Source organism: Heterodontus francisci, chromosome 18 (assembly GCF_036365525.1).
Source record: "Heterodontus francisci isolate sHetFra1 chromosome 18, sHetFra1.hap1, whole genome shotgun sequence".
Classification (NCBI taxonomy): domain Eukaryota; kingdom Metazoa; phylum Chordata; class Chondrichthyes; order Heterodontiformes; family Heterodontidae; genus Heterodontus; species Heterodontus francisci.
In genome coordinates, this window is record NC_090388.1 from 81438114 (window position 1) to 81582292 (window position 144179).

General features: G+C 41.5%; 1 protein-coding gene across 1 annotated transcript; it reads left to right on the plus strand.

The window, feature by feature from the left end:
* The first annotated feature begins 11211 nt into the window (after positions 1-11211).
* Positions 11212-107462, plus strand: creb3l2 (cAMP responsive element binding protein 3-like 2). Its single transcript, XM_068051064.1, has 12 exons — positions 11212-11375; positions 37545-37752; positions 43683-43891; positions 60184-60271; positions 62907-63091; positions 64299-64448; positions 64921-64979; positions 68090-68158; positions 79308-79407; positions 81924-82050; positions 100363-100630; positions 101860-107462. The coding sequence occupies exons 1-12, from the start codon at positions 11274-11276 to the stop codon at positions 101927-101929; spliced, it is 1635 nt and encodes a 544-aa protein (XP_067907165.1). The 5' UTR covers positions 11212-11273; the 3' UTR covers positions 101930-107462.
* Positions 107463-144179: the final 36717 nt, after the last annotated feature.

Genomic DNA, 144179 nt, shown 5'->3' on the forward strand with positions numbered 1-144179 from the left:
ATTATGATCTGTGTTCTGGAAACAGCTCATGAGAGTGGCTCAGGAACACGTGAAAGCTTTCCAAGCAACCATGAAGAAATAGGCAGACAAGCATGCCAAGGCCCGAACATTTCAACCAGGGATGAGGTGTTATTATTACTGCCTTTGCAGGGTGAACCACTGAAAGCACGGTTCAGTGGTCCATATAAAGTGGTCAAAACAACTGGTAAATTATTTGATTGACACCCCAGATCACCAGAAAAAGAATCAGCTGTGTCATATCAGTATGTTGAAACAATATCATGGTAGTAGGGACGGTGAAGGATGAAAGGGATAGTGAGGATGAGGCAGAAGAAGGCCGAGACAATTCTCAAATTGAAGCCCCTACTATCCAGTTAGCTAATACTGAATTGTTAGGGAGATTGGACGCCATGGGCTGGATTTTAAGGAGCCCTCGACATTGCGATCCATGGTGGAGGGGGAGGAGGGGCCTGAAGATGGCCCCGGTTGAGACCCACCACGGGCCTCGACTCTGACAGTGCCCAGCCTGATAGTACCGGCGGCGGCGAGTCCTCATGACAGTCCCCCCCACCCACCTGCCGCTCGGTGAAGGGACCCCAATTTAAATATTTAAAATAATTAAATTAATGAATCTCACTTCTCCTCCTGAAGTCCCGCCGCATTCTTCAGCCCGGCGGCTGGCACTGCCGCACCTTCAGATCCCCATCCGGGGAAACGAGGCGGAACACTTGGGGGGGGCGCGGTGGAGGAAGGTTTATCAGTGCAGGAGGCAGAAGCACGGGGTTAAATTAGCCTCATGGATGTAGAGGTTGGTGGGAAGGGTTGAAGTTGAATGTTTGTGCAGTTTGGGGGTGTGGGGGGAAGGTCAGATGGTAAAGGTAAGTGTTTCTGGGGGGGAAGGGCAAATAATTAATTTAATTGTTATTGCAGAGGTGGGAGAGGGGCAAAAGAGATGTTTTTATTTAATTTAATTCAATTTAGAATTCTGTGTGTTTTTTAAGAAGACTGAGAAAAAGGATTTTCTGTGAACATTGAATGCTGAAACTTGGTGTTTGAACTGAGTGGGACAGACTGCAAGACACCTGTTTCAAACAACAGCAAGGCAAATGACAGGTCACATGACTTGATTGTTAAGAGTTTCAGTTTTGCTTCTGGATTGTAAAAGACCAGTGAACTGGACAGGCAGGAGGCAGAACAAACTGACTGGGACGTGCTTTTTGCAGACCCGAGAAAAGACCTCCCCCTGAAAAGGAAGGCTTGCCTCTCTTGTAAAAAGAAATTCTACATTTGAGGTGGTGGCTGTGGTCTGCCTGGTGAGAAAAAATAGACCCCTGAAGAGGAAAAGACCCAGGAAAACAGGAGTTGCTGCTCTCTGTAGAGAAAGGCTCTTTTGCTGAGGAAGCACTGCATTTTAAAAGGTAGCAGATTCCTATTGTCTCCAGTCTCTGAAAAATCTCTGCCTCCGGAGTGATTCCTGTTGCCTCTTATGTTTTGGGAGATCCTAAAAGCTCAAGAAAGCTTCTATTGCTAGACTGCTATTTAAAAACCAAAGTAGATCTGTTGCTACACCCTTTGCTGAAAGATCTGTGTGATGCCTGCTGAAGACGAAGTGCCGTGAACACTTACCCATCACAGACTGATCATCGAACTCGCCTGAAGAGAGTTTGAGTGGCATCTGACTATTCGACTCTAGGATACCTCATCGACAGAGAAATATCCTACCAGAGCGTGACAATCTAATTATTTTATTATGCCTAAGAACAGTTGTAAACTAAAATCATAGAATCATAGACTGGTTACAGCATAGAAGGCCATCCAGCTCGTGCTGGCTCTCAGCAAAAATAACTCCGCTAATTCTACTCACCTGCCCTTTCCCCATAGCCCTGCAATTTTTTTCTCTTCAAGTGCTTATACAATCCATTTTTGAGAGGCTGAAAGCCATTTTGATTAATGAACCAGTGTTGGCTGCTCCAAATTTCACGAAGCCCTTCAAGGTGGCAATTGCTGATAGTAACCTGGGGGTCAGTGCAGTTCTATTACAAGACAACGAATCAGGCATAGAAAGGCCAGTGGGATACTTTTCCAAAAAGCTAAATTGACACTAAAAGATATTCAACAGTGGAAAAAGAAACCCTCGGCTTATTACTAGCTCTTAAGCATTTTGAGGTCTATGTCCGCCACAACTACAGAGAAACACTGGTATATACTGATCATAATCCTCTAGCCTTTGTGGAAAAATTCAAAAACCAGAAAGCCAGACTACTCCAATGGAGTTTACTATTGCAAACTTATCACTTAAAGATTATCCACATTGCAGCAAGAAATAATGTGATTATGGATGCTTTGTCTAGGATTTAACTTTGCTTTGAGTTATCCGAGTGTAAAGATGGTACAAAGCAGAACTGTATTAGCTACAGGTAAAGAGTGAATGAGTATGAGTGTGAAAATGTGTTTAAAAATATTTTTCATCTGTTTTTTCCCCCACTCTTCGTAATGAAAGGCATTTGAAAATGGTTTTTCATTCCTCCAAGGATTTTTTGTTAAGTATTTTTTTGAGGACTAATGTATTTTCGAATTATGCATATTGTTTTATTTGGGAAAACTGAAAAGGATTCCATGGATACTTTTTTTTCACAGGGGTCATTGAAATGACACTGAGAGGTCTAGTTTGAAAACAACATTTACTGGAAGTCATCTGTCTTCAGATAAATACCAAGCAGGGGCTTTTTGACTTGAGATGTTTAGAGAAGTGGCAGATCAAGATTTATAGGGGTCAGGAGGCTTGACTCTTGAGATATTGTTTTTGGTTTCGCTTTGGACAGTGTATTGGGGTGTGAACTGTTTCGAAGGCAGTTGGAGTAAACCAGCCAAGAAAGCAGTGACCATCAACACCTTCTTCCATCTCTTTGAGAACTTTTTGAGAATCAACTGTAAGAAATAGAGAAACTGATGCTGCAGTTCTCCTGGAAAGCCTGCCAGAAAGCCCTGTTCCGTTTCCCGCACCTCTACCCTCACCCCTTCCCCTCCCTCCCAGAACCGTGACAGGGTTCCCCTTGTCCTCACTTTCCACCCCATCAGCCTCCATATCCAAAGGATCATCCTCCGCCATTTCCGCCACCTCCAGCGTGATGCCACCACCAAATACATCTTCCCCTCCCTTCCCCTGTCAGCATTCCGAAGGGATCGTTCCCTCAGTGACACCCTGGTCCACTCCTCCATTACCCCCACCACCTCGTCCCCTTCCCATGGCACCTTCCCCTGCAATCGCAGGTGGTGTAATACCTGCCCATTTACCTCCTCTCTCCTCGCTATCCCAGGCCCCAAACACTCCTTTCAGGTGAAGCAGCGATTTACTTGTACTTCTTTCAATGTAGTATACTGTATTCGCTGCTCACAATGTGGGAGACCAAACGCAGACTGGGTGACCGCTTTGCTGAACACCTCTGCTCACTCCGCAAGCAGGACCCCGAGCTTCCGGTTACTTGCCATTTCAACACTCCCCCCTGCTCTCATCTCTGTCCTGGGATTGCTGCAGTGTTCCAGTGAACATCAACGCAAGCTCGAGGAACAGCATCTCATTCACCGATTAGGCACACTACAGCCTGCCGGACTGAACATTGAGTTCAATAATTTCAGAGCATGACGGGGCCCTCCATTTTACTTTTATTTTCAGTTATTTTTTTAATATATTTTTGTGCTTATTTTATTTAATCTTAGTTTGTTCAGTTTGCTTACCCACTGTTTTTATTCATGTTTGTACTTGCGGCTGTTCAACCTACAGTCCATTAACACCCTATCTGCACTAATGCTTTGTCTTTCAACACTCATTAACATATTGTTTGCCTTTGCTTCATGACCTTCTGGTCAGCTATTCTGTGACCTTGTCCTATTTACACCTTCTCCTTTGTTATCTCTTGCCCCAACCCCACTTTACTTGCTTATAACCTTTCACATTTCTCATATTTGCTAGTTTTGAAGAAGGGTCACTGACCTGAAACTTTAACTCTGCTTCTCTCTCCACAGATGCTGCCAGACCTGCTGAGTATTTCCAGCATTTCTTGTTTTTATTTCAGAAACCCCTGTTGTCGCATTTCTCCTGGAAATCCTGCCAAACTGATCTTCAACATCACCTGAAAAGAACTGTTCTAGAAAGATCCCAGTGACAGCCGTCTATGCATATTTGGGATGCCAAACCAAAAAGGGACAAACTGACATCTTTCCATGTCTTCTCTTTTTTCTTCAAGAATTAGCAAGTATTTAGCCAAAGTATTCTTTTTTGACTTTTTTTTGTAACCAAGCTCTAAAAAGAAAATCTCTATTCTTTTCAGTTAACCGGTGTGTGTGTGTGTGTGTGTGTGTGTGTGTGAGGGGCTAAGGTAAAAGGAAACTTTCATATTTCACGCTGTGTGTTAATGATTTGCTTCCTTACTGGTTATGTCTTGTTTTATAATAAACTGATAATTTTGTTGTTTATTAAAGAAACCTGGTTGGTGTATTTTATTCTGGAATAAAGAGTAGAGTCTATGATTGACCTTATCGGTAACTGGGTAAACATTGAAATATATATTGTGACCTGTGGAGAAGTGGAACTAGAAAAGACAGTGCACTCCTCCCACCTTGGTCGTAACAAGACATAGAAATCAATCTCTATCAATTAGTTTGCAACAGATCCAGATGAGACGAGGAAAACTCCCAATGGTGAAAAGCAATGAGAACTAGAGATCCAGTCCTGTTTCTCTCAAGTAAGAGCACAAGACCGCCATCATCAACTGAGTTTACTGCATATCCCAACTATACTGTTGTGCTCCCATTTTGCTGCTGCATTACCCCTGCTCCAAGACAGAATGGCAGCAGGCATATAGTTTATGCAGCAGTAGGGTAGGAACAGCTATAATACATCAATATATACAGTAAGGTCAATTACTACAGAAGTTTCATACTCTTGCTGCCACTAACCCATGACTACCATTATTCTGCCAAACTTAAGAGCCACCACTTCACTGCTACAGATATACAGTTAGTTGTTTTTGTTTCATATTCTGTGGCTGGGTTCTCCAAGTCTGATGTTCCAGCTCTACTCCTTAAGTCTCATTTCCCCTTATCAGAACTGCACGGACTTATATTACTTGCCAGGTAAACATGATGCTTTTGGAGATAATACGTAAATGCAGTATTCTAAGTGACCATGGTCCTTGCAATACATATTTGGCATTTATTTAGGCTATTACAATCTCAAAAAAACCCTGCAAGGAACTGTAACAAAAGACACCTTTTAAAAAAAGTAAAAAATAGACTTTGTAGCATTTCCTTGCTAAAGGCCTGGGTCCATTCTACATTTTAACCCTGTCACTGTGGCATTTTTGGTGTTTCTTTATAGGGTGTTGTTACGACCAAGATTAGAGAAAGGTACTGTCTTTCTCTAGTTCCACTATTCCACCGGTCACAACATATATTTAAATGTTTTACCCAGTTACCGATACGGCCAATGATATACTTTATATTAGTTTCAGAATTAAAATCCACCAACCAGGTTTCTTTAATAAACAACAAAATTGTTGATTTATTATAAAACAAGACTTATTTGATAAAAGTACAGAGCTTATTAACACACAGTTTGAAATATATCTATCTTCCTAAAATAACCTAACACACACACACACACACACACACACACACAGTTAAAGAAGAAAATAAAGAAAAATTTAAAAACTGACTCTGCAGAGATCAACTTTAATAAGAAATACTTTGGCGAAGTTACTGTCAATTCTTGAAGAAAAAGGATAAGATATGGAATGTTCCAGATGGTCTGTGGTCTTGCGTCAGGGTACACGTAGACGGCTGTCACTGGGATCTTTCTGGAGCAGTTATGTTCAGGAGACACAAGGAGTAGTCTTGCAGCTTTTCGGAAGTATAACTGCATCCGTGGTTTCAGCTATCACACTGGATTCTCAGAAGATTTTTCAAAACAGGTGACAAAGGATGATTTGGGTGGCTTCTCTCTTAGCAGGCTATACACCAACTGAGCATTCAAACAGTCCCAGCCGAAATCAGAAAGCCAAAACTCCTGACAACCATAAACCTAGACATGCGACTTCTCTGTAAACAACTTCAATAGCCAGCAAGGCTCCTTATGTTTATTTAGCACTTCACTGTCTCTTCAGTAAGTTTTTTTTTAATCCAAAGTGTTCTTCCAGTAACCTTTAAAAAAAGCCAAATCCAGGCATCTCCTCAGTCTTTCAAATGAACCAATTTTCACCATCTTTTAAACATGAGTCCTCAAAGAAATATTAATAATGGAATATTGCCTAACAGAAACCTTTCAACAGATACACTGACTAAGAAAAGAAATATTAGGCAATGCAACATTTATCTCTATGAAGCAGTGGTAACAATTTCAGAATCCTATATAATTTTTTTTAATGGAATTTAATTTTGTCGGTCACCATAATCCAGTAGCTCCGCACAAAACTGTAAAAAAGGAAAGTAAACCAAAACATTCATTAGACTCTAAATTTATCTCCTATTGTGTATCTTTTTTCTTCTCAACACTCCTTCAAGCTCAAACTGTCCCAGCCTCATGTAGCCAATGTTTTTTATGTAAAATGCAGTACAGAGCATTTGTGCGTGATTCAATTGCATTAGATACTAACCGGCAGGAAGACAGGCAATGAAAGTGAAGCACTGAAAAAAGATTAGCTGAAGAAAATGGAGAATCAAAAATCAAGACCACCACTCTAGTCAGAACATGTTTGAGATCTTCCCCTAAAATTGGGACTGTTGAAAGGTGCCACCAACTTTGAATTTATTATATACAAAACAAATTATTCATTAAAAATTAATATGCTCTAGAAAGTGTTTTTCTAAAGTGCGCATGCTGTTACAAACTCAGAACCAGTTCCTTTGAACAGGATATTGCTAGCAAACCAGTGTTAAAACCAATCGTAGCTTCACTACAGAAGGGGGCATGGCAGAAATGTTTTCTTCGACCATCCAAGTAATTAGAGATTGAGATGCCTTCAACCCTTGACAGTTGTCTACCTTGCTTGAATAATGCTCCTCAGAAATAGTGCATAGAATTCATGAATATACTTTCCTACTACCACTTAGCAGCTCAGCTTCATTTGCAGACATTTTGCACATTCTGGAAGTGTCCCAATCTCTAAATTCCGGTCCACCGAAGGTAAAATTCCAGCCAAAGAGACTAGGTGGGGGTGGGGGGCTCCAGGTACATAGACCATTAAAATGTCATGAACAGGTACAGAAAATAAAAAATGCTAATGGAATGCTGAACTTTATATCTAGAGGGCAAGAGTACAATGGGATAGAAATCATACTTCAGCTATACAGTCCTGTTTAGATCACACCTGGAGTACTGTGAGCAGTTCTGGGCACAACACCTTAGGAAGGAAATACTGGCCTTGGAGGGAGTGTAGCATAGATTTTCCAGAATGATACCTGGACTCCAAGGGTTATGTTATGAGGAGAGATTATACAAACCCAGATTGCATTCCCTGGAAATTTAGAAGGTCAAAATTTTCAGGATATTAAGGGGAACAGATAGGGTAGTTCGAGAGAAACTATTTCCGCTGGTTGGGGAGTCTAGGGCTATGGTGTATAGTCTAAAAATTAGAGCAAGCCCTTACAGCAGTGAAATTACGAAACACTTCTATACACAAAGGGTGGTAGAAGTTTGGAATTCTCTTCTGTAAATGGCAAGTGATGCTAAATCAATTGTAAATTTTAAATCAGAGATTCCAAAGATATTAACGGATATGAGGAAAAGGCCTCATGGCGTTAGGTCACAAATCAACCATGATCTCATTGAATGGCAGAACAGGCTTGTGGGGCTAAATGGACTATTCCTATTCTTATGTTCCTAAATGTAATTATAATGCACTTAATCTGAGCATTCATGGTTAATTCATCTTCTGTTATCTTCATGGTAGCTATTTTACATAGGTAGTTTACTTTACACTGGAAGTGTAACTTGGTCTAACTTAATCTTGTCCCTTCTTTGGAATTGTCAGTGTATTTTAAATGATTAAAATCGAATTTATAACTAAACATTTTTCAGTAAACTACAATATTGGCAGTCAGCCAGGGATCAATCATCAGGTTTATTTCCTTCTTTCCACAGGCATCCAAAGTTACTGATGAGGCAACTATCAGTAAATTCAAGTCCCTATGCTCTCCAGAGTGCAGTCAGGAACCTTCCTTCTCTGTCAATGACTGGGTAATAGGATAAAAAGGAAACATCCTTCTGGAAATCACAAAGAAGCATTATAAAATCAGATGATTGTTGCAGCAGAGAGAAATTTGGGTTAGGAAGCAGTGACCAGAAATTGGGGGCAGACGTATGCCTTTATGGTATGTTAGCCCACCACTAACCAGCTACGCATTGTAAGTTATAAAATTAGAAAATGCTAGAAATACTCAGCAGGTCTGGCAGCATCTTTGAAGAGAGAAACAGAGATAACATTTCAGGTCGATGACCCTTTGTCAGAACTTGGAGTGCTTAGAGATGTAAAAGTTTTTAAGCCAGGCAGGGAAAGGAGGCAGGAGAGGAAATCAGGTTCTGCAGGCGGGATGTATGGGAGAGAAAAGGGGTGAGAGCAGAAATGCGGGAAATGGAACGGATATGGTTGAGGGCCCTGTCAACCACGATGGCAGGGAATTCTCTGTTGAGGAAAAAGATGCGATGGAGATGGAGAAACTGGGTCAATGAAATAGAATCCATACAAGAAGAGGGGTGTGAGCAAGTGTCATTGTGGGAGTCCATCAACTCTCAGAACTATAATAGGGTTCCCCTTGTCCTCATCTTCCACCCCATCAGTCTCTGCATTTAACGGATCATTCTCTGACATTTCCACCACCTCCAACATGATGCCTCACCAAACACATCATCTCTTCCCCTCCCAGTCTTCCTAAGGGATCATTCCTTCTGTGACACCCTTGTCCACTCCTCAATCACTCCCTCCCCTTCCCAGAGCACCCTCCTGTGCAAGCACAGCAGATGCAGCACCTGCCTTTTTACCTCCCTTCTCACCGTCCAAGAACCCAAACACTCCTTCCAGGTGAAATAGCAATTTATTTGTACTTCTGTCAATTTATTGTACAGTATTCGCTGCTCACAACATGGTCTCTTCTACAACGTGGTGACCAAACACAAACTGGGTGACGGCATTGCGGAACACCTCTGTTCAGCCAGTAATTGAGACCTGGAGTTTCCAGTCACCTGTCATTTTAATTCTCTGCCCAACTCCCACTCTGACGTCTCTGTCCTCGGCCTCCTGTGGTGTTCCGATGAAGCTTAATGTAAGCTTGAGGAAAAGCACATATTTCAATTAGGCACTTAAAACCCATTACATCTTTACCTTTTCCCAGTTCTGATGAGGGATCATCGACCTGAAACATTAACTCTGTTTATCTCTTTCGATGCTGCCTCACCTGCTGAGCACTTCTGGCATTTTCTGTTTATATTTCAAATTTCCAGCTTCCGCAGCATTTTGCTTTTGAGGTAGTTGAGGTTATTCAGCTCACTGTAGCTTGTTTTTTCCATTGTTCTTTTGTAGAATGCGAGTGTTGCTGGCAAGGCCAGTATTTGTTGCCCATCCCAAATTGCCCTCGAGAAGGTGGTGGTGAGCCTCCTTTTTGAACTGCAGCAGTCCATCTGGTGTAGGTACACCCACAGTGCTGTTAGTTCCAGGTTTTTGACCCAGAAACAGTGAAGGAACGCCGATATAGTTCCAAGTCAGGATGGTGTGTTGTTTGGAGGGGAACTGGTGGCTGCTGGTGTTCCCATGTGCCAGCTGCCCTAGTCCTTTTAATTAGTAGAGGTCGTGGGTTTGGAAGATGCTGTCAAAGGAGGTTTGGCGAGTTGCTGCAGGGCATCTTTTAGATGGTACACACTGCTGCAAATGTGCGCTGGTGGGGGAGGAAGTGAAAGTAGAGTGCTAATCAAGCAGGCTGCTTTGTCCTGGATGGTGTCAAGCTTCTTGAGTGTTGTTGGAGCAGCACTCATCCAGGCAAGTGGAGCATAATCCATCACACTCCTGACTTGTGCCTTGTAGACAATGGACAGGGTTTTGAGCATCAGCAGGTGAGTTACTTTCTGCAGTATTTCCAGCCTCTTGTAACCACAGCATTTATACGGCTGGCCCAGTTAAGTTTCTGGTCAATGGTAACCCCCAGGATGCTGATGGTGGGGATTCAGCAACAGTAATGTCTTTGAACATTAGGGGAGACGGTTAGATTCTCTCTTGTTGGAGATGGTCATTGCCTGGCAGTTGTGTGGCACGCATGTTATTTGCCACTTATTAGCCCAAGCCTGGATATTGTCCAGGTCTTGCTGCATACAGGCATGGACTGCTTCAGTATCTGAGGAGTCGCGAACAGTACTAAACATTGTGCAATCATCAGCGAACATCCCCACTTCTGACCTTATGATGGAGGGAAGCTTATGGATGTAGCAGCTGGATTTGAACTCATGTCTCTGGAGTGTTAGTCTGGGCCACTAGTCCAGTAACATTACCGCAATGCTACCATCCCCCGCAGAAGTGGGTGCTAGGTCTTCACTGGAGTTATCTAATTTAGCTCCAGTCCCAATATTAGTTTTGTAGCCAGCTCTCTCCATTCCCCTCTCCCCATCCTCCTCCAGCCTTTGACCATTCCAGCTTTGACCTTTACTTTTTCCTCACTACCTCCCATCCGCACTTCTCTCCTTCCACCTCCCAATCCCTCTATCCATCCCTGCTCTCTCTCCCTCTCTCTTTCCTGCCTCCATCAGCATGTACCTGGTTGGGGTATGCTCACTACTTCTCATCCTAACTTCAACATAAACTACTCACTTGTTTGTGCGACATTCCCCATTTGCCTCGATCGGAGACAGCCCCCACTTCAACTGAGACTCAACTGAGACTCAACTGAGGAATTTCTGTCAGGCAATTCCCTCGCTCACATGACAACAACAGCACTTCAGCCCCAGCCCCAGCCCCAGCCAACCCCCGCGGCACGTGCACCTCCCCCCACGAGCTCGCCTTCCATTTCAAACTGACAGGAAGAGGGCGGGAGGAATCTACGGTCAGAAAGGCGAAGTGGCTCAAACTGATTGGCTGAACCCGCAGCCAATAGAGTCAGGGTTCTCGGGAGCTACCTGATGACCGATTGGCTAACACCGCTGTCAGTTAGAGTTTCCTTTGCACTTCCGGCTGATGCGAGACAAACACTGACGGGAGGTAGGCGGAGGTGATAGGCGACGGTACCGAGCTGTAGCTATGGAAGCGCTGGACAGCGACAGCAGCGATCCCCTTCACTGGGATACTAAGCTCAGTGAGCTCAATCTGTCGACGGGACAGTGCGAAGCCTTTTATACAACGGTAGGACTAGGACTTGCACGATTGACTGGAGATGTGGGCCTGGGTTAATTCCGTCGGTTTATCTACAGCTGTTCCCGGTTCTGCGACTCTCGGTGTCTGGAGTTGGGTTTTGTCAGTCCCTAGGCTTGTTTTGCTCAGGAAGGGATTTTTAACATTGGGTGATATCACTTCCAGTGGTGGGGCAGTGTGAAAACATCTTTGAAATTTGTCAATCACGTTCCAAAAGTTTACCCCCCACCTTCCTTCTTGCTACTTGGGAGTTGTGCTGGATGTTGGTTTTGATACGACCTGGGGCAGAGTCCCATTTGGAAGATGATGAGGTGCCCCTTGGCATCCAGTGGCAGTGCGTTGTGGAGTTGTCATTGTACCTGGCAGGCTTTAAACAAGAGTTTGTGGCCAGGCTTTCCTCCAAATCTGTGCCTGCCCAATATGACAACCCAAGTTATCATTGGAGGTGCATGGTTGGTTGATTCATTTCTAAGTTTTGCATCTAGATTTCTTGTTGTTCTGTCCAACATTCTTCCCTTAGCCCATGCTGCTAAAAATCAAATGAACTGGTCATTCATCTTATTGCTTTCTCAATTTTCTAGTTAATTGTAGATGCAATATGGTGGATCAATGTACTGTTGTTAATTAACATAAACTTGTTACTCCTTTGGGGTTTGGATCTGCCATATAGTGATTTGCATGTTGTTTTCCCTCCATAGTACCAATGAAAATCTTATAACTAGGCTTTGTTATTTGAGAGTAAATGGGTCAACAAGGTGAACAAATGTGTTTGCTTTGACAAGATAGTGTTTTGTGAGAACTTAAGCAATGTAATATAATTCTTTTCTTGCATTCTGAAAATTATTGTTTGAAAATTGGGTATTTTTGATTTTATTTGCATGAGGGAGAAATTGCTTAACTGGGGAGGGGCAACCATCCAAATTATTCAAGATCTTTGTTAACTGAGGGAGTGGTTAGAATGTGGAACTCTCTTCCATGTGGAATAACTGAGGCGAATAACAGATACATTTAAGGGAAAGCTAGATCAAGCAATAGAAGGATATGCTGATTACGTAGGAGGAGACTGGTATGAAGCATAAACACTGCCATAGACCAGTTGGGCCAAATGGCCTGTTTCTGCTGTAAATTTTTCGTAAGATACAGTTTCTAGTTGTAAGCATACTGCTGGGTCCATTAAGTCTGAAGAAGCACTTAACATTGCCTTATAACTGGGAACAAGCTAATGAGTAGTTATGATTTGGCTATTTGATGTGGTTTTATGTTTAGTCTCTTTGTGGCACTAGATGCCTGGACTTATATCTGTCAAAACAAGTTTCTGGAACTGGGTAACTCAGGTAACAAAGAATCTGTGTGCATTGGGGCTGCTTTATGCCACTTGCATGATTGAGAACCTATGTCAATTTTGGAGAAATCTTCAAGTTGTGGCATATTGCACACAAATGTATTGAGCTGAAGGAAGGGGAATAAGGAATCTGAGTAAAAATGGGGGAGTAACATTAATGAAGAGCTGTATAATATTGAAAAAATAAAAGGTGAATAGATGCTGATTGAGGCAAATTAGTGAATGATTAAATGAAGAAAGCCAGCTGCAGGACTGAAAAAAGTGTTGAGTTGGTTAGCATCAGTAGTTGGGTGCCAGAATTATGAACTCTGATCGATAGAATTGTCTAATATCTAGCAGAAAGGATTGAACCATTACTTCAAGCCCAATCAGGCTTTACTATTGGCCATGATGAATGCCCTATGTGGATATTTCAACTTGCTACATTTGCAATTGTCAAGATTATATTGCTAATGTAATGACCGAGAAACTAGAAAAGAAGCGGAAGTAGAAGAAAACCGGGCATGCCAGGTCCAGATTATGCCAGTGCTGAGAACTGCTCAAGCTCTACAGAGATGGGTGGCACAGCAACTAATAAATTTAAATACATCTGGATTACAAGAGTTTAAAAGAAAAGTCTTACTGGGCCTTGGTAATCAATAGGGTCTTGGTGAGACCAAACCTGGAGTACTGTGTACAGTTTTGGTCTCCAATCCTAAAGAAGGATATACTTGCCTTAGAGGGAATGTAACAAAGATTCACCAGACTGGTTCCTTGGATGAATGGATTGTCCTATGCAGAAATACAGATTAGGCCTGTATTCCCAAGAGTTTAGAAGACTGAGAGGTGATCTCATTGAAACTTATAAAATGCTTGAGGGGCTTGACAAGATAGATGCTGAGAAAATGTTTCTCCTTTCTGGTGAATTTAGAACATGAGGTCAGCCATTTAGGAGTGAGATGAGGCGGAGAAATTTCTTCACTCAGAGATATGGATCTTTGGAATTCTCTACCCCAGAGGGCTATTGACATATTGAACAGATTTTTGGGTACTGAAGGAATCGAGGGATATGGGAATAGTGTGTGTGAAGTTGGAGTTGAGGTAGAAGATCAGCCATGATCTTGTTGAATGGCAGAGCAGACTCAAAGGGCCGAATGGCCGACTTCTCTTATTGTGTTATGTTCTTGTTTGTCAGTACAGAAGCATCCAACTGGTCCTACCGGTGTTTATTTTCTTACCCTTGGAGGGAGGTTGAACAACGTCAGATTTGCCAGTCTACGTCACCCTGGTATCCACTTTTGTGCCACTTTGCACCATGAGTTATATTGTAATCAACACTCCAAAGCTGAGGATTGGGATGGACTAGTTGAACCACTTCTACAATGTATCACATTTCAAAACTATATTTGCACGAAGTCCTTGTCCTGGTGCCGGTTATTACCAACAGGTTAGCTAAATGTGTCCTGCATTGGTGTTAGTTATGTTGCTTGCGTTGATTGCTTATTGGTAGTTCTCAACTCACGTGATCTCATTGTCATCGGCATCTGTGACGATGGGGAGAATGGGATGGTGGCTTACTTGGAAACGTTTTGCCTAGGGGGACCTTCCTTTCAGAGTTCAGCCCTACAGTCTTGGCAGGTGAGGGTGTGCTTCCTTTTTCAAAGTGGTCACCAGGTCTTTTGTCGGGGAGGAAGAAGGGAGGAACAGTCATAAAGCACTCATTTACTACTGGTTTAATTCCCTTCCCTGTGCCCCACATCCACCCTTTCCATTCACTTCCTGCAAGGAGAAAATTGTCAAAAAGGATTGTCATGTTGATGCTAGACTCATTGGAAAACTTTGTTCCCACTGCATGTGTCTTGTGGCCTCTGATAACTCAAGAATGAAATACAGTTTTATAACTGCTGAGCACTGAAATGTTGTCATATATGTTCACTGTGCAGCTGCTCCACCTTTGCCTTTACCGGGTTAATGGATTGGAATTTGGATTTGTTTCTCAGTTTTTTATTTGTGATGACTAATTTGGTTCTGGAGTCATCATATGTAAGCAGAACGATTTTTTATAAAAATGCCAGTGTGAACAGGGTGCAGAGGGCGTGTTGAAATGGCATTTAATTCCCCTCATTTAAGAGATAGCAAGGACTGTACCGGTCAGAAGTCAAAGTATTACTGATAATCAAAGATGCTCGTTTATGGTGACTAAGTCAGGTACAGTTTTCATTAAATGGAACTCTAAGTTTTGTCAGTATATTGGATATTGAACTCTCTAATTACATCTTTTTTCAGTCATGATAATAAATCAGTGGCCTTGTTAACTTTTTTTATTTTGCAATTCCTATAGTAATCAATGTTAAGCATGGCAAACCACACAATAGCTTGTTTTCAGAACTACAGTAACTGCAATCGCTATTAAGGAATGGATTTCAAGGATTCTGATATATATTTGGTAAAGTTTGCTCCTTTTATTTTATACAGTGAAATGAGCATTGTACCTCATGCTTTTTAGAAGAGAAACATATAACCCGTGATCCAATATCGGTGTAACTGCTATAATGAACAGTTCTGTTTGTCACGTGTTTAGTTTTTGACCTCTTGTAGTAGTATATAGTTTTTTCATATGCGAGATTCATGATAAGCAGCTGAGTGAGTTTTGCTTACATATTCTGTCTGGTTCAGCATCACCAGTCACTTGCGTAAGCAGAGCTTGCTTCCCCTACAATCCAGGGTGTATCCATTTACTTTAATATCTGTTTAAATTATTCCCTAACCTCAGGAATTGTAACAGAATCTTTGCGACATATACTGGGTACTGCAATATTATACATGCTGCTATGTACATTTTTCTGTCTTCACAGAAGGCAGACTGTAAACCATTTTTATCGAGCTGAGACACAACTGAAAGCAACCAAGTTTATTCAGAAAATAAAATGACAGAATATAGTTTTCAAAATATAATGCATCAATTTCCTCATTCATTAAAATAAGTATGCATCCTTACTGCCATTTTCAAGCTGACTACCCCCAAGTTAATTGATGCTGAGCTTTGTTACTGGCTGCTTGAATTCAGTCACCCATATCTATGTCCAAGAATATACGAGAGATGGGGCTGATTTTAACTCTGGGTGGTGGAGAAAAACTGGTGGTAGCAGATCACCCATTATACACCCCACCTGCTTGTCAATGGAATGAAAAATCGGCAGGTTGTATAATTAATAGCTAATCAGTTACTGCTAGTTTTCCACCACTGCTGAAAGATGGATCTGCTGTAGAGAGCACTCCACTATACTTCAGTCTGTGTAATTGGAGGTGGGGGTCTCGGAATTGGTTGTCGGAGCTCTCCATCACTGAGAGCTTCAAATTGGAACTATGCTTTGAATTGTGGGGAAATGGCATGTGTGTCATTGTTTAAATAAGTCAGAATGGCTGATGAGCAGCATGGAATGAAAACCATATTTGCCAGTAGCCTTGGAGGCTTGACTGTTCATTTCAACCTGCCAGCTCCTGGGATCTTTCCATTATTTAAAAACTACAGAAACTTCCATGAACAAACTATTTTGACGCTGGCATTTTTTGGGGGTTATTCAGGGACTATTTGATCACCATCGTATGAAAGGCTTCAAAGTGCACACAACAATCTCTTTTGTCAACTAGTTAACATTACAAATTATAATGGAAACCATTTGCATTCTATGTATGCTGTTTTTAAAAATGGAGCTGAAATTGTTGCATTTAACATAGAAATACTATCAATTACCAAAATGCTACAAGCTTTTTATATGCTGGCTTCATGTTAAGTAACTGGTCTAAGTTAGGATAGCTCTAAATTGTGAGCATGCTTCTAACTATTCCTACAAACTCCCCTGAATTATGTACTGTCAGCAAAAGCCTCCCTTGTTAGTAGTAGCTTATATTATCGAGCTTAAAACATTCTCTCAGGTAGTCATCAATCAGTCCATGGCATTTGGAGTTCTATCAAAACCAATAGAAAGACATCTATCGAAATAACATTACCTTCAGTTTCTTTTATGTTGACTGGAAACTTACTGTTTAGCATATTTTAGTTGATGGAGCATCCTCAAATATTTGGATATTCCTATTTTTCATGACCACCTGAGGGTATACAAAGGATTGGTAGAGAAGATATAGGATAGTGGCCAGCCTCTGCAGAATTGCAGCCATCATAAATTAGTGCCTTCAAGAGAGGAGGCCAAGACACTCAATGTGAATGAGGGGTGTTAATTCCTCCCTCATATCTTAATTTAAAATGGGAAGGACGATGTGATGACTGATTTTTAATTACAATTTACAGGTTTTATTTTGAATTGGAACGGAATTAGATTTCTAAACTAAATGTACTTAATGTCAGCCCTGTATTGGTTCCAATACTTAGAACCTATGATGGATATGTGAATTCTGATGCAATTACTGTGTGCCTTCAAAGTTTGCTGCTTTGTGATGCTATGCATGCTGCAAGCCTCTTCAGCTTCAGTCAATGCTGTACCAGATTTCCCTTGTTAGGTTGACTAAAGGAAAATCCTGTATATTTTTCCCTTGGGTTGCACCAGAATATGTTCAATTTCTAAGGAGAGCTGGATCATTACTGGCTTGAGCTGGTTTTATATTGCACTAGCACTGCTGGCTCCTGAACTCAACAGCTGGAGTAAACTTGCATATTTACTGCAGCTGGGAAGAATTTTCTTTTTAATGTATTTTATTGGCTTGTGGTCTTGATACAACTGGCAAGTTCCCTTTGCATCAACATTGGGTTCTTGAAACCCGTGTGTAGGAGCTGGTGGCAGACATTAGCTTATTATAAAAGTCACTTACTTTTCTAGTGATACTTTACAGCAAGAGCTTGTGTTGTTCATGCAGCTTACATGCCCTCATATAGTCACTTTCTATTGTTTTGAAAATATCACCAGATTATCATTAATATTTGCCCTGGCTTTGAATTAAAGTTGGCATTTCCAGTTCTGTCTGAATTTGAATAGTGTTGTATTACATAATTCCTACCTGTGCCCATCTGCCAAGAGAAATTGTAATACCACTCTAAAATGGTGTGTAGGCACTATATAGGGCTTTATATATCATAGACCAAGTCTTGTGATCAATGCATGGAAGTGTCGATCTTCCTGGTGAACTGATGGAAAAAGCATGTGCCTGTGCCATTTTGCTCAGCAGTCATTATTGGAGTTTTGATGTTGCATCATAGCATTAGCACAGAGAAAATGGATAGACATGCCTACAAATACATGCCACGTCATTGAAATAACATCTGCTAGCTCTAGTTCGATTGATGGCAACCAGGAAGACCTAGTGAAAAACAGATTTTCCTTGCCACCAATCTTAAAAGTCTGACATGTTTATGTTAATGTGGCTGCCAGTTGCAGAAGTCTCCCTGTGTGAATGCATTCTTTTTCTTAATCACACACTTGCAAATTGGACGATGTACAAAGTTTATTTAAAAAAAATTATTCTGGCCATTTAAATGTAACTTGATGATCAGAAACTCTGAGTGACTTCTACAGCTTAAAATTTGGGCCAGAAAAGGATCCTTGGCCGGATGAATAATTGTCCTGTAGAAAGTGCACACACTGGTAAATTTGAGTTCTCAATATCTGGTTTGTTGAGGACAATGCTGTTGATGGACTTTCAACTCTTGTATCACCGTACATGTTATTCTGAATATTACCCTTTGTGCAAGATTATACTGTACAGAAAATGGTGACTTTGGGAAACCAGTTACTTTTTTTTAGAAAATATCTTTTGAAAAGATTGGGCTGGAACTTACTGAAACAGGGCAACTTAAGGCATGCCCAGTTTGACACTTTTCTGCACCCTTCAGCTCAGTTTCTTTTGCACCATAACTTTCTGGAAGTGCAAGGCAATAACATTGTTACATGGGCAACAGGGTGGCTGGGACCTTGGTGAATGTTGCGACCAACAGTGTATCTCTTTTAATCACTGAGATTTAAGGATTGAGAAAGAAATGGAGGAATGACAGTGAAAGAGGTAACTTAGATTGGGTGAATTAGTCAAATTAGGTACAGAACAAGAATTCAACTGAGGAAAAGAAAGATTGGATTGAGAGAGAGACAAAGGAAAAGTAAACAAATTAGTTTTGACATTTTTAAAATCTAACAATTAATTGCATGCATGAATGAAATTAAACCATTAAATTGTCAGAGGTTGCTTGGCATGCCATTTACAATTGTTGTTTAAAAAGTACTTGCGCTCTTAACTTTCTGTGGCAAGTTTTTAATGGACATTTAATGTGCAAATCCAGCAAGTTCTTAAAAAGGGGCAGAACGGAGTAAACTGAGCAGCAAGTTCTAGAGGTTTACACATTAATAATGGTGCTAGGCATTAACACGCCATTATTTTTCAGCAAGATCTGACCTATTATTTTAGAAGCACTTTGCTTGACAGTATCTGAATAATGTCAACAAATGAAGCCCTTAAGTTCAACTTGGTTAGGGATCATTCATAGTTAACTGCTTCATAGAATCATAGGAAATTTAAGGCACAGAAAGAGGCCACTTGACCCATCGTGTCTGTGCCGGCCGAAAAACTATCCACCTATTCTAATCCCACCTTCCAGCATTTGGTCCATAGTCCTGCAGATTACGGCATTTGAGGTGCATATCCAGACTCCTTTTGAATGAGTTGAGGGTCTATGCCTCAACTACCCTTTCAGGCAGTGAGTTCCAGACCTCCTCCACCCTCTGGGTGAAAAGGTTTTTCCTCATTTTCCCCCCTCTAATTTTTCTACCAATCACTTTAAATCTATGTCCCCTCTTCACTGACCCCTCTCTGCTAAGGTGAATAGACCCTTCACCTCCACTTTATCCAGGCCCCTCAAAATGTTGTACATTTCAATCAGATCTCCCATCAGCCTTCTCTGTTCCAAGGAGAACAACCCCAGCCTATCCAATCTTTCCTCATAGTTACATTTTTGCAGTCCTGGGAACATCCTCATAAATCTCCTCTGTACCCTCTCCTAGTGCAATTACATCCTTTCTGTAATGAGGTGACCAGAAATGCACACAGTACTCAAGCTGGAAATCTTGTAATCTTGTATTTTTGTGGTGATTTTGAACTGTTTTGGCTGTGAACAGAAGATTGTGCACAGTCACTGTTTTTACAGCTGAATGAATGCTGCAACCCCCCCCCCCCCCCCCCCCACCCCCGAGGCCTGCTTTAGGTCAGGAAAAAGAACCCAACTGAACCACAGAGGACCCGCCACTACTCGACCTGACCCAGCCAAACCCAACCATCCCTTTGCTTACCTTCCTGACACCGAGCCTGCAAGAAGCTGCACGCATGCGCGATGACGTCACTCGCTCACTGCGCAGACTCCGTTTCATCCCAGACTCCTAGTTCAGGTAAGTTTTTATTTTTTTATTTTTAATACTTTACCAGCAGAGCACTTACTGTGTGTGTCCGACCCGACCAGAACCCAACACATGCCATCGGATCCCATCGGGTGCAGGTCGGGTAGCAGGCCTCTATTTTCACCCCCCCCCCCCCCCCCCCCCAGCCCCCAGCCCCATAAGATCTTGGGGAGGAATTGATTAGTTGCAGAGCATTTATATGTTACTTCTGTAATATATTCTTTATGTAATACGCACGGGAAGCATTTATAAGTATACATAAATATCTGATCTCCATCCCTGCATGCATCCTCTGTTCCTAACATCAGTTGACACTGGGCCATAATTTGCTGTAGGAGTGAAGTGTATGGCGTCTGCCATTGGTCAGACTTGCCCTTGCAGGTTTAGGTTTTCAAATTTTTTATGCGGCAAGTCGCTGAAAGTGCAAGCTGATACCCTCGCTGTGAGGGAAACCAGACATCTGGGACCTGATGAACAAAGCAAGCAAGCATGTATTTCCTTATCCAATATGATTGAAGGATTATGAAATTAACAAGGACTGAGAAGGAAGTGTTAAATAGAGTAGCTGAATTCAATGACAAATCAGTTGGAGAAAGAGAGGAAAAGAGAGATTAAATTGGGAAAAGAGATAGAAAGGAAAAGCTTAAAGATTTAAAATTTTATATTTAAAAAAAAAACCTGATGGAATGAGACTTCACACTTGTAATTAATTTTCACTGCCATAGCGGTTGATTAGCAATAATTAATGTTTATCACATTGTTAGAAAGATGCTTGGATTAAAATGGACAAGGCTTAAATTTTTGTGCGGCAAGTTTAGTTTGTATCTATTGTGCAAGTACAGAAAATTTCTGATGTTCAATGATGAGGCAATCAGCAAGATGCCATTTTCACCAAGCTAACCTTAGAGTCGCACATCCCAGGCAGCAACTTGCCAATTTTCTCACTCGACTGCGCATCTGTCCTTGCCTGAAGTTGTTGTAGCATTTACACATGAAGAATGGCGCATGCCATTAGCCTCACTGTTATTTTGCCAGTAAATTATAGGCCTCTGTTTCCTGCTGCCTTGCTTTCCCTCCTCCATCACTATTCGCTGTCTCAGCTGTAAGGCTCTCTACGTTTCTCCACCAACTTGTTTCCCTCCCTGCGTTCTGGAGCTTGCCCTCTAAATCCTCTGTCTTGTAATTTTCCTTCTCAGCCTTCACAGGTTTCCTTTTTAAAAACCCTCCCAACTTTCTTTTCCTTTTTCCCTTCCTGCTCAATGTCTACTGTTCTTCTGCACTACCTTAGTGTTCACAAAGGACTCTAGACATTATTGCTATAACTTGCTTTGGCTAAATGTAGTTATACATTTGATGCAGTTATACCTGTTGACTTCCCAGAAGCAAGTTGGATCTCTTGTACTCCATTTATCTGAGTCAAAGGCAGCATTTTAATTAATGAAATGCTGTTTGTGTCTCTGAAGGCAAAGAATACTGCATTGCAAGATGACTTTGTTTCATATTTGCCAAGGTAATAACAGTGGCAAATGCTTGAAATTGAAAGAAAAATGTCTTCGAGGACTTGGAAAAAATTATATTTTGGAGTGTGGTGGCAGGAAAGAAAACAGGAAGCCATTTGGTGCCAGCAGTGACCCACAAATTGCAATGAGATGAATGACGTTAATTTATTTTTTTTGGTGTTATTCAGTAAGCAAGGAAGTTGGCCAGGATTAAAAATCCCTGCCCATTTGAATAGCGTTATGTTGATCTTCGGAATCCACCTGAATACTGCAAATGCAGATGGGGCCTCGGTTTAACTGCACCCCAGTGCTGTAGCACTCACTGAAGTAAACTTAGTATGAGCCTTTTGTGCTCCTATTTTGTTCTAGTGTTGATTTAGACCAGAAATGTGTCTCTTTTTTTTCTGTCCGCCCTTTGAGTTACCATTGTTTTCTAATGGTGAATCTGTGCTGTTTTTATACTGAATTCAGAATACTGGAAACAAAGTCATTTGGAAGCCGTTATGGAGTATAAGTTCTTGGTACCGCAGATTGAATTTAGAATTTGGGCACTGTGTAATTGGGGAAAAACTTCTCTGTGAACGCTTGTTTGCAGAGGTTGATGAGTAAATGAAAGCCTTGTGCATGCACATAGGAGTGTGAGCAAGCTAAGGATTTTGTTCATAAAGGCTCTTTGAGAAAAAACACTTTATCCACAGATGGTATCCAGATGTGTGACTATCCTTTTTTTATTCAAGCACATACCCAGGAGACATCTAGGCAGACTGATGTCTCGAGTGAATGAATAAGAACTAGTTATTTTTGAGAGTGCTAGACTGTACTATTCTAATTAGCAAATATCTCTGTCATGCAGAGCAAGTCAGTTTATTGAATTACATACAAGATTGTGAGTAAACCTTGCATCTGCAGTAGAGTTTTCTTACTGGGATTCTCAACAGTAACAACAATACTTCACTTTATTATTTTTGAGATATTGGAATACAAAATTCTGCGAGCATATTGTTCTTGGGTTGTGATTAAGTACCTCATTGTTCATTGGAGTCATCAGTCTTTCTTTCACAAGTGAAAATGGAATCTGTCTGCTGGGGTATTCCTATTCTCAATCTGTGCTTTTGGTTGTGGCTTCAATACTGGAGGCTGCTCGTCCTTAATTGTGAAAGGCAACCACTTTTGCTATTGAAAGTGAGGTTATTGCATAACAAGCAGAATGTCTAATCTCTGGCGATGGTGGAGAAGCTACATTGCATGAAAATTCTCTGGCAAATGTTCATTTGATACAGCCTTGAACAATCAATACAATTTTTTGTGCTAACATCTGTTTCCTCAGTTATACAACTCTGAAGGTTGTGGTAATAAGAGCACTTTTTCCCCCCCTCCCCTTCTCATTTTTCACTTTTTCTCCTCCTCTCGAAGACACTATTTGCATTTCTGTAGTCTTTTTCCTGTGTAGGAAAACTGCCAAATGAGATCATCAATGACTGCTTTATATGGCTTACCTTAACACCAGGAGGCCTTTATACACTTAGCCAGAGTTAAATTCTCTGAGAGCATATAAGCAGGCAGCCAGTATTTTTATACATTCATAGGATAGGAGCATCACTGGCAAGGCCAGCATTTGTTGCCCATCCCTAATTGTCCTTAAGAAAGTGGTGGTGAGCTGCCTTCTTGAAACTCTGCAGTCCATGTAGTGTAGATACACTCAGTGCTGCTAGGGAGTGAGTTCCAGGAATTTGACCCAGCGACAGTGATGGAACGGCAGTTTAGTTCCAAGTCAGGATGGTGTGTGGCTTGGAGGGGAACTTGCAGGTGGTGGTGTTCTCCTGCATCTGCTGTCCTTGTTCTTCTAGGTGGTAGAGGTTGTGGGTTTGGAAGGTGTCGCAGGAGCCTTGGCGAGTTGCTGCAGTGCATCTTGTAGATGGTACACACTGCTGCCATCGTGTGCTGGAGTTGGAGGGAGTGAATGTTTTAAGGTAGTGGATGGGGTGCCAATCAAGCGGGCTGCTTTGTCCTGGATGGTGTTAAGCTTCTTGAGGGATGTTGGAATAGCACTCATTCAAGCAAGTGGAGAGTATTCCATCACACTCCTGAGTTGTGTCTTGTAGATGGTGGACAGGCTTTGGGGATATAGGAGGTGAGTTACTCACTGCAGAATATCCAGCCTCTGATCAGTTTTTGTAGCCACGGTATTTATGTGGCTGGTGCAGTTTAGTTTCCGGTCAATGGTAACCCTCAGGATGTTGATGGGAGAATTCAATGATTGTAAACATCAAAAGGAGATGGTTAGATTCTCTCTTGTTGGTGATGGTTATTGCCTGGCACTTGTGCATACGATCTTATGAACATATGAATTAGGAGCAGGAGTAGGCCATTCAGCCCCTCGCACCTGCTCCACCATTTGATAAGTTCATGGCTGATTTGAAAGTGGCCGCAACTCCACATTCCTGTCTGCCCCCCATAACACTTGACTCCCTTGTCTATCAAGAATCTATCTAACTCAGCCTTGAATATATTCAATGACCCAGCCTCTACTGCTGTCTGAGGAAGCAGATTCCACAGACTAACCACCCTCCGAGAAAAGAATTTCTCCTCATCTCCATCTTAAATAGGAGACCCCTTATTTATAAAAGTTCTAATCTCTCCCAAAAGTGGACACATCCTTCCAGCATCCACCTTTAGAACCATAGAAAAGTTACAGCACAGAAAGAGGCCATTCAGCCCATTGTGCCTGCGCCAGCTGAAAAATCTAGCTGCCCGATCTAATCCCACCTTCCAGCACCTGGTCCGTAGCCTTGCAGGTTACAGCACTTCAGGTGCAGATCCAGGTACCGTTTAACTTGTATGTTTCTATGAGATTGCCTCTCATTCTTCTAAATTCCAATGGGTATAGGCCCAACCTGTTCAAACTTTCCTTATAAGATAAACCCCTTCATCCTAGGAATCAGTCCAGTGAACCTTCCCGGAACTGCTAATGCAATTTTATCCTTTCTTAAGTAAGGTACCAAAACTGTACACGGTATTCCAGGTATGGTTTCACCAAAGCCCTGTACAGCTGTAGCAAAACTTCCCTACTTTTATATTCTATTTCCCTTGCAATAAACAACAACATTCCATTTGCCTTCCCAATCGCTTGCTGAGCTTGCATGCTAACTTTTTTTTGTGATTCTTTTACCAGGATGCACACATCCCTCTACCACCGAGTTCTGTAGTGTGTCTCCATTTAAATAAAAGCAAAATACTGCGGATGCTGGAAATCTGAAACAAAAACAAGAAATGCTGGATTCACTCAGCAGGTCTGGCAGCATCTGTGGAAAGAGAAGCAGAGTTAACGTTTCGGGTCAGTGACCCTTCTTCGGAACATTTAAATAATCTGCTTTTCTATTCTTACTGCCAAAGTGGACAAGTTCACATTTTCCCACAGTATACTTCATCTGCCAAATTTTTGCCCATTCACTTAACCAATCTATATCCCTTTTGTAGACTCTTAAGTCCTCGTGACAACTTTCCATCCTATCTGTCTTTGTGTCATCATCAAATTTAGCTACCATGCATTCGGTCCCTTCAAGTCATTGATGTAGATTGTAAATAATTGAGGCACCAGCACTGATCTCTGTGGCATTCCACTAGTCACATCCTGCCAACCCAAAAATGATCCATTTGTCCCTACTCTCTGCATCCTGTTGGCTAACCAATCCTTTATCCATGTTACCCCTACACCATGAACTTTTATTTTGCATTGTAACCTTTGATGTGGCACCTTTTATCGAATGCCTTTTGGAAATCCAAGTACACCACATTTACAGGTTCCGCTTTATCCACGTTGTTTGCTACTTTCTCAAAGAACTCTTAATAAATTAGTCAAATGTAATTTCTCTTTCACAAAACCCTGTTGACTGCCTAATCACATTATGATTTTCTAAATATCCTGCTATAACCTCCTTAATAATGGATTCTAGCATTTTCCATATGACAGATATTTGGCTAACTGGCTTATAGTTTCCTGCTTTCTGTCTCCCTCCTTTCTTGAACAGAGGTGTTACATTAGCTATTTTCCAGTCTGCTGGGACCTTTCCAGAATCTAGGCAATTTTGTGCAGAATGAATGTTACTTGCCACTTATCAGTCCAAGCTTGAATGTTGTCTAGGTCTTGCTGCATGCGGGCATGGACTCCTTCAGTATCTGAGGAGTTGCAAATGGTTCTGAACACTCTACAATCGTCAGCAAACATCCCCACTTCTGACCTTTTAATGGAAGGAAGGCCATTGATGAAGCAGCTGAAGATAGTTGGACCTAGAACATTCCCTTGAGGAACTCTTGCAGCTATGTCATAAAGCTGAGATGTTTGACCTCCAACAACCTCAACCATCTTCCTTTTGTGCTCTGTATGACTCCAACCAGTGGAGAGTTTTACCCCCTGATTCGCATTGACTTCAATTTTGCTAGGGCTCCTTGATACCACACTCTGTCAAATGCTGCCTTGATGTCGAGGGCAGTCACTCTTGCCTCACTTCTTGGATTCAGCACTTTTGTCCATATTTATGCCAAGGCTGTAATAACGTCTGGAGCTGAGTGGCCCTGGCAGAACCCAAACTGAGTATTGTTGGTGAATAAGTGCCATTTACGCTGTCAACGACACCTTCCATCACTTTGATTAAGAAGGGACAGTAATTGGTTGGGTTGGATTGGATTTGCCCTCCTTTTTGAGGACAGGTCATAACTGAGCAATTTTTGACATTGTTGGGTAAATGCCAGTGTTGTAGCTGTACTGCCTGATTATATTCGCAACACAGATGGAGGCCATTTGGTCTCTCGGGTCCACTAGAGCAATCCAAAGCTAATCTTCTGGGCCCATTGTCTCCTAATAGTCCTGTTTTAATCCAAAATGTATCCCGCTTTCTCCTCAGTCATGTAACAGCTGCAAACTAAGCTCCTGGTCCTCTCTCTTCCCGTAGTCCTGTACCAATCTAGAACCAAGCCCACTATCTTGTTCTGTGTTAATCTGAAACTGATCCCTTCTCTCATAGCCCTGTATCATCTTCAGCATCAAATATTAATCCATTTTTCTCTTTAAAAGATACAATGGTCTCTGCCTCAACTGTTCTCTGGCAAAGCCATGAATTTTGATCACTGCTGTCTTGCTTTTCTCAAGCTGCTGAGAATATACGTTATGGTTTGGTATACAAATCGTCACATCAAATGCATTATTTGAATGCTGATAAATTTTTCTTACAAAGCAAGTAGAAGTCACTTTAGATTTGAAGACTAAATCAGCAGTTTGTGCTACTGAATGAAGATAAATGCCTTGTTAACACTTACAGATGGCCATTCGTCTTGTATCTGAAGAATTCAGGAAACCCTTGCATCCCAGGCTTTGAACACCTAATAAATCACCATAACTTCAAGTGATCAAGAGAGCTTCTGCTGCTCTTCACCAATGGGTGGCTGATCAAGAAAGCCTCAGAAATTCTTCATTATAATCTCGAAAGTATGCAAGAAGGATACCCCTGACGAGCCTTTTATTTTCAGTCCTGCTGGTACAATGGGAGGGATATTGTGGTACTCTTTGTAAATGGCTGAACTCAAAAGGAGTGGACATTATGGAGGTAAAATGCAACTTGCGTGGAAAGGAAATTCAGATGGGCTGACAAATGACTGATCTGTTATTGCCCATTCTGTGCCCCCATCAAAGTTGAATTTAACTCCCTGTATCTCTTAGTCTTGTTTCAGTTTTTCTGAGGCCAGAGACATAGGGATCAGAGACCCTGGATCCAACAAAACTTCACCTGCAATATTGTATTGTAAACTCTGACTTTAATTACTGAGTGAATTATCAAAATTGGGGAATTTATTATATTTGAATCATGGGGATGTACTTGTAGTAGTGTAATCTGCTGTATTGCCCATTGCAGCAGCTTTTCTGTTCATTTTGATAAATCTGAACTAAACAATGATCTGAAAGTGTTTGTTCTACCAAATTCTGAAATTTGAGGTTATCTGAGAGAACCATTTCTAGTCAGTCTGGGTAACACTGCAATACTAGAGAGGGAGTGAAGGCTTGCTCATGGGAGTGTCCTTGATCCTGAACACAAGAAAAATTTGAGTAAATCTCAAGTATAACAGACATTACATATTTGAGACAGATGTTTCAAATTCCTCCAAAGCTGCTAATTGTGTGGAGTTGTTTAGGCGCGAAGGGCTGTAGCTTGAACTTGTCTGCAGAGTACAAATGGATGTTCTTAATTTAACTTGGCCAGGGTTCAAGGTGTTAACAGTTCAAACTGACTGGTGGTTGGGCTCCATAAAACTGCAAATGGAAATGAATTTATTGTTGCCTGAATGAATTGGTGACTTGGATGCATTTTATTACAATTCTAATGCTGATCTCCCCTAACCAGAGGACCACACTGTCGTCTGGTTTGAGTTAGAATACTATAGTTGAAAAAAAGTTAACAATCGGGCAAATTTATTACATAATGGATTACATCTGTTCTGAACTGTTTGTACGTATCTTGTATTATAGCAAGATTCAAATTTAAATAGAGATAGATATTTGTGTACTGTTCTTTCAGGTAATACTAATGATCATTGCCACTTTGTCAAGAATTAGAAAAATGAACTCCCTCAGAAAATGGTGTTGCCTTGTGGAAAGTATTTTGTGTGCTAGCTAAGACCTTGCTGGAAAGCTGATCTAAGATGTTTGCAGCCTTCTTGTACTCATGAAGATATGTGTGCCAGCAACTGTGGGTGTTCATTGAGATGAGAGGTTATACCTATCGGGAAAGATTGAATAGGCTGGGGTTCTCTCTTCTAGAAAAGAGAAGACCGAGGGGTGAAATGTTAGAAGTCTTGAAAATTCTGAAAGGGTTTGATAGGGTGGACGCAGAGATGTGAGTTTCCAATTGATGGCGAGACCAGAACTAGGGGCCATAATTACAAGATTGTCATTCATAAATTCCATAGGGAATTCAGGAGAAACTTCCTTGCCTAGAGAGTGGTTAAAAAGTGCAACTTGCTATCACAAGGATTGGTTGAGGTGAATAGTATAGATGCATTCAAGGAAAAACTAGGTAAGCGTATGGGGGGGGAAAGGAATAGAAGGAAATATAGATAGGGTGGGAGGAGACTTGAGTGGAGCTTAAACACCAGCATGGACTTGTTGACCAAATGACCTGTTTCTCTGCTGTAATATTCAAACCAGAGGACTCTGAATACTCCAAGTACATTCAAACCCAAATGGATCATACATCGAAGAATTATTTAGGTCCATGGCTAATGGAGACATTGATTTTAGATAGATAAAGGCATCCATGTGGATCAAATGTAAGAGTAGTGGTTTTTTTTGTACCATTGAGGAAAAATCTAATCTTAATTTACCAATCTCTGCTATGTAGTTTTGAGAGGATCATCCTTTTTTCACCCCTTGAGGGGTAAAAAGGTTTACTTTTCTCCAACTTTGCTAAAGGTCCAGTTCAGCTTTTCGCTTTTAAATCCTGAAGGTTCTAGTTTATTTAGCTGAGTATTTCATAAACTTGGATTCAAGTTTGTGGGGCTGCAGATTGATGGAAAATTCTTTGTGGAAGGATATGTATACTATGGGGTAGTCTGTGGAACAATGGAATTCTTCTACCCTTTGGGGAGGGACAAATTGAGTATATAAACAAGGTTCTATGAGAGATGGACAGTGAGAGAGAAATGTAAAGCAGCTACTTGTGTTGTTGACATATGCCATGGTTACCAGATTGATAAGTGTCTGGAGTTTGAAAGATGTTGAATACCTTTATTGTCTGTTGTACTTGGGTTTTCACTACTGGCTGCATATATGTTAAAGTTTCTTTAGCTAATGAGCCTTCCTGTTGCACCATAGATAGTATTGCAAGCTGTGAACCTTGCAGTGCTTTGGAGTAGGGATGAGAATATTCACTTTTTTCACTTGTAATGAAGTAGAAGAGGCCAGCAGTAAGGTAGTAATTAGCTTTCATCACTATTTATATCATCAAAACTAGACAGTAGGTGATCCCAGTCAGGCTGTGCATTTAGTAAAACCTTCCAGCACACAGAACCAGAAATTTCATAGTTTGACCCAAGCATATTATTCACTGCTAGAAAAATCTTGAAGACTTTGTGGCTAGGCTTGTATACAGTGGGTCAGGGGTTCTCTACCTTTTTTGCTTCTGAGGCACCCACCCCCATCCACATGTTTCTATGAACCGCACAAGTATTTTTTCAGTATAAAAAAAAATTAGTTATGTAGTTACAAAAAAAATTACTTGTCCTTGTATGTCATGTGCATGCTGGTTAATTAAATGTTTCTGTAATTTGCAGGTAAGGTTTTAGAAACCATAATCATGAAAAAAATCAGTAGGAGGTTTGTTTTAATTTAGGATAGCCAGCATGGATTTGTAAAAGACAGATCGTGCTTAACTAATCTAATTGAATTTTTTGACGAAGTAACTGAGAAGGTCAATGAAGGAAATGCAATGGATGTTATCTATGTGGCTTTTAAGAAAGTGTTTGACAAAGTATCACATAAGGTTTAACAAAATTGAGGCTCATGGAATAGGATGGTCAGTGTCAGCTTGTATTTTTAAAAAATAAGTGGCTTATGGATAGAAAACAGTGTGCTAAATGGTTGTTTTTCAGAATGAAGTATGGTAGACAGTGGTGTTGCCCAAAATTCAGTAGTAGCACCACTGCTTTTTTGCTTTCTATATAAATGACTTTGATATTGGAATACAGAGTAACATTTCAAAATTTGCTGATGCCAAACTTGGCGGTGTGGCAAACAGTGAGGATGATGCAAATTGACTGCAACATGACATAGATAGGCTAGCAGAATGGGCAGACAAGTAGTAGATGGAATTTAATACAGAGAAATGTGAGGTGATGCATTTTGGCAGAAGGGATAGGGAGAGGCAATATAGACTTAATGTTCTAAAGAGTGTGCAGGGGCCTTGGGGTCCATGTGCACAGATCCTTGAAGGTGGCAGGACATATTGAGAGAATAGTTAGTAAAGCATATGGAATCTTGGGTTTCATAAAAGGCATTGAGTACAAAAGCAGGGAAGTTTTGCTGAACCTTTTTATAAAGCTCTGGGTAGGCTGCAACTAGAGTATCGCACACTTTAGGACGGATCTGAGGGTCCTTGAGAGGATGCAGAAGAGACTTAGCAGACTGGTTCCAGGGATGAGGAATTTTAGCTCCAAGGTTAGGTTGGAGAAGCTGGGGTGGTTTTCCTTGGAGAAAAGGAGATTGAGGGGAGATTTGATAGAGATGTACAAGGTTATGACTGGTTTAGATAAGGTAGACAAAGAAAAGCTGTTTCCATTGGCTGATGGTACAAGGATGACTGGACACAGATTTAAGGTTTTGGTTAAGGGATGCGAGGGAGAACTTTTTTGTGCATTGAGTGTTAATGACCTGGAACTCGCAAGGGTGGCGGTAGCTGTTATGACTGAGGCGGGAGGAGTGCGCTGTTATTTCTAGTCCCCCTTCTCAACAGGTCACAACATATGTTAAATTTTCCCACTTACTGATAGTCAATCATATGCTCTATATTTCCCAAAAAATAGAACACACTAACCAGGTTTCTTTAATGAACAACAAAATTTATTACAGAACAAGTCTTAACTAGTAATGAAGTAAAGCATAAACACAAATTTAAATTTTAAAGTCCCCTTTTTACCTTAGTCCCTCACGCTGTCTCACACACCGGTTAATCAGGAAAATAAAGGATTTTTAAAAATTCAGAGCTCTGTTACAGACAATAAAACAGTTGGGCTGATTACTTGTTCATTTTTGAAGAAAACAGAAGTTGAGATATGTTCCAAAACTGGCATACAGTCTAACTTCCGAGTACATGTAGACAGGTCATCAGAATCTTTTAGGACAGTTCTTATCAGGTGGCATCGTTAAGTAATTTAGCAGGCTTTTCTTCAAAAACAGGAAATGAGATGAATTGACACAGTGGACTTCTCAGTATCGTTTACAGATGCTGGAAAGCAAGCTGGGTTGTGGTCTTCTCCTTCCTTCACTTCTTCAGCAGCAAGCTAACTTTATCAGCCGCTCACTCCAGAAGGTAAAACACACTGACGCTGCAAGCAAAAGCTTGAGATTTCTGCCCCCTCAGGTGCGTGCTGCTGCTCGCCCAATCAGAGGGGTGTCTGTCATTTCTCTGCTCACTTCTTCCCCTGTTACCAGGGTTTCTGTTCTATTTTTAACGTCATGTGACAATCAGTAAACATTGTTGTCAAACCAATTGTTTAATTGTCCCCTTGATGACTCTCTTGGGGGGTGGGGGGGAAACTGGTCCAACATTTATTCAGTTTGACTATGAATTCCTTTAAAAAATGTTTTTAACAAAAAAATAGTAACACCTTCGTAACATACTGGAGACGATCAGTGATTTCAATAGGAAATTGGATGGGACCATGTAGGGCGTGAGAGGCCCCTGTGGAGTCTCACTTCGGTTCGGAGCCGTACTGTAGACGTTACAGGAAATGAGTGACTCAACACCAAAAACAGTAATTTTATTGAGTAATTATTAAGTAATCATTAAACAATTGTTGATAAAAAGGAAAGAAAGATAACTTTATTAAAAAGAAAGGAAGAAAAAGTGTATAGAAAGACATACATCACCAAGTCTCCGGAGAACCTTGCACAGAGGCGGACTCTCCCGTCAGTCACTCTGTCAAGTCCCTTCCTCCATAGTCTTCAGTGGTTGACTAGTCCACTCTGGCTGCATCCCTGAACAATGGATGCTGTGCCCCTTTAAGTCCAATTTCTGGCTCCATTCCAGCTCTCCGAGGTTTCCATCCAAACATTCTCAAAATAAAGGTCCGACAACCATGAGTCCTTATCAGATTCTTCTCACAGGCACTACGAGCCATTCACGCTGTTGACACATCCTTTGGTGTCTATTGCCTGCTATCAATTAGGTTATCAATTAAACTCCATCTTCTGATACCATACCATAGTGGACCACCCCATGTGCAAGGTTATCCATTGTCCTGGCTTGTAGATCAAGGGTCATCGAATACCATAAGAACTTTTCTGTTTAAACAATGGAAAAGCAACTGGTATTTCCAAGGAGAGAAAAACAGTAGTTTAGACTAAACAACAGCTGTGCACGGCCTGGCCTGACTAGCATGAAAACAAAAAGAAGAAATTCTTGGAAAAATATAAGTTCACAATTAATATACCATTGGTTACATAATTTATGACTTTACTCCGAGCACAACCACACCTAGTTTTAAATCAATGTCTACAAAGTAATCTTTAAAAAAATTACTACCAGTTTCATACTGTTTTTTTTACCAAGAAAAATCAAAAGCAAGGCAGAAGTAAAATGCAAAAACTTACAAAAAGTAGTGGCAGTTAATTAAATTTGGAATTTAAAAAAGCCAGCTCAGTACTCGTGATCATGAATCTACTGGATTGTCATAAAAACTCACCTGATTCACTAATGCCATTTAGGGAAAAAAATCTGTCGTCCTTGCCTGGTCTGGCCTGCATATGACTCCAGACCAAAAGCAATGTGGGTGACTCTTAACTGCCCTCTGAAATGGCCTAGCAAGCCACTCATTTGTATCAAACCGCCATGGAAAAGCCAAGTAGGAATAAAACAAAAACTTGATGGGCCATCTGGCATCGACCCATGTACTGGCATAGGCATAGCCTGCTCAGTCAACCCTGCAAAGTCATCCTCACTACCATCTGGAGACTTGTGCCAAAATTGAGAGTGCTGTCCCACAGACTAGTCAAGCAACAGCCCAGACTCCTCCATTACCATCCCTGGGTATGCCCTGTCCCACGTGCAATACAGACCCAACAGAGGTGGTGGCACAGTGGTATACAGCTGGGAGGGAGTGGCCGTGGGAGTCCTCAACATTGACTCTGGCCCCCATGAAGTCTCATGGTATCAGGTCAAACATGGGCAAGGAAACCTCCTGCTGATTACCATCTACTACCCTCGCTCATTTGACGAATCAGTACTCTTCCATGTTGAATGCAACCTGAAAGTAGTACAAAGGGTAGCAAGGGCACAGAATATGCTCTGGCTGGGAAATTGAAATCCATCAAGCGTGGCTCAGTAGCACCACAACTGACCAAGCTGGTTGAGTCCTAAAAGACATATCTGCCAGACTGGGCTGGCAAACCAACACGAGGGGAAAACCCACTTGACCTCTTCGTCACCAATCTGCTGTTGCAGATGCATCCGTCCATGACTGTATTGATAGCAGTGACTACCACACAGTCTTTGTGGAGACAAAGTCCCTTGTTCATGCTGTGAACGCCCTCCATCATGTGTGGCACTACCACTGTGCTAAATAGGATAGATTCAGAATGGATCTCAGCTCAAAACTGGGCATTCATGATGTGCTGCGACTCAACAGCAGCAGAATTGTATTTCACCACACTCTGTAACCTCAGGCTGAAGTGCCAATGTGGTGAAGCTACAACATAAGACTACAAGCCTGCTAAGCAGCATGCAACAGATGCAACTAAGCAACAGATCGAAGCAGTTTCAACCAAGGAATCAGATCAAAGCTTTGCAGTCCTGCCACATCCACTTCTGAATGGTGGTGGACAATTAAACAACTCATGGGGGGGGGAGAGGAAGCTCGATGAACATCCCCATCCTTGATGGCAGAGCCGAGCACATCAGTGCAAAAGAGAAGGCTGATGGTTTTGCAGCCATCTTCAGCCAGACGTGCCGAGTGGATGAAACATCTCGGCTGTCTCCTGAGGTCCCCAGTATCAGATACCATTCTTTGATCAATTTGATTTGCTCCACTTGATATCAAGAAATGGCTGAGTGCACTGCATACAGCTAAGGTGGTGGGCCATGACAACATCCGGCTGCAGTCCTGAAGACTTGTGCTACAGAACCAGCTGCGCCCTAGCCAAGCTGTTCTGGTAAAGCTACAACACTGGTATCTACCCGACAATATGGAAAATAGCCAAGGCATGTCCTGTCCACAAAAAGCAGGACAACTGCAATTCAGCCAATTACCACCCCATCAGACTACTGTCACCAGAAAAGTGCTACCAAGCTGCACTTATTCACCAATAACCTGCTCACCAATGCTCAGTTTGGGTTTCACCAGGACCACTCTGCTCAAGACCTCATTATAGCTTGGTTCAAACATGGGCAAAAGAGCTGAATTCCAGAAGTGAGGTGAAAGTGACTGCTCTTGACATCAAGGCAGCCTTTGTCCAAGTGTGGAATCAAGGAGCCCATTGGGGACAAAATCTCCACTGGCTGGAGTCCTTCCTATCACAAAGGATGATGGCTGTGGTTGTTGGAGACCAATCATCTCAGCCCCAGGACATCACTGTAAGAGTTCCTCAGGGCAGTGTCCTAGGCTCAACCATCTTCAGCTGCTCATCATAAGATCAGAAGTGGGGATCTTGGCTGCTGATTGCAGTGGTCAGATCTGTTCGTACCTCCTCCATACCCACATGCAGCAAGACCTGGACAACATTCAGGCTTGGATTGATAAGTGGCAAGTATGACACAAATATTACAAGTGCCAGGCAATGACGAGCTCCCTTTGTCATTTAATGGCAATATGGTGATGGTTGAGGATTTTTTATTTTTTATTTTAAAAAATAAATAAATAAAAAAAAATAAAAAAAATCCTCCACCATCACCATCCTGTCGGTTACCATTGACCAGAAACTTAACTGGACTAGTGATATAAATACTGTATCTACTAGAGCAGGTCAGAGGCTGGGTCGTCTGCGACCAGTGGCTCCCCAAAGCCTGTCCATTGCCTACAAGGCACAATTCAGGAGTATGATGGAATACTCCCAACTTGGCTGGATGGGTGTAGCTCCAACAATACAGAAGCTCAGCACCATCCAGGACAAAGCAGCCTCCTTGAGTGGCACGTATGGGAACACCATCACCTGTAAGTTACCCTTTAAGTTGGAACTATATCGCCATCTCTTCTGTCACACTGGGTCAAAATCCTGGAACTTCCCGAACAGCTCTGTGGCTGTACCTACACCGCATGGACTGCCGCAGTTCAAGGAGACTGCTCACCACTGCTTTCTCGAAGCAACTATTGGTGACCTTGCTAGCAGTGTCCACGTCCCATGCGCAAATATCTTTTTTTTTGAAAAAGATGTGTGACTTGGAGGGAAACTCTGGCTGTGGCGCCTGATGCCCCTGCTCTTTGTGTTAGTTGTTGAGGGTTTGGAGATGCTGTTGAAAGAGTCTCGAATTGCTGCGGTGCATCTTGTAGATAGGTACGCCGTACAGCTACGGTGGTGGAATGAATGTATGTTTAAGATGGTGGATAGGGTGCCAATAAACCAGGCTGATTTGCGCTGGATGGTGTTGAGCTTCTTGCGGGATGTTGGAGCTGCACTCATCCAGGCAAGTGGAGAGTATTCCATCATGCTCCTGACGTGCCTTGTAGTTGGTAGAAAAGCTTTGGGGAGTCAGAACGTGATTCTTTTGCTGCAAAATACCCACCCTCTGACCTGCTGTTGTAGCCACAGTATTTGTGTCTGGTCCAGTTAAGTTTCTGGTCTTTGGTGACCCCTAGGATATTAATGGGGGATTCAATGATGGTAATGCCATTGCATGTCAAGGGGAGGTGGTTGAAGTCTCCCTTGTTGAAGATGGTTATTACCTTGCAGTTGTGTGTCACAGATGTTATGTTTTGTGTTGCCTTTCCTCATAAATGAGGTATATAGCAATGTTTTACTAAAATTGGATTGAACCTCCAGCATTGTTCTAGGACCTGAAAGCTATCTGCAGTTCCAACTCTGTTAATTTTGATGTCAACATTTAGGTTTCTGGATGAACCTGTATAATGTTTGGAGTCTTTTAAAATTAGGTGTTCAGCAGTTCAGACAACCTATCATATTTTAAATTAGTCTTTAATTCACCAATTTCACCACTCCAAACGTTGGTGAACCACTTCATCCTTGTGTTGCGTAGGTCAGAACATGCTGTTGAGATCACACACTTTTTGGAAACTCTTTTTAAGATGCAAATATATATGCACCATTATCCTTTGTTGGCATTCATAGAACATGAAGAGCCATGCTCTTCTGCTTTGTGATGTATCAGTTATGTGCAAGTTTGAAAACAAATATAAGCAGTCTGCTTCTTTGTTCTGTTCTATTACCTTGATTGGGTCCATGGAGAGAGTGCGGTTGCATGCCTAATCAGTATCTTTGGATTATATCATGTGTTCATTGTTCTAGAGTGGTGTCACAACAATACTATTATTTAGGCTGCAGCTTGGCAACCTTGGGCTCCGTGTGATATTTCTTCTCCTCCAGTTGAGTCTTGCTTTCCTTAAGCAGATATGTGACCGGTTTCTTCTGATGTGTATGAGGGGGTGAAGTGAATTGCCTTGTGCGTTTATAATTTGCATCCATTAAGGATTTCTTCATTCAATCCATATACACAGTGCACCTAAGTTCCAGCTGACTGCTGCAAATAGGAGGCTGTCAGCTCATGCAACTCCACTGGCAGATTCAATACTCGCAAAGACAGCTGATCTTCTGGCCTCTACAGTGGAACGGACATGCGAACCTGCAGCGCCTGAACCCTGCAGCTATTTCTCCCACTTTAAAGTAGGGCCCATATCCAGTAAAATGACTGAACGTGTTCTCAGCAACAATTTACTCTCACCCCAGCATAAAGCAGTATTGCAAGGCTTGCCCAGGACTGCTAAAGCAATACCTTGTAGCCATCATTCTCTGTAATCTGCTGGAGGAAAGCAGTGCACTGAAATACATTTCCCAACACCACCACTAACCTTTAGAAAGAAGTTGTCAATAACCTATTTTCTTTGAAATTCCATGATTTTTGACTGTTTTTAACATGGTTTTTTTTCCTGAAAATGTTGCTATGACAAAAATTACAGCATTAATTATTATGCATAATCTCAGGTTTCAAATTTCTTCTTTTGCATATTTCTTCAGCACTTCACAGAGATGTTGGATGAGTTTTCCAAGGATATGCTGGGCCACCTCTTCAACGACCCTTTTCTTTCTGATAAAAGTGAGCTGATGGATGCAGAGCTCTCGCCCGCTCCACACATTCAGGCTGAGCACAGTTACTCCCTGGCAGGTGACTCCCGCCCACAGTCCCCACTCACACAGATCTCCACTGAAGATGATTTTAGTGAAGGTATTTATGTGAAGCTTGTTTCAAGATTTGATTTGAACTTAAGATAATTTAAATGCATTTTTTAAAAATGGAATCCCGATTTTGATTTGTATTGGAAGTTGCATTGCATTCTTGCTTAGTGATTGAGACGATTTTAAATGATCTGACTCTACTTTTGTAGTGAATATTACTGCACATGAAAATAAAACTCCAACTTATTCCGGTTGACAGGGCCTGGTAGCTGTCCTGGGTTCGATTTGAAACAGGTCTGGTGGCTTCAGCAATAAAGCCCTGCATTCCCATTTATAGGGAGCTTGATGGTTGTAGTGACACTACTGTGGATTCCATTAAGAGGTCAAATGCATATACTAGTAAAGCACCAGATTCCCATGAAAAAGTGGCCTGCAGAGTGAGCTACAACAGACCAAGACGATTCAGGTTTAGATCAGATTAGAGATACAGCACTGAAACTTCAACCACCCATTTATACTAATCCTACACTAATCCCATATTCCTACCAAACATCCCCACCTGTCCCTACATTCCCTACCACCTACCTATACTAGTGGCAATTTATAATGGCCAATTTACCTATCAACCTGCAAGTCTTTTAGCTTGTGGGAGGAAACCGGAGCACCCGGAGAAAACCCACGCAGACACAGGGAGAACTTGCAAACTCCACACAGGCAGTACCCGGTCTTTGCTAAATTGGCGGATCTCAGCTGGGCTCCTGGTAGGGGCCCTGCAATTGACTCTAGGTGAAGGAGGAGAAAATTGAGCAGGGTTCCCCTTCCTGATACTATCCAACGACCCTTGCTGTAGGTACGTATATCTGAAATCCTCTGATGAGGACAGATTTGACTTAGCTGTAACGGCCCATATGCTTGAATAACCTGTTCGACCTGTTGTCTAGGCTCACGTTTGAAGAATAGTGATTAGATTAGATTAGATTAGAGATACAGCACTGAAACTGATGTTTTCTTATGGCTGTCTACAGAGACTAGGTGGGACTGATTTCTTGGCCTGGCTGCTAAATGTGATATATTGCAGTAATAGATCTCTTCCGGTCTGAGAGAAAAATTACTCGGGACTCTGATCTTGATTCACTGCTTGGCTGACTGTGGGGAAAATAAACAAACTGTTTTCTTTTTCATTCCCATCCTCCTTTACCACAAAGAGGTAGAGTAATACACCTTTTACATGTTTGATGCCAAGGTACAGTACATCTTTATAGAAATTTGAGATTGTGGGGTAGTGTGCATTACCAGCTGTTCTGTGAAATATAAGGATATTTCATTGTTCTCTGTCACATCCAAGGATAAATATTTCACTGAGTCATCAGGAGGAGCGGTGGTCTGCAGGAAATCCCATTGACTTGTAATACACTACTGTTCCAATTAGAATTGTTGAATTTTATCCTAATAACTTTCTTGTCGTGAGGTACCAACTATACAATAGACTTCTTTTGGGAGCTTCCACATTGAGCATGAAATTTTGAAGCATTGTAACAACGTTTTCAAGGGCTCCAATTTGACCTAATCTGTACACTGTGGTGCCGATAAATTGATGGACGGCACCCATTATGCTGAAGATCATTGGTGCGGATTCCCCATATCATCAGGTGTGGAGGCTTGAAGCCTAGCATACATCATATGCACTGCAAGTCTCCTCCACATGTCCCATTAAGGATCCAGTCGATTTTAGGGGGCTTCCCTATAATGTAATTAGTACCTCAGATGCTTAATACATCTTAATACATCATTGGGAGGGAGGAATTTGCTGCTGGCCTTTCCTAGTAATAGGCTACCTTAATTTTTCCCACATTTCTTTTCAGCCTTCAATCGCCAGATCCAGCAGCTTTCAGGTGGTTTAAAAAGTGGCAGCTATATGTGGGCAACCAGCAGCCCTCTATTGTGATTTACTGGCCCCTGTCCCTGTGACCATCCCAGGTGTCACATGCCAGGGAAGCCATTGATGCACAATACTGCAAGGCCAGTTGATTACATCATCAGTTCACTTTGGCACAAATATATTATCTGAATCACCTTTATTGGTCCATATTTTTAAACAAAGGAGCATTTCTTGAAATGCATGGGCACATTTAGCGATGGTGCCTTTACTGTGCTAAGGCGTGAAGTGAGGCAAAGCAAGATTATTATTGGTTAGCACTGAAGTATACCCTCCTCAGAGAAAAGTCATCCAAAATTCTCTGTTACTTTCTATAATACATCCAAGGATCTGACTACAAATGTGAAAAATGGTGGCTCTGAGGAAAAGCACCACATTAATGAAACCCAGTAGTTTTCTGTAGGAAGTATATGCCACAAGTATGCATTACCACCAAGAACCTTTTACTCTTTTTTTTTTTTTTTTAAGCTGGCATCTGCAAAGCTTTCATGCAATCTTTCTACCTTTTAGTTGCTTAGAATGAGTGGCCATCCCAGCACAGACACAGGCTGAAACTAGTTTCTAAAATTGTTGGCACACTGAAACCTTCATGAAAATTTTAGCTGAGGAAAGATTGGATAAGCTGGTTTTGTTTTCTTTAGAATAGAGGAGGCTGAGGGGAGAATTAATTGTGGTGTATAAAATAAAAAAAAATAAAAAAATTGGCAATGCACTTGAGGTGTCGTTCGGACCAAGAGCTGTAAAGTGAGATTAAATTGGATAGCTTTTGTTTGGGCCAGCACAGACACGATGGGTTGAATGGACTCTTCTGTGCCATAATTCTTTGTGTTTCTATGAGGCTAAACACAGCAAATCATTCCCATCTACCCTATCTATATGATGCGTGTTATTGATGCACAGAATCATAGAATGGTTACAGCACAGGAGGAGGACATTTGGCCCATCTTGTATGTGCTGGCTCTCTGAAGGAGCAATTCACCTAGTGCCACTCCTCTGCCTTCTCCCCATGGCCTTATTCTTCCTTTTCTCATAATAATCCAATTCCTTCTTGAATGCCTTGACTGAACCTGCCTCCACCACACGCTCTCAGGCAGTGCATTGTAGCAACGGGTACATCGAATCTTCAGTAAAGACAGGCCATTCGGCACAATGGGTCCAAGCTGCTGTTAATACTTCATGTGAGCCTGGTCCAACTCTTCCCACCCTGCCTATCTCTATAGTCACTTCACCCTCAGGTATACATCAGGCCTCCCCTTAAAAGTGTTAATGCTTTCTGTTTCAACCACTCCATGTGGCAGAGTGTTCCACATTCCTAAAGTTATTTATTTGATCTGTTGATGGCTATCTTGTATTTATGCTCCCTTGTTCTGGACTTGCCCACAAGTCTCTGATCTTTTGATATATTCAGTTTAGTTTCTTACCTTCCAAGGAATAAGTGATCACCTTTTTCCTCTTGCTAAAATGAACCCTTTACATGCTTGTTGGTGTATATACTCAAACTTGCAACATCACTTTGTTTTGAAGGACAAATTCGTCTATAATAGCATAAACTTGTCCCACAAATTACAAGCATTGATTCTCTTTGAAGAGGGCACCCTGGACTTGTATATGAAAGCTCAGAGGAAATAGGGGAAGGTTAACCCTGAGGCTGGCGTCAAACTCATACCAACTTGTCCCAGTTACTATTTGTGTGTCAGCAAATAAGAAATTAAACAGGCATATGTGCAGCCACTAGAAACAGTGTATTGAAATGAACTTATTTCTTCCTATCTTGATTCTATTTTTTTCTCCCCTGGTCCTGTCTCTTCCCACCTCCATCCGTGACTCTTCTGATACCCTATGTTATTTTGACAATTTCCTGTTTCCTAGCCCTAACCGCAGCCTCTTACTATGGACATCCAATCTCTCTCTACCTTCATCCCCCACCAGGACGGTGAGAGCTCTCTGCTTCCTTAAACAGAGGCCCAACTAGTCCTCATCCCCCACCACCCTCCTCCGCCTGTCTGAGCTTGTTCTCACATTAAACAATTTCTCCTTCAACTCCACTCACTTCCTTCAAATAAAAGGTGGTGTTATGAGTACCTGCATAGGTCCTAGTTATGCCTGTCTTTTTGTGGGGTATGTCGAACATTCCTTGTTTCAGTTCTACTTGGGGGGTGCCCCCACTCCCACCCCCACCCCAACTCTCTTCTCCAGTACATTAATGACTGTATTGGTGCAGTTTCCTGCTGTTGCTCCGAACTGGAAAACTTCAATTTTGCTTCCAATTTCCACCCTTCTCTCACCTTTTACATGGTCCATCTCTGGCACCTCCCCTCCCTTCCTCGGCTTCTCTGTCTCCATCTCTGGGCTGTCCACTAATAATCATTATAAGCCCACCGACTCCCACAGCTTACCTTGACGACACTTCCTCACACCCTGCCTCCTGTAAGGACTCCATTCCATTCTCCCAGTTTCTCCGTCCCCGACACATCTGCTCTGATGATGCAGCCTTCCACAACAGTGTTTCTGATATGTCTTCCTTTTTCCTCAAGCGAGGACTCCCCTCCACCCCCACCCACAGTGCTTGACAGGGCCCTCAACCATGTCTGACCTATTTCCCACACTTTTGCCCTCACTCCTTCCCCTCCCTCCCAGAACTGTGACAGGGTTTCCCTTGCCCTCACTTTCCACCCCACCAGCCTCCACATTCAAAGGATGCTATTTCTGCCACTTCCATGTGATGCCACCACCAAACACATCTTCCCTTCCCCTCCCCTGTCAGCATTCTGAAGGGATTGTTCGCTCTGTGACACCCTGGTCCACTCCTCCCATCACCCCTGACACCTCATCCCCTTCCCAGGCAATTGCAGGAAGTCTAATACCTACCCTTTTATCTCCTCTCTCCTCACCATCCAAGGCCCCAAACACTCCTTCCAGGTGAAACAGCGATTTACTTGTACTTCTTTCAATTTAGTATACTGTATTCACTGCTCACAATGCAGTCTACATTGGGGAGATCAAACGTGGATTGGGTGACCGCTTTGCGGAACACCTCCGCTCAGTCCGAAAGCATGACCTCGAGCTTCCGGTTGCTTGCCATTTCAACACACCACCCTACTCTCATGCCCATATTTCTGTCCTTGGCCTGCTGCAGTGTTCGTGAACATCAATGCAAGCTCGAGGAGCAGCACTTCATCTTTCAATTAGGCATTCTCCAGATTTATGGACTGAACATTGAGTTCAACAATTTCGAGCATGATTGGCTTTTTTATTAATTTTTTAATATATTTTATTTTTAACCATGTGCCTGTTTTTTATGTGGTAGAGCTGCTCATTATTCTGCCATTAACACTCTGGACTAACGCTTTGTCGTTCACCACAGCCATTAACACTCTCTTTGCCTTTGTCACACAACATCTTTGTTATCTAATCTCTCCTGCCTTCTGCTCTATCACACACCTTCCCTTTTGTTCTCTTCCCCAACAAACCCCAACCCCCTTCACTTGCTTAAAACCTAAAGCTTTTCTAACCTTTGCCAGTTCTGATGAAAGGTCACTGACCTGAAACGTTAACGCTGCTTCCCTCTCCACAGATGCTGCCTGACCTACTGAATATTTCTAGCACTTTATTTTTATTCCTGATTTCCAGCATCTGCAGTTTTTTTGCTTTTATTTTAGTATTGAAATGCCAGCTGGTTGAAGATGATTCTTGAAGCCAGCGTTTATAATACATGTCGTTGTTCTCTTCTTATGTTCTGTCATAAGCAGCTAATGGTCAGCATCCTACATTGTTCTCACCACTGTTTGCAAGCACCAATGCTGCTATCCACATCTCAGAGGCTGCAGATAGTAAGCTTGAAGAGATAGCAGAGTGACTCAGTGCACAGATGATGAGGAGTAGATGGTACTAACAGAGAAGGAGGAAGTACCTACTGTCTGGTTACATGGATACCATTATTGACATTATACTTGAACTCCATCCAAACGGGAAGATGATTATACTAAATAACAACCAAACTTTAAAATCTGCAAAAAAAATTTTTTTTAAATTTTCCTCTGCAGATATGGAGTGTGAATCCTGGTCAGTGAGCTCTGATCTAAAGCCAATCGCGTTGAAGCATGAAGCTCTCCTCTGTGATGGTAACTGTCTTGCTCCTTCTGTTACCTTAACTGCAACCACTTCTATGGTTGTAGACATTGAACTTGACACGTACAAGGTGGACATGGCCCCTGCGATTGAACCAGCTCTTGATGCAGTCCCAAATGGTCAGGTGAGAAGTACTCTTCATCTCTTTTTGTACTTCTGAGGCTCTCTCAATGATCTCATGGGCTGAAAGTAAAAGACTCTGGGTCTGATCCTAGGCAGTGCTGAGTTTGCTGATTTTAACTGGATAATCAGTTGTGCAGTTAGGATTTCTGATTCTACTGTTATGACATGATCCTGCTAGAAAGTACACATGTATGTGAATTGAGGCAAGAGTAAAATTTTGCTTAACGGTGCTGCCTTTCACAATCTCACTTAAGCTCGTTGCCAAGCCTTGTAGGCCATTCATCATGTTCAAGGCTTGGCATCAGAGGCCTCCGTGAACCAGTGTTCCAGCACAAATTAGGCTGAAATATTCCCACTTGTCCCTTTTTAAGCCAATTTTCTATACAATGTCATCATTTACTCGCTGTTTTGACTCCTTATTGTACCCATTATTTATGTAAAATCATGTCAAGTGCCAGCCAAAAGTTCAAATATACAATGTCAACTGTATTGTACCTATTCACTATTCCAGTAGTGTCTTTGAACAGCTCTGTCTGGTTAACTAAATGTGGTTTGCCTTTCCTGTAAACATATTAACTGTCATTTTTAAAGCAAGGTGCATTTTTCAAAATTGAATATTCTCTACATCTTGAGATTGTTTGTTTCAAAAGGATTTTCCCCATAACATATTAAGCTTAGTGTAACTTTGCAATTTATTGGAATCACTCTCCAATTTTTAGGGAATTTACAAAGTTAAAATTGGACTAATTTCCATTGCATCACCTTTGAAGATTCTCATTTACAAGTTCACTGGACCAGGTAGTTGGTCTACCTAGTCTGTTACTTTCATACTGTCAAGCACTTGAATGCTTTGTGTGTCTGAGTGATCAATCATCAAGCATGTGCCTAGTGAAAACATACTTTTTGTGTGCGTGCACATCTGGGAGCAAATATTGATTGCTCTAGTCTTTCTAATGTTAAGAAAGAAGAGTTGCACCCAAACTTGTTCTCCCTAATTTGTTCCTTTTCCAGCAACATAAAACATGGTAACAAAGAACGCTCAATAGACAGCTATCTCCCTTAGTAGCCTTTAATAATTATCTAGAATGCTGTTTGGTAAGTGAGGCCAGAAAACAATACATCACCTCAAGGGGTATACAACATAAATATGAAGAGTGCATGCTAGACCCCAAATACTTAACTTTACCAGTATCTGTTGGGGTCCCTAGATGCTGTGTTTCGTGCGGCTGGCAGAGACAAAACATCATGGGGAAGAAACTTTTGTGTAGATATGGGTTTCAGTCATGGTTCAGTTGGTAGTGCTCCTACATCATCGTTGGAAGACTCCAGAGAATTGAACACAAAACCTAGCTGACCTTCCAGTGTAGTATTGGAGGTGCCATCTTTCGGATAACATGTTAAATCAAGGCCCTATCTGCCCCCTCAAGTGGACGTAGAAGATTCCCAGAAATATTTAGAAGAGCAGAGGAGTTCTCCCAGTGTCCTGGCTGACATTTATCTCTGAACCACCAACACAAAAACAAATGATCTAGTCATTATCACAGTGCTGTTTCTCAGACCTGGCTGTGTGCCCATTGGTTGACACATTTCTAATAATAACTACACTTCAAATTGGCTGTAAAATGCCATGAAATGTGCTACATAAACGCAAGTTTTTCTTTCATTCAACATAAATGGATGATGTGGGGAAATTCTGTAGAAACATTAACTTTTAACTCTGAATAATAGAGATTAAAACTGACCTGAAAACAACTCACATTGGTATACATCATAATTAAAGTGATGCTTTTAGGCCTGAACCCGTATAAAGACACCGTAAAAGTAGTTTTGTGAATTTCTTACTATTGAACTTCAACTGCTGGGAGCATATTTTGGCCACTTGAGACCTGGAGGTCAGCGCATCATACAGAATTTCCTTCTGGGAACAGAAATTTGTAAAATCTACCCTTGTGCCTTATTACGTAGGATTAACTTTGAGAGTCAATTTAAAAGCAGTCTTAAAAATTAGCCCACGAATATGATTCAATCATTGTTCAGTCATGCTCACTATCATGGTGATCATCTACCTCGTCATGAGCTAAGACATCACAAAACTCATGTTTGTGTTAAAACAATAAATACTGGCACAATGGATTTTGTTTTTCAAATGAAGTTGTTAGCTACTTGGTCAGGAAGTTTGACTGTGGTATATTTGTGAGGATACTTTGAGTTTTACTCCCTGTCCAATTTTATTCCTCATTGAAAATAGTAAATCAACGGGTGTCAAATGGATGTCCAATCTGAACCCTCCTGCCTCCTGTTCAGTGGGTTAGAATAAAATTACCCTCCATATTTATCACTAAAACATTGTCTGAATCTGTTCAGAACACATCTTACTTGTAAAAAGCAAAATACTGTAGATGCTGGAAATCTGAAATGAACAGAAAACGCTGGAAACACTCAGCAGTTCAGACAGGCAGTGTCACTGGAGTGAGAAATAGAATTAACGTTTCAGCTTGATGGCCTGTCATCACAACCTTATTTGCACTGAATGGAATATAAAACTCCTCCAGAACAAGTAAGTCTTTTCTTTTTAATTCTTCATTTGTTGAGGTATTGGTCCAGAATTTGCAGGAGCAGGGCATCTCATGGTTGCTCGGTTAGTTAGACCTCCCTCACCTTTCAGTTTCAAATTTTTTTGCACTGCAAATCACTGGAAGTGCGAGCTGATAGAGTGATGAGGTGAATGGGTCCCCGGTGAACGACTGGACCAACAATCTATCTACTTAACCATGAGATTTAAGGATTGAGAAAGAAACAGAGGAATGATGGCGAAGGAAGTAGGGTGAATTGGAGTCAAAACAGGTACAGAAAGAAAAATAGGGAAAGAAAAAGTGGATTAATCGAAAAAATAGAAAGCAAAATTATGAAAAAATGTAAAATTAAAAAAAAACTCAAACTATTTACCTGTAGGAATGAGACTCCACAGTTTCAGTTGTTCCATTTCTAGGCTGGACAGGTTGAGTGGAATTACAGGAACATAAATCTCATCGTAGGTGTCCTTACACTGTTAAGTGCATACCCTAAGTTTCCACAATGAGATTAATTCATAAATGCAACAATTTCCTGAAACTCATGGGAAGCTTAAAGACAAATTTCTGTTTCCACAAGACTAGCAGCAGAACAATGCAACTGTCCAGCAACCTGTGGCGGTGATTTGCAACTGATCGGATATCTCTGCCTCACCACAAATTATTGGGTATTTTACACAATAATAATGGTTTACAACTATTTAGCACTCCATTTGCATTCTGTTCCATGACATCTACCATTTAACCTCTCCCCCTCTGTTCTGTCACCGACCTTCCTTGTTCTACTTCCCACCTCCCCCCTCTCGCTTGCTCAAAGACTGTTACATTACTAACTTTTGCCAGTTCTGATGAAGGGTCACAGATCTGAAGCGTTAACTCTATTTCTCTCTCCACAGATTCTGCCAGACTTGCTGAGTATCTCTGGCACTTTCTGTTCTCATAATGGTTGCACCTTTGATTTGATTTGCCATTATTTTGCCAGCAAATTCTGGTCCATTGAATTGCAAAATTTGTTGGGTGAAATTACGATGTGTCCTTCAGTGATGAGGAGCTTGAGTCTGAGAATGCCTTAGACCCTGCAAGAACTGGGGTTCACTGATGTAGAAATGGTACTGATGTTCTGTCATACCCCTCATTAAACATGGGAAGCTGCTGCTGATACAATGCTCTCTTTATTTAAGACCAGGACATTGTTTAATGTTATCCTTAACTATCAATTAGGCCGACCAGTGGGTAAAAGACTGTGTCTTGATTCGAGGAAACTACTAATTGAAAGAGTGTATCACGGAGCATTGGGAAACTGCAAGTAGTTATAAGTTTACCATAAGATGTTGCCAAAGAACTGATCAAGAATTCAGTCACATTTCTACAGAATGCTGACCCTGACAAACCTGTTCTGCTTATGATCTACCTTTATACTTTGTGGCTGCTTATGAAAGAACCCAATGTAAGCAGTAATAGACACAATAGGCTAGATACCCACCTGCTACACTGTGGAACACTAGAGAATGAGCTCCCCTAATTAATACCAAGAATTCTGTCCAAGCACCAAAAAAACCTTCGTGATTTTTATATCCTGCGAGGTCTGGGCACTGCCCCACCTACTGCCATGCAGATGAATAATTGGTGTATCTGCTTATCAACTTAAGTAATCAAATTTGTATGATCTAAAGAACATCAAAATGAATTCCTTTTCTGCTTAGAAGTTTTAACTCTAGCTTTTACGAATAAGAATAAAAGTTGTTCTTCTGGCACTTCACAAATGGGAGTGCTGACCTTACTGAAGCACCTTTATCAAGCCTATCTCTTGCATGGAGACTCAGAAATATCCAATTCTGAATAGTATTTCTAGCCACTGTTACAAAATAATTGATCAGACAATACCTACTAAGGTCAGCCAAAGTTGCCTAGAGCTAGAGGGAGGAAAGGAAATGGTGGAATTCTTCATTTTGACAGTGGCCTCTGCGTAGCTGGTGGGGTTGGGGAGGGAATGAGGATAACTGACAGCACAGAAGAGTTAGCAGCATAACTGAAGATGCGCTTTCTCTCAAAGATTTAAGGAGAATGTGCAAAATCTTAATGAAAGTGGTGATTGCAAGATTGACTATGACCTTTGGCCATTCCTGCTAGCTTGTGAGATCACAATGCAATGTTCTGTATTTCCTTGCTATACCTTGCAACAAAGAAACAGAAAGCCGGGTCGCAGAATTTATTCTGTCGGGTGAAGAGGCAGACGTGGTCTGCACTGCAAGTCGTGGGTGGTAACATATGGCATCGCATGATTTAAAATTGTGGACATTCCTCTGCCCCAGCCGAACCATGCTGACATGGCTCAGACCTCCCTAACCTGTTTCATTGAAGCAAACTGTTAACTTGAATGCTGCCATCATCTTAGAAATCTTGATCAGATCACCTGTAAGTTTAGGCTGTCTTGATAACTAAGATGTTTAAACTGGGAATTAGTCAAGTGGCCGTCCTCTGCACCCTTTCCAAAGCTTCAATATCACCCACCATGTGAAGAGACCTAAACTAGACACCGTTCCAACTGAGGCCTGACCAAGTCTTTGTACAAAGACAAAATGGTAGGTTTTGTCTTGTCAATTGTCCTATGAATGCACACGCCTTATTCGCTCCAACTATTGTTTTACGACATTACTGATGGAATCTTTGGCGATTTAAGCACTAGATAGCACTAGATCACCCAGATCTTTCCTTATCCATTTTCTTTAATGGTTTTCCCTAAAAGTTGTATGTCTGTTGAGCATTTGTCCATCTACACTGCACTTTTCCAAATTAAACATCATTTGCTAGTCACAAGCCCAATCCCCCAACACATCAAGATCTGTCTGAAGCAATCGAGTATCGTCTACAGTCCTAACACTCGCAAAGATCATGGGTATCAACTGCAGATTTGCAGATCATGCCCCCAACACCTGCATCGTTAAAATAATAAAGGATAAGGGTCCCAGCATTGATCCCTGTGGGTCACTACTTGTGACTGGTCTCCAATCAGATCCAAATCCATCTGTAACTCTTTCTGCCTACATCATTCCAGCCAGTTCTCAATCTAGCTCAATCTTACCACTAATACCAGAGGCATTGATCTTGTCAAATGCTTTTTGGAAGTCGAAGAAGAAAGTGCCTACTGGGGTTTCTCTCGTCCGCCATCTAGGTGACATCTTAAAAAATATATATAAATATATATATATATATCACATTTGTAATACATGACCTTTGTGAAGCCTGTCCCCCTCTATCCAAGTAACCATATTGTATCCCTAATGATTCCCTCAAGCATCTTTCCTATTACTGATATCAGACTAATAGGCTTATAGTTATCTGTGTTCGTTTTGTCTCCTTTTTTAGTTTTGGCCTAAGCTAAAGCAAAGAGAAGATCAGGCATCAATCATCCAGCTTAGTGAAGAAATGGCTAATAACCTTTGCAGTTTCCGTAGAAGATTTACTACAACTGAACCAAAACAAAAAGCGATTTTAAAAGTAGAATCTTGTCACAGTGGAGCTTTAAGAGAGGGTATTTCGACTAAACTTGGTTATTGTGCTCAAAAGCATTTGGATACTACCCTAACTAAAGTATTTTGTAACGTTATGTATGTTCAAGAGGACTATAATTTTCTTCCATTATAATTGAAGACCAGGGTGACCATTAAGTAATAACTGTTAAAAGCTCACTTAATTTATGTGAAGGGCATGTATACAATACCTTCAGTGCACACTCTCTGCCCAGAATGGAGAGCTGTTTCAATGTAAAGATTTTTGAAATCAAAGCTGAAATTGAGGACTTGGCAATGCCGATGAAGACTATAAACTCTGCTCTTCATTGAAGAGGCACCCACCTCTAGATTCACCAAAATGCTGCAGTTAATTCAGCCTATTAGGGGCTGAGCCAACAGTAACTTGTGTTCAAATGTCTGGTGTAGATGCCTGCCCATCCCTCAAAATGGGAGCCTTTGTTAAATTAGGACAATGAAATAATTAAAACATGCCTCTGTAGTATTTTCAGCTTGCCATATTGGGAAGTCAGCAGTGCAAGCAAAAACATAAACACTGGCAAGAGAGAGAGAGACAATCTCTGATAGATCCTGAATTTGTCAACTGATGGGCTTTGGTCTATATTTAAGAATATGTGGAGATTTAGATACCACATTCAAAGAAGTGTGAATGTGAAAAAAACCATTGAAGTGTCTTCACAGATGCTGACATTTTACCCTTGTTGGGCGGGGACGGTGAAGTATTATTGCCAAGGTTTCATTCTGTATTGGCTAGATTATTAGACGAACATCATGGGACAGGACATCAGAAATGCTCCATCCATCAATATTGGCGACCACTCTCTGGAAGTGGTTCAAGAGTTCACCTACCTAGGCTCAACTATCAGCAGTAATCTGTCTCTAGATGCTGAAATCAACAAGCACATGGGAAAGGCTTCTACTGCTATGTCCAGACTGGCCAAGAGAGTGGGAAAATGGCGCACTGACATGGAACACAAAAGTCCGAGTGTATCAGGCCTGTGTCCTCAGTACCTTGCTCTATGGCAGCGAGGCCTGGGACAACGTATGTCAGCCAAGAGCGACGTCTCAATTCATTCCATCTTCGCTGCCTCCGGAGAATACTTGGCATCAGGTGGCAGGACCGTATCTCCAAAACAGAAGTCCTCGAAGCGGCCAACATCCCCAGCTTATACACACTACTGAGTCAGCGGCGCTTGAGATGGCTTGGCCATGTGAGCCGCATGGAAGATGGCAGGATCCCCAAAGACACATTGTACAGCGAGCTCGCCACTGGTATCAGACCCACTGGCCGTCCATGTCTCCGCTTTAAAGACGTCTGCAAACGTGACATGAAGTCCTGTGACATTGATCACAAGTCGTGGGAGTCAGTTGCCAGCAATCGCCAGAGCTGGTGGGCAGCCATAAAGGCGGGGCTAAAGTGTGGCGAGTCGAAGAGATTTAGTAGTTGGCAGGAAAAAAGACAGAAGCGCAAGGGGAGTGCCAACTGTGTAACAATCCCGACAAACAAATTGTTCTGCAGCACCTGTGGAAGAACCTGTCACTCTAGAATTGGCCTTTATAGCCACTCCAGGCGCTGCTCCACACACCACTGACCACCTCCAGGCGCTTACCCATTGTCTCTCGAGATAAGGAGGCCAAAGAAAAAAAAAATTAGATGAGTCATGCTGAGGTGCAGATCCATCACTTATTCTAAGTGACAGCTTTTAAAAGTTTGTATGCCTTCTAACGAGTTAGACTTTAAATGGTTTCCTGTGGATTATAAAGCCAGAAAAGGATAGAAAAGCATGGCCGAGTAGGGTGTACTGGGTAAAGGTATCTCGGGGCTCACTGTTGGAGGCACTACTGTTTTCTAATCTACATCAGTGTCTTGAATTCTGAAAATCAATGCAAATTGGTGAAATTTACAGAAAAAAATTACCAAACTAGGAGGGTCACTGGAATCAAAGGAAGGAACTCACAAACTACTGAAGGAACTAAACAGAATGTGAGACAAACAATGACACAACATTTTATGCAGATATTTAAAAGTATAACAGGAGGAAAAATTGAACAATGTACATACTTGGTGAATGTTGTTGAAATATAGTCGTTTAGTAGTACAGAACTTGAGTATTGCTGAAAATAGAGACATGTTGTCAAAGCTTTCGTCTTGCACTAATCAGGACAATCGCAAGAATAACCAATGTAAGGGAAAACAACAACTTATACTGCAGGCGAAGAGAGTGCTGATTGGTAGAGGTGTTGCTACAGCGAATGCACCAGTTTACGGTGACTGACAGTTAACTGCCAAGCTTTGTTTAAAATTTAAACCAGGCAGCTTGACTCTTGATTGGTCAAGGGATTGCCCTGAGGAATGAACCAGAAAATGGCAGTCACTTATTTTGTTCAGCTGTAACGGGCCCAATGTTTGTATGTATTCTTTCTGTCTGCAAAGAACAGGACCATGTGTATTAATATATGTAGCTTCCAGTACGCCCAAATGCGCCACACTGCAAGCGCTACTGACCATCTTAAATTGGTTGTCAGCATAATTCTGAGCACACTCTGGTTTGTTTCGCTGGTGCATTCCTCAGGGCAATCCCTTGACCAATCGGAGTCAAGCTGCCTGTTTTAAATTTTAAACAAAGCTTGGCAGTTAACTGTCAGTAACTGTAAACTGGTGCATTCGCCATGGCAACGCCTCTACCAATCAGAGTTCACTTACCAGCCAATCAGTATTCTCTTCTCATGCAGTATAAGTTGGTGTTTTCCTTTACATTGGTTATTCTTGCGATTGTCCTGATGAGTGCAAGATGAAAAACTTGACAAGGTGTTGAAGTAATTGAAAATGAAGGAAAAGTGATCAAAGAAAGTTTGTAGACTCAACAGGGTAGAGTTTCAGTCAAACCAGCGCAGAAAATTGAGGAATTTCAAGAGCAAGATAATGTGGGGGGTTTTTTTGTGCTGTTTTTTTTGGAAAAAAAACATTGGAAGCCAGCCTGCCCATAAAACTAGCCATGCCCCCAGATCAAATTGATCATTTTTGAGTTTCTGCTAGTTGTGCCCATTTGTGGCTCTTTGAGGAGGCATTTAAAATTTAGGTGGATTTGCTTGGGCGCAAGGGCACTAATGTATACATTTTAAAAGTAGGAACTGACTAGTGTACACCAACAAAACTGGTAAATGGTTCTGCTATAGTTTGTCATTTTCAGTTATATGAAATTGGGTTACTCACAGATGGACTTTGCATGCTTATTAAAAATGCTTATTTTTTTTGTTTTAAACTCATCTTCAGCTGTATTAAAACATGCAACAGGTTGCTACTCTTAAATATATCGAAATATTTTTAATGTAAGGGGAAAAAATGAACAATTATTTCTAAAATGCTGCCCAATGGCGCTAGTTCATGGAAAATTTTGCATCTGTGATTATGCAGATGAGTTTAAGCAGAAACTTGAACCATAATTTCTCTTCAGAAAACTAGTGCGATTTGCCCCTGGAAAGCAGAAACGCTACCCTAACATGTCCATCCAATACAGAACAGCAATCCACAAAGTCAAACAAATGTTGCAGTTGTGGGAAATCACACCTGCCAAGTGAAAACCTATTAATTTTGTCATATGGGACACTGTAACCTTTTTACTGGACATTGCAAATAACTTGTTTAAAAAAGCTGAACATGTTGCACATTTGCATTCTGAGAAGACAATGGCTGGCTGAGACCGATGAATAGAGAGACAATGGCCGGAATTTTACGCTACCCCAGCGAGCCGGATGGTAGCCGGGGAGGGTGGGAGGTGGTGTAAAATGGAGCAGGAGGCCTTTCCGACCTGTGCCCACCTCTGCCCCACTTCACGTGGGCCATTGGAGGGCAAGAAACGGGTTGCCCGCCTCCACGAGTATTTCACCTGTGGCAAGCGGGCATCTGGTAGATGTGAAAGGCTGCCCAATGATATTTGCACAGGGTGCCCGATTTGAAGGCCGATGATTGGCCAGCAACTCAATGAGGTGGGACTTACTCCCTCAAGCAGGTGGAAGTCCCGCCTCTGAACATTTAAAGCCTGGGGACCTGTAAAATGTGGGTCGGATCCCCGGACTGGGCAGATGCGGGTTTGCCACTGTCTTTTACGTCGGCCAGCTCCCGTCCGCCTGTTGTAAAATCCAGCCCAATGGGAGTATCCTTGATTTAATTAGCAAGAATGGTCTGGGCAATAGTGGTGAATAACACCCTTTCACTTTGTAAGAGTCAAAACTCCACCCCCCACCAAGTATGACTGGAAGGCTCTGAAATCCAACAGTCTTCCAAGAAGCTGCTGTTTCAAACAGATGGTCACATGACCTACCTGCGGGTAAGATTGGGGCTTTTGAATTGTGCCTCACAGAAAGGAAACGAACTGCAATTCTGAATCTCAAGAAGAAGACATCTCTCTCTGTCTGTCCCCAGCAAAGCCCCAGGAAAACCATGGTAGCAGCTTCTATGCTTCAAGACTACAGACAAAGCCTCTCTTCGGCCTTCGGCAGAGAAACAAGCTTGAAATTGTGCGAGCGTCTCCAGCGAGGACTCTGACCTTAACTTCAATTGAGGACATTATACCAAGGACGTTAAGAACCGTATCTGTATTCTATTTATTTTAAACTCTACTCCAACCCCCTAACTCCTTCTTCCCCTCTATATCTATTCGTGTGTGTGTGTGCCTCTCATATGGATGTGTGGCATATTTTAGTATTTTTAACCGGGTTAAAATGATAAGGCTAATAAACTTGCATCTTTTTTGTTTAAACCTGCAATGGTAATTAGAGTGCAGTGAGCAAGGGCTCACTGAGGTGGTAAGCTAAAGTCACTGTGTTTAAAAAGATAAACCCTTTTATGGCCAAACCAGAGACGGGTGAGAGGGGAGCCTGAGACTCCTGCCTCATAATGGAGTACATACTATAACAGTAGAAGACAAGATGGAGGAAGTCATTCTCAAATTGTGCAGTGCTCTGTCTAGCTATGGTTACTGAGGGGGAAAAAAAGGCGCATTAAAGCATGAAAGGCAGTGCAGAAAAAGCCATGAGATGTGGTGCAAAAGATCTGAAATATGGGGAAAACTGGAGAGAGACTGGGCTTTTCAGCCTGGACAGAATACATCTGAGAGGTAATCTTGTAGAGCGATATAGAGTATGTAAGGTAGTGTATGATATGGAAATGGTTACCTAAGAGCATTACTTTTAATTAAACTGTCAGTGGAATAAGGAGACACAGGATGAACTAGTAAAAGGTGATAACCTTTAGAGTCATTTATGGCACAGAAGGAGGCCATTCGGCACATCGAGTCCATTCTGGCTATCCACAGAGCTATGCTGTCAGTCACTTTCCTCAGCTCAATCCCTGTAGCTCGACAAGTCTATTTCTCTCAGGTGGCCATCCAACTTCCTCTGAAGTTATTGATTGTCTCTGCTTCCACCACCCTTGTGTGCAGCGAGTTCCAGATTTTTACCACCTGCTATGTTTTTTTTCAAAAAGTGCTTCCTCATATTCCCCTTGCATCTTTTACCTCAATTTCAATGTGTCCCCTAGTCCTCTTACCATTTATTAATGGGAACAGTTTTTCCTTTCTCTAACTTATCTAAGCCTGTCATAATCTTGTACACTTCTATTAAATCTCCCTGCAATCTCCTTTGTTCTGAGGAGAACAAAACCCAGCTTTTCCAACTGAACCTTGTAATTAAAATACTCCATCCCTGGAACGATTCTGGTAAATCTCCTCTCAAGGATTCTCAAATACTTTTTCTTAAAGTGCTGACCAGAACTGAACGCAATACTCCAGTTGGGGCCTAACCAGAGCATTAGAGGTTCATCATAACTTACCTGCTTTGTACTCTGCCTATATTTATGAAGCCTCTCTCTCAATATGTCCTGCCACCTTCAAAGATCTTGTGCACATGCATCACCAGGTCCCACTGTTCCTGCACTCTAGAACTGTGCCATTAAGTATATATTGCCTCTCCCTAGTCCTTCTGCCAAACTACATCACCTGTCAGTATTAAATTCCATCTGCAGCCTCGATGCCATCTATGTCCTGTTGCAAGCGTTTTATATCATTCTCACTGTTTGCTGTACCTCATTAGGACTGAAATGAGGAATGTCTTTATGCAAAGAATGATCAACACCTGAAATGGACTTCCAGGCAGAGTGGTGTATCAAATACCCTTTTAATAAACAACTTTTATGTAACAATAGGGAGTGCTCTCGATGGATAAATTATGATGAACTGAATGAGCTTTCTAATCTGTAAGAATCTTTTAATCTTGGGAACTGACTCCTGTTGCCATTCAATTTTAGTCTCTGACCACCACCTAGTGGTCAATTATATTTTCCTGACAAGTTTACTTAAAATGCTTTCTTTAAAAAAAATTGTCCTTTTCTTCACTAACTGAAATTTCTAACATCTAAAAGGGTTCCAATACAGTTTTTTTTTAATCACCAAAAATTGCATAGTGCAAAATAGCATATTTGAATGTATCTATTGAATTTCTATGCCTTCATTTATGTTTTTACTTGAAAGTTTCAGTCTGTACCGAAAGCCTGAGGCTTAGATGCAGTACTTTTGTCCAGGGCTGTGACACTGGTTGAAAGCAAGTACTGCAGTGTGAGCATATGCAGTCTGCGCACTCTCCCAGGATGCTTTATTAACATTTAAGTTCACCAAATGATCCAATGCTTTCTTAGATTTTTTTTTTAAAAAAGAAACTATTTGGTTGTTTTTCAAAACGATTAGAAGAAAAGCAAGATGGCATTTTATAAGATTTTCAGATGACAATGCATAAGCTTTATTCACACAATGTGTTTCCATGCTTAATTATGCAGATACCCTGTGTGTGAGGGGCAGAGAAAATAATGACTGTTGATTATACACCGATTGCACTACTTTTGTGCTCTACATGCTCCAAAACCTTGAGCTCAAGCCTTTGAAGATAGTATGCATTTGTAATTAACCAGTATACATGACCATCCAGGCCCTTCCACATTGTGCACATACTGGATATCACAGGGTTCTGCTGTTCCCCCTACACTAAACAAAACTCTTTTCACTTAAAAGTGAAATAAAATCAAATGCAAAAATTCAGATATAATTTTAAATCAATTGCACATCAAGGATGAAATCATTGTTACAAATTTGACTCTTCTACTGGATATATTCTCTCAAGTCTGGCCACTCCCACGAGCAGACCTGGTGTCTTCCACAATCTGGAAAGCACTTCACTATCCAATATCTAGTTAAATTATAATGTGTTAGAGGTCATTATAATAGATCTCTTGTTGGATACTGTGATATTGCATGTGCCGCTAAATGCACTCTTGAATATTTTCGGAAGGTGGGCTGAAACTCAAGTGATATGAGTCAAATGTGAACTAAGAAATCGGCTTATTTTACATGAAATTATGTGATCGATCAGAATACAGTTTTCATAGTAAAATTCAATTAGTTTCCTATTGTATCTCCTATCACAAAACAATAAAAGGTGTGAACCTGCCACTATTAGCCGAATAAATTAGCCCAACTAACTGGCAATACCATTTGTTTTATAGGCCATATGTGTCCATATCACAGCCTGCAGTCTCATTCGCTGTTTCTTTAATTCGGAAACATGGCCTCTCTAACTGTTCCAGGCTCAAACTGCTTTCAGCTGATTTCTTCAGGGAGATGGAAAGAAAAAGCATGACCTCTGATCACTCCCTCAGCTCTATGGCAACTTGGCAGGCCAGTCCTCAACAATCAGTTACCATTTTGAAGGGTGAACCTATTGTCCCCTGCTTTGGTATGGTAGCTTGCAGAAACTGCATTGTCTGTTTCACTAAGCTTTCAGCTAGGCACATTAAATGCAATGCTTTTTTGCATTAAAGGTGCAGACTATTATGGGAGATGCTCAACAACTCCTTGTCTGAAAACTAATATGATATGCAAGACTGCACAATTTTGATGGCTTGTATTCTGCCTAGTTGGTCTAGTCAAACTTGGCATTGTGTATATCTGGGAGTTATCTAAACTGAGGCTAACCTTTTATATGAAGGTTTAGGGAGCACAGAAAGATAACAATTGACCCATCATGTCTTTGCTGGAACAGTTCAAAACTAATTCCACTGCCCCACACTCTCTCCATAAGAGTTTAAATTCAGTTGTTGCAAAACTAAATGAAATACAAAAATCTCCGTTTTTCGTCATAACTATTTTAGCTGCTTGAGTAAGGAAGAAACCTTGCATTACCTTTAGAACCATTTATTCCTCTTTTTGCTTTTCTTATTTTATTAGGCAAGATTTGAGTAGTTGAAAGCCCTGTGATTAATGTAAGGTCTTTTTGCAGGGCTCTCTAGTCTGCAAAAATATCTTTCCATCCTCTCCACCTGTCTAGTAAATCTATTACATTCAATAATTATCCTCTTTTCATGTAACTATCCTTGACCTCGAGTTACTGTGTCTGTGCTGTAAAGCACTTTTATTATTTCTATTGCTGTAATGCTGTCTCTTACTCACGTTGCTACTCCAATTACTTTGCTGTGTTTGTTCCTTCTGTAAGTTTTACATCCTGATGGTTTAATCTCTGTCAATGTCCTGGTTTAACCAATACATCATCTATTCCTATTACATCACATTTATCCTTTAGAACTGTGTTTCCAATTCTGCAAACTTGGCTTGTACATTAATATAAACTTATGTTTCTCTCTCTGTGTCTTATTATTTCCCTACTGTATTTTTTTGTCCCTTTTTTTTTTGTTTGTTTTTTGCTCCCCTACAGCATTAGAAAGTAACATATTATCCTTAGTTATCACCTCACTCCTACCTCTATACATGTTATATATTTTTTACGTTGGTGGCTAATCTACCTGCTCCAGCCTGGTTGGGATGTAACCCTTCAGTCTTATACCATCTTGGTTATCCATTAATAGCCCCCGTTATCTATCAACTCAAACACCCCTTGAAAGGGACCAACTGGCCAACAACTCATTCATTTAAAACATTCTCTTCAGAAATTCATTACATTTACTAAAGCCTCCCCCAATATTCCAAATTTTCTTCCAGTAGGCAGATCACTACTCTGTTAGCCTTATTCCTGTGTCCGAATGAAATTGAATCTCCTACGACCATTATTTCCCTTATTTCTAGTAGATTACGCTAGTTCCTCATCAATTTTCCCTTTCTCTCTCCAGCTACAGTAACAAACTGTCCATACTGCTGATCTTCACACATCAGCTCTACTCTCAACACTGCTACCATTCCCTCAAAATCTTGAACATACAATCCTAATCAAGTTATATTTCCAAAGTTCATAAGACTCCAAATATTAAGTCATCGCAATTACAATCAAACAGTTTTTACAGGTTTTGTTTTAATTGGTGGATGAAGGGGGTGTGTTTTAAAAAAAAAGTTAGATTGATTTCAGCAAAACTCTGCAGTTCTACAGGTACAGCACAAAGGATTGCTTGGTAGGAGAATATCCACTCCTTAAGGCTGACTGAGTACTTTATTGTATGTATGTATGTATAGAATCATGGAGCACAAAAGGAAGCCACTTAGCCCATTGTGTGTGTGGTAGCTTTCTGAAGGAGCTGCAAGTTAGTCCCACTCCCTTGATATTTCCTCACAGCCCTGTAATTTTTTCCTTTCTAACTGGGAGATCCAGCTCCCTTTCGACAGTTACTGTTGCATCTGCATCTTCAGGTATTGCATTCCAGATCATTCCACATCTCTTTTCCCCTGCCCCCCAACCAGGTGATTTGCTATACTGCGCTAAATGCCTTTAAAGCTTTGTCCTTTGTTACTGAACCTCTGCCAGTGGAAACAGTTTCTCCTTATTTACTTTATCAAAACCATTCAGAGTTTTGAACTCCTTTATTAAATCTCTCCTCCTTCTTTGCTCTAAGGAGGACAACCCAGTCTTCTCTAGTCTCTCCACATAACTGAAATCCCTTATCCCTGGTACCATTCCAGTAAATCTCCACTGTATCCTCTCCAAGGTCTATGTGTATGAAGTCCTGCATAGTTTTTAAATTTGAACTATTTGGATTCCTGGTTCCTCAACAAAGGACACTTCTGCGTGCTATTAGATCATTTTATACACATTCTGGGGCAGGTTTAATGATGTCTGAATTTTCCTCCACTCAGACTGAGAGCTCCTTTTATTCTCTGCCTTTGTGATCAATAATTCACACCACTCGTGTTGTGTTCTTTCAGATTAAAACATGCACACAGAATGTTGTTCCAAAGATTAAGCTGGAACCGCATGAGGTGGATCAGTTCCTCAATCTGTCTCCAAAGGAAGGTGAGATGCATAATTGATAAACTGAGGCATTATTCCCACTTTGTGATAATAGCACCTACTCCAGTTGTGTTGAGTGCCTGGTTAGTTAATTCTTCATGGATAGGAAGTAATTTGGAAGGTGGAATTTAAAATTTAATTTGATCAAAAAATAATCTAAAATACTGCAATATATTAATTATTACTCATTAAGAAATGTGTAGTAGTAACGCTGTGCCGATTTCATATAGTAGGGACATAAAGTAGTAATAGTGTGCAGATTCTGTCCAGCTGCCTTGGTCTCTGTGCAACTTGCTTGTTCTCCTGCAAAAGGCAATATAACAATAGGCAAACCTTCAAGAGGAATAAAATCTGTGAAATTGATCCCTGACAATTAAAGTGAATTCCAGAATCTGAATACCAATTTACAATTGAAGCTTTCAAACTTGGGCCAGTTGCATTGTGAGCCTTCATCGGCTCTCTGTGGATATCGGGTGAAGACAAGTTCAGGCTTGTCTATGATAGCTACATGTTTAAGCAGTCTGCCAACATTCACTGGTGAGGCTCACAAACACATATTGACCAGTCGGCCAAAGTGCAGGAAAGTGATGGATGCTTATTGAACTAGACTGTAGTAAGGAGTTGATGCCTTCAGGAAAGGAATGGAAGGGATTAAGTTAAACCATAAAAAAGTTACAGCACAGAAGGAGGCAATTCAGCCCATCAGGTCTGTGCCAGCTGAAAAAACTAGCCGCCCAATCTAATCCCACCTTCCAGCACCTGGTCCGTAGCCTTGCAGGTTACAGCATTTCAGGTGCATGTCCAGGTACATTTTTAAATGGTGCCTCCCACCACAGATCCTGGCAGTGAATTCACCACCCTCTGGGTGAAAATGTTTTTCCTCATCTCCTTCTACCAATCACTTTAAATCTGTTTCTCCTGGTAACTGACCTCCCCACTAGGGGAAACAGGTGCTTTCTGTCTACTCTGCTCTATCTTGGCCCCTCATAATTTTGTATATCTCAATTAAGTCACCCCTCTGTCCTAAGGCAAACAACCCTAATTGATGAGAAGAAAAGAAAACCAAATGAACAGATACCTGCAGAAGTCTATAATTTCCATTTATCATCAGCTTCTGTTAAAGCCAGTTTCAGTCCAGCTACCTACTGCTATAATCTTTGCTTGTGGAGCTTTATCAAACTATTTTGAAAATCCAGTGATCACTTATTTTAGAACCATAGCAGCTTAAAGCACAGAGATCATTTGGCCCATTGCACCTATGCTCTTTGCCAAAGTAATTCAAAACTTAATCCCATTGCCCTATTTACCCTGCTTAGCCCATTATCTGATGCTGCCAAATATTTATCCACTTTCCCTTTAAAGATGCAATGGTCTCTGCCTCAGCTATTTAAAGAATGCAAGTTGACAGGTAAGGCATGATTTGTTATGTTTACATTCATGCTGACTCATACTTGTAACTTTAGTGTTTGGAAGGCTGGAAGATATGCATATTAAATAACAGGTTAACTGCTTGACATTCATACCTCCCTTTTCTTTTAATATTGGGGCATATTTGTTATTCATGCAGCCTACATTTAGAGACTTCCTAAAGTATTAGCTACAAATTCAGTAGCAGTTGAATCATTTTGATATAAAAACAAGAAATGCTGGAAATACTCAGGTCTGGCAGCATCTGTGCAGAGAGAAGCAGAGTTAACGTTTCAGGTCAGTGATCCTTCATCAGAACATTTTGATGATCTCCATGCCTTTGGTGGGAATGAAAATCTTGTTTCTTTCTTCAAAAACAGTTTGTTTCCTATTTTAAAAGAATCAATAATTACCACTGTTTAACTACGATGGCTTTGCTCTCAGCCCTCCTTCATCTATTGATATTCTTCACCTCCTTATAACCCCTGCTTTCCAGCAGAACTTCCACATCTCCTCAATTGCTAAAGCTGTGCCTAAGCATCTTTATTTCCTCTATCACCCTAATGCTGTTTTCTTCTTCAAAACAATTAATTCCATAAGCCCAATTATGTCTAAGACATGAATATTGCTCCCATATCTGGAAGGCTTGTGGTCCACCTCTCGTACTTCTGAACAGGATGCTTGAGAAAGTTTGATAGGCTTTTAAAATCTTTGGTGTCACATGACCACTGTTTCTTGATCCTGGCCTCTGCTCCTGCTATCTCAACTGTAGTAGTACCTTGCACAGGTACTTGGCTTTTCACTAAGTTTCTCAACAAATGAAAAGGCGCTATCACACTAGGTTTTTTTTTTGCAGCTTGTTACAGAGCTGAGTTGATTTCTTACTTGCTCTCTCTGAAAAATACTTTATTGGCTATAAAGTGCTTTGGGATGTCCTGAAGTTGAGAAAGCTCTATATACATGAAAACCTTTTTTTCTTAGCCAGATAACCATGTATGTGAATTGCATCAATAAGTTGGGGAAATCTTAAAGTTGGACCACTGAAAGTTATTTTAATAACCTATGCAATTTACAATTATTTTCTCCCAACAGTGACATACATTCACATAATGTAAATAGTTTAAATCTCTCACACATCTGTACAACTGGTACATTCTGTCCTGAGGACAGTTTACCCAAGACAAGCTGAACACTTGTGTTTAAATGGTGACTGTGTTTCTTTTCTTTGCAGCAGGAGCAGATATTCTGCAACTGCCACCAACCCCACCAAGCAGTCATGGCAGCGACTGTGAGGGCGGACAGAGCCCAACGCATTCTGTTCAATCACCTGACCCTATTCAGCCACAGCCCACGGGAAAAATCATAACCCGTACACCATCTGCTTTGTCGAGCTCCCCTCTTCTTACTGCACCACATGTAAGCTACATATTTATTAAGAATAAACAATCCTATATCCCTACCTTTTGTCATATGTTCTATAAAACTACAAGCAGTCATTGATAACCTGGCGTTAGGAAACTTCTGTGAGCTGGGCATTACCTGCACTCTTGGATATGGATGATAATGGGAGGCATTTGGGTATGGAGCTCAAAACTGATACTTGGGTAATTTAAACCTAGCCTGTCCAGAGGGAAACTGACTGGATCGAATTGGCCGCCCTGTTACGCCCCACTTGATTTTTTTTTTTACTTTCCGTTGAAGTCAAGGAACAGTGGGACTGATTTTAACTTGCCAAATTGGTATCAATGGGGTGAGGACCTCAAAATAAGATTGGTAGAATTACTGCTATCATTCGTATTGAAGCCGCTTTGAAATGAGCTTATCCCTGGGCAACCACAGGTGGCGCAGTGGTTAGCACTGCAGCCTCACAGATCCAGCCACCCGGGTTCAATTCTGGGTACTGCCTGTGTGGAGTTTGCAAGTTCTCCCTGTGTCTGCGTGGGTTTCCTCCGGGTGCTCCGGTTTCCTCCCACATGCCAAAGACTTGCAGGTTGATAGGTAAATTGGCCATTATAAATTGCCCCTAGTATAGGTAGGTGTAGGGAAATATAGGGACAGGTGGGGATGTGGTAGGAATATGGAATTAGTGTAGGATTAGTATAAATGGGTGGTTGATGTTCGGCACAGACTCGGTGGGCCGAAGTGCCTGTTTCAGTGCTGTATCTCTAAACTAAACTAAACCCGTCTAAAATAGAGGGTAGGTCTCCTACCCACGTAAGTTGGGAACCGAATGATGTAGTTAGGATTCTGATTGCAATTTTAGAGGACACATGGGCTGAATGTGTGCCACCAACTGTACTGCTGTTGAGCCGTCTGAGCAACAGTCCTTATAGAGAAACAGCCACCAAAGTTTTAATATTTGTTTTTGTGCAGCTGGAAGGAGTAGGAAAGTTTTTACTGGCTTCACAAAATTGCTGTGATTTGCTGCTGGTCTGGGTTTGTGCCCCTCGGCCTTACCACCCCACCCCACCCCAGACCTATTTTTATATGTGCATGTGAATCCAGTTTAAAGAACAAAGTAAATCATTCCTATGATTGGTAATCTTTAATATTCCACAAGAATAAGTTTCAATTAAGTGAAAGCCCTTAAAAGGAAATGTAACTGAATTCTTCTTCACCCCAGAAACTGCAAGGCTCATCAGGACCTTTGATGCTAACAGAGGAAGAGAAACGCACTCTGATTGCTGAAGGATACCCCGTTCCTGTCAAACTGCCACTTACAAAAGCAGAAGAGAAGGCACTCAAAAAGATACGCAGAAAAATTAAGAATAAAGTAAGGAAGATAAACACATTAAAGTGCTGCTTTGCTTAGCAAACTCAAGGCTTCATGTAGCATCTTACTGGAAGTGCATGAACCTTTGTTTTTGCAATTGGAAAATGACTTCCCGTTATCTCTCTAAATGAATAAGTATCATGTAGAAATGTGTTGATTATGGAGTAATACTAAAATGTTGGTAAAAATCCATGTGTGTTAATCATGCTGGATCAATTACTACAGTAGATGCAAAAGTCTCCAGGTGAAAAGAAAGCTAATACAGCCCATGTTTTGACTAGGACTGCGTAACTGCTGATTTCCAGACAGGAAAGCTCAGTCCTCCTGTTTTTTTTTTTTACAAGCGTTTAGTATGTATCTTAATTAAAATTTAAGTGCATATTCATGATAAATAATGGAAGTCTATCATCGGTTTACAAAACCAGATTCTCCCAGATAATAAACAAGCTGCGATAATGTTTGTTTTTGGCAGATCTCTGCCCAAGAGAGCAGAAGGAAGAAAAAAGAATACATGGATACCCTGGAGAAAAAGTAAGACTGTAATTATATTTAAAATCAAAACAGTCCTGATAATTTTGTAGCTAATGCTCTTTTATATAGTTTTGTTCAGAGTAGCTTTCACACCTCTTGAGTCAAAGTTGTGGGTTCAAGCTCCACTTTAGGTTGACTTCAGTGCAGTACTGAAAGAATGCTACGTTGTCAGAGATGCAGTTTTTTTGGATGAGTCATTAAATCCATGTTTGCTTGTTCAAATTGATGTAAAAAATCTCATGGCACTATCGCAGAAGAGCAGAGAGAACTTTTGGTGTCCTAACCAATATTTATCCTTAATCAGTACCACTAAAAATAATTATTTTGTCATTTGTTCATTTTGATGTCATAGAGAGATACAGCACTGAAACAGGCCCTTCAGCCCACCGAGTCTGTGCCGACCAACAACCGCCCGTTTATACTAATCCTACATTAACCCCATATTCCCTACCACATCCCCACCTTCCCTCAATTCTCCTACCACCTATTTACACTAGGGGCAATTTACAATGGCCAATTTACCTAGCAACCTGCAAGTCTTTGGCTGTGGGAGGAAACTGGAGCACCCGGCGGAAACCCACGCGGTCACAGGGAGAACTTGCAAACTCTGCACAGGCAGTACCCAAAACCGAACCCGGGTCGCTGGAGCTGTGAGGCTGCAGTGCTAGCCACTGTGCCGCCCTCCATGTCTTTGTAGAAAAGTACCGGCAAGCTTGCATGCAGCAAGGTAATGCAACCTTGCTGTGTGGAAATTGGCCAACATGTTTTCTAAATAACAACAGTAACTGCACTTAAAGTAATTCATTGGCCATAAAGAGCTTTGGATATCGCTGTGATGTAAAAGATCCCATTTAAAGGAAAGTTATTTCTTTGTAACTTATATCCTTAGAATTCTTCAATTTTTAATTTTAAAAAATTCCACTTATTTGGTTGCATCTTGTCTTTATTGAGTAAGATGTGTGGCTTGTCTCTGAGATGTTAGCATAGTGTTATGGATAGGTGGTAAGGAGTGTGGGTGGTTCCCACTGTTCAATTGACCACAATCATGTTTTGTTTAAAATGATGAGTTAGTCCCTGAGTGTTTATTTACCTTAAAAAAAAAAGACAAATGACAGGTTTTCCCATGGGTTAAAAAGAATAACTCTTTTTACACTTCCCAAAATGGTTGCAACCTCACCTACGCACACATTTACTCCACGCACGCATACACAAGGATAGATATAGAGGCAAAGGTTAAGTGTTTTAAAGTGAGGTAGATGCTCATGGTTTACGGTAAACCTGTTGAACCTTATAAGGAGGATAGCCTCTTTTAAAGGTGCAGGCCTGGGTGTTTGTCGTCTTGAACTTGTTGAGGTGTTGTAGATTTCTGGTGTTAAGACTGGAGGTGGTGGTCACTTTCAGTTCTCTGCTGCCGCAGGTTGAAGTGTAGAATTAGCAGGGCTTCTTGCTTGGCTGGATTTCTTTCCGCAGCCTCTGGCTGGACTGCTTTCTTAAGGTCTTGGCTGGATCTCACCTCTGCCCTCCCCCTCCCAAATCCCCCCCCCTCCAGAGGGCTACCTTTTTAAGGTCAAAATCCATCACATTAGAGTTTCTGTTAGTTGAGACATGATCACACAATGGACCGGGATTGGAATCCATGGCTATCTATTGATGTCTGGATGGGTACCATTCTGTTATGATGTGGCTACCTCACACTTATTCTTCCTAGTTTTGTTGTAAGACATTCATCCTGGGGGGGTGGGGTTAGATGATCACCACCTTTGTCTCAGAAGAAAACCATTCAATTCAGGAATGTCTCTTGATGGTTTCAGGATGGGTGTAGTTGACACCTCCAGTCTGCAGTGTGTCCTTTTGAGACAGTGAGGCACTTTTTGAATGCACAGGCCAGATCAGCTGACCTTCGATGGCCACATTTGCAGCACATTGTCTACTTTTTGAAAGGAAAGTCAATTTCAAAGAGTCCACATTGAATAAACTTTGTATCTTAAAAGTTAGGAATATATGTCTTTACTGGGCATAACAATAGATAACATGGGGTGAATCTTTCCTCCACAACCTTGCCTGAAAAATAACAGCGAAGGATGTCAGAAAATTTGGACGGCGGAACCTACTGCCACCTCACTGCTGCAACCGCGATTTCCTGCCTCTGCCAGAATCACTACTAGCCGTTCTTATCCTGCACTCTACATGCAAATGATGACGGTGCATTACCTGGGTCCCTTGCCCATTTTCCTCCTTTTTGCTCTAGGTGCTGCCACTTCCCAGGGTCACCATGTGGAATTTGTTGGGAGGCCCCACAATGGTGATGAAGGCACCAAGGTGCCTCAGTGGAGGCAAGGGGCCTTACAGCAGTCTCATCCCCACCATTCGGCTTCAGACAGACTTACCTGATGAAGGTCTCAATCTTGATCATGGTCTTCAGTGGGAACCTTCCTTTCAATATTGGGGATGTTTCTGCTCCTTTTTGAGGTCATTTGATGTCTCTTCTGGTTGTTGAATCCCTGACAACTATTCTCCACCTTTGCATTGCCAGCCCACTTCTGGCGAGAATCAAGATGAATGCGTGCCATTCATATGTAATGAGCCCTGACCCAGAAAAAGAGGGGTGGGTCAGATATGAGGGGTAGAGTTTACTACTGCCAGTACTCTGCCCGAAGAGAGGAAAATGCCCTTACAAATATCGCTTCTGGGTAGCAAGATAGATAAATGCATTCAGTCTCACCTATCAAACAGCATTTTCGAAATTTGTCCAAGGTAATGAGATTAAGATGATCAATAGGTTTGGAAATGGTGACACTGCTCATTGAACTGGTGGCATGCAGACTCAATCTTTCTATTTGACTGAATTGCCTATCTTAGCATTTTCGCTGTAAGAAGGCACAAAGCCAAGCCAAAGAAGAATTGGAAGGAAAAGCCAGTCCAAGAGCAACGCAAGTCCATGAACCGTGCTGGTTCATTGCCTAGAAAGAAAAAAAATCAGTTTCAGAAAAATAAATTAAGTAGTATGTCCATCTCTCTTTAACAGCAGGTTTTATAGAATACCAAGTGCTTTCTCTCAGTCACCTGATAAATTCTTATTTTTCATCACTATCCCACTTTTTTCTTACCAGGGTGGAATCCTGTTCAAATGAAAACAGCGAACTCCGTAAAAAAGTAGAAAATTTGGAAAAAGCTAACCGGTAAGAGTGCTTCCACCTGTCTGAACCTTGCTTTATATTCAATAGCTTCCTTATTGCAGTCTATTCAACAACCTATTCAGAGCTGATCACGTCTCTATAAACTGATTCCTGAAATACAAGCTGAGAGTTCAATCTGAAACCGATTCTGTGGTGGTTTTGTGGTCAATCAGGTTGAGCCATGAGTCAATGCCGACTGCTCTGATTTTCACTTTCTACTACTTGTATTTTTTTTAAATTTCTTCTTGGGATGTGAGCGTTACTGGCAAGTTCAGCATTAATTGCGTATAATAAAGTGGTAGTGAGCTACCTTCTTGAACTGCTGCAGTCTGTGCAGTGTAAGTGCACCCACAGTGCTTTTCAGGAGGGAGTTCCAGGATTTTGACCATCAACAAGGAAGGAACAGTGAGATAAGTTCCAAATCAGGATGGTGTGTGGCTTGGAGAGTAGCTTGCAGGTGATGGTATTCCCATTATCTGCTGCGCTTGTTCTTGATGATATTGTCGCGGTCCTGTCATTTCGGAATATGCGGTTTGCCTTTAAGTCTTGCAAGGGATCAGTATTGATTTAAGAGCTGGCAAACGCTTAGGAGTTATAGGAAGGTGCATTTTCGTTGTCTTAGCAACAGCCATTTGGAGACTGCGATTCAAAGGGTGCATTCTCGATACCATGGAAACAGCCACTGGGAGTGAGCCTGATGCGATACATTTGTTACAATTCAGTTTTGAACTGTGGTAAAGAAGGCAGACTCCGACCCAAATTCTCATTTTAAAGGACAGTAAGGATAGAGTGGACAACACAATGTGTCTTAAAGAGATAGATGTGTTGGAAGGATACTGTCAAATTCCTTTGACACCCCAGGGTAAGAAAAAAAATCAGCTTCTGTTACACCGGACAAGGTTTTCCAGTGTCAAGTGAGGCCACATAGGTTAAGGGGTACTCTGGAAACTTCTCAGAATAGTGAACCCAGTAGTGGTCAGTGCTCCTAGCTGTGCAGCTCACCTGGCTGAGGTGATGGACAATAGGGACACTTGGAAAGAAAATACAAAACATTTGGAAGACTATGCTTGTAAATTTGAAATGGGTTAATTGGAACAACCTTTTGAAAATTTAAAACCGAAATGTTCTGGTGGAACTTGTTGCTGTAGTCTAAACACTTTTTTTTTTAGAAATGTGTATATCTTATAAATGCGTGGGAAAAAAAGTTACCCTTTTTCAATTTGTATTTTTTTATCCATTGTAATGAAATGCATTTCAAGAATGGTGTTTCATTCCGCTAAGGGAGGAGGTGTCACGGTCCTGTAGTATTTTCAGAATATGCGGTTTGCCTTGAAGGCTTGCAAGGGATCAGTATTGCTTTAACAGCTGGCAAGCCTTAGGAGTTATAGGAAGGTACATTTTTGTTGCCTTAGAAACAGCCATTTGGAGACTGGGATTCAAAGGCTACATTCTCGATACCATGGAAACAGCCACTGGGAGTGAGCCTGATGCGATACATTTGTTACAATTCAGTTTTGAACTGACAGTTGAAGACTGAACACAGACACAAAAGACACTGACAGCTGTGGAGTCAGCACTGAAAAAGAGCTCTCAACCATTCAAACTGAAGGAAATAGGATTTTTGTCTGTTTAATTGTTATCTCTCGAAATTCTAAAGTCAAGCCAAGACACAGATCTCTAGTAATTTAAATTGAAGAAAGGGAAGTTAGACTGTGACAATCTGGGCGACACAGTGGCGCAGTGGTTAGCACCACAGCCTCACAGCTCCAGCGACCCGGGCTCAGTTCTGGGCACTGCCTGTGCGGAGTTTGCAAGTTCTCCCTGTGACCACGTGGGTTTCCGCCGGGTGCTCCAATTTCTTCCCACAGCCAAAGACTTGCAGTTGATGGGGCAATTTACAATGGCCAATTTACCTTATTGTAGATAGGTGGTATGAGAACGGTGGGGATGTGGTAGAGAATATGGGATTAATGTAGGATTAGTAGAAATGGGTGGTTGTTGGTCGGCACAGACTCGGTGAGCTGAAGGGCCTGTTTCAGTGCTATATCTTTAAATAAAAAATAAATCTTTTATCCCTCAAAAACTCAAGTCAGATTGATTCTGTTAAAAGTGTTTGCAAGCCATTAATTGTTGAAATTTGCTGGACTTCGAACAACATTCTGCGAGGACTTCAAACAACATTGGACTGTAAATTTGCAAGGCCTCCAATTTTTCTATTTTTAAATGTTCATAATGTTTAAGAATAGAGTTAATTTGTTGATTTAAAGACACCTGGTTTGGTTAGCCTCATTCGGGGGTTAATAGATGGTACAATATGGTAGGTCTTTAATTTGGAAAGTTTTTAAATGATATGTTAGCCGATCTGTGGAACAACGGGATTGAATTAACAGTGCGTTGGTCAGAATCGTATATTTTGATTGGGGGCTTTGACAGGAGGGATCGGTTGTAACAATATGCACTGCTACCATTGTTCACTGGGGTGCCAATCAAGCTGGCTCCTTTGTCCTGGAGCTGCACTCATCCAGGCAAGTGGGGACTCTTCCATCGTACTCCTGACGTGTGCCTTGGAATTGGTGGACAGGCTGAGGGGAGTCAGGAGGTGAACTAATCGCTGCAGAATTCCCAGCCTCTGACCTGCTCTTGTAGCTACTGTATTTATATGGCTGGTTCAGTTAAGTTTCTGGTCAATGGTAATCTCCAGGATGTTGATGAGGGATTCTGTGATGGTAATGTCGTTCAACGTCAAAAGGGGAGATGATTAGATTCTGTCTTGTTGGAGATGGTCATTGCCTGGCACTTGTATGGTACAAATGCCACTTTCCAGCCCAAGCTTGAATGTTGTCGAGATATATAGATAGAGGATATGATTAAATTCAGTGGCTGTTTTATCTGTCAGTCTTCACATAAATGAGTAGTTTGCCAACCAAGTGGGGAACTCACGGGACATTGTCCCTTTAAGCATTTATATCCTCACGCTTGGAGGTGTATTTTACAAATCAATGTTGTAGAATCGTAGCTCCATTCTTTTTTTCCCCCATTATTGGCAAAAATGTAGTTTATTGATGTGTGCATCAAGAACTTCAACACTACTACTTGTGATTTTTAATGGCTTTTTTTAAAAAGTTTTTGCAAATTTGTTTTCTTTTCTAATTCTGAAATGATTAGTGTCACTTCCAGTTTTGTAAAATATTTTATTATTTTTCATATGTTTTTTGATTAGCGGAAAGCCTTAACAGTTTATAGATCATTGATGTAGATTTATGTTAATTACAGTAAAGCGTATGCATTCTGCTGTAAGTCCCTTCTGGAAACCCAGATTAATATCTGTTGATTCCCAATATTGCATAACTTTCTGAAGTGCATGGTTCATGTTTTGGATACGTGCTTATTTTGAACGCTTATTGTGAAAAGAGTGGAATCACTCAATCCACTACATTAATTCATGAAAGTGTTCCAGTTCAGTATAGAACATCAAAGGCAGTGTGAGAACAATGGCTAATCTAAAATACAGGTTGAAATATTCCATGTTGATTCAGTTACAGGGTAGAAACATCAAGGTCTTCTGTATCTCTCAAGTTCCTGCAGCAAAATTCAGAGGTTCCTTATTGTTTTAGACCACCTGTAAAGAAACCTTGATCTCATACCGATCCAGTTGTCCAGAATGAAGAACCCTATTTGAAAAGGGAAGCATTCACTCAGTGTTGAGGCCGTGCGAGTGAATGACAGGTGGTTGTGTGGTTACCTTTTGACGCATCTACTTGTATCACTGAATAATCTCACATTCTCATGTTTCTGCACAAGGGCTGAGCTGCTGTCAGTATGGAGGCTTGGCATATCTTTTGGATATGGCTGTTTGTATATACATATTCTTTCTCAGAAATCTGAAGAGTAGAAGCAAGAATGGCATTGCTGATAACCCGCAACTGGCCTCACTCAGTATGGTTCTCAGGCATCCTACAGTATTTTTTAGTTCTTTCATGGGATGTGCGCATCACTGACATTTATTGCCCATCCCTAATTGCCCTTGAGAAGATGGTGAGCTGGGTGTAAATCATGTGGCTTGCCTTGTCCTGGATAGTATTGAGCTTCTTGGGTATTGTTGGAGCTGCACTCAGCCAGGCAAGTGGAGAGTATGCCATCACACTCCTGATTTGTGCCTTGTAGATGGTGGACAAGCTTTGGGGAATCAGGAAGTGAGTTACTCGCTGTAGAATTTACAGTCTCTGACCTGCTCTTGTAGTCACAGTATTTGTGTCTGGTCCAGTTAAGGTTCTGGTCAATGGTGACCCCAGGATGTTAATGGGAATACTGTTGAATGTCAAGCGGAGATGGGTAGATTCTCTTTTGTTGGAGAATCCCAATGCCCAGCACTTGTGTGGCGCGAATGTTACTTACCACTTACCAGCCCAAGTCTGAATGTTGTCCCGGTCTTGCTGCATGTGGCACGGACTGCCTCATTATCTGAGGAGTTACGAATGGGATTGAACACTGCAGTCATCAGCGAACAGCAATGCTTCTGACCTTATGTTGGAGGGAAGGTAACTGATGAAGCAGCTGAAGATGGGTCTAGCCACTGTCCTGCAGTGATGTCGTGGGGCTGAGATGAGTGACCTCAAACAACATAGGAACATCGGAGCAGGAGTAGGCCATTCAGCCCATCAAGTCTGCTCCACCATTCAACATGATTGTGGCTGATCATCCACTTCAATGCCTTTTCCCCACACTATCCCCATATCCTTTTTATGTCATTGGTATTTAGAAATCTGTCAATCTCAACTTTAAACATACTCTATGATTGAGCTTCCACAGCACTCTGGGGTAGAGAATTCCAAAGATTCACAACCCTCTGAGTAAAGAAATGTCTCCTTATCTCTGCCCTAAGCGGCTTCTCCCTTATTTTGAAATTTTGTCCCCTGATTCGAGACTCCCCACCCAGAGGAAACATCTTAGCTGCATCTATCCTGTCCATCCCTTTTTAAGTATTTTGTAGGTTTCGATGAGATCATCTCTCATTCTTCGAAACGCTAGAGAATACAGGCCCAGTTTCCCCAATCTCTCTTCAAAGGACAGTCCCGCTATCCCAAGAAATAGTCTGGTGAACCTTCATTGCACTCCCTCTATGGCAATAATATATTTCCTAAGGTAAGGGGACGAAAACTGCACGCAGTACTCCAGGTGCGGTCTAACCAAGCTTCCATACAATTGAAGCAAGACTTCACTACTCCTGTACTCCAGCCCTCATGCGATAAAGGCCAACATACCATTAGTTGTCTTAATTGCTTGTTGCACCTACATGTTAGCTTTCAGTGACTTTTTGACGAGGATACCCAGGTCTCTTTGTACATCTACGCTTTCTAATCTCTTACCATTTAGGAAATACTCTGCACGTCTATTCCTCCTACCAAAGTGGATAACCTCACATTTTTCCACATCATATTCCATCTGCCACGTTCTTACCTACTCACTAAATCTGTACAAATCCCCTTGAAACTGCTTTGCAGCTTCCTCATAACACATATTCCCACCTAGTTTTGTGTCATCTGCGAACTTGGAAACATTACATTTGGTCCCCACATCCAAATCATTGATATATGTTGTGAACAGCTGGGGCCCAAGTACTGATCCTTGCATTACCCCACTAGTCACAGCTTGCTAATGTGGGAATGACCCGTTTATTTCTACTCTGTTTTCTGTCTGTTAACCAATCCATAATTCATGCTAGTATATTACCACCTACCCCATGTGCTTTAATTTTGTTAACCAACTTCCTGTGGGAGACTTTATCAAAAGCCTTCTGAAAATTCAAGTATACTGCATCCACTGACTCCCCTTTATCAATTCTATTAGTAACATTCTCAAAAAAACTCCAACAGATTCATCAAACATGATTTCCCATTCTTAAATCCATGTTAACTATGCCCAATCAGATCATTATTGTCCAAGTGTCCATTTATCACATCTTTTAGAATAGATTCTAGCATTTTCCCTACTACTGATATAAGGCTAACAGGTTTGTAATTCCCTGTTTTCTCTCTCCCTCCCTTCTTAAATAGTAGGGTGACATTTGCTACCTTCCAATCTGCAGGAACTGCTCCAGAATCTATAGAATTTTGGAAGATGATCACCTATGTATCCACTATCTCCATAGCTACCTCTTTTAACACTCTGGGTTGTAGAATATCAGGTCAAAGGGACTTATCAACCTTCAGCCCTATTAATTTCTCCAATACAACCTTCTTACTAATAATTTCCTTCAATTCCTCATTCTCCCTCGTCCCTTGGATCTCTGTTTTTGGGGGATTTTTTTTGTATCTTCCTCAGTGAAGACAGACACAAAGTAATCATTTAGCTTCTCTGCCATTTCTCTCCCCCATTATAAATTCTCTTGACTGCCTGTAATGGACCCACATTTGTCATGGCCAAATGTTTCCTTTTTACATACCTATCGAAGCTTTTACAGTCTGTTTTTATGTTTTTTGCTAGTGTACATTCATACTCTATTCTCCCTTTATCAGTTTCTTGCTCCTCCTTTGCTGTATTCTAAAATCATCCCAAACCTCAGGTTGACTATTTCTGGCAACCTTTTAGGCCTTTTCTTTTAATCTTATACAATCCTTAACTTACTTTGTTAACCACAGTTGACCGCCTTTACTTTTGGGGTTTTTGTGCCTTGAAGGAATGTATAGTTGCTGTACACTATGTAATAATTCTTTGAAGACTATCCATTGTCTATGCACAGTCATACCTTTTAATGTATTTTCCCATTCAACCTCAGCCAATTTGCCCCTCGTCCCTTCATAATTTCCTTTTGTTCTAATTTAACACCCTGGCTTCAGATTGAACCATCTCGCTTTCAAACATAATGGAAACTTCTACCATATTATGGTCGCTCATCCCTCAAGGTTCTTTTACAAGGTTATTAATTAGCCCTTTCTCATTACATAATACTAGATGTAAAATAGTCTGCTGTCTAGGTGGTTTCTCAACATACTGCTCTAGAAAGTGATCCCTAATATACTCCAGAAACTCGTCCTCCGTAGCATTCGTGCTCATTAGCTATTTCCAGTCTATGTGCAAGTTCAACCATAACCATCTTCCTTTTGTGCTAGATATGACTCCAACTAGTGGAGAGATTGCCACAGATTCTCAATATTTTAACATTTACTAGGGCTCCTTGATGCCATACTTGGTCAAGTGCTGCCTTGATGTCTACGGCAGTCACTCACCTCGCCTCTGAAATTCAGCTTTATTTTCGATGTTTGGACCAAGGTTATGATCAGGTTCAGAGCCAATTGGTCCTGTCAGAACCCAAATTAAGCATCAGTGAGCAGGTTATTGCCACTCGATAGCACTGTCGACAACACCTTCCATCATTTTGTTGATGGTTGACAACGGACTGATCTGGCGGTAATTGTTCAGACTAAAAACAAAGTGCTGGAAATGCTCAGCAGGTCCGGCAGCATCTGTGGAGAGAGAAGCAGAATTGACGTTTCAGGGCTGTGAGCTTGTCCAGATTTGGTTTCTCTGCCTTTTTGTGAAAGGGACATACTAGGAAATATTCCACATTGTCAGATAGATGCCAGTATTGTAGCTGTACTGGAATAGCTTGGCTAGAGGTGCGGCTAGTTCTGGAGCACAAGTCTTCAGCACTACAAACTGGATGTTATCAAGGCCCATAGCCTTTGTTGTAACCATTGCTGTCAGCTGTTTCTTGATTTCATGTGGAGTCGAACTGGCTGAAGACTGGCATTTGTGATGTTGGAGACTTCATGACAAGGCTTAGATGGATCATCCACTTGGCATTTCCGGCTGAAGATGTTTACAAATACTTCAGCCTTGTCTTTTGCAGTGATGTGCTGGACTCTACCATCATTGAGGATGGGGATGTTTGTGGAGCCTCCTCTGTCTGTAAGTTGTTTAATTGTCCAGCGCCATTCATGACTGGATTTGGCAGGGCTGCAGAGCTTTGATCTGATCTGTTGGTTGTTGGATCTGTCTATAGCATGCTGCTTCTGTTGTTTAGCATGTTTATAGTTCTGTGTTGTAGCTTCACCAGGTTGGTACCTCATTTTTAAGTATTCCTGGTACTGCTTCTGGCATGCTGTCCCACACTGCTTATTGAATCAAGGTTGGTCCCTTGGCTTGATGGCAATGGTAGAGTGAGGGATATGCCAGGCCATGAGGTTACAGATTGCAGTGGAGTGCAATTCTACTGCTGATGACCCAGTTTTGAGTTTCTGATCTGAACCTATGCCATTTAGCACTGTAGTAAGTACCACACAATGTGATGAAGGGTGTCCTTAGTGTGAAGACAAGGCTTTCTCTCCACAAGGACTGTGGTGGTCACTCTTACCAATACTGTCGAGGACAGATGCATCTGCAACAGATAGATCGGTGAGGACGAAGTCAAGTGGGTTTTTCCCTAGTGTTCGTTATCTCTCCACCTGCTGCGAGCCCAGTCTGGCACATATGTCCTACCAAGCCACTCTTGATGGGCATTGAAGTGCCCCCCCAATACATTCAGTGCCCTTGTTAACTTCAGTGCCTCTTCCAAGACGTGCTCAAAATGGAGGAGTACTGATTCATCAGTTGAGGGAGGGCGAAAGGTGGTAACAAGCAGGAAGTTTCCTTGCCTTTGTTTGGACTGATGCCATGAGATTTCATAGTTGCAAACCATCTGCCAATTAGCCTATAAGAGTAAATGGTACTTGTTTGGCGCTCCTGTCAAAACAAAAAAAAAAAAAATTAGCCCAGCCTGCTGTTAAATTTCTAGATTTCTTTCTGGCTTTCAAATTTTACATCACTGTCATTCAGTATGTTTGAGAGAGTGTGTTGGCTAGAGTTGACATTCTAAATCATGTTCCTCAGCTAATGAACAGTGCTACCTTTCCATATTTTTAGCTACTACTCTTCTCCTTTCCGCCCCTCCCCCCCACCCACCTGGTGCCCTGGTTCTTGCCCTTGCCTCCATAGGATCTCTCTTCAGTTATTGCTGACCAACAGACCATTTGATCACCAAATTTACCCTATAGTTTTCTTCCCTATGGATGATGGGATCAATGACTCTTGCAGCATAGAAGGCAATTCAGTCCATTGTGTCTGTGCTGGCTCTATGAAAAGAGTTATCCAGTTAGTCCTGCACTCCTTCTGTTTTTTCCCCTAAAGCTTGCAATTTTCTCCTTTTCAAGTATGTATCAAATTCGCTTTTTAAATGTTACTGTTGAATCTTCTACCATCGTCCTTTTAAGAGTGCATTCCAGATTATCATTAACTGCATAAATAATTTCTCTTCTCCTTCCCCCACCCACCTGGTGCCCTGGTTCTTTTGTCAATTATTTTAAATATGTGTCCTCTAGTTATCAATCCTTCTGCCAGTGGAAACTGTTTTTCCCTATCTACTCTATCAAAATCCTTCATAATTTTGAACACCTTTATAAAATGTACTCCACTTTCTCTGCTCTAAGGAGAACAGTCCCAGCCCCACTCATCTCTCCACATAACTGAAGTCCCTCATCCTTGTTACCATGCTAGCAAATCTCCTCTGTACCCTCTCGAAAGCTTTAACGTCCTTCCTTTCTAGGCATCATTTGCCTCAAACTGGGTACAGTATTCCACCCGAGACCTTTATAAAGATTTAACATAACTAACTTGCTTTTCTACTCTATGCTTCTATTTCTAAAGCCAAGCATCCTGTATATATTTTTTTAAACAGCCTGATCACTTTGTCTTGCCACTTTCAAGATCCATTGCTATTTAGATATCTGTCAAACCTTGGTTGCTAGATCCCATTGCACTTGCCTCTTCAAAGCATACTGTTAGTATATGCAATGGAGCTAGATTCAGATTCCAAATTAAGTAACTAGATTTATTTAAATAAATTAAAAATGGTAGAACATGTATAAGCACTAAAATATGTACAGTGACAAAAGTAAACTACAAGGTCCTTTTAAATCTATAATCTTCTCCAGTAATAGTAAATGCAGAGAGGCTCTTAACCAACAGTCTGTAATATGCTTTTCATGGTTTAATCTTTCTCAATCTCTCGAGTCAAAGGCTTAAATGTCCCATTAGCCTTTGATCTGCCAGGAATGCATATTAATAGATTAATGTTTTTTCTGCTAGTACCATTTCCAGTTTGAATGGTCGACAGATGGGTATTTTTCTTACCTCTAAACAACATCTTCCTGGCTCAGTTAACATTAAAGACAAAGGCTGCCTTCTGAAAGCTAGGCACATTGAGCAGGGTGGGCCATTTTCGATCTACCCCAGCTTCAGCTTTTAAATTTGTACAGAGCACAGTATATTTTACATTTGCGCATAAAGTTAGTTTTGTCTTGATCTATTTATGTACAGTGACAATTAAAGGAACTTGTTACAGACCATGTCTACATTTGGATTTATGCATTTAAGTGTCAGCCATGGCTTGTTTAGTAGCCCTCTCGCCTGTGAGTCAGAAGGTTATGAGTTCAAGTCTCACTCCAGATCTTGAGAACAATAATCTTGGCTGGCAGACAAATGCAGTACTGAGGGAGTGCTGCACTGTCAGAGGTGCTGTCTTTCGGATGAGACATTAAACTGAGGCCCTATCTACGTTCTCAGGTGAACGTAAAAGATCCCATGGCACTACTTCGAAGAGGAGGAGAATTAACTTCCAGTGTCTTAGCTGATATTTTATCCCTCAATCAACATCATTAAAACTTCTGGTCATTATCTCATTGCTGCTTGTGGGAGTTTGTTGTGCGCAAATCAACTGTGCTGTTTCCTACATTACAACAGTGACAGCACATAAAAAGTACTTCATTGGCTGTAAAGGGCTTTGGGACATCCAATGGTCATGAAAGGTGCTATATAAATGCAGCATTTTTTAACGCTTGAATTTATGCATGCTTAGTCTGACCCTGTCAGTCTCGTCCTGCAATACTGCCATTTGCCACCTTTTAATATTAACGTGATATCTGTCAGAAAGCTACCTGTCTGCCTAGCTTAGAGACGTATTGGCATCACTCATGTGGATGCCATATCATGCTTTTCTTTGTTCCCAGTAGTTTAATCTTGAAGGGGAAATCTAACCTGGAACAGTAATTTCTGTTTGGCTATAGTACACAAGACTTTCCTGGTCTTGTCTAATAGTGATAAATGTTTTATTTTTTAGGTCCTTGCTCCAGCAGCTACACGGACTGCAGGTACTTGTGGCAGGGAAGGTGTCCAGACCCTGCAAGATGGCCAGCACGCAAACCAGCACATGCCTGATGGTAAAAACAAAGATTGTTCTGTCAGTATATTGAAGATTCTCCTTCATTCTGATCCTCTACAGGAGAGTAAGGCTAGGTCAAAGGGAGAATTGTGAAAGGAACGCATCTTGGAGATTTTAAGCATCAGCATTTTGGTGTCCCCTTCACCCGCTGCTTTGTCCTGGATGGTGCTGAGCTTCGACTGTTGTTGGAGCTGCACCCATCCAGGCAAGTGGAGAGTATTCCATCACACTCCTGACTTGTGCCTTGTAGTCCTGCCTTTCTCAGAATCATAACATGGCCACCACTAATGCTTTCTTTACTTCCATAATCTTTGTGGAGCCATTTCATAAGGTGAAAATCCATGCTAAAGCAATGTATTATCACTCAGGATAATTATTTGGGTTCAATGTTTGGTTTCAAGTTCCATTTCTATAGTACTGGATGCCTACCTCTTCCACTTGTTCATTGGATCAACACTACCTTATGTAGCATTAGTATAAGTTTAGTTTTCCTAACATCCTTCCACAAAATTTATGTTCAAATTTCCACTTTTCTCGGGACTAGTTGGTCTTCCCGCCACCCTCCCCCACCCCCCCTTCCACTAGCCTGCTGTTTAAAGTTTACAGCAGCTCTTTTATATTAGATGCAATCTTTCTTTCCAAATATAAACTTCATGCTTTCATCATAGTGAGCAATTTGCTTTGGCCAATTTTCACTTATATTTTGAAAAATCTGATTAACTTGAAGACTCTTTTCCAAAGAAAATAATTGCAACTTCTTTACTTTAGCTCATAACTAAAATTCCCAATACATAGAATTCTTGGCCCTTCTCAAAGATATTATCAATCTTGTGATTAGGTGGCAAAACTGCACGCAGTACTCCAGATAGGGTCTGAGCAGTGTTTTATACAATACAGCCTCTTCAGTTTGAGCTACATCCATCTATTAATGTAACCTAATTGCTTTTTCCACTTTAGCTAAGTACTGCTCACAGAATCATGCAACACAGAAGGAAGTCATTTGGTCCATCGTGTCTATGCCAACTCTCTGAAAGAGCTATCTAATTAATCCCACTCCCCTGTTCTTTCCTCATAGCAGATTTTTCCTTTTCAAGTATACATCCAGTTTCCTTTGAAAGTTACCACTGAATCTACTTCCATCAGCCCTTTCAAGCAATGAGTTCCATAACAACTTGTAACAAAAACAATTCTCATTTCCACCCATCTCCCCTCGTTTTTTTGCTGATCACCTTAAATCTGTGTTCTCTGGTTACCAATCCTCTTGCCAGTAGAAATAGTTTCTCCTTATTTATGTATCAGAAGACCTCATAATTTGGAACATTTCTATTATTCCTTTAGCTTCTCTGCTCATAGGAGAACAATCCCAGTTTTTCTCGTCTCCCTACTTAACTGAAGTCCCTCGTACCTGGTACCATTCTAGTAAATCTAATACAGACAAACATACGAATTAGGAGCAGAAGTAGGCCATTCGGCCCCTCGAGTCTGCTCCACCATTCAATAAGATCATGGCTGATCTTGTTTGTGTCTTGAATTCCACACTCCCATCTACCCCTGATGACCTTTTGATTCCCTTGCCTAACAAGAATCTGTCTACCCCTGCCTTAAAATTATTCAATGACCCTGCCTTCACCACCTTCTGAGGCAGAGAGTTCCAAAGTCGCACAACCCTTAGAGAAAAAAATTCTCCTCATCTCTGTCCTAAAAGGGTGACCTCTAATTTTAAAACAGTGAGCCCTAGTTCTGGACTCCCCTACAAGAGGAAACATCCTTTCCACATCCACCTTGTCAAGACTGTTCAGGATCTTGTATACGTCAATTAAGTATTACTTGCAAATTAGAATTGCAGAACATCTCCAGCATCAGAGAAGACAGTCTTTGTTAGTATTAGTTTATGCTGGATCATATCCTTGTCATTTTTTTGTCTATTTATTATGGGAAGACACTGTATTAACATTGCCAGTCATGCTGTAGTTGCAGGCGTCTGGCTAGCAGATGATGCTGTGCCACAGGTTGGCATGATCCACCCACCATTTTGTTTTTGTTTTTATCTGATATCCACATGTTTTTAAAACATTATTAGGTGTTTAGGTGCCCAGCGCCCCTCCCATCCCCCACCCAACCTGTTGCTGCCCTCCACCTTTTCCGCCATTTCATAATCATGTAATAGTTAGTTCAAGCTTACCATCTAATGGAATAACTACACCTTCCCTTGATAATTTGAAGCCGTTTTTGTGTTAAGTATCCAGTTATTTCAATTAAGCAATGTTCATAACAGTGGAAACTTAGTTATTAAAAAATGTTGAATCATATAATTTGCGTGTCTTTGAATTAAGAATAGGCTGTAATACCACATATAACGAGAACAGCAGTTCAAATGTATTCTATACTTGCAAGAGCCTTTTTTTTTTTTTAAACAGTAAGTTCATTGAAGTCCGTCAGTTACACCATCAAGATTAATGCATCCTTTCTCTGTGATTGATTATTCTAATACTCTGATTTTTCTTGCTGTTGCAGATTGCAGTGCTGTGTTTTGCCATTGCACTGGGGAGTTTCAGTAACAGATTTGACCCATTCTCATCCTCTGTGACAAAAACAGTTTTACCTGTCCAGGATTCTACACAGGAGTCATACGCAGCCACTGGTAAGATATAGACAGCCAATCTGTAATTGAGGTTGTAAGAGACTGGCAGAGTCCATTGAAATTTGTTGTTTGATTTGTAATGGAGCTGAATTTTCTTAATATCCTAAATAGGAACTGATAGCTGCCTTATTGGCAGTTCTCCTTTACACGTTGGCATTCACTTAAATGATCAGTGCTTATACTCACTAACTACTGGGAACTCAGCACAGACCAGGGATCAATGCCTTTACTCACTAAGTCTGGGGATTCAACTCCAATTACCTCCTCGTATCCCTCACCACCCACATACCCCTTCTCTCTTCTAATAGCACTTCTTGCTGCATTCAACCCTGGAAAAACTCTCCTCCAATATATTTACATCTGCAGTTTCAACCAGCTGCCTAGCCTTTGCCTCTCCACATGCCGCAATATTGTAGGAACATAGGACTTGGGAGCAGGGGTAAGTCATTTGGCCCTTCAAGCCTGTTCTGCCATTCGATACGATCATGGCTAATCTGGTTGCGCTGTCAACTCCACGTTCCTGTCTGCCTCCATAACCCTTGACTTCCTTGTCTTTCAAAAATCTATCCAATTCGGCCTTGAATAAATTCAATGACCCAGCCTCCACCGTTTTTCTGGGGAAGCGAATTCCGCGGACTGATGACCCTCAGAAAAAATTTCTCCTCTCTGTCTTAAAAGGAAGACCTCTTGTTCTTAAACTGTGTCCCCTAGTTCTAGTCTCTCCCACAAGAGGAAACATCCTCCCAGTATTCACTCTATCAAGTCCCCTCAGGATCTTAAATGTTTCAATAAGATCACCTCTCATTCTTCTAAACACCAACGGGTTATCGACCCAACCTGTTCAACCTTTCTTCATAAGATAAAGCCTTCATCCCAGAATGAGTTAAGTGAACCTTGTCTTAACTGCTGCTAATACAATTATATCCTTTTTCAAATAAGGAGAGCAAAACTGTACACAGTACTCCCAGGTCCTGTACAGCTGTAGTAAAACTTCCCTACTTTTATACTCCATTTCCCCTTACAATAAACGCCAACATTCCATTTGCTTTCCTAATCATTTGCTGTCCTTGCATACTAACTTTTTGTGATCCTTCTGTACCACCGAGTATTGCAAACTCTCTCCAATTAAATAATATACAGCTTTTCTGTTCTTCCTTCCAAAGTGGCCAAGTTCACATTTTCCCACACTATACTCCATCTGCCAAGCTTTTGCCCACTTACTTAACCTATCTATATCCCTTTGTAGACTCTTTACCTCCTCTTGACAACTTACTTTCCTTTCTTTATCATCAAATTTAGCCACCATACATTCAAGATATTGATATAGATTGTAATCATTGATGTAGAGTGGAGGAGGTGGTGGCATAGTAGTAATGTCACTGAACTGTAATTGCTCTGGGGACATGGGTTTGAATCCCACCACGGCAGATGGTGAATTCAATTAATAAAAATCTGGAATTAAAAAGCTGGTCTAATGGTGACCATGAAACCATTGTCGATAGTTGTAAAAATGCATCTGGATCACTAATACCCTTTAGGAAAAGAAATCTGCTGTCCTGGTCTGGCCTACATGTGACTCCAGACCCACAACAATGTGGGTGACTCTTGAATGCCCTCTGAAATGGCCTAGCAAGCTGCTCTGTTCAAGGGCAATTAGGGATGGGCAATAAATGCTAGCCTAGCCAGAGACTGCCACGTCCCACAAAAAAAAAAATTTAAAGTTGAGGCCCCCGCACTAATCCCTGTGGTACTCCATTAGTTACTGCTTGCCATCTGAAAATGCCCCATTTATCCCTACTCTCTGCTTCCTGTTAGCTAACCAGTCTTTTATCCATGCTAATATGTTATCCCCCTGCACCATGTGCTCTTACCTTGCATAGTAGCCTTTGATGTGGCACCTTATCAAATGCCTCTTGGAAATCCAAGTACACAACATCTACAGGTTCCCCTCTATCCACCCTGCTTGTTACTTCCTCGAAGAGCTCTAATAACTTAATTAAACACTATTTCCCTTTCATAAAACCATGTTGACTTTGTCTGAAGCCATTATGGTTTTCTAAGTATCCTGCTATAACCTGCTTAATAATGGATTCTAGCAATTTCCCTATGACTGATAGGCTAACTGACTTTTCTAGTTTCCTGCTTTTCTGTCTCTTTCTTGAATAAAGGTGTTACATCTGCTTTTTTGCAATCTGCTGGAACACTTCCAGAATCTAAGAAATTTGGGAAAATTATACCCAATGTCTCAACTATCTCTGCAGCCACTTCTTTTAAGACCCTAGGATGCAGGCCATCTGATCCTGGGGACCTGTCAGCCTTTAGATCTAATAGTTTTCCCAGCATCTTTTCCCTGGTGATGGTTGTTTTACATTCCTCCCTCCCTTTCACCTCTTGATTTTCAAGTATCTTTGGGAAGTTTTCCAAGTCTCCTACAGTGAAAACAGACACACAATACCTGTTCAATGTCTCTGCCATTTCCTTGTTTTCCATTATCAATTCCCCGGACACTCTCTCCAGAGGACCAACAATAGCTTTAGTTACTCTTTTCCCATTTAAATACTTGTAGAAGCTCATCTGTTTTTATATTACTAGCTAGTTTTCTCTCATTCTACATTCTCCCTCTTATTTTTAGTCATTCTTTGCTGAATCTTAAAATCTGTCCGATTACTGTTCTTTTTAGATTTGTACAGTGTTTCTTTCAATTTAATACTATCCTTAACTTCCTTATTTAGCCACGGACGATTCATCCTTCTCAAAGAATCTTTCTTTCTCACTGTGATCATCTTTGCTGAGAGTTATTAAATATCTCCTTTAAAAGTCTGCCACTGCATCTCTACTGTTCTACCTTTTAACCTAGTTTTCCAGTTCACTTTAGCTATCTATGCCTTCATACCCTTGTAATTACCTATCTTTAGGTTTAAAACAGTAGTTTTAGACTCCTACTTCTGCCCTTCAAACTGAATGTGAAATTCTATCATGTTATGATCACTTTCACCTAGAGGCTTCTTTACCACGAGGTTGTTGATTCATCCTGTCTCATTGCACATTACCAGGTCTAGAATAGTCTGCTCCCTGGTTGGTTCTAGAGCGTACTACTCTAAGAAACTGTCCCAAATACACTGTATGAACTCATCTTCCAAGCTACCTTTGCCAATCTGATTCATCCAATCTATATGTAGATTAAAATCACCCATGACTACTGTGGTACCTTTCTTACAAGTCCCATTTATTTCTTCCTGTGTACTCTGTCCTCAGTGTAGCAACTATTAGGGAGCAGATAAACTACTCCCACAAGTGACCTCTTACCTTTCCTATTTCTTATCTCTACTCAAACTGATTCTACATCTTGCTCTTCGAAGCTAAGGTCATCTCTCACTACTGTACTAATGACTTCCTTAATTAACACAGCTACCCCACCACGTTTTCCTAGCAGCTAACTTTGCAAAATGTTAAATATCCTTCAATATTCAGGCCCAGCCTTGGTCACCTAGTAACCATGTCTCTGTAATGGCTATCAGGTCATGCATATTTGTTTCTATCTGTGCTAACAATTCATCCATTTTGTTACGAATGTTGCGTGCATTCAGATACAGAGCCTTTAACTGTCCTTTTACCATTTCCACAATCTCTGGCCTTGAGTTTGTGCGCTCTGTCCCTTCCTGCCACACTCTGGTCATTGTTAACCAAATCACTACCCTGCTGTATTACCTCATTGTGTTCCCTTTGATTTACCATATCTCCTCTCACACAATCCCTTTCCCCACTATTTAGTTTAATGCCTTCTGTACCACCTGAGTTATATGACTCGCCAGAACACTGGCCCCAGTATGGTCCAGGTGAATACCGGCCCAACGGTACAGTTCCCACTTTCCTCAGTACTGGTGCCAGTGCCGCGTGAATTGAAATCCAGTTCTTCCACGCCAGTCTTTGAGCCATGTATTCATCTCTCTCTAGTTTTATTTTCCCTACAGCAATTTCTGCAGTTGATTTGCTCAACTTCTCCCTCACCTCCACCCCAACCTTTTGTTTCTTCAAATCCAGTAGGATTTGAATGTACCTGGTGCATAACTGGTTTAACTGTTGGTCCACATTGCGATTGGGCATCACTCCCTTCTGCCAAAACTACTCATCATCCCAAGTCGTTCTGGAGAACATATTTGCGTAACAATCAATTGCCTGCTTAAACCCCTCCAACAAGTGCTTGTGGACTTCTTTATTACCAAGATTGCGACCCTCCATTATTTCCCCTCATGCCTTCTCTGAGCTCATCTTGTCCATGAGACGCATTTCCTGTTTCCATGACCCCATTTCCATTAAACTGCTGATCACCAACCTTACTTTCTGGCTTCCATGCGAACTGATATTGTAAATGGTTCCCTCTCCTTAGGGACTGTCCATGTCCAATCCAAAGCTGTGGTCATCACCCCTTTGTCAAAAAGAACCACCTTGACCCTTTGGACCTTGCAAATTGCCACTCCAATCTTGCTTTTCCTTTCCAAAATTTTTGAAAGTGTTGTCACTATCCAAATCCATGCCCATATTCCTTTTGCAGATCTCTGCTTGAATCTTTCCAGTTGGGTACAGTACCTGCCACAGCACTGAAACAGCTTTAAATAATGCCACAAATGACATCTGTGACTGACCGTAGTTTCTTTTCAGCTTCTCTTCATCCTTTTACATGGTCTTCCTTAGAATCTAATGCCTCTCATCTGTTGTCCAGCTGAGTGCGACTGCCTTTATTGTACCCTTACCTATCTGAATATACCCTGAGCATCTCCAGCAATGGCTTTTTTTTCCCTCTTCCACACAGTTGCCTCCGGAGTTCCTAAAAGATCAGTTCTTGCCCACTCACCTTCCTCACCTATAGTTGCCCCTAGTTGACATCATCCACAGACATTGGATCAGCTTCGACATATATTCTGATGACATCAAATACGACCTCTTCACCACCTGTCTTCTTCATTCCACTGCCTGTTTCGGCTTTACTGTTGCAGGCTCATCCATCATCTTTGAACCCCACCACAAACTCTAAACCTTTGCCAATTCCATCTCCTGGCTGCTGTTTCAGGCTGAAGCAGATTATTTGTCGACTATGTCCTATTAGACTTAGGTGGGCTCTTAACCTCCTATCCTCTGCATCTCAAAGACTGTCTTCTTCTGTAACATTGCCCATCTCTGCCCCGCCCGAGCACTTTTGCCGCTGAAATCCTCATCAATGTCTTTGCCACCTCCAGACTCAACTATTCCATTGCTCACCTGGCCAGCCCCACCTCCAGCAGTCGCCATGAATTTCAAAACTCTGCTGCCAGTTTCCTGCCCTGCACAACCCTGCTCACTTAACAGCCTTTGCCACACTGACCTACTTTTGTCTCAACATCTCGTGCTTTTGTTGAAATCCTTTCATGGCCCTGCTTGGGTACTAAGGGAATTAAGAGATATTGGGATAGTCGTTTAGTTGTACAGAACTTGAGTTATTGCTGAAAATGGAGACATATTGTCGAAGCTTTTCATCTTGTACTCATCAGGACAATCCGCAAGAATAACCAATGTAAGAGAAAACAACAACTTGTACTGCATGACTGTGCTGATTGGTTGGCAAGTGAACTCTGGTAGAGGCATTGCCATGGAGAATGCACCGGTTTACAGTGACTGACAGTTAACTGCCAAGCTTTGTTTCAAATTTAAACCAGGCAGCTTGACTCTGGACAAGGCATTGTCCTGAGGAATGAACCAGCGAATGGCTGTCACTTGGTTCAGGATCAGGTTTGGATTAGGGAAAAAAAAAGGAGGCTTATGGCAGATTCAGAGCACTGAAAACAGCGGAGGCACTAGAGGAATATAGAAAGTGTAGGGGGATACTTTTATTTAAAAAAAAGTAATTAGGAGAGCAAAGAGGGGACATGAAAAAACACTGGTGGGCAAGATAAAGGAAAATCCTAAGGTGTTTTATAAGTATATTAAGGGCAAGAGGATAACCAGGGAAAAAGTAGGGCTCATTAGGGACCAAAGTGGCAATCTGTGTGTGGAGCTGGAGGACGTAGGTGAGGTTTTAAATGATTGCTTTTCATCTGTGTTCACAATGGAAAAGGACGATGTAGGTGTAGAGATCAGGGAGAGAGATTGTAATGAACATATTAGCATTGAAAGGGAAGAAGTATTAGCTGTTTTAGTGGGCTTAAAAATGGATAAATCTCCAGGCCCAGATGAGATGTATCCCAGGCTGCTATGTGAGACAAGGGAGGAGATTGCAGGGGCTCTGACACAAATTTTCAAATCCTCTCTGGCCACAGGAGAGGTACCAGAGGATTGGAGGACAGTGAATGTGGTACTATTATTCAAGAAGGGTAGCAGGGATAAACTAGGTAATTACAGGCCGGTGAGTCTAACATCAGTGGTTGGAAAACTATTGGAAAAATATTCTGAGGGACAGGATTAATCTCCACTTGGAGAGGCAGGGATTAATCAGGGATAGTCAACATGGCTTTGTCAGGGGGAAATCGTGTTAACTAACTTGATTGAATTTTTCGAGGCGGTGACGTGATGTGTAGATGAGGGTAAAGCAGTTGATGTAGTCTACATGGACTTCAGTAAGGCTTTTGATAAGGTCCCGCATGGGACATTGGTTAAGAAGGTAAGAGCCCATGGGATCCTAGGCAATTTGGATCCAAAATTGGCTTAGTGGCAGGAGGCAGAGGGTAATGGTCGAGGGTTGTTTTTGCGAGTGAAAGCCTGTGACCAATGGTGTACCGCAGGGATCAGTGCTGGGACCCTTGCTGCTTGTAGTGTAGATTAATGATTTAGACGTGAATATGGGAGGAATGATCAGTAAGTTCGCAGATGACACGAAAATTGGTTGTGTCGTAAATAGTGAGGAGAAAAGCCTTCGATTACAGGACTATATAGATGGGCTGGTAAGATAGGCGGAGCTGTGGCAAATGTAATTTTATCCTGAGAAGTGTGAGGTAATGCATTTTGGGAGGACTAACAAGGCAAGGGAATATACGATTGATGGTAGGACCCTAGGAAGGACAGAGGGACCTTGGTATACTTGTCCATAGATCACTGAAAGCAGCAGCACAGATAGATAAGGTGGTTCGGAAGGCATATGGGATACTTGCCTTTATTAGCCGAGGCACAGAATATAGGAGCAGGGAGGTTATGATGGAGCTGTATAAAACGCTAGTTAGGCCACAGCTGGAGTACTGTGTACAGTTATGGTCACCACACTATAGGAAGGATGTGTTTGCACTGGAGCGGGTGCAGAGGAGTTTCACCAGGGTGTTGCCTGGGCTGGAGTATTTAAGCTATGAAGAGAGCCTGAAAAGGCTAGGGTTGTTTTCCTTAGAGCAGAGAAGGCGGAGGGGAGATGTGATTGAGGTATACAAAATTGAGGGGCATTGATAGGTTAGATAGGAATAAACTTTTTTCCTTAGTGGAGGTGTCAATAACCAGGGGGCATAGATTTAAAGTAAGGGGAAGGAGGTTTAGAGGGGATTTGAGGAAAAGTCTTTTCACCCAGAGTGTGGTTGGAATCTGGAACACACTGCCTGAAGAGGTGGTAGAGGCAGGAACCCTCCAACATTTAAGAAGTATTTAGATGAGCACTTGGCCCATAGCCTTGTATGCTATAGGGTTTCAAGTGCTGGAAAATGGGATTAGAATAGTTAGGTGCTTGATGGCCGACACAGACACGATGGGCCGAAGGGCCTGTTTCTGTGCTGTATGACTCTGACTATGACACTTATTTTGTTCAGCTGAAACAGGTGCAATGCTTGTACATATTCTTTCTGCCTGTTTTCCCTTACATTGGTTATTCTTGCAGATTGTCCTGATGAGTGCATGACGCAAAGCTTCAACTACATGTCTCTATTTTCAGCAATTCTCAAGAAATGGGATAGTAAGAGAAGATGGAGCTGAGGTAGATGATCAGCCATGATCATACTGAATGGTGAAGCAGACTCCAAGGGCTGAATGGCCTAAATGTTCTGTAATTTTTTCCAGACCTAAATGACCCCTTCCTCCTCTGAACTTTCCATTCCTGTGACTTTCTTTCAGACACTCTAGAATTCCTTCTGCAAATCTCTCTGCCTTTCTACTTCCTCTCTTCCTTTTCAAACACAGATAGATAGCTGGTTCCAAGCAGGATCAAAGACTATGAGGGCAAGTATTGGATAGATGATCAAGCACATCTCTGAATAGTATACTTTTGTGTGCTGCTGGGACCGTGGAAATATCAACTATGTAATGCAATTGCCTGTAGTTGAATAGTGTCAGATTACTCCAACAGAAACAACAGCTTGCATTTTTATAGTACTTTTAACATAGGATAAACTTCCCAAGGTAGTACATTGATGAAACAAGCAATGGCTGTGAAACCTTATTGGAGAGTTAGGAGAGGTGATCAAAAGATTGGTCAAAGAGATGGGTTCTCACAAAGCTTCTTATTGTGACAGAGAGGTGGAGGGGTTTAGGGCATGAGTTTTAGAAAGTAGAGCCAAGGCAACTGAAGGCTCTGGCACCATTGATGGAATAGAGGGAGATTTACAGAAGGCTGGAGTTATATTGCTTTAGTCGTGATGTAAAGCTGGAGGAGACTTTTTTATATTCTTTCATGGGATGTGGGCATGACTAGCAAGGCCAGCATTTGTTATTTATCCCTAATTGCCCTTGACAACTGAGTGACTTGCTAGGCCATTTCAGAGGGCAGTTATGAGTCCATTACATTGCTGTGGGTCTGGAGTCACATGTAGGCCAGACCAGGTAAGGATGGCAGATTTCCTTCCCTAAAGGACATTAGTGAAACAGATGCATCTTTACGATAATCGATAGTTTCATGGCACCGTTACTGAGACTAGCTTTCAATTCCAGATTTTTATTAATTAATTGAATTGAAATTCCACCAGCTGCCATGGTGGCATTTGAACCCATGTCCCTAGGGCATTAGCCTGGACGTCCAGATTGCTAGTTCAGTGACATTACCACCATCTCTACAGAGTGGAGTGAGAGTGAAGCCATGGAGGGATTTGTAGACAAGAGCAGGGGGTTTTAACTTCAGACTGAGGTCAGGGAAACTGTATGTGTTGAGCTATTGTGGAAGGCAGTGAATACAAGCAGGAAAGAAAACTGGTGGCAGAGTTTTAGATGAGCTGTAGTTGCACAGCATGCAACATCAGTAAGGAAGGGTTAGAGAACATGAATCTACAAGTAATAAAAACATTTATAAGGGTTTTGGCAGCAGTGGGGTTGAAGTTGAATTAGAGGCAGGTGGCCAGCAATATTGGTGATGGATAGGAGATGGAATTTAAAGCTCAGTTCTGGATTGTAGTGTGCTGAGGCTGTGCTTGATCTGATTTCACCTGAAATAGCAGATAGGACAGGGAATGATGTCAGTGCTGAGAGTTTTGGGTGGGTGGTTAAGTCATCAGTCACCTTGACTACCCTCTCAAACTCATTTGCAAAACCGCTCCACCTCTTTCTCCACCTTAAAAAGCCTTCAGAAAACCCTATCTCTGACCAAATTTTTGAAGCAACTTCAGTCTCATCCACAACTACATATCAGACAGACTGGCAGCATAGAGGCTATTGTGGGATCAAGGGAAGCAATGTTATTATACGTGTGGAAGCCGACGTGACTTAAGGGGCAGCATGTATATGAGAAAGAGGAGGGGAACATGGATGTAACCTTAGATTCTGGATGGTGATTGCAGGCTTGGGAGGAGATGTGCTGGCTGCATTGAGACAGGTTGGCTACAAAATGCTACTACCATAATTGCCTCTAATTGTTTGGAAAATGTTCAATTTCCACATACGTGAAAAGAATTGTCTGTCATAGTGGAAGTATGGAACAAACTCCTATCAAAAACAACCAGCGCTATCTTGATCAACTTTTTTAAAAAAGGGGGACTATCTGTTTAAGTACAAGGTTTAAAAATTGGAAGTATAAGGATGGATATACAGTTGATCAGATATTCCCCAGAAAACTGGTTTCATGTAATCATAGAATGGTTAAGAATAGAAAAGCAGAATATTTTTTTTAAAGTGTGAAACTTGAAAGTGTTGCTGTTCAAAGACTTGGGTGTGCTCGTACAGGGAATGCAAAACGTTAGGCAAGTACAGCAAGCAATTAGGAAGGCAAATGGCATGTTGGTCTTTATTGCTAGGGGATTGGAGTACAAGAATAAATAAGTCTTGCTACAATTGTACAGGGTTTTGGTAAGACAGCATCTGGAGTACTGTGTGTAGTTTTGGTCTCCACATTTAAGAAAGGATAAACTTGCATTGGAGGCAGTACAGCAAAGGTTCACTAAATTGGTCCCTAAGATGAGAGGCTGAGTAAGTTGGGCGTTTATCCTCTGGAGTTTAGAAGAATGAGAGGCGATCTCATTGAAACATACAAGATTCTGCACTGAGAGATTGTTTCTGCTGGTCAGGGAATCGAAAACATGGAGGCACAGTTGTTGTGTAATTGACTTTGAGTGATGTCACTTTAAGATCTTCGTATGGTAATGAGCTGAATACCAGGATGCAGTCATGTGACTACATGCCAGGCTCTCTCTAACTATAACACTACGGGGCAGCTTCTGTAAATAATAGCTGTTTAATAAAAACAAGAAATGCTGGAAATACTCTGCAGGTCTGGCAGCATCTTTGGAAAGAGAAGCAGAGTTAACGTTTCAGATCAGTTCTGATGAAGGGTCACTGACCTGAAACATTAACTCTGCCTCTCTCTCCACAGATGCTGCAAGACCCGCTGGATATTTCCAGCATTTCTTGTTTTTATTTCAGATTTCCAGCATCTGCAGTATTTTTGATTTTATTTTAGCTGTTTAATAAACCTGTTTTGAGATCTTCAACCAACTGAACTCCATGCATCTCATTTATGTTGCATCAGACAACATAAAAAGCTTCTCATTACAATAGTCTCAGGATAAGGGGCTGATCATTTAGGACTGAGATGAGGAGAAATATTGCTTCACTGAAAAGGTGAATTCTCTCCCCAGAGGGTTATGGATGCTCCATTGTCTAATACATTTAAGGCTGAGATAGATAGATTTTTGGTGTCTCAGGGAATGGAGGGATATGGTGAGCGGGTGGGAAAGTGGAGTTCAAGTCTAAGATCAGCCACAATTGTATTGAATGGCAGAGCAGGTTTGATGAGCCATATGGTCTACTCTTGCTCCTATTTCTTGTGTTCTTGTTACAACACAGAAGGAAACTGTTCAGCCTGTCATGTCCATGCCAGCTCTCTGCAAGAGCAAGTCGCCTAGTTCCAACACCCCCTGCCCCCCGCCCTTTCCTACAATTTTCTTTTTCAGCAGGTGCTTATCCAATTTCCTTTTGAATGCCACGATTGAATCTGCCTCCACCACACACTTACCTTAAATCTGTGTCCTCTGGTTCTCGACCCTTCTGCCAATGGGAATAGTTTCTCCTTATCTACTCTATTTAGACTGCTCATGATTTTGAACATCTCATCCCTGGAACTATTCTCAAATCTTTTCTGCACCCTCTCTAAAGCCTTCACATCCTGCCTAAAATGTGGTGCCCAGAATTGGACACAATATTCTGGTTGAGGCCGAACCAGTGTTTCATAAAGATTCACCATAACTTCCTTGCTTTTGTACTCCATGCTGCTATTTATAAAGCCCCTAATCCTGTATGCCTTTTTAATCATTTTTTCAACATGCCCTGCCACCTTCAACAATTTATGCACATATCCACGCACCCAGGTTACTCTGTTCCTGCACCTACTTTAAAATTGTATCTTTTATATTGTTTCTCCTCATTCTTCCTACTAAAATGTATCACTTCACAATTTTCTGCATCATTTGCCATGTCTGTCCATTCACCAGCCTGTCTGTCTTCTTGAAGTCTATCACTATCCTCATCACAGTTCACAATATTTCCAGTTTTGTGTCATCTGCACATTCTGAAATTATGCCCTATACATCCAAGTCAAGGTCATTAATATATATCAAGAAAAACAGTGGCCCTTTTACCAACGTAAAAAGAAAAAATGCTGATATTCTGCCAGTCAGGCAGCATCTATGGAGAGAGAGAGTTAACGCTTCAGGTCAATGACCTTCAGTTCTGAAGCTGCCTGACCTCCTGAGTATTTCCAGCATTTTGTTTTTATTTCAGATTTCCAGTATCGGCAGTATTTTGCTTTTATCCTAATAACCCCTGGGGAACCCTGCTGTATACCTTCTTCCAGTCTGAAAAACAATTGTTCACTACTTTCTGTTTCCTGTCACTCAGCCAATTTCATACCCATGCTGCTCATATTCCTGTTATTCCATGGGCTTCAACTTTGCTGGCAAGCTGATTATGTGGCATATTATCAAACACCTTTTGGAAGTCTATAGACAGCACATCAACAGCATTTACCCTCATTAACCCTCTCTGTTACCCCATCAAAAAACTCAAATCAAGTTTGTTAAACACAATTTGCCTTTAACAAATTCATGCTGGCTTTCTTTAATTAATCCACACTTGTCCAACTGACCGTTAATTTTGTCCCAGATTACTGTTTCTAAAAGCTTTCCCATCACGGAAGATAAACTGACTGGCCTGTATTTGTTAGGTTTATCGTTATAAACCTTTTTGGAAAAGGGTGTAGCATTTACAATTCTCCAGTCCCCTGGCACCAGCCCCATATCTAGGGAGGATTGGAAGATTATGGCCAGTACCTGTGCAATTTCCACCCTTCATCAGATGCATCTCATCTTTTCCTGGTGATTTATCAACTTTAAATACAGCCACCCTTCCTAATACTACCTCCTTTATCAATTTTTAGCCCATTCAGTATTTCAACTGCCTGATCTTCCACTATGACTTCGTCACAATCATCTTCCTTGGTGAAGACCGATGCAAAGTACTCTTTTAGTAACCCAGCCATGCCCTCCGCCTCCATCTAGCCCCCCTTTTTGGTTCCTAATTGGCCCCACCCCACCTCTTACTACCCTTTGACTATTTATATGCCTATAGAAGGCCTTTGGATTCTCTGTTAGCTGACAGTCTCATCTCATGCTCTCATTTTGCCTTTAATTTCCTTTTTCACTTCCCCTCTGAGCTTTCTATTTTCAGCCTTGTTCTCATTTATTTAATCAACCTGACATCTGTCATACGCCCCCCTTTTTCTACTTCATATTACTCTATCTTTTTCATCATCCAGGAAGCGCTAGCCTTGGTTGCCCTACCTTTTCCCCCTCATGGGACTGTATATTTTCTGTTAAAGTCACTGATCTATAAAATGTCTGTCGTCTTTAGTATGTTGTGATTTCTAATTATAGATACTTTACTAAAAGATCATTGTATTGCAATGATCTAAAGAGCATTAGTGCCATAAGCATAACATCAATTTGTACCATGTCTCATGAAGCTATTGTTTAAGGGCCTGTAGATTGAATGTTACTTTGATTTGTTCAGGCAATGCTTGATAAAATTCCACATGTGACATTTAAAGAATGTTAAGGCTGGTAAAATTAATAACAGATCAACCAGTTGCAATCAAAATTGACTTGGAAACAGGTAATGATAAAGAATGAAAAATACTATGACTGGGCAGTAACTAGTAGAGTTCCACAAAGTTCAGTTGAAGGGACCTGCTGGATGTTGTAAATTTACAGCATTTACTGATGTGGTCATGCGAAAATATAAGAAACAGCATTCTGTGATGAGCTGCCATTCCTTAATATATCTGCTTATTTAATATTATAAGATAATGCAAACCAGTGCAGAAACAGCAAACTTGTAGCTGAGCCTTCCCATCAGCAAAGGTGGAAAAGGAAAAGATTGGGTGTGATTCTTGATCTTTTACTGAAAGTTTCCACCAATATATAGCTCAACAAATTCTGCTGTACTTCAAGGGCATTTGATTGTAGGTTGTGGACTGTTGACCAGGATTTAATAATGGTGAAGTGGATAAACGTTCTGCAGCTTTTGTTTAATGACCTTTGGAGTGCAGGCAGCATTCCGTTCTTGCAATTGATCTATGCATTTCAATCTGCTCTAATCTGACTTCAGTTGTAATGATCCTCAGTGTGGACTTAAATTAGATTTTCCTCCAGTATTACAGTTAGCTAACTGGAAGAGTGCAACCATTGTGATGGAGATTACAAGGAAATGAATAAATTCAAAATAATTAATTTCAATCCGGAGTACTTGTGTATTTTCAGCAATTCTGCAGAATTGCAAATTGAATTGTACATTGAGGTTGCTGATGGAACAAAGTGGTATATGTATGATATTAAAATCAATATTTTCTGTAGGCAGAAAAATGTTTGAACTTGTAGAATTTTTGTGAAAACTAAAAATGATATTTAAATTATTCTGTTCATCAGGTTCTCTATCTGAGTTACATGCTATGCAGAAATACCAGATGGTAACAGTCCACTATGGAGCAACTCACTTGTAACAACATCGGAGTTAGATTCAGTGACTTGGGAATTTAGACAATTAGAAAAATTATTTCAAAGTGCAAGCAGTTTTACATTGTTATGGAGTCATTAAGTACACCTATTAAGTTGCTTTACATTGCAGTCCAATGCTTTGTGGTTGTATTTGATTTGTTTATCTCATCCGAGATATCAAGGCTTTTCCATGATCCCATTAAAATTTTATGTTCATCACTAACTTCTACCCAGATTAGTTCAGCGGTTCCCCTTCTGAAACTATATTCATTGTTCGCACAGGCAACAGCTATCGAAGGGTGCATAGACATGTAACAAAATGATTTTAAGTACTGAGCATTTGAGTTATAGAAAAAGTTAACAAATTTTGGCTTTTCTTTGCAGGGAGAAAAGGAGACTTTAAGACAGCCAATGTTCTCCTGGCGCCCTAACACCCTCCACAAATTTCAGTTCATCTAAAACTAATACCCATATCCTATTGTGTGTCCAGTCCTGTTCACCAATCACCCATGTACTTGTTGCCCTACATTGGCTCCTAGTCCCCCAACACTTCAAATTTAAAATTTTCCTCATCATTGTAACCTCTACCAGCCCTACAACTCTTGGAGAACTTTGTTTCTTTGACTCTGACCTCTTGTGCATCCTCTGTGCCATGCCTTCAGTTACCTAGGCTGTACATTCTGGAATTCTCTCCCGAAGTCTGTCACATGTCCACCTCCCGCTCTTCCTTTTAAGATCCTTCTTTAAAACACCCCTCTTTGACCTCTTGGTCACCTTTCCTATCTCCTCCTTTTAACTCAAAGTCCATTTTTGTCTGATTATGCCTCTGTGAAGTGCCATGAGATGCTTTTCTAAGGCTCTACATAGATTCGTACTGTTATTGACCCAAATTGAAGTTTTAAGGATTATGAAGGGAGTTAACAGCCCTTGATCTGACAAATTTTTAGCTATGATAAATGGTTCAAATATCAGTGAACATGAGGTAGTAATTAGGAAGCAAGAAGAGCAAGAGAGTTGTGGACTAAGTTATGAAATGGACTCAAGTGACAACTAGATATGTTTCTGAAGAGAGAAGTGTTTGACGGCAATAGTGAGATGTATTTTAAAACAAAAGAACCTATCCTCTTGTTCCGAATTGCCTTTTGTTGTTAGATATCCTTGCTAATAGTGCTACTTGTACAACTAGCTGAATTCTCTTTGGCTTCCTTGTCTCGAGAGACAATGTGTAAGCGCCTGGAGGTGGTCAGTGGTTTGTGAAGCAGCGTCTGTAGTGGCTATAAAGGCCAATTCTAGAGTGACGGACTCTTCCGCAGGTGCTGCAGATAATATTGGTTGTCGGGGCTGTTGCACAGTTGGCTCTCCCCTTGCGCTTCTATCTTTTTTCCTGCCAACTGCTAAGTCTCTTCGACTCGCCACTCTTTAGCCCCGCCTTTATGGCTGTCCGCCAGCTCTGGCGATCACTGGCAACTGACTCCCACGACTTGTGATCAATGCCACAGGACTTCATGTCGTGTTTGCAGATGTCTTTAAAGCGGAGACGTGGACGGCCGGTGGGTCTGATACCAATGACTAGCTCGCTGTACAATGTGTCCTTGGGGATCCTGCCATCTTCCACGCGGCTCGCATGACCAAGCCATCTCAAGTGCTGCTGGCTCAGTAGGGTGTATATGTTGGGGATGTTGGCCACCTCGAGGACTTCTGCTTTAGAGATACGGTCCTGCCACCTAATGCCAAGGATTATCCGGAGGCAGCGAAGATGGAATGAATTGAGTCGTCGCTCTTGGCTGACGTACGCTATCCAGGCCTCGCTGCCATAGAGCAAGGTACTGAGGACACAGGCTTGATACACTCGGACTTTTGTGTTCCGTGTCAGTGCGCCATTTTCCCACACTCTCTTGGCCGGTCTGGACATAGCAGTGAAAGCCTATCCCATGCGCTTGTTGATTTCTGCATCGATTGACAGTTTACTGGTGATAGTTGAGCCTAGGTAGGTGAACTCTTGAACCACTTCCAGAGTGTGGTCGCTGATATTGATGGATGGAGCATTTCTGATGTCCTGTCCCATGATGTTAGTTTTCTTGAGGCTGATGGTTAGGCCAAATTAATTGCAGGCAGCCGCAAACCTGTCGATGAGTCTCTGCAGACAATTTTCTGTGTGGGATGTTAATGCAGCATCGTCAGCAAAGAGGAGTTCCCTAATGAGGACCTTCCAAACTTTGGTCTTCGCTCTTAGATGGGCAAGGTTGAACAACCTGCCATCTGATCTTGTGTGGAGGAAAATTCCTTCTGAAGACTTGAACGCATGTGAGAGCAGCAGTGAGAAGACGATCCTAAACAATGTAGGTACGAGAACACAGCCCTGTTTCACACCACTCAGGATAGGAAAGGGGTCTGATGAGGTGCTGCTATGCTGAATTGTGCCTTTCATATTGTCAACTAGCTGAATAGATCAACTTTAAATGCAGCATTCTACAGTTCTTTAGCTTTATTTCTTATCTATCTGCGAGCAACTGCATTTCTGTTCCAATAATAGCAATATTGCTGTCTGTGTATCACTAATATTCAGTCTGTGCCTTTCATTCCAGAAACTGCTTAGCTTGCTGTATTTATTTGAACTGTTATATTTCCGTTCCTCTCAGTACCCTGAACATAATTTCCTCTTTGTTTTAGTTTCTTATCCTCAATATTAACCAGTATTTATCTGCATCTTAATTCAACTACAGTATTATCAAATTTCATTTACATGGAGAATTTGCATTTCCAGATGAATCCCAATTGTTTTCCTGTTCTGAAGCAACACTTATTTGTGTCCTTGTGTTACATGCAGACTATTGTTCCTGTACAAGTTCCACCGATGTCAAAAGGTTCTACAGTTAACAAAAAAAACTTCCTTCTGTAAACACCATTTTGCTCACCACTCTTTTCGAGTCAATTATTCTTTCCATTCTCAGAGGGAAATTGAGGATAGACAGTAGGACAGTACTGCAGACATCTCACACCACATTTGTATCTTTCACTTCAGACTTACTTTTATATTACACACCTGAAAAGTTAACTCTGTTTCTCTCTCCACAGATGTTGCCTGGCCTGAGTATTTCCTGCATTTTCTGGTTTTGTTTCAGATTTCCAGCATCCGTAGTATTTTGCTTTTGTTTTGTGCTGGTTTTATATTACTTTGAACTTAAATGGTCATATCTAGCATTTATCAGTACATGCACACCTCAACAGTGGCATGGGCATTGCTGTATCAATGGTGCTCGCTAGTAAATGTCCAGTAACTATGTCTAGGCCATTACGGTTATCTGATACTACCTACTGCTGCATGAGCAGTACATTTGTGATTCACTTTTTTTTTTAATTGGTTACATTAAACTTTGTCCAAGCAGTGATATCTCAGCAGAAGGCTCCAGTTTGCAGACAGCATCATCAACCTAGAGAATTGTTTTTTAAACTTGCCATTGTGTAGGACCCCCTGCAAATAATGGTTCAGTCCCAGGGATCCCTTGCAAATATTAATGAACTCCTGGGCACCCCCTGTCTTGAATTCCAAAAGACTGTGTCATCTACCAAAAGAAAAACTGCAATCATTTCAGAAAATGTTTATTTGTGTGTGCTTATATAGTAAGGCAACGCATGCTGAAAAATCTAGAATGCACAATTTTGAATGCCACTTGGCCTACTTGAACCCAGACAGAAATCTGATCACCTTGCAGACTCTTGGATGAAAACCTTCAGCTGTTTGTTGTAATCAACAACTGGTATTTTGCCAGTATAATGAATGTACAAAGCTATCCTGCGAGACAATGAGTTATTTAGTGAGAACAATGTTGACAGGCTTATGTGGTGTTGTGATGAAGGGCATAAATGTAGCTTTAAATTCTGGTGACTTTTCTTCCCACAGTTCGTTCAAGGCATTTATTATTTTATGAAGAGCACCCTGGCTTTGAGGACGAGTTTGGTTCTGTGATGTCGACAGATGCCTGGGAAAAATTAGCAGAATCTGTTAGAGAGCGAGCACGACTGTCACAGTTTCTCACAGCCAGGGGTTCAGCACAGAAGCAGCAGGCACAGGAAGCAGTCACACATACGGAGGAACCAGCAGAAGAATATATAATAGCAAATGAAACACGAACAGAGAATTCAGTCCTGATAGAGCTCCAGTCACAACGGTACGGCTCATATTTCTGACTTCATTATTAAAAAAAAAATCACCCGATTCCTTTAAACATGGTAAATGTTGGGGTGTGGTGCAGTAGAGGGAGGAAAAATCAGCCGAAGTATTGATTTTAAAAGAAAACAAAAGGTTTACTGTGTAAGGGCAGTGAAACCTGAAGCACTGATGTATAGACCTGACAGCTACAAAAATAGCAAAAATCTTCAGATCCACATTATGTAATCTGCTGTTTCTTACCATTGCAGTACTTCAGTGTCCTTCTGCTAGTAGAGGGTATCATTTCCTGGGAGCATGGGTTGGGGCAGGGTGGGAAATAAAAATCTGTTTATTTAGCAGTTTCTCTCTTCTCACACCTCAAAGTGCTTTGAGAAAATGCATTACTTTGAAGTGCAGCGACTATTGCCAATGTAGGCAAACATGTAGCCATTACAAGATACAAGATATCTCAGATACTGCCAAGAGAGGAGTGGCAAGTTAATTTTTTTGCTGGTATATGTCAAGGGAAGAATTTCATCCAGGACTTTGGGAAACTTCAAACCAGCAGAACAATATAACCTCTCATTTGAAGGATGGCACTTCTGACAATACAGCTCGCTCTCTCTCATTACTGCAATGGAGAATCAGTCTGGATTATGTGCTCAAGTCTTGCAATAGGACTCAAACTCACAACTTTCAGACTCTGAGGTGGCAGTGGTGTTTACTGAACCAAGCTGATATTCTGGTGACGAGCTATAACTGTGAACATGTTTCCTGAAAGCTGGGTCCAATGGAATTGCCACCTTATCAAAGGGTATTTTTTGCACCACCTGTTGCAATGTTTCCTTTACCATTTTCTTGAATTGTATTATCTATGCTGTTAATTTGATTTGTCAAATTTTTTCTGATTTTCTAATGTACAGAATACCAAATAATTACCCAAATTTTAACCATTTACCTAAAGATAGCTCCATCTGTTACTCAGAATTTGTATTCAAACCAGCTCCCTGACCTGCAACAATTGAACTTATGCAGTCAGTTCCAGTTATAGATGAGAGGACTGACACCTCTGCCACCGTTAGATTGATGATGGGGTCACAAAATTGCTTTCCAGGGTAGTGATTGCAAAATGTAATGTTTCTGAACCCTTTCTGCCTGTGCATCTTTTGCATGGCAACTTTTTTTTCTGATGCTTTTTTTAAAGCCATACGTGTTAATTTGTGCTTTTGCAATTTGCTTTGTCTTCAGGAGCCTTCCAAGTGTAGGAATTAATGGAACCACCATTGAAATTGACAGAAGAGTCAACACAACATCATAAAGAACCATGAGGTGGCATTTATCCTGATGTACAATGAAAGCAGTCCCTTTGTATAATACCCCACTCGGACTGGCCATCAACAGCCACCCAGGCGAAGGAGATCAGATACTTTTGCATTATTCCCTGTACTACTTTATCACAAACCTGCTTACTGAATATTAATTTATATAAATTAACTATATACATATTGAGAACCTGAGTTACAAAACACAAGTCTTTGTTCCTACATTGATTGCTCTTTAAATTGTCAGGCTGACTATCAATCCATTTATTTTAAGTGTGTGAATGAAGTGAATCTCACTTTAGGCTGAGGTTCAAAGTTTCAGAACCAGCAGAAAAGATTAATCTGAATTTCAGTGAGTTGATCGAAATATACTGTCAATTCGTCTTCATTTGTTCTATTCATTCTTCAAAATTGCTCTATCCCAGCAGAGTGGAATCACCTGGGACATTGGCCCTTTAACAGATTTACACCCAGGGAGGTTGGTTCACCCTTACTTTCATCTTCCTGCGTTTTCACAACCTCAGTCCCTCATTTGCCTTTCTCCACTGTTGGGCAGCAGGGGTAGCCTGTCTTCCACAACTAACAAAAGTTTCGATGACCATTATCAGTTTTGTTACTATGTAATTTTAGTCTCTTAGTTCTTGGGTCATAGTAAATCTTTTTTTTTACCAAGATTTTGCATTTGTATTTTTAGTAAAGACCTGAAAATAAGTGTGCACTGCATTCGAATGATATTTCAGATCTAGCCTTTGCTGGCTGATCCAACCAGAATTTTATTGTAAATGTTTACTGTGGCTTAATATTTCTATGCCTTACTGGCCCTTCATAGCTCAGTGTTGCTCCTACTGGGCAAAGATTGAAGCTACAATCCAGCAAAGCAGAAGTAGGTCACTGACACCTGAAATAATTTTTTATTAAAGGGTCACTGTTCTTCAGTGACTTTCCCATAGGATGACCACAAAGAATATGCAGTATAGGCAACCGTTGTTCCAATGGCGCAATGAGCCAATCATGCTATAAAGTTCTTTGCTCATTTCTGCCATTAGATGGCATTAGTGTGTTTACACATTTTTTGAGCAACATTACAGTTTTTCTCACGTCTGCAGCACTACAGAAATGAATCCTAAAACGTGCCAGCTATTTATTACTGAATCCAAATTAACATTAATTATTATCTGTTTCTTCTGCTGTTACTGAAGGGGTGAACCCAGGCATTTAACTATCAGCCATTTTATTAACAAAATGGAGACAGGAGATTAAAAAACAGAATTTGGTACTGTTCCAAATCTTCTATCTAAAGAGATTTGGCCAGTAAACAGGGTCAATCACTATAATTCTCGTAGAAATGAACTTTGTGCAACAGAGTGAACATGAAGGGAAGCATTTTCAGTTATTCACTTTATTATTTGAATTAGGGTCCAGTTGATATGATGAAGTAGACAAAAATTGCCAGTGACATCACATTTTTCTCTTCCAATCTAATTTGCTGATCCAGGGCCCAATCTATCCTACATCTCCCAGAGAGGAATAGTTGATGAGTATACTACAGACATAGAAAAGCATCGCTAGTAAAATTTAACCATCTCATTTTTTTGTTCAGCCTGCCCTGCAGAATGCTAACACCATAGTAAAAGTCTCTGATACAAGATGCATGAAAAAATCCACACAGCTAGAATTACTGAAATATATAGAAGATGCTGGAAATTCTCAGTAGGTCTGGCAGCATCTGTGGAGAGAGAAGCAGAGTTAACATTTTTAACGAAGGGTCACCAAACTGAAACATTGGGCCCGATATTAATGATGTAAGTGAATGCATTTTGAGTTGCGTTAAAATCGAGCCCATTAACTCTGTTTCTCTCACCATAGTTGCTGGGAGACCTGCTGTGTATTTCCAGCATTGTCTGTTTATATTTCAGGTTCCCAGCACCTGCAGTACTTTGCTCTTGTCTCAGTTAGAATTACTATTTGCCTGATTTGGAGAGCAGACACTCATTCCATAAGGATACATTGCACCCAACAAAGTCTGCCAAACTTAGATGCAGCTTGGCAAGAACCAAGGCTCAGGGTTTCCCAAATATGTTTTGGGGTACTGCGAGTGTTTAATCATCCTAAGACCATATAGCTTACCAGCATAGAAAATTGGTAATCTTCCCTCTGTGTGTCCATCTAGGGCCATACTATCCATCATAGCATTGGATTGCAGGGATATCTGGAACAGAGTTGGAAGAATCTTCGTTACCAGTGAGCAGTCTACTCTTTCAGATTCCATTGGTGATCCAGGGGTATCTAGTTAATCATCAGCATTGTGCTGAAGTATGGCCAACTGAAGAAAATAAGCTTGCAGGGCTACAGGGATTGAATGGGGGAGTGGGACTGACTGGATAGCTCTGTAGAGAGCTGGCATGGACTCGATGGGCCGAATGGCCTCCTTCTATTCCGTAATTATCTATGACTCTACTACAGAGATATGTAGCTCAACAACTGGATTACCAAGTATGCTGTAGAAGGTTGACTTAATTTTGATCTTCCATTAACAAACATGTCATCTTGGACTTAACTTGATTCCAAAGAAATCCTGCTTACGCTTCAATAATATGCATCAGTGATATTGGATGGAATTTCAGTAAGTGGGTTTTTTGACCAGAAAGGTCAAAGTTATCTTATTTTGATTATCAAAGACCCTTGGTGTTTGATATCTGCATAAGATAAAGCTTGGTTTTATTCACTCCATGTTTTATTGCCAGCTTCAGGAAACTATTGTGAGGAAAGTGAAAATGAATACTGCTCCTATATCAGAGTCAGCTCTTAAAGCACTTCACTCACACGCTTTGTCAGCGTACAAGATAAAACTGAATCTTGCCTCCAGCTGCAATCTTACTTATCTTTGTTTTATTAATGGTGCCATGGTCCATTCTACTCTGAAATGTTCTCTTCCTTTTGTTCCTCATAAGCTGCAAATATGCTCTCTATGGGTTCCCCCCACCCCATCCCTTCCCCCAATCCTATATCCTCACTGTAGAATTAATTACTGCTGTACTCTAACTGACTGCTGGGATCTCAAATCGGGAGAACTCTACCTTTTTTCCTTATAATCTGGAGGCTTTTAAAATGTCCAACCCTAGTTGACTTCTCTATCCCTTTTCACCTTAGAATTGTCCTTCGCTATGGACAATCAGCAGATGTATGAAATGGAACCAACTGATCAGCAACCAAGTAGTTACAAACATAGTAAAATGGTTTTGAATCAGTCCCACGTCTTATCAGCAAAGAGAGGAATACTTGACTGTGTCCAAAACAGACAAGTTGGTTGGCACTTGATCTCCTTTATAAATTTACAACAGAAAAGTTACTCCAGAAAGCCTACCTGTTAAAGCTGTTTGAAGTGATTGAGGATATGAGTTTTAACAGTCAAGTTTTCAAATAGTGATTCTTCTGAATATGTGAGGGAAGTTAGGGTTGGATGGAGGGCTCATTCAGCTACATTCTTACAACTGATTAGTGATTGAAGCCACAGCATACTGTGATATCTTTTTAAAATTGAAAGTTTTTTTTGACAAATTATGCAACATGTACTTAAATTGTAAATAACTGGCAGTAAAATGCACTTAGTACATACGAGTGAAATACTTTGCAAAGTAGCTTTTAAAAACAAAATCCCAGATGCAACAATAAAATTTTAAGATCCTGGGAAGATGATGGCGCCTCCAAGCAGGCATCTAAGGAAGCTTGGGTTTAAGAGAATATCTAGAATTGTTTACTGAAATATTACGACACTTCAGCTTTCCCCCCGCCCCCCTCCTGGAGCCTGTAATGAATGAACGTAAAAGCTGGTTCTTGATTCCAAAAGTATCCAAAGCATATAAGCTCCTGTGGCTGCTTTGCTTAGCAACATCCTAAACATGTTTGTGTAGATTTCTTCTAGGTATTTCTAGTTCTTTTAGAACAGTTCTGACTTTACTGGAAAGAACAAGCACTGAAAACCTTCAGAATCTCACTTTCAATGTCTCTGCTCCTAGTAAAACAATTTTACCCCCAAATGCATTAGCTAAAAAACTGTTCTTCTTTGGCCTCCGTATCTCGAGAGACAATGGGAAAGCGCCTGGAGGTGGTCAGTGGTGTGTGGAGCAGCGCCTGGAGTGGCTATAAAGGCCAATTCTAGAGTGACAGGCTCTTCCACAGGTGCTGCAGAAAAATTTGTTTCCTGCCAACTGCTAAGTCTCTTCGACTCGCCACACTTTAGCCCCACCTTTATGGCTGCCCGCCAGCTCTGGCGAACGCTGGCAACTGACTCCCACGACTTGTGATCAATGTCACAGGACTTCATGTCGCGTTTGCAGATGTAAAAAACTAGTAAGTGAACAATTCACTTCACTTCAGTATTCAAATATATAAAACAAAAAACTGGACATGCATAGCAGATCATAGCAAATAAAGTAGAAAGCGAATGACTGACCCATTGTATATTCCATTATTTTCTATTTTCATTTCTGGTTTCCAGCATTTTTTAAAAAACTTTTATCTCTTGAATAATTGTGTGCTGCACACTGTTGTCAATTATACAATTCCTCCCAAGTACAATTTTGGCACATTTGTGGTGATTGAAGGAACACCTTCTCCGCACACAGACGATAAAATGTTCAAACATTATCATGCCAATGCTACAAGTTAAAAAGCACAAATTATAAGCAGTGGTGATTTTTATAAGGAGAATGTTCTGAGCATACAAATTATTAAGGGTGATCAATCCCAAGAAGTGAGAATGCTACATTGTACAACTAAAGTACACATTATCGAGAGTTAAAATGAAAATGATTGGTTTGTTTAATTCAGTCAGATCACTTTTTTCCCCAGTAGACTGCTGGCCTGTTCTATAAAGTCCCAGATCTTTGACCTTCCCTCCATACTTTCCAGATGTCATGATGGAAGTATTTCTTAACAGTTTGTCCATAGTTTCCAAAGAGTACAATTTGATCACAGCTGCTATTGTACAGAAATATTCAAGTTGTTTATGTGCAGACATCTGCCTCCAAATCTATAATTTGTGATTCACATTCACTTCTGTTATATATAAAGATTTTGTCAACTATGATCCTAATCCAAGTGCCAGCTAATATTTAAACTGCTGTTCCTCCAGTTTTTAAATTGACCTAGGCTTGATCCAAAATTACATATTGGATGTAGGACCAGTGGCAATTTCCAGCCTGGTTGTGATGGTTTAAAATTTCAGGGCAATGTTTTGTGGCAATCTAAAAGTGGACCAGTATTGTATTCCCCCACATTGTCTGACTGGCCGAACACATATAATTTTAATGCCCCATTTTTGTATGTCTCTTGACATGATGTATATGGAATGGTTAACAGAATGCATCAGCATTAATCCTGTCTATCTGGAGTAGAAAAGTTTATATTTTATTCTATATGGAAACATTTTTCATTTATAATGACTGTCTTTATACATATAAATTGTATGTTATGCTTCTTTCCATCGCAAATAAATATTTTCCTTAGTAAAATAAACACTCAATAAGACACTGCTTACCTTCATTTGTTCAACTTCCCTATTGTTACACATCAGGAAAACATTCACCACTGGGAGGAGAGAGGCCTAACTCTCAGCACTACCTGCACTGAAAGAAAGAGAAGACACAGGAAAAACAACAGGCAGAATTAAAACCTAAAAGCAAACACATAGAGGAAGAGAGACAGGCAGAAAAGGGAGAAGAAAAAGCAGGATATGAGGCAAAAATAAGACTGGTAAGAGGGGCAGGAGGACAAATATAGAGCGAAAAGGAAAAACGTAGGGAAATAAATTACTGGGAAAAGAGAATACTAGAACAATTATAAATGGGAAATCCCAGCCTATTTGTGGAGAAATAGTGTAGCTTTAACATAATTTGAAAGAGATTCCTGAGGATTGGAAAGGGGCTATATAACATCCTTATTTAAAAGTAATCAAGAAACATAACTGAAAACTGTTGACCTTAGCTTAACATGAGTAGTAGGGAAAGTATTCTAAAACAATCTTGAAAGATCCAGTAGGTTGAACACTTGGAAAAGTGTAACTTGGTAAAGGATAGTCAACATGGATTGAAGGAATAAAAATCCAGTTTAACCAACTTGTTTGAGGACTTTACTACCATGTATGCAAGGGATGAGGAATTTTATATAGTTGAATTTTCAGAAACTAACAAGATTTCAGATAAGTGATCAATGGATAACGTACAGAATAGAAGTTAATGTATGATCGATTAAAAATAGCTTTTAAAAGGACTTGTGTACATAGACTTGAAGTAAATGGATTTGTTTCTGGAGAGAGGAGAGATTAAGGGTAGTGGTGAAAAGATAGGTATTCAGGGATGGCTATCAAAAATGGGCATGTTGGGTTTAATGGCCTTGCCTGCTGCTAAAAATTCTCATGTTCGCCTAAATCTCCAGGAACTAAGCGTGCTAGTTAGGCTCAAGGGAAGCTTGAACTATTTTAATAAAATAAATTGAATCATGTCTATTTTTATTGAAATTAGGCCAAAAGAAAATTGCTATTTAAATGTTTCTTTATTAATAGACTAATTACTTGTGTGGTAGGGTCTAAATGTCTTGAATTTAAAGTATCTTCTACATCTGAGGTGTACCTGGTCATCAAGTTCTTTATTTCATCCTTAGCATCTTCTAAGCACAGATGGAGACTGCCCCAGTAGTGGCTGATGTGAGGAGAGACCTACAGTCCTCTTGGACTGAAGGAAATACCCTGTTGCTAGTACAACTCTGCCAAATTGCATCATCTTTCTCAAATTCAGATAATACTTTGTTGTATGAATTACCTTAAATGGCTGCTGGATAAGTGCACAGTTAAGATTCACTGGCCTTGTAGAATGAGTGCTGAAGGTTTTTGTACCTGCCAGCCAATTACAAATGAAGAATGCACTTTGCCATCCACTTAAACATTCTCTGCTTAGGGACTGGTTTTCAATCTGCTCTAGTCTGAGTTGAGATTTACAGAGAAACTAAATGCGGTATATAATGACTGCATAAGGACATTGTGCTCAACTTCAAAAGAGTGAAGCTGCAGTTAAAAGGAAGCAATGATCCTATCTGTAAATGAAATTGAGAAATAAGCTTTTTCTTTATTTGGTATCCTCTACACTCCTGTCTAACACCAGGTCCTGGCCTGCAGGACACTGACTTTATTATCAAGGACCTCTTTGATGTAGTAGGCAGAAAAGAGACTATTAGAGGACTTGAAATCGTTCTTTCCTAAGATGTCAGAATTGTCTGTGCAATCCTAGATTGCAGGCTGCTTAACAGATTTTGCGTAAGGGGAGTGCAAGATGGTTTGCTCTGGTTCACGATTCAGGTAGTTCCATTAGGAGTCTGGCAGCCATAGATCTCATTTGGTCTCGTCACTGAAGGTCTCCAAGAAATCTTGTAATAGTGTATTTTATTTTGACCTAGGGGATTTCCATTGTTGCAACCTATCTTCACCCGCAATATTTGCATATCCAAGAGCTGTTCAGTTGTCAGTTGCTAACCCTGCACATGGTGCTGATTCAGCACATCCCTCCCTTGGTGAATAGATTGCATCTTCTAAACATTGAAACAAAAATTATGGACTGAGATTTTAAAAAAACACAACTCAGCTCCATCAACCTGTTCTTTCCAACAAGCCATGTATTCCATTTAAAACCTGGAGGGAGATGAGTAAACACAGTTAAAACATCCAAGAAGATAAAGCTCTATATTTCTTCCTAATGCCTAAAGGGTAATTCAGCAAATACATCCAAGAAATTATTGTAGCTTCACCCCTACATGCTTTAATGTATTCCTATTGTCTCACCTGCATAAGTACTACAGTATCTGGCACTGCAGCTCAAAAGAAAACTTGTATTTATATAGCACATATCAGGACATCCAAAGTGCTTTGCAGCTTTGAAATGCAGCCACTGTGCACAGGCCTAGCTCAGGTCCCTCCTAGATCAGCAAATTTATGATTTCTCTTGCTAGTTATGCCAGGCACTGATCCAGCATGCATGATGCTGTAAGTTCTGGTCTCCTGCAGAACTTTGCAGACGTTTCTTCTTCTTGGGATATGCACTACAGTGGGACCAGCAGCTGGATGATGGTACCTTCAGTCTCTGCTGCTGCTAGACGTTGGGGGTTAGGAACATAGGAAATAGGAGCGGGAGTAGGCTATTTGGCCCCTTGAGTAGGCTCATTCTGGCCCCTGCTGTTGCTGGGTGCTATCAGTGGTTCTAGACACTGCTAACATTGGTAGTTTTGATATATGCTACTGGATATTGAGAACTCTGCTTCCTGTTACTAAATGATGGTGGTTTAGCTCTCTGCTGCTGGGCATTGGGTGTTCTGGTCCCTGCTGCTGGATCCTTGGGGCTCTGGTCCTTGATATTGGGTTCTGGGGGTTCTGCTCTCTGCCACTGGATGCTGATGGTTTTGGTGTATGCTGCTATGGTTCTTGATCCTTGATTTCTCGGTTTCTGGTTCCTCTTGCTTGATGCTGGGAGGACTGGTTCCTATTATTGGGACAGTTTCCTAATGTTGCATGTCTATGGCTCTGGTGTTCATTGTTTCTGGTCCCTGATGCTGATGGTATTGATCCCGTTTCCTGGTGCTGCTTCTTGCTACTCGATTCTGTGCGGGATGGTCCTTGATGAAGGTTGCTGCTGGAACTGATCGCGCATGGTTCTGCTGTCTGCACCTGGATCCTCGAGCCCTGGCCCCAGACACTGGTTCTGATCTATGCTACTGTATTTTGACAGTTCTGGTTGCTGTCACTTGCTTCTGGCCTCTTAATCTGGATGTTGGTTCTAGTCTCTACTGCTGGTACTTGGTAGTGCTGCTTCCTACTGCTGGCTGTGATTCCTGGTGATGGATGCCACTGGTTCTGGTCCCTGCGGTTCGGTCTGGTGCGTGCTGAATGTTTCAGGGTCTGTTCCCTCCTGATTGATGCTGCTGGGTCTGGTCCCTGCTGCTGGATCTGGTTCCTGGTGCTAGGTCTGGTCATTGCTGCTGGATCTGGTCCCTGCTGCTGGGTCTGGTTCCTGTTACTGGGTCTGGTCATTGCTGCTGGATCTGGTCCCTGCTGCTGGGTCTGGTCCCTGCTGCTGAATCTGGTCCCTGCTGCTGGATCTGGTCCCTGCTGCTGGGTCTGGTCCCTGCTGCTGGGTCTGGTCATTGCTGCTGGATCTGGTCCCTGCTGCTGGGTCTGGTCATTGCTGCTGGATCTGGTCCCTGCTGCTGGGTCTGGTACCTGCTGCTGGGTCTGGTCATTGCTGCTGGGTCTGGTCCCTGCTGCTGGATCTGGTCCCTGCTGCTGGGTCTGGTACCTGCTGCTGGGTCTGGTCATTGCTGCTGGGTCTGGTCCCTGCTGCTGGATCTGGTCCCTGCTGCTGGGTCTGGTCCCTGCTGCTGGGTCTGGTACCTGCTGCTGGGTCTGGTCATTGCTGCTGGGTCTGGTCCTTGCTGATGGAGGAGGAGCAGGGATTTTCCCACAATCCTGTGCCACCGGTGATGGAGGCTGCGCCGATAGCGGCCGCTCTGCCCGTTGCCGTCCCTCAGCGCCGAGTGCCGCTTCCCGGGGAGCAAATGCAGTGGTCGGGCGTGATGGAGCGGGTTGGGGCAGCGGGATCGCCGGCCGCTCCCGGGCTGGGGCTGGGATTTGGAGCGGGCCAGCGGGACGAAGCGGCAGCGGCTGCCGGGTGGGAGACGCCGGAGCCCGGGCAGAGCCCCCTCCAGCAGTCGCTGAGCGGATCTCAGAGCCTGGAGCAGAGGCTCAGCGAAATGGGCATCAGGAAGCAGACATCGTACAGGTGGGTCGGAATAATCGCTGCTGCTATCCGGCTTGTGAATGCAAGAGATTTGGGGTTTAACCGTGGATGAAAGATGGCATGTGAAATTATACAAACCCGGTGTTAATGCAACATCAAGATTGATAGCGACTTGCGGGTATGAAAATATCATCAATGTTTATTTTGATGAAACTGAATAATTTGGATGTTCATGCAGCAAAAACAGCAGATTTCTGACAGCCTATGGAGCAACATTGTGCAGACAATACTGTGGAATAAGGAGGTTTGCCTGCTTGACTTCCATTCCCTAGCCGTGGTACTTTCTGAATTACTAAGTCTTTTTTTTGTTTATATAGTGGGTAATGCTATGAACTTTACTATCGGTACATATCTTCAGGTAAATATCAAATAACTGCTAGGGGATGACTATCAAACACTTCCTCAGTGTTGTATTTTATGTTGTAGGGGCCTCTAAGGAATTTTGTTGGTGTTTTCCCTAATTATTTATTGGCCTGTGAGCTGTTAAAAGTTATGCATTAAATTTGAGTTTGCAGTCCAAGGACCCCTATCATAGCGCATCATTGCTGTTGTCTAATGTACTGAGCAATGCAGTTCAGCATATAGATACAGAGTACACATCTGAGATTCGTAGAGTACTACCAACAGGGGGATATGAGTGCCAGGGCCAGAACTGCATCTGCATTTTGATATTCAGTTGGATCCATTGGTAATTTTGGTATTCAATGGCACCTTGATGTATGTAAATGAAAATATATTCAGATTGGTTAAAATGTCAGAAAAGCTCCCTCAATGGATTCAATGAGTAGGTGCATTGTATAGTCCGATACTAAGCCGTAGGTTAGGAAGCTCCCAGCTTCGATCTATAGTCTGTTGTCAGTGAGCTTATGCTAGCCAGGGCAGCAGTATGGAGGTGCTACAATTGCCCTCAGTGTCCTTGGGGTAGGGGGAAAGAATGACCAGCCAAGATTTCTGATCCTAGTGACAATTCCAAGTGGAAAGTATGCTGGGTGAAAACAAAATTAGCATTGACTGTGATGTTCTCACAGTTGAATAGTTTGTTGGTCATTGTCTTGACTGATGCATGTATAATGGCTACTTGGCCAAAGTGTGGAGAGTAGCCCAGCAAGTTGGTGCAATTAAATTAGGGGAGAAAAATAGGAGGGTGATGCATGGAAAAGAAATGTCTTAGAAATGAAGATGAGATGGGCTTACCCCTAGGTGAAGGTTATGTAGTGCCTGGTAACATTAGGACATCATAAAAGACCTAATGTCATCTCCAAGTAGCCAAAACATCATAGAGCCTGGTGGTTTAATTATTGTTATTGAATGAGTCAGAACACGAACCATCAGTTAAAGCAGTTCTGCTCCCAGCAAGATATAAAATAATACATATAATAAGAGGATCTGCCCTTCCATCATGGACAACTCTAACATTTATGCATTGCATGCTTCACATGTTCATAAAAATTCAGATTTTTTTAAAATCCAATTATTTGTTGATGGCGCTGCTTGTTTCTCTGTGACAGTGTCCTCCTACTAAAGCTATTAACAGAGTCATAGCCATGTGTGGCATGGAAATTGTTCTGTGAAATCATATCTTGCACAAATGCTGCACTCTCAGGAAAAAGTAAGGGTGCATTTGCAGAGGCCACACACTGCCATTGCCAAGCCTCAGATAGGCCCAGGGTGGCAATGTGACATTAATTAGACCCAAGCCAGAATGATAGCCTACAATATTTTAGGAGTTGATGGGGTAGATAGAAACTATTTCCTCTGGTGGGAGAGTTCAAAACAAGGGCATAACCTTAAAATTAAACCTAGGCTGTTCAGAGATGATGTCCCGAAGCACTTCTTCACCCAAAGAGTAGTGGAAATCTGAAATTTCTGTGCAAAAAAGCTAAGGGCCAGTTGAAAATGTCAAAACTGAGATTGATGGATTTTTGTTAAGCAAGGGTTTCTAGATGGGTTAATAAGCTAAGAATTTAAGAAATTGGAGCAGGAGTAGGCCATATGGCCCTTCGAGCCTGGTTCACCTTCAATACGGTCATAGCTGATCATCTACCTCAACTCTACCATACCCCACTATCCCCATATCCTTTGCTTCACTTAGTATCCAAAAATCTATCAATCTCTTGTCAATGACTGAGCATCCACAGCACCTTGCGGTAGAGAATTCCAAAGGCTCACACTTCTTTAAGAGAGGAAATTTCTCCTCATCTCAGTCCTAAATGGCCGATTCATTATTCTGAGACTGTGATCCCTAGCTCTGGACTCCACAGCCAGAGGAAAAATTGTCCCAGTATCTACCCTGTCAAACCCCCTTAAGTATTTTATGTTTCAGTGCGTTCACCTCCAGAGAATATAGGCCTAGTTTATTCAAACTCTCTTCATAGTACAATCCCCTCATCCCAGGAATCAGTCTAGTAAACTTGCATTGCACTCCTTCTAAGGCAAGTATATCCTCCTTCAGGTAAGGAGACCTATACTGTACACAGTGCCAAGGCCCTATGTAATTCTAGTAAACTTCTTTATGCTTAGCCTTTATTACAAAGGGATCAGAGTATGGCATACCATTTGCTTTCCTAATTGCTTGCTGTACCTGCATGTTAACTTACTGTGGTTCATGTGTAAGTCATGGTCACTCTGAATACCAACATTTTCTAGTTTCTCACCATTGAAAAAAAATTCTGCTTTACTGTTTTTTCTACCAAAGTGAATAACTTCACACTTCTCCACATTATATTCTATCTGCCACATTCTTTCTCAATCATTTAACCTATTTCCTTTTGCAGCCTCCTTGCATCCTCTTCACAGCTTACTTACCCACATAACTTTCTATCATCAGCAAACTTGGATACATTACACTCAGTCCACTCATCTAAGTCATTGATATAGATTGTAAATAGCTGAGGTCCAAACACTGATCCTTGTGGTACCCTGCTAGTTACAGCCTACCAATGCGAAAATGATCTATTTATTCGCACTCTGTTACCCATATAATAACCAATCCTTTGTCCATGCTAATAGATTACCCCAATCCCATGAATCCTAATTTTGTGTAATGACCTTTTGTGTGGCATTGTGTTGAATGGGGTTTTTTGAAAATCCAAATATACCAAATCCATTGGTTTCCCCCTTATCCACCCTGCTAGTTACGACCTCAAAGAACTCTAGCAGATTTGTCAAACACAATTGTGCTTTAATTAATCTGCAGTGATTCTGCCCAATCATATTATTTTCCTAGTGCCCTGTTATCACTTCCCTAATAATAGATTCTATCATTTTTTCCCTACTATTGATGTCGGGCTAACTGACCTATAGTTCCCTGTTTTCTGTTTCCCCTCTTTCTTGAGCGGTGATGTTACATTTGCTGCCATCCAATCCATAGGGACCATTCTAGATTTGTTTAAAACCCTATGATGTATGCCATCAGGTCCAGGGCATTTGTTGGCTCATAGTGCCATTAATTTCTCCAGTACTATTTCTTTACGAATACTAATTTCTTTAAGATCTTCATTCTCACAAGACCCTTGGTTCCCCACTATTTTTGGAATGTTTTTTTGTGTCTTCTACCTGACTACAGATACAAAGTATTTAGTTAATGTCTCTGCCATTTCCTCTTTCCCATTATAATTTCCCCTGACTCTGTCTTTAAGGGACCCATGTTTACCTTTTCTAATCTCTTCCTTTTTACGTACCTATAGAAGCTTTTTACAATCTTTTTATGTCTCTTGCCAGTCTTATTCTATTTTCTCTTTCTTTATCAGTTTCTTGGTCCTGCTTTGCTGAATTCTAAAATCCTCCCAATCCTCAGGCTTACTACTCTTGACAACATTATTCCTTTAATCTAATGCTATCTTTAACTTCTCTTACTAGCCACATTTGGATTATTATTTTTGTTCCTTAAGGGAATATATATTTTCTATGTATTATGCATTCATTTTTTTCGTGTTTGCCATTATATATCTACCATCATATCTTTTAATCTAGTTTCCCAATCTACCTTAGCCAACTCGTCCTCAAATCTACATAGTCTGTTTTGTTCAGATTTAAGACCTAGTGTTGTACTTAACTAAATCACTCTCAAACTCAATATAAAATGCTATCATTATTATGATCACTCTTCCACAGTGGTTCCTTTACTACAAGGTTATTAATTACCTTGAGGTAAATACCCTGAGGCACAATGTGGCTTTCGTGCAGAGAGATCGCTGTTCTCCCTTCGTCAGATACAGGAGAAATGCCGTGAACAACAGATGCCCCTCTACATTGCTTTCATTGATCTCACCAAAGCCTTTGACCTCGTCAGCAGACGTGGTCTCTTCAGGCTACTAGAAAAGATTGGATGCCCACCAAAGCTACTAAGTATCAAGACCTCATTCCATGACAATATGAAAGGCACAATTCAACATGGTGGCTCCTCATCAGAGCCCTTTCCTATCCTAAGTGGCGTGAAACAGGGCTGTGTTCTCGCACCTACACTTTTTGGGATTTTCTTCTCCCTGCTGCTTTCACATGTGTTCAAGTCCTCTGAAGAAGGAATTTTCCTCCACACAAGATCAGGGGGCAGGTTGTTCAACCTTGCCCGTCTAAGAGCGAAGTCCAAAGTACGGAAAGTCCTCATCAGGGAACTCCTCTTTGCTGACGATGCTGCTTTAACATCTCACACTGAAGAGTGCCTGCAGAGTCTCATCGACAGGTTTGCGGCTGCCTGCAATGAATTTGGCCTAACCATCAGCCTCAAGAAAATGAACATCATGGGGCAGGATGTCAGAAATGCTCCATCCATCAATATTGGCGACCACGCTCTGGAAGTGGTTCAAGATTTCACCTACCTAGGCTCAACTATCAGCAGTAACTGTCTCTAGATGCAGAAATCAACAAGCGCATGGGAAAGGCTTCCACTGCTATGTCCAGACTGGCCAAGAGAGTGTGGGAAAATGGCGCACTGACACGGAACACAAAAGTCCGAGTGTATCAGGCCTGTGTCCTCAGTACCTTGCTCTATGGCAGCGAGGCCTGGACAACGTATGTCAGCCAAGAGCGACGTCTCACTTCATTCCATCTTCGCTGCCTCCGGAGAATACTTGGCATCAGGTGGCAGGACCGTATCTCCAACACAGAAGTCCTCGAGGCGGCCAACATCCCCAGCTTATACACACTACTGAGTCAGTGGCGCTTGAGATGGCTTGGCCATGTGAGCCGCATGGAAGATGGCAGGATCCCCAAAGACACATTGTACAGCGAGCCCGCCACTGGTATCAGACCCGCCGGCCGTCCATGTCTCCGCTTTAAAGACGTCTGCAAACGCGACATGAAGTCCTGTGACATTGATCACAAGTCGTGGGAGTCAGTTGCCAGCGTTCGCCAGAGCTGGCGGGCAGCCATAAAGGCGGGGCCAAAGTGTGGCGAGTCGAAGAGACTTAGTAGTTGGCAGGAAAAAAGACAGAGGCGCAAGGGGAGAGCCAACTGTGTAACAGCCCCGACAAACAAATTTCTCTGCAGCACCTGTGGAAGAGCCTGTCACTCTAGAATTGGCCTTTATAGCCACTCCAGGCGCTGCTTCACAAACCACTGACCACCCCCAGGCGCTTATCCATTGTCTCTCGAGATAAGGAGGCCAAAGAGAAGAGATTAATTAATCCTGTTTCATTGCACGATATGAAATCTAAAATAGCCTGTTCTCTCATAGGTTTCTTGACATATTGATCTAGAAAATTATCTTGAATGGAGTTAAAGTAGCTTTTCGTTTTCCAGGTTTGTAGAAATAGGCTACAGGAGCAGAGAAAGGGCCAGTTGCAGAGAGAGATAAATTGCGGCCACCTAGACCTGATGTAACTCCCAGAGAGGTCATAGGCAACATGTATGAAAGCAATTTACTGATGCTTCTTAGGAAACCAGTTTCTGTCCCTGATATGACTATTGATAATCTGAGTATGGAGGTGTTGAAAATAATGGTGCTTAGACAGTGGTAATGGTGAGGAAAGGGTGAAGGTGTAGTTTTGTTAAGTAGCTGATTTGTTGTTGCATTGGCTTTGATCTCTCAGGCGGGGATTTGGATCCGGGGCTATGCTTTACACAATTGTTATTGTCCAATTATGCTAAACTGGGGGCACAAGAGTCCCAATTGGAGACTAGGTTCTGCTAATTGAGGCTTTGAGTTACTGTTCTGCTCTGAGCTATCCCCAGAGAGAGCAAGGTTGGATTGTTTCAATTAATTTCAACTCTAGCAGCAGACCATTACATGTGTTTGAATCCTGGGTCTGGTGTGTTACAGCTGATAATCATGGAACATCATGCAGAGAAGGGCAGACGTAGGTCTCAAAAGTAGGAACTATTGGCATGGTGGTAGGAAGAGGAGAAATAGAGCGATTGTGTTTTGCCTGATGGAGTGAAATACCTACAACAATAACAAAAAGTGAAAAAAACTTAAACCTTGCAGCCTAGAAAAAATGTGATTATATGGAGGGACCTCATTGAAATATTTTACATATTTCTTCAACGGGCATCAAAAAGTAGCCTTGGAACCTTGGAACAGATATCAGGAAACAGTTCTTTATTCAAAATGTTTACTAATCTTTGAGTAATTTACAAATGAGGAAACATAGGCATGGACACTGGATTTATTCAAGGTACAATGATGGAAGAGTTAAAGGACTAGAGGGATGGACTTTGATGAAACAAATGTTTTTTTTTCATTCCTGACTTGTCTTACAATCTTCAGCTGTTAAATCACAGGCACGCTGCTTGTAGAGCTGCTTTTCTTGGTCTCCCCTTGTTCAGTGGGAGGACCATCTGGATCTTTAGAGTGACTCAGTATAACATCCTGCTCAGACTCCTAATGCCCAGACTCTTCATGACAGCATCTTGGCACAAGATTGCGAAAACATTAACGCTTAGTTCACACATAGGCCGTTGGGTGCTCAGCTGTTTGATCAGTTTCTTTCAGCTAACGATACAAAGCTAAACTCCCCAGGCTTGGTTCAAAAAGGCTGTTCTGATCTTAATGACAAGTTGATTATATACTCGTCTGATCCAAAAACATACGTTGAAGATTTCTATTCTGAATATATTTGACGTCAAAGTGAGGAACATCAGTGCTGGAAAACGGAAGACTTTTTTACCCAGAAATGAAAGGATAATGTTTCAATTGGCAAAAATGCCCTGACCAGTATTTGGCTGTCAATTGCTCTGGAATGTCCTGAAGTTGCGAAAGGCCCTATATAAATGCAAGTCTTGCTTTTTTTTTCAACGTTTGAACTCTCACTGCATCCAATTCCCAAAATAATATCTACTTAAAGTTTTTTTAATTACTGACAAGTTTATTTGTTTACTGTAACTTTTTTCTTGCTACCAAATGCGCCTGGAAAGACGCAATGCTAATGGGATTCTGAAACCATCAGTTTTATGAAAGGTAGAAATACCCCACTATTGGGAATGATGTAAGCGATGAGGGGAGGGGGTTTGACCACTGGCAGAGCTGTGAGAAGGTGGTAGTGCTTCAGGCAAGGGAAATGATGAGGTTCCTGTTAATATTGTTCAGCATTAGGGGGTTGAGTAGAACCCGAGGACAGGAGGTAGAATTCCCAAGACACTGACTCTATAGCATGATCACAGCAGACACTGCTCCTCATTATAAATTGTCTCAGTGCACACAATACATTCCAATTCTGCACATTTTAGTGTTTGTTAATTAATCTGAGGTGTGGTAAAAATTGTAAAAAAAAAACAAATTTCTTGTAATGTTTCTGTTAAGATTCATATGTAAATATTCCCAATCTAAGTAATTGTTTCCTGAAGAAATAGAACTGATAAATAGTAATGTGGGGTGTTTACAAAGTCCTGTTTAGCCTGGAATCAATCTTTTCTGTCAGTGCCATGGCAATTTCCTGGACCAATCATAAGAACATAAGAAATAGGAGCAGGAGTAGGCCATTCGGCCCCCTCAAGCCTGCCCACAATTCAATAAGATCATGGCTGATATGCCTCAGTTCTTAGCTCCTTTATCGTGCCAGCTGCTCATCGCCCTCAACTCACCGATATTTCAAAAATCTATCTACCTCCTCTTTAAATACTTTCAGTGATCTAGCCTCCACAACTCGCTGGAGTAGAGAATTCCAGACATTCACTACCCTCAGAGAGAAGAAATTCCTTCGCATCTCAGTTTTAAATGAGTGTCCCCTTATTCTGTAACTATGTCCCCTAGTTCGGGATTCCCCCACTAGTGGAAACATCTTCTCAACATCTACCCTGTCAAGCCCTCTCAGAATCTTGTTTGTTTCAATAAGATCACACCTCATTCTTCTAAACTCAAATGAATAAAGGCCTCACCTGTTTAGCCATTTTTGATAAGTCAACCCCTTCATCCCAGGAATCAGCCTAGTGAATCTCTTTTGAACTGCCTCCAATGCCAGTATATCCTTTCTTAAATATGGGGACCAAAACTGTACACAATACTCCAGGTACGGCCTCACCAACACCCTGTACAGTTGTAACAAGACTTCCCTATTTTTAAACTCCAACCCCTTAGCAATAAAGGCCAAAATTCAATTTGCCTTCTTAATTACTTGCTGCACTTCTTGTGTTTCATGCACAAGAACACCCAGATCCCTCTGTGCTGCACTTTTTTGGAGTCTCTCTCCATTTAAATAATAGTCTGTCTTTTGATTCTTCCTACCAAAGTGCATGACCTCACACTTTCCTACATTAAACTCCATCTGCCAAGTTTTTGTCCACTCACTCAACCTATCTATATCCCCTTGCAGATTCCTTCTGTCCTCATCACAACATGCCCTCCCACCTATTTTTGTATCAGCAAATTTGGATATATTACACTCTGTCTCCTCCTCCAAGTCATTAATATAGATAGTAAATAATTGAGGTCCTAGGACTGATCCTTGTGGCACTCTCTCCGCTAATTACATCTTTCCATTAATCCCAACTCTCTGTCTTCTGTGAGTTAACCAATCCTCAATCCATGCTAATACATTACCCCCAATACCATGAGCTCCTATCTCGTGCAATAATCTTTTATGTGGCACCTTATCGAATGCCTTCTGGAAATCTAAATACGATACATCTACCGGTTCCCCTTTATCAACTCTGCTGTTTATACCCTCAAAGAACTCTAGCAAATTTGTCAAACATGATTCCCCTTTCACATAACCATGTTGACTCTGTTTGATTGCATTAAGCTTTTCTAAATGTCCTGCTATTTCTTCCTTAATAATGGGCTCTAGCATTTTCGCAACGATCGATGTTAGGCTGACTGGCAGAAGTATTTTCTCAAAGGTGTATATTGGGGATCCACCTGGAACACCTTCACTGAGCATGACTGCCTTAATTTGTCTAAAGTGAACTGGCAAATTATGTTAAGGGATAGGTGAATAGAGATGCAGTGGTAGGAATTTAAGAGGACGTTTCAAAATACATGGAATAGATTCATTCCAATGAGAAAGAAACATTCCAAAGGGAGGACCCACCATCCGTGGTTAACTAAAAAAGTTAAAGATAGTATCAAACTTAAAGAAAAAGCATATAATTGTGCAAAGATCGGTGGCAGGTCAGAAGATTGGACAGAATATAAAAAGCAGCAAAGAATGACTAAAATATTAATAAGGAGGAAAAAATTAGAGTACAAGAGAAAGCTAGCTAGAAATATAAGTAACATCCCAGAAATAGCTGTAAATCAGGAAATGGAAGGGAGAGAGGAACTCAAGAAAATTACAATCACCAGGGAAGTGGTCCTGAACAAATTGTTGGAGCAGTGGGCTGACAAGGCCTCCAGTCCTGATGGACTTCATCCTAATGTCCTAAAAGATGTGGCTAGTGAGATAGTTGATGCGTTGGTTTTAATTTTCCAAAATTCCTTCAAGGAAGGTTTCATTAGATTGGAAAATAGCGAATGTAACTACTTTATTCAAAAAGGAAGGGAGACAGAAAGCAAGAAACTACTGGCTAGTTAGCTTAACATCTGTGTTGGGGAAAACGTTAGAAGCTATTATTAAAGATGTTATAGCAGGGCACTTAGAAAAATTCAAGGTAATCAGACAAAGTCAACATGGTTTTGTGAAAGGGAAATCATATTTAACCTATTTATTGGAGTTCTTTGAAGAAGTAACATGTGCTGTAAATAAAGGGGAACCTGTGGTTGTACTGCACTTAGATTTCCAGAAGGCATTTGATAAGGTACCACATCAAAGATTATTGCGGAAATAAAAGCTCATGGTGCAGGGGTTAACATATTGGCATGGAAAGAAGATTGGCTACCTAACAGGAAACAGAGAGTAGGCATAAATGGGTCATTTTCTGGTTGGCAAGATGTAACGAATGGTGTGACACAGGGATCTGTGCAGGAGCCTCAACTTTTTACAATTTATATAAATGTCTTGGATAAAGGGACCTATGGTTACTAAATTTGCTAATGACACAAAGATAGGTAGGAAAGTAACTTGTGAAGAGGACATGAGGAGGCTACAAAGGGATATAGATAGGTTAAGTAAGTGGGCAAAGATCTGACAAATGGAGTTTAATGTGGGAAAATGTGAAATTGTCCATTTTGGCAGGATGAATAATAAAGGAGCATATTATCTAAATGATGAGCAATTGCAGAGCTCTGAGATGCAGAGGGATCTGGGTGTCCTAGTGCATGAATTGCAAAAAGTTAGTATTCAGGTACAGCATGTCATTACGAAAGCTAATAGAATGTTATCACTTATTGCGAGAGGAATTGAATACAAAAATAGGGAGGTTATGCTTCAGTTATACAGGGCATTGGTGAGACCACATCTGGAGTACTGGTCTCCTTATTTAAGGAAGGGTGCAAATGCGTTGGAAGCATTTCAGAGAAGTTTGCCTAGACTAATACCTGGAATAGGCGGGTTGTCTTATGAGGAAATGTTGGACAAACTAGGCTTGTATCCGCTGGAGTTTAGAGGAGTAAGAGGTGACTTGATTGAAACATACAAGATCCTGAGGGTCTTGATAGGGTGGATGTGGAAAGGATGTTTCCCCTTGTGGGTGAATCTAGAACTAGGGATCACTGTTTAAAAATAAGGGATCGCCCATTTAAGACAGAGATGAGGAAAAATATTTTCTCTCAGAGGGTCGTGAGTCTTTGGAACTCTCTTCCTCAAAAGGTGGTGGAAGCAGAGTCTTTGAATATTTTTAAGGCAGAGGTAGATAAATTCTTGATAAGCAAGGGGGTGAAAGGTTATCAGGGGTAGGCATGAATGTGGAGTTGTGGTTGCCATCAGATCAGCCATGATTTTATTGAATGGCGGAGCAGGCTCGAGGGGTTGAGTAGCCAACTCCTCCTAATTCATATGTTCATATATCAGCACGAGGTGGAAAGCGCATCAACACGTTAGTGCTTCAAGTTGCTCCACGTGCTTATTTACACAGAATCCCTTCGCCAAGTTAGAATCATAGAATTGTTACAGCACAGAAGGAGGCCATTTAGCCCATTGTGTCCATGACGGCACTCTGCAAGAGCAACTCTGCTAGTCCCACGCCCCACCTTTTCCCATGGCCCAGCAATTTTTTTCTCTTCAGGTGTTTATCCAATCCCTTTTTGAAAGCCACAACTGAACCTACCTCCAACACACACTCGGACAGTGCTTTCCAGATCCTAACCATGTGCTGTCTAAAAAAAGGATTTCCCCATGTTGTTGCATCTTTTGCCAAACACTTTCAATCTGTGTCCTCTGGTTCTCGACCCTTCCACTAACGGGAACAGTTTCTGCCAATCTACTCTGTCTAGACACCTCATGCTTTTGAACAGTTCTATCAAATCTCCTCTCAAACGTCTCTAAAGAGAACAGCCCCAGCTTCACCTATTTATCCAAGCAACTGAAGTCTCTCATCCCTGGAACCATTCCTGTAAACCTTTTCTGCAACCCCTCTAAAGCCTTCACATCCTTCCTACAGTTTGGTATCCAGAATTGGACACAATACTCCGGCAGAGGCCGAACCAGTGTTTTATAAAGATTAATCATAATTTGTTTGCTTTTGTACACTATGTCTCTATTTATAAAGTCCAGGATTCCATTGACCTTTTTTAACCACTTTCTCAATCTTCAATGATTTGTGCACATTGGCATGCAGACCCACACCTGTCAAGAATGAGGCATATTAATTTTGTCATATGAACATTAATTTAAAACTGTTGTTGGAGTGAAGAAATGACTTGTTTGAAGATCACCAGACACTGGGCTGTTAGGACATTTGAATATTAAGAGATGCTGCTTGTGGAGACAAAGGGCTATTCCCTGCTCTAATTAACCCAAATGGATTTTGATCACCAGACATTGAAGGTATAAAGAAGCGTATTCCAGGCTCTGCTATGATGATACAATCCACAGAGCCAGAACTGGTTAAACCAGTTGGTCACATGACTAACTGTCTCTGTCTGTCTCTCTCTCGGAAGACACGTAATTCTCAAGAGAGAAAAGACTCCTACATCGGAACAAGTTGAAGTATGAACTGGACTCCAATGAATTGCGAGACTTACCGGCAACCAAAGACTCCACATTGAACTTAAAGGACTGTAACTACCAGATATTGCCTCAAATTTTTCCCCTTTATTCATTCTACGTTTTCTGTTTCTATCCGATTAGAGTGTAAGATTAATAAACTTCTACTTTTCTTGTTTAAATCTAAGGAAACCTTTTTTATTTCTTAGTCTTACAATTGGAGCAGTGAACTAGGATTCACTAAGGGGGAGCTAAAAACACGTTGTTTTAAAATTAAACCCTGTTACCATTAAACCAGGTAAAGGCTGAGAGGGAACCTCTAGACCCCTTCTCACCTGGTCATAACAACATATACCCCCATATCAAAAAAAGCAGTAGCCTCTGCTTCTGCACCCCGTTTAGAATTGTACCCTGTAGATTAGGAACATAGGAAATAGGAGCAGGAGTAGGCCATTCAGCTGTTCAAGCCTGCTCCGCCATTCAACAAGATCATGGCTGATCTTCTACCTTAGCAGCATTTTCCCGCACTATCTCCATATCCCTTGATATCTTTAATATCTGGAAATCTATCAATCTATTCTATTCAATATACTCAATGACTGAGCCTCCACTGCCCTCTGGGGATGAGAATTCCAAAGACACACCACCCTCAGTGAAGAAACTCCTCCTCATCTATGTTCTAAATGGTCTACCCCTTATTCTCTGTCCGCTGGTTCTAGACATCCCCCCCGCCACCACCTCCCCTTCCCCCCAGCCAGGGGAAACATCCTTCCTGCATCTACCCTGTCGAGCCCTGTAAGAATTTTATATGCTTCAATGAGATCACCTCTCATTCCTCTGAACTCTAGAGAATACAGGCCCAGCTTCCTCAATCTCTCCTCATAGGACAGTCCTGCCATCCCAGGGATCAGTCTAGTGAACCTTTGAGCACTCTATGTATGGCAAGTATATCCTTCCATAGGTAAGGAGAGCAAAACTGTGCATAATACTCCAGGTGCGGTCTCACCAAGGCTCTATACAATTGCAGTTGGACTTCTTTACTCCTGTTCTCAAATCCTCTTGCAATAAAGGCCAACATACCATTTGCCTTCCTAATTGCTTGCTGCACCTGCATGTTAGCTTTTGGTGACTTATGAACAAGGACACCCAGGCCCCTTTGAACATTAACACTTCCCAATCTCTCACCATTTAAGAAATACTCTGCATTTTTGTTTTTCCTACCAAAGTGAATAACCTCACATTTTTTCAATTATATTCCATCTGCCATGTTCTTGCCCACTCACTTAGCCTGTCTAAGTTCCCTTGAAGCCTCTTTTGCATCCTCCTCACAACTCACATTCCCATCTAGTTTTGTGTCCTCAGCAATTGTGAAAATATTACATTTGGTCCCCACATCCAAATCATTGATATAGATTGTGATTAGCTGGGGCCCAAGCACTGATCCTTGCAGGACCCCACTACTCATAGCCTACCAACCTGAGAATGACCCGTTTATTCCTACTCTCTGTTTTCTGTCCGTTACCCAAATCTCAAACCATGCCAGTATATTACCCCCAATCTCATGTGCTCTAATTTTGCTTACTAACCTCCTGTGTAGGACCTTATCAAATGCCTTCTGAAAATCCAAATCCTCCGTATCCACCAGTTCCCTCTTATCTATTCTGCTAGTTATATCCTCAGAAAACTCACAGGTTTGTCAAACACGATTTCCTATTCATAAATCCATGTTGACTCTGCCCAATCCTACCATTATTTGCTAAGTGTCTGGTTGTCACATCCTTTATAATAGATTCTAGCATTTTCCCTAATACTGATGTCAGGCCAACAATTCTGTAGTTCCCCATTTTCTCTCTCCCTCCTTTCTTAAATAGTTGAGTTACATTTGCTACCTTCCAATCTGCTGGAACCATTCCAGAATCTGTAGAATTTTGAAAGATGGCCACTAATGCATCAACTATCTCTAAAGCCATCTCTTTCAACACTCTGGGATGTAGATCATCAGGTCCAGGTGATTTATCAACTTACAGTCCCATTAATTTCTCCAGTACTACTTTTTTTTACTAATGCTAATTTCTTTCAGTTCCTCATTCTTGCTGGTTCCTTGATGCTCTAGTATTCCTGTGAGGATTTTTTTCTATCTTCCTCCGTGAAGACAGACACAAAGTATTTGTTTAGTTTCTCTGCCATTTCCTTATTCTCCATTATAAATTCTCCTCTCTCTGCCTGTAGTGGGCCCACATTTGTCTTTTGTTACAAAAGTGCTTCCTCTTTTTTAATATTTTATTTTTTTGAGGATTTGTGTTAAAACTGAAAAGATTCCATGGATGTGTTTTTTTTCACCAAGTTCACCGAAGGGACACTTGAGATGTCGTTTGAAAGCCACCTATTTTGGAAGTCATGAACTTTGGGCTCAGTAAACAACAGAACCCTTGGTGACCTGGAGAAAAATGGTTACAGAGAAGCCACATGTCAAGGTTTATGGAGGTCAGGAGGTCGACTCACTGTTTGGGGTTTGGACATTGTTTTCAGTTTTAGTTGGGGTGTGAACTACTTGAAGACAGTAGATATTTTCCTTCCAGGAATAAAAAGCAACCACCCAGCTCACTTCCTTCTCTACCTATTTGAAGAAATCCTGAAAAGATCCAGTGCAGGAGAGCTAAACCCTTGGTGCTGCATAGTTCCTGAGATGTTGAAAAAAAATCCTGCAATTCAAGTGTGTGCTGATGGAAAACCCTGATGCCACATTTCTCCTAGAAAGTCTACTAGAATAATTCTCAACATCTCCAGAACGGACTGCTTCTGAAATGATCCCCAATGACCCGTCTCCGTATACGCGGACGCCAGACCAATAAAGGGACAACTGACTTCCTTCCATATCTTTCTTTTCGTCAAGAATTAGCAAGTATTTGGCCAAAGTAGTCTTTTTTGTCTTTCTTTTGTAACAGACCTCTGCAGAGGGAATTGCTGTATTTTTCCAGTGTGAGTGTAATTGGAGAATTTAAAAAGGGAACTTTCATATTTCAATCTGTGTGTTAATGCTTTGCTTTGTTACTGATTAAGTCTTGTTTCATAATCAACTGATAATTTTTTTGTTTTTTAAAGAAATCTGGTTGGTGTATTTTATTCTGGGATAAAAAATAGATATATGATTGGCTGTATCGGTAACCGGATAAACATTTAAATATATGTTGTGACCTGTGAAGAAGTAGAACTAGAAAAGGCAGTGCATTCCTCCCACCTCAGTCGTAACACTTTGCTAATCTTTTCCTTTTTACATACCAATAGAAATTTTTACAATCTGTTTTTATGGTTCGCGCTAGATTACTTTCATATTCTAGTTTCTCTTTCATTATCAGTTTCTTGGTCCTCCTTCGCTGAATTCTAAAATGTTCCCAATCCTCAGGCTACTACTTTTTTTGCAACTTTAGAAGCCTCTTCCTTTGATCTAATACAATCTTGTTTTGTTAGCTATGGTTGGATCACCTTTCCTGCTGGGTTTTTGTGCCTCAAAGGAATGTAAATTTGTTGTAAACCATGTATTAATTATTTAAATGATAACCATTGCCTGTCTACCATCATACTTTTTTAATGTAGTTTCCCAATCTACCACAGCCAATTTTCCCCTATACCTTTGTAGTTTCCTTTGTTTAGAGTTAAGACCCTAGTTTCGGATTGAACTACATCACTTTCAAGCTTAATGTAAAATTCTGTCATATTATGACCTCAAGGCTCCTTTACAACGAGATTATTAATTAGCCCTTTCCCATTGCGCATTTCTATATCTAAAATAACCCATTTTCTAGTTGGTTTCTCAACATATTGTTCTAGAAAACCATAGGAAAATATAGGAACATCTCATATACATTCCAGGAATTTGTCCTCCACAACATTAGTGCTAATTAGGTTTACTCAGTCTATATGTAGATTGAAGTCCCCCGTGATTACTGTATTACCCATGTTACATGCACCTCTAATTTCCTGATTTATACATTACCACTACTGTTTGGTGGCCTATGAACAACTCTTACCAATATTTGCTGCCCCTTGCTGTTTCTTAGCTCCACCGAATTTGATTCTACATCTTGATCTTCCAATCTAAGATCCTCTCTCATTAATGTAATGATCTCATCCTTATTTAACATTGCTACCCCACCTCCTTATCCTTCCTAAATATCGAATAACCTTGGACATTCAGTTCCCAGCCTTGGTCACCCTGCAGCCATGTCTCTGTATGGCAATTAGATCATACCTGTTCCATTTATGCTGTCAAATCATCTACCTTGTAGTGCTTTTAATACTGTCTTTTTATTATTTTCACAACCTCTAGCCTTATCTGTTAGCGCACTCTTAAGTTTGTACGCTCTGTCCCTTCCTGCCACACTCATTATCAATTCCCTTATTGCTACCTTGCTCTCTAGCCTTGTCCCCTCTCTTCCCTCACTTGATCCCTAGCCCCCACTATTTAGTTAAAAGCCCTCTCTACTGCCCTAGTTATACGACTCGCCAGAGAGCACTGGTCCCAGCATGGTTCAGGTGTACAGTACAGCTCCCGCCTTCCCCATTATTGGTGCCAGTGCCCTATGAATCAAAACACTTTTCTCCCATACCAATCTTTGAGCCATGCATTTCACTCTCTTAATAGTATTTACCCTACTCCAATTTGCTCATAGCTCACGTTATAATCCAGAGATTATGACCTTTGAGGTTCTGCTTTTTAATTTAGCACCTCGCTGCTCATACTGACTATGCAGAACCTCTTTCCTAGTCCTACAAATGTTGTAGGTAACTACGTGGACTACAACAACTGACTCCTCCCCCTCCAACTGCAAGTTTCCCTCCAGCCCTGAGCAGATGTCCCAAACCCTAGCATTGGGCAGGCAACACAGCCTTCTGGACTCTCGCTCTTGGCTGCAGAGAACTGTGTCTATCCCACTGACTATGCCGTCCCCTTCTACCACTACATTCCTATTAACTCCCCTGCTTGAATGGCTTCCTGTACCATGATGTCATGGTCAGTTCTCTCATTCACCCTGCAGCCCATGCTTTTGTCCAAACAGGCTGCAAGAACCTCAAACCTGTTGGACAATTGCAAGAGCTGAGGCTCCTGCACTTCTACCTTCTCGATCCTCTTACCTGCCTCATTCACAGTCACACCTGCCTGTCCCTGACCATGGACCAAATCAGACAACTGTATCCTAAGGGGTGTGACCACCTCCTGGAACAGAGTGTCCAGGTAGCTTTCCCCCTTGCTGATGTGTCACAGTGTCTGCAGCTCGGCCTCCAGCTCATTGAAGTTCCTCCAGTCACAGACACTTACTGTAGATGTGTTTGCCTTGGATCACACAGGTGTCCACAAGCTCCCACATTCTGCAGCTGCTGCACATCACCTGCCCTGCTATCTTTGTAGTGTTTAATTAATTAATTGTTTTATTGATTATATTTTAAATAATGTCTCTAGTCCTGCCTGTGCTTACATTCTTATTATTTCAATGTTCTACTTACCTCACTTGAAATTCCCTAGTTAAGATAAATAGGAAATACTCACCAGCCAATCTCATAAGCTTTATTTCTATTAGTAAACCTTACTACTAATAAAACCTTACAATTCCTAAAATTACTCAAGTTTTGAAAGATAACTGAGGAAAATACTCACCAATCAATCAACTACCTGTTTCCTGTGATGTCACACATTGATTTTTCTCGGAACACGGTCGATCCACTCTGGAGCCACAGAGTAGACCAGACTGGACTGGATTGGACTGGACTGGATCGCTCATTTAGCTGCTGCTCTCTGTCTCCGGGTCCTCCTCTCTCCCGTTCTTTTAGTTCCTGCTGTCTGTCTCTGGATCCTCCTCTCTCCTGCAGTTTTAGCTGCTGCTGTCTGTCTCCGGGTCCTCCTCCCTCACCGTTCTTCCTACCAAAATGTATCACTTCACACTTCTCTGCATTATATTTCATCTGCCATGTGTCCGTCCATTCCACCAGCTTGTCCGTGTACTCTTGACGTCCATCACTATCCTCCTTCCAGTTTGCAATACTTCCAACCAGGTTTTGTGTCATCTGCAAAGTTTGAAATTGTGCCCTGGACACCCAAGTCTATGTCATTAATAGATATGAAGAAAAGTAGTAGTCCAAGTAATGACCCCTGGGGGACCCCACTACATGTCGGCTTCCAGGCTGACAAACAACCGCTCGCCACTACTCTCTGTTTCCTTTTGTGCGCTGTTTTCATGGTGTTCTTTGTATCTGTAGTGCTGAACAAAGAAGGAGTGATCTTACAGTGCAGTAATCAGTTTAACACCAAGGGCTGCTTTGGTTTCAGCCAGTTGTTGGATTCATGCCCGTTTATCTGAAGCTGTGCTGCAGATCTTGGGTTGCAGCAAAGTGGAAACAGCTTTAACTAGAAGTAATGATTTGTCATGGAAAACTTAACTGGAAATCAAGAGGTGGTTGTAGATAAAATGAAGCAAATCGTGTGGGAAGGAGCAGTGAATTCATTGTACTTGAAATGAATATGAAGGCGGAAACAGACAAAAATATTCCAAATTGAAACTATCTTGATGGGATTTGTGAACTCCGGTCTCCCACAGTATATAACGCCGACCCCCAAGGGAAACATTGACTTTGGTTAGTCGTGTAAGCGGCACTGTAAACACAGCAAGAAGATTTTTTTCTGATCACTATTTCTAGTGAAGTGTTTTTTAGGCTTTTAATCTGAGGGCTACAGATAGGTCATTAGCTTTCTTTAAGCAAAGTATGCTTGATGGGCTATATGACCTACTCCCATGTTCCTCGAGAGGACTCGAGGAACACTCGAGAGATATCGAACATGAGAAGGCTGCTTCTTGTATTTCTGTATGTGACTAACATTAATATTGTGATCTGGGTAAACCAGTACTGATAGAATATGTACAGGTTATCCAGGTCAGAATATTAATGGTGCTGGTTGTAGAATTGAGTGCAAGTTATGGTGTGCGCTATGCAAGTACTCATAATTTAGAATGATGTGTGGAATGAGCTTATTGTGGATGATCACACCAACATCATGGCCTTGGCAGAGACCTGACTGAAGGTGATGACTCCTTTCCCCTTAATGAAGCTCTTCCATCTGGCTATACTTTCCACCACTTTCCTCCACTTTCCTCACTCAGTCACAGTGGAGGTGTAGCCCTTTTCTCTAAATCTTGGTCTTAGAATCACAGTGGCGCAGTGGTTAGCACCACAGCCTCACAGCTCCAGCGACCCGGGTTCAGTTCTGGGTACTGCCTGTGTGGAGTTTGCAAGTTATCCCTGTGACCGCGCGGGTTTCCGGCGGGTGCTCCGGTTTCCTCCCACAGCCAAAGACTTACAGGTTGATAGGTAAATTGGCCATTTGTAAATTGCCCCTAGTGTAGGTAGGTAGTAGAGGGAAGGTGGAGATGTGATAGGGAATACGGGATTAATATGGGATTAGTATAAATGGGTCGTTGTTTGTCGGCACAGACTCGGTGGGCCGAAGGGCCTGTTTCAGAGCTGTATCTATAAATAAAATAAATAAATTGTTACAGTGCAGAAGAAGGCCATTCAGCCCATTGTATCTGCACTGGGTCTCCTAATGTGCATTTCACCTAGTGCCACTTCCACGCCTTCTTCCTGTAACCTTGCACATTCTTCCTTTTCATGGAACAGTCTAATTCACTTTTGATTCAATTGAACCTCCCTCCACCATGCTCTCAGATAGTGCATTCCAGACCCTACACTCTACTCCTCTGAAAACCTGTCCTCCTTTGAGCATCTCACCATGTTTCACCCCTCATGCCTCTCATTTAAAATCCATGTTCTCTACCCCACACCCAAGTCTCACATCAAGTTTCTTACTGAGTTATTTTCACTGCTTTTCTCACTCAGCCTCTGCACTAAATGACTTCTCACCCTTGGTGATTTTAAAGTCCATCTAAACTCATCATGCTCTTTCTCCTCTGAGTTCACTGCCCTCCTTTCATCCCTAAATTTGTCCCTCCATATAAACTTGCCTACTCATGCTCACAGCCACCCGCTTGACCTCATCACCTTACGTAGCCTGGCTAGTCCAATTGTGTCTATCACTGATAAAGCCATCTCCGATCATTTCCTTCAATCAATCTCCACCCACATGCCCCTTCCCTCTCACAATCCCACTTCCTTCTGTGTCCGCTCCTAGAAAAAATATTCCTTCGTCACTTACCACTGCCCTTTCAAATTCTCAACTCTCTAGACTTTGGCCCTCCATTCATCATGACATTTCTGCAGCTACTGAACTGATCTTCTCAATCACACCCTCTCCTCCATCTTTATTGCCCTCATCCCCATTAAAATCATTACTATCAATCACCTTGCTCATTCTCCCTGGGGTGGCCCTCATCTGCAATCTCTTAAATCCAAGAGGTGCAAACTTGAGTATCTGTCGTGGACAACTGGCTTAACCATTCACCGCTAGATCTGGTTGGGCCATATATAGCATTATCGGGTCCTGCTTTCCATTGTTAAAACTGCTCACTATTTAAAGATCATCCTAGAATGCAAAGAGAATCCCTGGCTTCTTTTCATCACCACAAACAGTCTTCTTAAATCACCCTCCAATGTCTCCACCTTTTACTTCAATAACAAACGTGAAGAGCTCATGCACTTTCTTGTCACACAAATTGATACCATCCGTTCAGCTGCCTCTACCACTTCTTCCCTTCTCCTAGCCCTTAGGGCCAAACTTCCCCAAATATTCCCCACTACCCTAGCTCTGAACTCACATCTTCCTTTAGATTCTATTCCATCTCCCATCGTGCCCTTTCCGAGCTCACCTTGTCCATGAGACTCATTTCTTGCTCCCTCGACTATATTCCAAACTGTTGACCACCCAACTTACCTTCCTGGCCCCCATATTATTTGAAGGTGTTAATGGTTCCCGCTCTTCAGGTATTGTTCCCCGACCCTTAAAATCTGCCATCGTTACCCCTCTCAAAAAAGCCTTGACCCCTCTGTCCTTAAACACTGCTGCCCCATTTCCAACCTCCTTTTCCTTTCCAAGCCCTTGAACATGTTGTCACCTCCCAAATCTGTGTCCATCTTTCCCACAGTGCCATGTTTGAATCCCTCCAATCAGGTGTTTTCCCCGCCTCAGTACTGAAATGATCCTTAACAAAGTACCAGTGACATTCTATGTGACTATGATCATGATATACTATCCCTTCTCATCATTCTCAACGTATCTGCAGCCTTCAACAAGACTGACTACACCATCCCCCTCCAACACCTCTCCTCTGTCATCCAGCTGCCTAGGTCTTCCCTTGCTTGGTTCCATTCCTAGCTATCAAATTGTAGCCATAGATCACCTGCAATGGCTTCCCTTTACACTCCTGGATCATTATTTCTGGAATCTATCTTTGGCATCTTCTATTTCTCATCTACATGCTGCTCCTCAACAACATCATCCAAAAGCACCATTCCAGGTTCCACATGTATGCTGAACACTCAGCTTTATCTCACCACCACCTCTCAAAACCTCTTTGCTGAGTCTGATTTGTCATGCAGTTTATCTGACATCCACTATTGGATGAGCAGAAATTTCCTCCAACTAAATATTGGGAAGACCAAAGCCATTGTCTTTGATCCCCACCACAAACTCTGTTCCCTAGTTACAGACTCTAGCCCACTCTGGCAACTTTCTAAAACTGAGCAGATCATTCAGAACCTGTGTTGTAATGACCCCGAGATGAGCTTCTGACCACATATAGTACAATATGGTAGCAGAGGATGGTTGCCTAAAGGTGAAATTTGGAAACTAAGAAGACATTTTTTCACATAGAAAACTAAAATCCCAGTGGCTACAGTGGACAATGGCAGAAAGCAAGTGTAAATTATCAGAGTATGATTACCTTTCAATATTCTCTGAGTCTGAACCATATGACCAGTGGAAGAATGAAGTGGATATGTAGACATGGGTTATGTCCCTACCAAAGAGGAAACACAATATGGCCTTGGCACTTCCTATCAAAAGTAAAATCAGAAATCAAGTATTTTGTGAACTGGCTGCTCGTCAGTTGGATACTGATGAAGGTTTGGATTTTCTATTAGAGTTCTTGGCTGAGAAAGATGATCTATTAAATGCCCATGAGAAATGGTCAGACTTTGATGGATTTTAGAAAACAGATGGTTATTCGATGAAGGAATATATTTTTGCAGCAACATGTGGTAAGGGGTGTGGGTGGTTCCCACAGTTCAACTGCCACCTGACTGCAGCAAGTGTTTTTGTTATTAGGTTTTAACCCCTTTGTTTATCAAGTATACAGATAGCGACAGGCTTCTTGTGGGTTTAAAACAGAAGATTAATTACTTATTGAGCAATATGCCTTATCCCGAAATTGTCGCAACTGAACCTGCTCATACATTCACTCCCTACTCTCCTTTTCTCTCGAGCACATTTCTGCTTCAGCTGCACCCCTGCTATCTCTCCCTAGCCTGTAAGAGTTGCTGGACTCAAATTTTATTCTGAGTTAGGGGTCTGTGTAGTAACTCATAGTCGTCGGGCATTTTTGCTGCTTCTCTTACCCTTGTAACTCTTTGTTCTTCAATGTGGGTCCTTACATTAACTGGGATGCTATTTTTAAATTCTTCCAGCAACATCACATCTCTCAAATTTTCATATGAGGATGCTAGCTTGAGAGATCGTATCCAGCAATTGAAAGTCATATGTTTAATTCTTTCAAATTCAATGTAAGTCTGTGAGGGTCTTTTCTTGGTGTGTCTGAATTTCTGTCGATAGGCCTCAAGTACTGACTTATATACATTTAGAATTTCAGTTTTAGTTTGTTCATGGTCAGAGAAACTCTCTTCTGATAATAGAGAAAAAGCTTCACGAGTCCTACCTACCAACTTGCCTTGTAAGAGGAGAGCCCAAATATTCTTCTGGTCATTTAGTCTGGTAGCTATTTTCTCAACAGCCTCCTCAATAAATTTTGGCACTAACCATGAGTGTCTCAGTACATCAAAGTTTTGCTCTGATTTGGGGATAAGGTTTGAGTGGCTGGTGGCATTTTCATTTTGAGTTTGCAGCCTTGCTAACTCAACCTGTTTTGCCTCTCTTTTCTCTTTCTCCCTCTGAAATTCCTTTTCTTCTTTTTCCTTTTGAAGCTGAAACTCTCTCCCTTTTCCTTCTGAAACTACATCTCATCTCTTTTCAATTGAATTTTAGCTAGGGCTATCCTTTCAGTTTCAGATTCCATGCTTTCTTCTTCTGGTTCAGGGCTAAGTTTAAGATGGTTAGCTAGACTCTTCATCAGTTCAGGTTTCTTTGCTTTTTGTTTGCAAGTGATTCCCACCTCTGTAGCTAAGCTTTTTAAATATTGAAATACCTAATTGGTTTAGCTTAACATGGGATATCTCTCCCTGCTCTACAAATTCCTGAACATTAAATGTGGTCATCTCTTTTGTTTATAGCAAAATAACAAGAATACAGGAGAACCTGTTTGTTTATTTTTCCACAATCTTTGGGGTCAATTTCCTCCTCTTTTCAAATCTCTTGTTTGTCTGGCAGTTCAGATTGTGGCTTCAAGCCCCCACTTTGTTACAGCCATGAGGTAAGGGGTATGGGTGGTTCCCACTGTTCAACTCACACCTGACCGCAGCAAGTGTTTTAGTCAGTAGGGTTTAACCCTTTTGTGTTTTATTTTTCAAATAAACAGACAGTGACAGGTTCTCTTGTAGGTTTAAAACAGAAGATTAATTATTTATTGAGCAATATGCCTTATCCGGAAATTGTCACAACTGCACCCACTATGTATTCACTTACACACACACACAACACAAAAAGAGACAGATAGAAAGGAAAGGGAGTAAGTGGTTTGAAGTGAGGTAGGGTTTTGGAGTTCTCAGTAAACCTGTTGCATCTTCTCAGAGGTCACTTTCTCTTTAGTTGCAGACCTTGTGTATTTGTAGTTATCTCTGTTGCTTGAAATTTCAGTTTGAAGACAGGATCACTTCTAATTCTCTGCTGCATATGTTGAAATGTAAACTTCACAGCAGGGCATCTTCCATTTGGCTTGCTGGATATTCTCCCAGCTCTCAGCTCAACAGGCTTTGGTCATGCTTTGTCTTGGTTCTCTCTCTGTCTTAGATCTTCCTTCCTGTGGTGACCGACAATGGCCCAGGATGTAGCAACTTCACATCTTCTTTGTTTCAGAAGAACGCATTCAATTCAAAAAAGTCTCTTGATTGGTTCAGGATGGGTTTAATTGACACCTCTTAGCTTTGGAATGGCGCATACCACAGAGAATTCTGAGGCAGAAGAGAAAGATAATGATAAATCTGAATGAATTGTCCTAGTCACAAGGAATTTTAGTCCTGTGATGACTGTGTTAGCTGTGGATTCATTCAACTGTGCTGTGTCAGATAGTGCTTGCACGTCGACAGTATGTGGAGCAGATTGGTTAAAATGTTATATGGATTCACTCAGTAGTGAGGATCGACACAAGGTTAATGAGTATAGAAGTACTACTTGCTTTAGCTTTGATGATGATAACACATTGAGGTCACTTAAGAGTGTTTTAATTCCATGTAAAATAGCTAGAATAAGCCACTTTATCAGTACTGATGTAGTCTCTAGTGATATACCTTTACTGTTGAGTGAATCTTCCATGAAAAAGGCACAAATGAAACTTGATATGGAGCATGATAAGGCAATTGTTTTTGGAAAGTCTGTGGATTTGCAGTTTACCCAGTTAGGACATTATTGGCTCCCCTTAACAAAACCTGATGTTTCTAGTCAAAGTGTCAGAGAGAAAAAAAAAGCAATAAAAATAAAAAAATGTTGGAAATACTCAGCATCTGTGGAGAGAGAAGCAGAGTTAACATTTCAGGTCTGTGACCTTTCATCAGAACTGATCCGGCAGTTTCTGTTTTTGTTTCAGATTTCCAGCATCCGCAGTATTTGGCTTTTATTTTAGAAAAAAAACAAATTGTCTTTTAAAGTTACACAGACAATTTGTTAACCCTTCTTACTAAAGTTAAAAACCCTGCTAAAAGATGCTGGTGTGATTGGTGAAGAGGGCACAAGGATAATAGAAGAGATTAGAGAAAAGTATGAAATCTGTAAAAATTATCGCAGGACGCCATCACGTCCTATTGTAAGCCTTCCATTGACATGTGACTTTAATGAGGTAGTTGCTATTGATTTAAAGGTATGGGACAAGGACAGAAATATTTTCAATCCACTTTTTATAAAGCTGGTAACCAGATTTAATCTTTCTACGATAATGCATAGCATGGACAAAAGAGTGATTGTAGATAAAATCATGGAGAAATGGACAGGGACCAGACTTAGAATCATAGAAAATTTACAGTACAGAAAGAGACACTTGGCCTATCGTGTCTGTGACAGCCAAAAAAACAGAGCTACCCAGCCTAATCCCACTTTCCAGCATTTGGTTCATTGCTCTGCAAGTTATGACACTTCAGGTACACATCTTTTAAATGAGATGAGGTTTCCTGCCTCTACCACCCTTTCAGGCAGTGAGTTCCAGACCCCCACCACCCTCTGGGTGAAAAAGATTTCCTCATCTCCCCTCTAATCCTTCTACCAATCATTTTAAATCTATGCCCCTTAGTCACTGACCCCTCTGCTCAGGTAAATCCTTCACCTCCACTCTATTCAGGACCCTCACAATTTTGTACATCTCAATCAAATCTTCCCTCAGCCTCCTCTGTACCAAGGAGAGCAACCCAGCCTATCCAATCTTTCCTCATAGCTGCAAATTTCCAGTCCTGGCAACATCCTTGTGAATCTCCTCTGTACCTTCTCTAGTGCAATTCCATCCTAATGAGGTGACCAGAACTGCACGCAGTACTCAAGTTGTGGCCTAACTAATGTTTTATTTAGTTCCAGCATAACCTTCCTGCTCTTATATTCAATGCCTCGGCTAATAAAGGAAAGGATTCCATATGCCTTCTAAACCACCTTATCGAGCTGTCCTGCTACCTTCAGGGATCTGAGGACTTACACTCCAAGGTCCCTCACTTCCTCGACACCTCTCAGTATCCTCCCATTTATTGTGTATTGCCTTGTTTGACCTCCCCAAATACTTGGGGGCTGGACGCACCTGCTAGGTTTCTGACTGATAATGGAAGGAATTTACCAATGATGAGTTCAGAGACGTGTGAAAACATGAACATTACGGTCATGAATCCCGCAGCTGAAAGTCCTTTCAGCAATGACCTCTGTGAAAGAATCATGCAGTGATCAATGAAATGCTGCATAAAATCTTAGCCGATCAACCAGACTGCAAGTTGACAACTACCCTGGCAAGGGTAATTCGTGTAGAGAATTCACTTCAGATGGTTGGAGGGTATAGTCCATAACAATTGGTCAATGGGCAAAATCCCAAATTGCCTTCTGTACTATGTGACAGTCCTCCTGCTCTAGAAGGTGCTACAATTAGTTCTGTTTTTTTCTTCACATTTGAATGCTTTACATGCAGGGAGACAGGCTCTCATCAAAGCTCAGATCCTGGAGAAAATTCAGAGAGCTCTGAGGCATCGTATGAGGCCATCTGAGGCAGAATCTAATTCAGGAGATTTGGTGTATTATAAAAGAAAGGGTCATAGGGAATGGAAAGGCCCTGGCAAGGTAATAGGTCGTGATGGTAAGACAGTAGTTAACAAACATGGAAATCAAACTGTAAAGGTTCATTCCTCATGATTAATCAGGATTGATTTCAAAATCTGAACAGCTGATGGAAGGAAACGAGGCACCTTGTACCTCAAATGCTCTTGAATTTCATGAAGAAGGTCCTGAAGAACAGAATGAGGTAGATCAAGGGTTGGATAGTAATGTGAGGGATCACGACACACCACAGAGCTAATGCATCCAAAGGCCAGTTCTCCCGAATAGGTATTCAGGTGACGTATATTCCAGAGGGTCCAGTGAGTGGAGGGATGTGACTGGTAAGTTTAAAAATGTATTGAATGTTCAGAATGATGGCCAAGAAGCGAGGTCCATGGACTGGCAGAATGGGGTGAAAGATGGAGAATAAGAAAGCACAGTGCAAGTTCTAATAGTGGGTCTGGAAGTGACTCTAGCGTCAGGAAAGGATCACGTTTTGGAGAAAGCTGCCGATAGTGCGATAGTACAGCCGTAGTCCCAAAAGACATCAAAGTGCTAATGGAGGAGGCCGTAGTTTTAACAGATTATGCAATGAAATGAAGGCTGAGGAACAGTTTCACAATTGAACTAAAAGCAGAAGTCCTCATGACCGTGAAGTTTTAGTGGCTGCCTATAAACTTGAGGATTAATTAATAACATAGGCAAAGCAAAAGGAGGTAGAGAGTTGGAGAGAGTTTGGAGTTTATTCTGAGGTACCATTTAAGAGATAACCAGCCTTGTCACATAAATGGATTTGTACTGAAAAGGCCCTTGCAGATGGGACTTATAATGCTAAAGCGAGGCTAGTTGTGAGGGGTTTTGAAGAACGATTGGGTGATACAGATGTTGCAGTGGACTCTCTCACAGCTGAAAAAGTAATCTTGAAAATCTTTTTAGCTCTTTTGGCCACATATTCATCTGATTGTAGATCAATTGGCATAAAAGCCGCTTTTCTGCAGGGTGATACTTTTCAGAGAGAAGTGTTTCTGAAACTGCCTAAAGAGGCAGCAGATGCAGAAGGAAAACTATGGAAACTGAACAAGTGCGTCTATGGCCTTAATGATGCTTCCAGGGTGTGGTATTTCTCACTGAGATCTGTTTTGTTGAAAACTGGTTGTGTTCAACTAAAAGCAGATCCTGCAATGTTTAATTGGCATCATAAAGAGGAAATTTCAGGCGTCTTCATGATGTATGTTGATAGTTTCTTGTGGGGTTGTACCGCAGGATTTGAGAAATGTGTTTAGGGTAGAATTTAAATTTGGGAGTCAGGCTTGTGGGGCTTTTAAATATATTGGTTTAGATATTAAGCAGAGTAGGTCTGGAATAACTTTAAATCAACAATCCTATTTGGAGAGTGTTATTCCCATCCTGGTTAATCGCGCTAATTCATCACAAAAAGATGATATCTCAAAAGAAGGGACAGAGCAATTGCAAAGCTTGATTGGTCAATTGAACTGGTTGTGCTGTCAGACTAGACCTGATGCTAGTTTTGATATGTTGGAGTTAAGATGAAACACCCAAATGTTGTTTTAAGGGCAAATAGAGCATTAAAAAATTAAATCTGGATAAATGTGTACTGAATGCCCATCCTTAGGTGATCCAAATAATATGAAACTAGTCATTTTTAATGATGCTTCACATGCTAATCTTGCTGATGGGTATTCGAGTGCAGCTGGTTTCATAATATTTCTGATGGGTGAAAATGGGAATCGTTGTTCTTTATCTTGGGAAACTAAGAAAATAAAAATGGTTGTTAAAAGTACTTTAGCTGCTGAAACAGCTTGTGGAGGCAGTCTCTGTCAAATAATTTAGGTGAGAATCCGTATAATGGGAATACTGAAGATAAGATACCCATTGAATGTTATGTAGATGATTGTTCCATGTGGGATAATGTATACTCAACAAAAAGTGTAAGTGCAAAATGTTTACTGATTGACCTTGCTGGATTGAAACAAATGCTGGAGAGAAAGGAAATCTCTTCAATTAAATAGGTAAATGCAAGTCATCAACTATCTTATTGTTTTATGAAAAGAAATGCTTGTAAAAAGAAATTGTTAGGACCCTAGAGGAGGGGCATCGCACAATGTAATGCTTTGTACAGAATACCGAATTTATTTTGATTTGTTTTGAAATGTTTGATCATGTTAAACTCTAAGTTTTATTTAAAGCAAAAGAAGGGAATCTGCTAATTGTGTTTGATCATATGCAGGTGGAGGGTGTTAATTAGGGTCTTACTTGAATATATATACGGAGACACTTACTGAAACTGGGTGAAGGTTTGAGTGACGAGCTGCATGTTTGTAATCATTTTACTTTGTAAAATAATTGCAAGATGAGTAAAGATTGGCTCCAGCATCATCCTTCAACAACGGGCTTTCTGGAGTATAGGGCAGGGGGAAAGGATAACCAGCTTTTCGTAGGGTGAGGTCACGGACAAGTTCTACTGCAGGTGACTCAGATGAGGACTTGGATGGGGCAGCTTACAGGAAGAGCTGATGGGCATGCACACAGAAATGCTTGGTGCATTGGCAGGCCTGCCACAGGACCTGTTGTCACTGTCATGGCGGAGTCAGGCTGCAACTTGGCACACGGCTTTGGGCAGAGTTTGGAGCCCATCCTTTCCAGCATGGAAATAGTGGCTAACTCCACGACAGTGCTTGCAGATCCAGCCATGATGCAGCAACAGTAATGTGTACTTTCCTTAGAGCAGAGAAGGCTGAGGGGGGACCTGATTGAGATATACAAAATTATGAGGGGCATAGATAGGGTATATAGGAAGAAACTTTTTCCCTTAGCAGAGGTGTCAATAACCAGGGGGCATAGATTTAAGGGAAGGGGCAGGAGGTTTAGAGGGGATTTGAGGAAAAATGTTCTCACCCAGAGGGTGGTTGGAATCTGCAACACACTGCCTGAAGGGGTGGTGGAGGCAGGTACCCTCACAACATTTATGAAGTATTTAGATGAGCACTTAATACGCCATAGCATACAAGGGTTCGGGCCAAGTGCTGGAAAATGGGATTGGAATAAGTGCTTGATGGCCGCACGGACACGGTGGATCGAAGGGCCTGTTTCTGTGCTGTATAACACTATGACTATGACTATAACAGATGGCCCATGTCTCAGCTTCCATTGCAGCACAGGCAAAAGACATCCAACATCTTGGTGCTGCAGTGGAAGCTCAGACTGAGGTCATGCGATCCATGCTTGTTGCCATGGAAGCCCACTTGTTGCCAATATGACTGCAGACACCAGTGCTCAAAGCGGCTTGCAGGCTCTCTCAGCAGTCCAGCATTGTGTGCTCCAGCAGGTTACTAGGATTGCTGCTATACCACCCCGGGAGAGTGGCTGTGGCTCCGTGGTGCATGAACTTGCTGCCCTCTCTCAGGTTGGCAGCATTTGTGCTCCCACCACTGCCACTCCACCAGTGCCCTTGCTGTTGCCTTTCAGCCAGCCAGCCCAGACTACTGCCACCCATGCCGAGGTGGTGAAGTCCGAAGTTGAGCCCTCAAGGCCCGGAGCTGCTTGAGAATGACCATCAAGGGTATCTGCAGTCTCTCCCAGAGAAAGCCAGCAGGCTTCCACCACTCTGCTGCAGCCACTGGAGTAGAACTGTGTAGGAGCACTGGGATAGGCACAGGAACACAGAAAACAGGCATGAAGGAAAAGCATGAGGGTGAATAGTTCAGTTTTGAATGTGAAATTGAAAGTTTGTTGGATAAAGTTATTATGGAATAGTTCTTTAGTGGTGCCTTTTATTTCAGGATTTTGCCTAAGCTGTGATGGTCCCTAGCAGAGTGATGGAAAGGTGGGAAAATGTGGAGCAATGGTGATGGGATGTTTTTAGGGGAAACTAAAGTCTAATGAGCAGCTCATAAACAGCCCGTCAAGAGCACTGATGTCCTAGATGCCTCCTTCCTTCTTCCTCCACCTCCTCCTCTTCCTCTTTCTCCTCCTGAGGTTCTCGAAAAAGCCTGGTGGATAGGGCTGTGCCTTCATGTTTGTCAGATAGTGTAGAACACAGCAGACCACTAATAATATGGAGATGCGCTCTGGCGAGTATTGTAGGGCTCCCCCTGAGCAGCCCCGGTAATGGAACCGTTGTTTTAGAACACCAATGGTCCACTTGGTCCAGCTCATTTCCTAGCGCCAGATCCTTTCAAATTGGGCCGAGAAAATACTGATCAAGGGAGTTCTCCTGAACACTATGCAGAAATTCCTACCCCTCCATTCCCTTTACACTAAAATTATCCCAATCCGTATTTGGCTAATTAAAGTCCCCAATATCAACACTCTATAGTTCTTGCACATCAATGTGATTTCCCTGCAGCTTTACTCCTCTATCTCTCTCTCACTGTTTGGAGGACTATAGAATACCCCTAGTAGTGTGATCATACCCTAATCAATGCTGCCACCCCACCCTCCTATCTTCCTTGTATATTAAGTGCCCAGTGCTCACCATTTTTAAGCCATGTTTCCGTTATTGCCACTACATCATAGTCCCATACTGCTATTTGTGCTTGTAGCTCACTGACCTTATTCACCACACTTGGTGTATTTACATATATGCATTGTAATCCTGTCTTTACATTCCTCGTGGCCCTTCTCAGTCTGCTTCTATCTAATATACATATGACCATACGAATTAGGAGCAGAAGTAGGTCATTTGGCCCTTCAAGCCTGCTCCAGCATTCAATAAGATCATGGTTGATCTGTTTGTGTTTTGAATTCCATATTCTCTTCTACCCCTGATAACCTTTGATTCCCTTGCTTGAAAAGCCAGCGGTCGTGGTACACATTGCTGCAAATGACATAGGTTAAAAAAAAGGATGAGGTCCTAAAAGCAGAATATAGGGAGCTAGGAAGTAAATTGAAAAGTAGGACCTCAAAGGTAATGATCTCAGGATTGCTACCAGTGCCACGTACTAGTCAGAGTAGAAATAGCAGGCAACATCGGATGAATACGTGGCTGAAGAGATGGTGTGAGGGGGAGAGTTTTTGATTCCTGGGACATTGGGACTGGTTCTGGGGGAGGTGGGACCAGTACGAACTGGATGGGTTACACCTGGGCAGGACTGGGACTGATGTCCGAGGGGGAGTATTTGCTAGAGTGGTTGGGGAGGGTTTAAACTAAAATGGCAGGGGGATGGGAACCTTTGCAAGGAGTCAGAGGAGGAGGGATCAAAGACAAGAACAAAAGACAGTAAGGGGAATAAGAAAAGTAATAGGCAGAGAAATCAAGGGCCAGAATCAAACAGGGCCACAGAGAAAAATAGTGGGAAGGGGACAAGTAATGTTAAAAAGACAA

Bases quoted from the DNA above. Each gene is read 5' to 3' on its own strand.
- creb3l2 (XM_068051064.1), top strand. From the start codon at position 11,274: ATGGAAGCGCTGGACAGCGACAGCAGCGATCCCCTTCACTGGGATACT. The intron at 37,753-43,682 runs GTATTTATGTGA...TTTCCTCTGCAG, and splicing joins TGAAGATGATTTTAGTGAAG to ATATGGAGTGTGAATCCTGG. The intron at 100,631-101,859 runs GTACGGCTCATA...CTTTGTCTTCAG, and splicing joins ATAGAGCTCCAGTCACAACG to GAGCCTTCCAAGTGTAGGAA.